This window comes from Pleurodeles waltl, chromosome 7 (assembly GCF_031143425.1).
Source record: "Pleurodeles waltl isolate 20211129_DDA chromosome 7, aPleWal1.hap1.20221129, whole genome shotgun sequence".
NCBI lineage: Eukaryota > Metazoa > Chordata > Amphibia > Caudata > Salamandridae > Pleurodeles > Pleurodeles waltl.
In genome coordinates this window covers 564,592,676-564,736,854 of record NC_090446.1, presented here as the reverse complement: position 1 = coordinate 564,736,854, position 144,179 = coordinate 564,592,676, and the positions used below count along the sequence as shown (strand labels likewise).

Here is a 144,179-nt window from a genome sequence, read left to right as displayed (position 1 = left end):
CAAGCAATGGCAAGGTGTTCACACTGCTGCACTGTGTGAGATAATAGTTAAACATTTAAAAACTCTCGAGGAGAAGTTGTCATTTTATTTCTCTTCAGTCTCCACTGAATGCCTTGACTGGGTTAGGGACCCTTATAGCTCAGCATCAGTTGGTGGAAAGGACATGACTTTACAGGAGCAGGAGGAACTAACTGAACTGAGACAAAATCGTGGTTTCAAGCTAAGATTTGCTGATCTACCTTTGGACAGTTTTTGGTTGGATACTGCCAAGGAGTTCCCCCTTCTGGCAAACAAAGCTATTTTGACATTGCTTCCATTTTCCACTACATATCTGTGTGAGATGAGCTTTTCAAGCATGATTGCTATAAAAACTAAATACAGAGAGAGACTGAGAGCTGTTGACGAAGAGCTACGTGTGTGTCTTTCTTCGATTCCAGCCAGAATATCAGCTTTGTGTTCAGCCAAACAGGCCCAGGTTGCGCACTGAATAAAGTATTTTATAATTTTTCATATTTCTGCTAACTTACTATTTCATAATAAAGTAATTATAAAATACTTTCTTTGTGTTTATTTGATTCCTATTCAAGAGAATTACTTTATATATAGTCAATATAGGCACAGAGTTACATTTTTTAACATTTTCTAATGGTGGTGTGCCTCGTGATTTTTTTCATGAAACAAGTGTGCCTTTGCCCAAAAAAGGTTGAAAAACACTGGTCTAGAGGACTTAGAACAAGGAATTACTGACGAGACCAGAAAAGTAGCTAGCAGCACTTCCTAGAGGACCAAGAATGAGGAATTACCCCTGGGACCAGAGAAGCAGCTGTAGCACAGTCTAGAGGACTTAGGCCCTCATTCTGACCCTGGCGGTCTTTGACCGCCAGGGCGGAGGACCGCGGGAGCACCGCCGACAGGCCGGCGGTGCTCCAATGGGGATTCCGACCGCGGCGGTAAAGCCGCGGTCGGACCGGCACCACTGGCGGGGTCTCGCCAGTGTACCACGGCCCCATTGAATCCTCCGCGGCGGCGCAGCTTGCTGCACCGCCGCGGGGATTCCGACCCCCACTACCGCCATCCAGATCCCGGCGGTCGGACCGCCGAGATCCGGATGGCGGTAGGGGGGGTCGCGGGGCCCCTGGGGGCCCCTGCAGTGCCCATGCCACTGGCATGGGCATTGCAGGGGCCCCCGTAAGAGGGCCCCTACATGTATTTCACTGTCTGCTGCGCAGACAGTGAAATACGCGACGGGTGCAACTGCACCCGTCGCACAGCTTCCACTCCGCCGGCTCGATTCCGAGCCGGCTTCATCGTGGAAGCCTCTTTCCCGCTGGGCTGGCTGGCGGTCTGAAGGCGACCGCCCGCCAGCCCAGCGGGAAAGTCAGAATTACCGCCGCGGTCTTTCGACCGCGGAACGGTAACCTGACGGCGGGACTTTGGCGGGCGGCCTCCGCCGCCCGCCAAGGTCAGAATGAGGGCCTTAGTGTTGCTTCTGTGATCCCACTGGTAATTCCTCATTCTGTCTTGCTAACTTAGAATGAGGAATTACCACTGGAACCAGAGAAGGAGGTAGCAGCATTGCTTAGAGGACTTAGAATGAGGAATTCTGATGGAAAAAGCGAAGCTGCTTGCAGCATTGTCTAGAGTAGCTAGAATAAGGAATTACAGATGGGACCAGAGAAGCAGCTAGCAGCACTTCCTAGAGGACTAAGAATTACCACTGGGAAGAGATGCAGCTGCAGCATTGGCTACAGAATTAAGAGTGAGGAATTACACTGGGACCAGAGAAGCAGCTGCAGCACTGTCTAGAGGACTTAGAATGAAGAATTTCCACTGGGACCAGAGAAGCAGCTAGCAGTATTGCCTAGAGGACTCACAATGAGGAATTACCACTGGGACCAGAGAAGAAACTAGCAGCACTGCCTAGAGGATTCACAATGAGGAATTTTTAACGGGACCAGCGAAGCAGCTTGCAGCATTGTCTAGAGGACTTAGAGGGAGGAATTACACGCAAGACCAGAAAAGCAGCTAGCAGCACTTCCTAGAGGACTAAGAATGAGGAATTACCATTGGAACCAGAGAGGCAGCTAGCAGCACTGCCTAGGGGACTTACAATGAGAAATTACCACTGGGCCAAAGAAGCAGATTGCAGTACTGCCTAGAGGACTTAGAATGAGGAACTACCGACAGGACCAGAGAAGCAGCTTGCAGTATCGTCTCAAGGACTTGAAATGAGGAATTACCGACGGGACCAGAGAAGCAGCTAGCAGCACTTCCTAGGGGCCTTAGAATGAGGAATTGCCACTGGGACCAGAGAAGCAGCTAGCAGCACTGCCTAGTGGCCTTAGAATGAGGAATTGCCACTGCGACCAGAGATGCAGCTAGCAGCACTGCCTAGAGAATTTACAATGAGGAGTTTCTGATGGGACTAGAGAACCATCTAGCAGCATTTCCTAGAGGAGTAAGAAAGATAAATTATCACTGGGGCCAGAGAAACAGCTGCAGCACTGCCTAGAGGACTTAGAATGAGGAATTACTGACAGGATCAGTGAAGCAGCTTGCAGGATAGTCTGGAGAACTTAGAATGATAATTGACTGATGGGACCAGAGAAACAGCTAGCAGCACTTCATAGAGGACTAAGATTGAGGAATTACCACTGGGATCAGAGAAGCAGTTGCAGCACTGTCTAGAGGACTTAGAATGAGGAATTCTGATGGAAACAGAGAAGCAGCTTGCAGCGTTGTCTAGAGCAGCTAGAATAAGGAATTACAGATGGGACCAGAGAAGCAGCTAGCGGCTCTTCCTCGAGGACTAAGAATTACCACTGGAAAGAGATGCAGCTGCAGCATTGGCTACAGAATTAAGAGTGATGAATTACACTGGGACCAGAGAAGCAGCTAGCAGCACTGTATTGAGGATTTAGAATGAGGAATTACCACTAGGACCAGAGAAGCAGCTAGCAGCACTTCCTGGGGGATTTAGAATGATGACTTACCAACTGGTCCAGAGAAGCAGCCAGCAGTCCTGTCTAGAGGACTTAGAGGAATTAATGCCGGGACCAGAGAAGCAGCTTGCAGCATTGTCTAGAGGACTTAGAATGAGGAATTACCGACGGGATCAGAGAAGCAGCTAGCAGCACATCCTAGAGGAAGGACTAACAATGAGGAATTACCACTGGGTCCAGAGAAGCAGTTAACAGCACAGACTAAAGGACTTAGAATGAGTAATCATCACTGAGACCCAAAAAGCAGCTGCAGCATTGCCTGCAGGACTAAGAATGAGGAATTTCCACTGGGACCAGAGAAGCAGCTGCTGCACTGCCTAGAGGACTTAGAATGGGGAATTACCACTGGTACCAGAGAGGAAACTAGCAGCACTGTCTAGAGGACTTAGAAGGAGGAATTACAGACAGGACCAGAGAAGCAGCTAGCAGCACTTCCTACAGGAGTAAGAATGAGGAATTACCATTGGAACCAGAGAAGCAGCTAGCAGCACTGCCTAGAGGACTTACAATGAGACATTACCACTGGGCCAAAGAAGCAGATTGCAATACTGCCTAGAGGACTTAGAATGAGGAACTACCGACAGGACCAGAGAAGCAGCTAGCAGCACTTCCTAGAGGACTAAGGATGAGGAAATGCCACTAGGACCAGAGAAGTAGCTGCAGCATTATCTACAGGACTAAGAATGAGGATTTACCACTGAGACCCGAGAAGCAGCCAGCAGCACTGCCTAGTGGCCTTAGAATGAGGAATTGCCCCTGGGACCAGAGACGCAGCTAGCAGCACTGCCTAGAGGACTTAAAATGAGGAATTTCCAAGGGGACCAGAGAAGCAGCTAGCAGCACTGTCTAGAGGACTTAGAATGAGGAACTACCAAAAGGACCAGAGAAGCAGCTAGCAGCACTTCCTAGAGGACTAAGGATGAGGAACTACCACTAGGGCCAGAGAAGCAGCTGCAGCATTATCTACAGGACTAAGAATGAGGATTTACCACTGAGACCCGAGAAGCAGCTAGCAGCACTGCCTAGTGGCCCTAGAATGAGGAATTGCCACTGGGACCAGAGAAGCAGCTAGCAGCACTGCCTAGAGGACTTACAATGAGGAATTTCCAAGAGGACCAGAGAAGCAGCTAGCAGCACTGTCTAGAGGACTTAGAATGAGGAATTACCAACAGGACCAGAGGAGCAGCTTTCAGCATTTTCTCGAGGACTTAGAATGAAGATTTACCAACGGGATCAGAGAAGCAGCTAACAGCACTTCCTAGAGGACTAAGATTGAGGAATTACCATTGGGACCAGAGAAGCAGTTGCAGCACTCTCTAGAGGACTTAGAATGAGGAATTACCACTGGGGCAAGAGAAGCAGCTGCAGCATGGTCTACTGGACTAAGATTGAGAAATTACACTGGCACTAGGGAAACAGCTTCAGGATTGTCTACAGGTCTAAGAATGAGGAATTACCACTGGGTCCAGAAAAGCAGCTGCAGCGTTGTCTAGAGGACTAAGAATGATGAATTACCACTGGGACCAGAGAAGCAGCTAGCAGCACTCAAGCAGAGGCACAAGAGCAAACAAAATCTGAAAGCTTTGGTGATTTTCTAAACATGGTATTTTCACTGGTGTGGTGTGAACACATTGCTATGGACAGCCAAAAAACACTAAGGCTGCAATGCCCAGATGGGAGGAGGGGCCATCACACGCTATAGCAGGAGGAAGCGTGAACGTAGTGTGATGGCCAACAAAAATGTTCTCTTAGTGAAATGAGGGACATTTAGAAAAATGCACCAATAAAAAGCATTTAAGACAATCACAACATAGAACGAATTGCAATAGTGGCGTGGTTAAAGTCCATAGACTGAATACAGCATGGGCGCTGCCTAGGCTCGACCTAAAAATGAGACGCATATGACAAAAATATAAGCAATGGCCCTTTGAGTTGCCAGCGTGGCAGTTCTTGGAAATATATGTTCACAAACTTGAAAGAGGTGGAGTAAATGATTTTTTGTTCTAACCAGATGAGTCAAGAAATAAAACTGATACGTTAGTGAATGAGGGAAAATCTAAATGAATGATAGCATAAAGGATACTGTTGAGGGATCAAGTCATTGGGTCACCACAAGATTTGGGCTGTGGAGGCATTACTGGCAAAACTGAAAATTCGGATGCAGATTTATTACGTTTTAGCGCAGCAAGAAAGGTCGTTGCTCTGGTTTGAACTAGGTTATTCTAAGGTATGAGGCTGCTTCTCTCTTGAACAGAACTGGCACACAAACAGGCTGCCTAGTACCACGCACACACATTTGTACAATAGTACAAAGGTGCGTGCCTGATTTTCAGCATAGGTTTTGTACTATAAAAGGTACCCTTCATTACAAAATTACAATTCCTAGACCAACTTTAAAACTTTTCCCACATTGTATGTGTGCTGACAGTACCACACAGACAATGCCGGAAAAAGTAGTAGAAATGTAAAGATTTTTCCTTGTTACCGACTGTCTCAAGGAGGCGTTATTTTCGGTGCAAAGTATTGTCTAATAATTTTACTACTTAGGACTTTCACCCTATACCATGGTTGGCAGCATGTGGACGCCCATGTATCACCAATAGACACCCCCTTGGCACAAAGCACTATTAGCATTAATTCTAGGGCAAATTCCAGTGCAAAAAGGTTTTTCCCTGGGCAGTACTTTAGCACATTTTTGCAGTTTTCTGGTGATTTTGATCCAGCAAAATCTTGGTAAATCTGCCCTCTGTGATTTAGTAAAAGCCTAAGTCCAAGATCACAGTTCATGAACATACAAGCAAGTGTGTGAGGGCCTTAAGGTCCAAAAAAAGGAAGGGACAAAGCCAGTGCATAACTTGAGGTGATGGTTGCAGAGCTGCACTTATTTTTGTGGGGCTGGCACTTATTTTTCCTCATCAGTTTTATGACCCGGAGCAGGGGAGAAAAAAACACACAAGGGGATTTGTAACCCCCAAAATGAGGCAATGTTCCAGGCTACTTCCCAGATTCTCTTCAGAGCGCAAACTACTTAACTGCCCATGTAGCAAACTGGGAGATCTTTGAAAACATATTTAGTTATCTGTCCTGAAAGAGTATATTTAGATTTAGAATACTAATGTTTCAAAGTTGTGACATTTTCTCAAATGATCGTGGTAACAGGCCTTTAGGGAGGATGAGATGAAAAAATGTTGAGGGTCTTTAAAAGGGACATTGCCTATGCAATTATACGTGTGGCTTAAAACATACCCTAAAATTTCTGTGGTTTACAGTGTCACCCAACTAGTATTTTGGTGTCTCTAACCTTTCTGTATGGTTTCCAGTTAGTTAACATAACAACTAAAATAACACCTAAAACCAGCCCGACTATTGGCTTTGTCAATGGTTGTCTGTGTATGCTCTGCAGAGAGGCCAAGGATTGGATGACTATGTATTATGAACACCTCTGACAGGCCCTGGGAGACACCTGCAATGCCTTCAGTCTTAACCATTGAGCTCTCAAACATGGCTTGTCAATAACATATTGTGGCGACTCAGTTCAAAGTATACACTAAACAAGAGTAAAATGCCACACGCAAAAAATACAAAAAGGCAACATCCTTGAAATAGTTAACACTTTTGTGTAAGATTTACTAAAATAAATGAAATATCAACAAGAACTAAATCACTGACACGATTACCTTAGCGCTTTTTTTTTTTTTTTTTTTTTAACATTTGTTGTTCAGAAATCGTCAGTTTTTTTTTTTTTTTAACCAGTGAAGAATATGACTATAGAGCTCAACAAATACAGGTTCCATTTGTCCTTGTTTAACTTACTACCAGGTCTGAGACCCGGCCCACTTAAAGCACCGGTGTTCAATCATTGCGCTTTATACCTTTCACGACAAATTGAACAGGCTGACAAGGGAGCATTACTTTAGCCACTGAGTGGCACAGCTGCTTTAGTTTGATCTTTCAGCAAATGCAGAAAAGCTACGTGCACTTTTTTACTTTCTTCAGAACCAGCACCTCACCATTTAAAAAACATAGGCTCATCTTGGTACCGCCAGGACCATACGGGGTGACTGCTCGGTATTAGCAAATCCAAAGCAGGGCAATCTAACCATATGCCTACAGAGATGCCACAGTTCAATGTTAATGAGATTAATTCAAGCATTCCATCACCACCTTGCTGTTGCAGTTGACGCCCTATGTATGTCAGATATTCCCAGGCATGGGTCCCATGCTCACTGTGTCACCCTATTGATGAGCTCAAGTAGGATGAAATCCGTTTGAGATTACTTGCATCTTCTGGAGGGGCCTCGCCTGGCAGTTCGAGAAGCACTGTTCCCAATAGAAGAGGTTGGTGCTGATTTGCACAACGTAGGCCTTTGTCTGGAGCAGCATGGGGGGACCAAAATGTGAGGGAATGGAATGTGGCCCTGAGCGATTGCCAGTGAACGTGATTAGTTCAAGCAATTCATTGTTGCAGTTGATTTTTTTTAAAAGACAAGTACTTTGTTCTAACTACAACGCAGTACGGCACGAAACCTATCAAACCACATCTACGATAAATAAAGAACAATGGGCCAGATTTACAAGAAAGTGGCGCATCGGTCCTGATGCACCACTTTGCTTGCCTCGCTCATGCCCCTTCTAATGACACCATGGCTGCGCCATATTTGCACCATGGAGGTAGTTTCCACAAAAGCGTCATAGTTCCTGATGCTACTGTGGTGCTTTGCTGGAATAGTGTAATAAATGATGGCGCTAGTGCAGCAAAGCACTCGGGAGGCCCACAGGTTACTCTGCGCTCATGACTAACACCTGCCCAGGGTGAGCGTTAAAAATGATGGAAAAAATGTTGCAGTGAAATCTTGTAGATTTCACTGCACCATTTTTTGCGGCCTCCCTGAGTAGGAACGTCCCCTCTGTGCATACATTATCCTTGGCGCAGGCATAATGTGGTGCAAGGGGCTACAAAGTGGCACAATACAAGCACTGCACCAATTTGTAAATATGGCGCAGGGAAATGGCCTACTTAATGCCACATTAGCATATCAAAATGACACTAGTGTGGTGCAAGTGCCTGGTAAATCTGGTGAAATGTTTCTACACCGTGACACACTTGGGTTGCAAGCATATTAGCTGCTCCCTCGAACTGCAATGAGTAATCTCTCAGGTCAGTCTCTTTCCAGGAGTATCATGGAGTGCCTCATCCTGGCCACAGACCAGAGGACTGCAGTTTGGTAGGCAACTATCAGGCCAAAGCACACCTGCATCAAATGAGTAGAGCACATTATTCACCAAAATAAGGTGCAAGGTAGATATTCAGTCTTGATGCGGATTGGGTGGGGCACCAATGGCACCCAGACTGTTGGCCGTGTCCATGCGACTGCAGTTTATCCAGCTGAAGTACTTCTGCTGTGTGTACTACAGCCTATTGAGACTGATTAGAAGGAAAGGTTAGACCCTTAATGGGTACTCTCTTGCTCACTGCCAAACGAGACTTTGCACACCACTGGCATGCGAAACACGCCCCTTTCATCTTGGAATGGACCCATGTAATGGATTGGTGTGCTTAGGTGGAAGAGTATTAGTACCCATCAAGGGATATTCCCCAAAATATCAGATGATATGGGGACCATGGTGGAAATATTCTTACGGTGGAGGCTTTGACTGTTTGACTGGCGGATGTTCCTCTAATATCTTTTCCATTGATGCTTTAGTGACTGTGGACTCCGATGCTGCCATGTTTTGTATTTAATGCAACTTGCTTCCAAAACCCAATAAAAAGTGCTATTAAAAACAAAAAAGGAGATAAGTAGGTGATCGCTGTCTCTTGATTTCTTTACTTTGAGAATCAGTGACTAGCACATTTTAGCAAAATAAAGAGAAAGATAATTAACCCAAGTGGAGAAAAACAAGCTGCTTACCTTCAGTAACTCTCTTTCTGGTGGATACTCTAACTGCAGGTTCAGCACCTTGTGAATATCATTACTGACAGGAATAAAACTACAAAAGATTGTTGGACATCGCTGCCGAGCATTACCAGTTCTCCCCACAGGGCAGAGTGCAGTCCAGTAAGCAACAATCAGGCCATAGCATACCTGCCTACCAAATTAGTAGAGCATATTTCCCCCCTCTAACATAAGGTAAATGTTCAGTCTTGATGAGACCCACTGGTGGGGTCAAGGGTCAGTATGGCCAGACATGTAGTACGTGGAGCCCGGCTCATCATACGATCAGCAGAATCACACTGTGTGGGGCACACAAGTTGTTTAGCCTTACTGGAAAGAATGCCATGCGGGGCACACCTTTGCTTCCTTCTTGGCTGCTCCTGCAGCAGTCAGTGGTGGCACCTCAAGCACCCTTTCTCACAGCATCGAGTGGACGCAACCCCTTTTGAAATCTACTTTGGGTAGACTAATAGGGTCACCTCCAGGGTTCCCTCTCAGCCTGAAATTCACATACTTCAATGAAGATCAGCAGCATGTCAAAGAATTCTTGGATGATGTTCCCTCACCTCTGGGAAGCTGGTTGTTAAAGGCCCCTGCCCTGTACCACAAAGGTTTCTCTACTACCGGGTAGGAAGTAGTCTCCATTAGTCACTGTGAAATCCTGTAACATTGAGTGGAAGTTCTAGCTACTTCTTTTACTAACTCCCCAAATGTAGTTTGTTCATTCTCAATTCGTGAACTCTCCCATTCTTTAGGAATCGCAGTAGCCATCATTAATTTCAAGCATAGGTTTCCTTGTGTCTCTTAGCTTCTTTGCTAATCAATCAAGATGCTGCAGCCCGGATTTTACAATTTATTTGAAACAACACACAACTTAGGAGAGTGGTCTCCACATATGTCTTGCATTCAGGAACCTGTCACTATGTCCACAGAACAACTTTAAGGCTGTAGGTATATTAAGGAAGTGAAGTAACTTAACGTTTCTGTTTGGAGATTATTCCATTTGATAAGCCGTGAATTAAAAACAAAACACTGACTCTAAAGTGACATCCTAACTATTGTTTCTCAGGACATCTGGATCTGTGGTACACCAAGATAACAGGATTCTTCAAGCTCAATACGTTATTGTTCGTGATGTGCATATTGTGTTTGATTTCACAGCAGTCCTAAACAGAAATTCATGTTATATGCATCGAGTTGAATATGTAACTACAGATGTTTCATTTCACACGAGTCAGAGATAATCTGAAGGTAAATTGTTGCCTATGAATGTTTGTCTAGAATTAGATGCAATATAACTCCTGGGCACTAATTCTCTTATTTATTTCAGATCATTACTATGGCCAGTTGGAGTCCTAGCTCCACTGAACTGACAAGTTCACTCTATAGCCCATTCCACTTTCCATGGGTCTACTGCTAACTAACATATTGCAACTATGTTTGGCTTGTAGTGGATATTGCGAAGTTTGCAATCAAGCATCACCCCTGTTGGGTCCAAAGTACACGATTAGTGTTTTCTAACACTGGGAGGCTCCCTGCCAGATCACCCCACAACACTACCGCGAAGAAGGGGGGAGGGCAGTTTTCACATTACATCCATCTATAGTAGGCAGCACATCTGTAGGGACAAAAGGGCAGGTCCTTGGCCGAACCAGTCTGCCCACAGTACACTACAAAATAAGCTGCAGTCTCCAGTCCTAACATCGTCTATATAAACGGATGGCACTGCTTGTGCCAGGAATAAAAACATGACCCGGTAGCTGGCTTCTGCTGTATCTTTAATGAGATCCTGTTTCCATCTTCCAAATCCTCCTAGCCTGGTGCAAGCTTCAGGGACAGCAGAAATATACTACACTAATCTGAGAGGCTCTCCCACCTCCACTGTGTACAGATGTCCATACAGATGAATCAAGGTGGATTACACCGCGCCTATAGAACAGCATGACACACTTCTGCTACACACTGAAGCATTTACATGTACTGCTACACCCACGCACACACATGTAATGCAGGACCTGGCTGCAATGAGCTGTGGAGATGATTTACACTGTGAGGCCAGGAGTGCACTCACAAACAAGTAGAAGGTAAAAAAGTCATGGCCTACAACTATGAATTCACACTGCCCTAAGTGTCAGTTCCATAGAGCCAGGTGCGCAGACAGTAGTCACGTTCACAAAGAAAGGCTCATGCATGAATATCATACATTCCAGCCCCTAAGGTAAGTTGTACTGCAGGTGAGGATTCCCTGGACTAAGCCAAAAGTGTTTCTATTTGATAAGAAGCGGCATTGAGGTAGATGAGCGGATTATGATCAGCCAGTAAAGGTAACTAGGAAGAAGGCAGTGCTTAATAAGAAAAAAAACACCGATGCCCTCTCTGTGATGGCAGGCGACGGCGAGGTCCATGAAAAGGGCATCAAGACTTCCACTCACCCTTACCCCCACTGTCTGGAAACAGCAGCCGAGACCAGGGAGACTTTGATGGCTTAAGCCATGTGGGTACAATTGGGAAGGCACTTAGAAGGATGTGCTCATGTACTTTGGTGTCAATGCCAGCTGAACGCATCAGCCGATGAATGGGTGCGTCCGCCAGTGGGTGGGCAATGGCAGTCTTCCACGTGAGCGTAAAAATCGAGTGATGGCCTCCACCACACCATAAGCTCATGCAGCATTAACAAACTAAGTCCCAGTGCCCAAAAATAAGTGTCCCTGGCACAAAAACCAATGGTACCAGGCCAACAATGAGGCACTAAATCCTAAACGTGACACTACTGACCGGGACATGGCACGATGTGTCAAAAGCGGAATAGACAGATGGTTGTAAGTGGTGTAGTGGTTCAGGGCACAAAGTTTGAAGCCACGAATGAAGGCAGCTCTTCTAGAGTAAAATCCCTGACAGCCAAATTGCAGGTCATAGCCATGGTTGTTCAGAGATGCAACGAACAAGTCCCTTGAAGACAGTTTTACATGAGTGGAGAGAAAAAAGGGAGTATAGAGACAGAGAGGGGGTGGAACTCGTGGGTATGGTCACCAAAGGGTTGAAGAAGGATGTAGAGGCCTAAAAGAAAGTATTGCATGAATATAAGTCACCTATATGTCTAACCTTCACTTAGTGAAGGTTGGGTGCCAAGTTACTTAGTGTGTGGGCATCCTGGAACTAGCCAAGGTGCCCCCACATCGTTCAGGGCAAATTCCCCGGACTTTGTGAGTGCGGGGACACCATTACACACGTGCACTATACATAGGTCACTACCTATCTATAGCGTCACAATGGTAACTCCGAACATGGCCATGTAACATGTCTAAGAGCATGGAATTGTCACCCCAATACCATTCTGGTATTGGGGGGACAATTCCATGATCCCCCAGGTCTCTAGCACTCAACCCGGGTACTGCCAAACTGCCTTTCCGGGGTTTCCACTGCAGCTGCTGCTACTGCCAACCCCTCAGACAGGTTTCTGCCCTCCTGGGGTTCAGGCAGCCCTGGCTCAGGAGGGCAGAACAAAGGATTTCCTCTGAGAGAGGGTGTTACACCCTCTCCCTTTGGAAATAGGTGTGAAGGACTGGGGAGGAGTAGCCTCCCCCAGCCTCTGGAAATGCTTTGATGGGCACAGATGGTGCCCATCTCTGCATAAGCCAGTCTACACCGGTTCAGGGATCCCCCAGCCCTGCTCTGGTGTGAAACTGGACAAAGGAAAGGGGAGTGACCACTCCCCTGACCAGTACCTCCCAGGGGAGGTGCCCAGAGCTCCTCCAGTGTGTCCCAGACCTCTGCCATCTTGGAAACAGAGGTGTTGGGGACACACTGGCCTGCTCTGAGTGGCCAGTGCCAGCAGGTGATGTCAGAGACCCCCTCTGATAGGTTCTTACCTTTCTTGGTAGCTAATCCTCCTTTCTTGGTAGCCAAACCTCCTTTTCTGGCTATTTAGGGTCTCTGCTTTGTGGAATTCTTCAGATAACGAATGCAAGAGCTCACCAGAGTTCCTCTGCATCTCCCTCTTCGACTTCTACCAAGGATCGACCGCTGACTGCTCCAGGACACCTGCAAAACCGCAATAAAGTAGCAAGACGACTACCAGCAACATTGTAGCGCCTCATCCTGCCGGCTTTCTCAATTGTTTCCTGGTGGTGCATGCTCTGGGGGTCGCCTGCCTTCACCCGCACCAGAAGCCAAGAAGAAATCTCCTGTGGGTCGACAGAATCTTCCCCCTGCTAATACAGGCACCAAAAGACTGCATCACCGGTCCTCTAGGTCCCCTCTCATCCTGACGAGCGTGGACCCTGGAACACAGGAACTCTTATCCAAGTGACTCACACAGTCCAGTGATCCTTCAGTCCAAGTTTGGTGGAGGTAAGTCCTTTACTCCCCACGCTAGACTGCAAACCTGTGTACTGCGTGATTTGCAGCTGCTCCGGCTCCTGTGCACTCTTCCAGGATTACCTTCGTGCACAGCCAAGCCTGGGTCCCCAGCACTCCGTCCTGCAGTGCTCAACCCTCAGAGTTGGCCTCCGACGTCATGGGACCCTCCTTTGTAACTCTGCGTGGACTCCGGTTCACAAATGTTCCAAGTGCCTGTTCAGGTACTTCTGCGGGTGCAGCCTGCTTCTGTGGGGGCTCTCTGAGTTGCTGAGCACCCCCTCTGTCTCCTCCTCCAAGTGGCGACATCCTGGTCCTTAGCAGCACCCAAAAACCTCTACTGCGACCCTTGCTGCTAGCAAAGCTTGTTTGCAGTATTTCTGCGTGGGAACACTTCTGCAACCTTTATCGCAACGTAGGACATCTTCCATCCAAAGTAGAAGTTCCTAGTCCTCTTCGTTGTTGCAGCACTCCAAGCTTCTTCCATCCGGAGGCAGCTCCCTTGTACCTTCATCCGGGTTTTTCTTGGCTCCTGCCCCCCCTGGACACTGTCGCGACTATTGGACTTGGTCCCCTTGCTTTGCAGGTCCTCAGGTCCAGGAATCAGTTTTCAGTGCACTGCTGGTGTTTGTTGTTGTTGCAGAATCCCCCTATCACGACTATTGTGTCCTTTTGGGGTAGTAGGTGTACTTTACTCCTACTTTTCAGGGTCTTGGGGTGAGGTATCTTGGACACCCTGACTGTTTTCTTACAGTCCCAGCGACCCGCTACAAGCTCCCATAGGTCTGGGATCCATTCAAGATTCGCATTCCACTTTTGGAGTATATGGTTTGTGTTGCCCCTAGACCTATGTTCACCTATTGCAACCTATTTTAATTCTACACTGTTTGCATTACTTTTCTTACTCTTACTTACCTGTTTTGGGTTGGTGTACATATAACTTGTGTATATTACTTACCTTCTTACTGAGGGTACTCACTGAGATACTTGTGGCATATTGTCATAAAAATAAAGTACCTTTATTTTTATTAACTCTGTGTTTTCTTATGATATTGTGCATATGATATAAGTTGTATAGTAGGAGCTTTGCATGTCTCCTAGTTCAGCCTAAGCTGCTTTGCCATAGCTACCGTCTATCAGCCTAAGCTGCTAGAAACACCTCTATTCTACTAATAAGGGATAACTGGACCTGGCACAAGGTGTAAGTACCTTTGGTACCTAGTACAAGCCAGGCTAGCCTCCTACATTGGTGGTGCAGCGGTGGGATAAGTACTTGCAACTGCTTTACCACTTTGTCATTTTGTACTTTTCATAATAGAATCATATACCAAACAGTTCAGTGTAACCCAAAAAGTTTGCTTTTCTATCCTAAAACGTTTTACAAAGTTCTGAAACGTTTCTTAAAACTTCTAAAAGTTTTCTAAAAGTTAGAAAACTTTTTTTTCTCTGTGCTTTCAAAAGTTCTGAAACTTTTTCTCTCTATTACCTATCCTTAAACCTTTTACTATCATGTCTGTTGTAGATTCCACTCTCAAAACTGTTAATGCAACCTATGAGAGTTTGAACTACAAGAGTGTAAGGGGTCTCTGCCTGGATAGAGGTTTATGTATAGGAAATAACCCTACAGAAGAGTTTCTCTTTAATATGCTTGTTGTGGATGACCAGAACCAGTCTGGCCCATCAAATGAGAGATTAGAAAAGGGAGAAGCTTCTCAGTCTGATTCAGAGGAAGCCCCTGAAGAAGCTGGGGAGGGATCTGGCAAGGGTCTGCCCCCTAGCAGGGCACCTAGTAATGCTGGTAGTGAGAAAGGTTCCCATCACAGTAGGGCATCCTTTATCCCTAGAGGCCAGGTTACCAGGGTCCAGACAGTTAGGGACAGGCCCCCCTCTGAAGTTTTCAATTTGTCATCTGTGCCAAAGCATATCCCAACCCACCCACCCTGAGGATAACTTGTTAGAAAGGGAACTCAAAAAGTTGAGGGTTTAAAAGACCAGACTGAAGCTTAAACAGCAACAGCTGGCCTTAGATAGGGAATCCCTAGTAAACTGCGAAGAAAAGACAGAGGTTGGGGTTAGCACCCCATGGTGGCAACAGCAGTATTCCTGATAGCAATCCTGTTAGAGAGCAAGATTCCAGGAATCTGCACCACAAGATAGTCCTCCCTTACGAGGAGGGGGATGACATTAATAAGTGGTTTGCTGCACTTGAGAGGGCCTGTATGGTACAGTAGGTCCCTCAAAGGCAGTGGGCTGCTATTTTGTGGCTATCCTTCAATGGAAATGGTAGGGATAGGCTCCTTACTGTTAGAGAAAGTGAAGCCAACAACTACACAGTTTTGAAAGATGCACTCTTGGATGGATTTGGCTTAACCACTGAACAATACAGGATTAAGTTCAGAGACACCAGAAAAGAGTCTTCTCAAGACTGGACAGATTTTGTGACTGTTCAGTGAATGCCTTGGAGGAGTGGTTACATGGCAGTAAGGTATCGGACTATGAAAGCTTGTACAATCTTATTCTGAGAGAGCATATTCTGAACAACTGTGTGTCTGACTTGTTGCACCAATACCTAGTGGACTCGGATCTGACCTCTCCCCAAAAATTGGGAAAGAAGGCAGACAAATAGGTCAGAACAAGGGTGAACAGAAAAGTTCATACAGGGGGTGACAAGGATGGCAAGAAGAAAGACAGTAAGTCTTCTGACAAGGATGGGGACAAAAGTAAACATTCTGAGTCTTCGTCAGGCCCACAAAAATCTTCTGGGGGTGGTGGGTCCAAATCCTCTTCCAATAATCGACCTAAAAAGCCTTGGTGTTATTTGTGTAAAGTCAAAGGCCATTGGGCAACTGATTCCAGTTGTCCGAAGAAAAACACCAAACCTCCCACCACCACAGCCCCTGCTGCAAATTCTAGTGCCCCTAGTAATAGCAGTGGTGGTGGGAAATCTACTACTAATAGCCAATCCAAGAGTGTAGCTGGGCTCACTATTGGTAATGTAGTTGGGGTTGGTCTTGTTAGGGAGACCACAGAGGCTTTTTTTAGTCTCTGAAGGTGCCATTGATTTGGCCACCTTGGTTGCTTGTCCCCTTATTATGGATAAGTACAAGCAACTTCCCCTAATAAATGGTGTTGAGGTTCAGGCCTACAGGGACACAGGAGCCAGTGTAACTATGGTGATACAAAAACTGGTCCACCCTGAGCAACACCTACTTGGTCAGCAGTACCAAGTAACAGACGCTCATCACAACACTGTTAGCCACCCCATGGCTGTTGTGAATCTCAACTGGGGCTGTGGGGGGGGGGGGTGTTACTGGTCCAAAGAAAGTTGTGGTTGCCTCAGATTTACCTGTAGACTGTCTACTAGGGAATGATTTAGAGACATCAGCTTAGGCGGAAGTGGAATTGGAGGCTCATGCAGCAATGTTTGGCATTCCTGGGCATATTTTTGCTTTAACCAGGGCTCAGGCCAAAAATCAAAAAGGACAAGGTAACTCGGATCCTGGAACAATGGACCAAGTGCTCCCTAAAGCTAGGGGTAGCAAGGGCAAATCCCTACCCACTATCCCTCCCTCTACAGATGATTCCCCTTCTGAGGAAGAGGAATTTCCTCCTTGTGCAGAACCTACACCAGAGGAGCTGGCAGCAGATACTGCTGAGCTTTTGGGTGGAGGGGGGCCTGCCAGGGAAGAGCTGAGTGTGGCACAGCAAACCTGTCCCACATTAGAGGGTCTCAGACAGCAAGCTGTCAAACAGCAAAATGTATACTGGGAAGATAACCTCTTGTACTCAGAGGCAAGGGACCCAAAACCTGGAGCAGCCAGGAGATTGGTCATTCCCCTGCAGTACGGAGAGTTTCTTCTCACTCTAGCACATGAGATTCCTTTGGCTGGGCATTTGGGCCAGATAACAACTTGGGAAAGACTCCTCCCCTTGTTTCACTGGCCTCGTATGTCAGAGGACACCAAAGATTTTTGCAAGTCTTGTGTGACCTGCCAAGCCAGTCACAAGACTGGTAGCACTCCAAAGGCCCCTCTAATTTCACTACCAGTGGTTGGGGGGCCCTTTGAAAGGGTAGTTGTTGACATAGTTGGCCCCCTTGACCCTCCTACTGCTTCAGGCAATAGATTTATCTTGGTGGTTGTGGACCATGCCACAAGATATCCTGAAGCCATACCTTTAAGGACCACTACAGCCCTTGCAGCGGCAAAGGCCCACCTGGGAATCTTTTCCAAGGTGGGGTTTCCTAAAGAGGTAGTATCAGACAGAGGTAGCAACTTCATGTCTGCATACTTGAAAGCAAGGTGGAAGGAGTGTGGTGTTACCTACAAGTTCACCACCCCTTACAATCCACAGACAAATGGACTGGTTGAGAGGTTTAATAAAACTCTCAAAGGAATGATAATGGGACTCCCTGAAAAACTCAGGAGGAGATGGGATGTCCTGTTACCTTGCCTCCTTTTTGCTTACAGGGAGGTACCCCAGAAAGGAGAGGGCTTCATCCCCTTTGAACTCCTCTTTGGGCACCCTGTAAGAAGTCCACTCACTCTTGTGAAGGAGGGTTGGGAACAACCTTTAAAAGCTCCTAAACAGGACATAGTGGATTATGTACTTGACCTAAGATCCAGAACGGCTGAGTACATGAAAAAGGCCAGTAAAAACCTTCAGGCCAGCCAGGAGCTGCAAAAGCAATGGCATGACCAGAAGGCTGTTCTGATCCAGTACCAACCAGGACAGAAGGTGTGGGTATTGGAGCCTGTGGCTCCAAGAGCACTACAGGACAAATGGAGTGGACCCCATCTAATTGTTGAGAAAAAAAGGGTGAGGTTACCTATTTGGTAGACCTGGGCACTGCCAGGAGTCCCCTTAGGGTGATTCATGTCAACCGCCTAAAACCCTACTATGACCGGGCTGATCTCACCCTGCTCATGGCAACAGATGAGGGACAGGAAGAAGAGAGTGACCCTCTCCCTGATCTCTTCTCCACCACTGAAGCAGATGCCTTAGTGGAGGGAGTAATTTTAGCAGATTGTCTGACTGCAGAACAGAAAGACAACTGCATCAATCTCCTGAGCCAATTTTCAGACCTCTTTTCACTTGTACCAGGTACAACATCCTGGTGTGAACACACAATTGACACTGGAGACAGCCTGCCTGACAAAAGTAAAATGTATAGGCAGCCTGATCATGTCAGAGACTGCATTAAACAAGAGGTGCAGAAAATGTTGGATTTAGGGGTCACTGAACCTTCTGAAAGCCCATGGGCTAGCCCAGGGGTGCTTGTACCAAAACCTCACACCAAAGATGGAAAGAGGGAGATGAGGTTTTGTGTAGACTACAGAGGGCTCAATCAGGTAACAAAAACTGATGCTCACCCTATACCCAGGGCAGATGAGCTCATTGATACACTGGCATCTGCCAAGTATCTTAGCACTTTTGATCTAACTGCAGGGTATTGGCAGATCAGATTGGCAGAAGGAGGGCACTACCAATTCACAGTCATGCCCTTTGGTTTGAAAATGCACCTGCCACTTTTCAGAGGTTGGTGAACACAGTCCTGCAAGGGTTGGAAGCTTTCAGTGCAGCATATCTAGATGATATTGCTGTCTTTAGCTCAACCTGGGATGAGCACCTGGTCCACCTTTGGAACGTTTTAGAGGCCCTGCAAAAGGCAGGCCTCACCATCAAGGCCTCAAAGTGCCAGATAGGACAGGGAAAAGTGGTTTATCTGGGCCACCTGGTAGCTGGAGAACAGATTGCACCACTACAGGGGAAAATCCAGACAATCGTGGATTGAGTTCCCCCTACAACTCAGACCCACGTGAGGGCCTTTTTAGGCCTCACAGGGTACTACAGGAGATTCATTAAAAATTATGGCTCCATAGCAGCCCCTCTAAATGATCTCACAAGCAAGAAAATGCTTAAGAAGGTGTTATGGACAGCTAGCTGTCAGAAAGCTTTTGAGGAGCTCAGACAAGCCATGTGGTCTGCACCTGTCCTAAAAAGCCCATGTTACTCCAAGAAATTCATTGTTCAAACTGATGCATCTGAATTAGGGGTAGGGGCAGTCTTATCACAACTGAATTCTGACGGCCAGGATCAACCAGTTGCTTTTATCAGCAGAAGGTTGATCCCTAGAGAAAAGCGTTGGTCTGCCATAGAGAGGGAGGCCTTTGCTGTGGTCTGGGCACTGAAAACGTTGAGGCCATAACTGTTTGGCACTCACTTTATTGTTCAGACAGACCACAAACCTCTACTTTGGCTAAAACAAATGAAAGGTGAAAACCCTAAATTGTTGAGGTGGTCCATATCTCTACAGGGAATGGACTATACAGTGGAACATAGACCTGGACGTACCCACTCCAATGCAGATGGTCTCTCCAGATATTTCCACTTAGACAATGAAGACTCATCAGGTCATGGCTAGTCTTATTGTCCTTCGTTTGGGGGGGATGGGGTGTAGGAAAGTACCATCTTGCCTGGCATGTTACCCCCCCCATTTCCACTGTATGTATGTATGTATGTATGTATGTTTTAGCCCTTGTGTCACTGGGATCCTGCCAGGCAGGACCCCAGGGCTCATAGTATGTGCCCTGAATGTGTTTCCTGTGTGGTGCCTAACTGTATCACTGAGGCTCTGCTAACCAGAACCTCAGTGTTTATGCTCTCTCTGCTTTCTAAATTTGTCACTGCAGGCTAGTGGCTACATTTACCAATTCTCATTGCCACACTGGTACACCCATATAATTCCCTTGTATATGGTACTGAGGTACCCAGGGTATTGGGGTGCCAGGAGATCCCTATGGGCTGCAGCATTTCTTTTGCCACCCATAGGGAGCCCTGACAATTCTTACACAGGCCTGCCCCTGCATCCTGAGTGAAATAACGTCCACGTTATTTCACAGCCATTTTCACTGCACATAAGTAACTCATAAGTCACCTATATGTCTATCAAAAAACAACAAAAGAAGGGGCCAAAATGGGATATTCGGAGGAAAGACTCCTGGTCCCGTGTGTGAAGCTCCCAGTACAGTACAAATCAAAAATTGCACACACGATTCCAAAAAGAGGGTTTCTTTTAGACCAATAGGTTCTGCATACCAAGGAAGATAAAAAAATGTTTTAAAGCACGAGCCCTCACTCACCTAACGGTGACATGCTTCATCATAGGGCTGTGCTCCTCGTCAGGTGGCGCTGCAATGCCTGACGGGCCCCACGTGGGGGCTCTTTGCCGGAGATCTTTTGGAGGAAAATGCACAACCGGTCAAAAAAATGCGAGGATTGGTATAGTAATGGTTAAAAATGCCTAGAGGTAAGATATGATCATATATTTAATTCAATGCTAGTCCCTCTGACAAGATTAAAAACAATAAATAGGGATATAGTAAAATAATGTCTACACTCCCCATAAAAAGAAGAATTTCCAATTACAGCTACTAACTCTCACATTGGGGAGTAGTAACAACGAAACAAGTAAACACAGGGTCCCCTGTGTTACTCTACATCACAGGTCAACATGTTTCTCGCTAATTTATAGTCAATAAATGATCTTATGCGATTCGTCAGGACCTTAAAGACATACCTAATCCTTTAAACACTTGGACAACCCATATTAGGGAGAACAAAGCCTATAAGAGTAAAAGAAACACGTGTCAAGAGAAATCATCGTTGTCAGACATAACATGTGCTCGTTGTCTTGAGACAATACCCCATACACTCGTGAGGAATCCCAAAGGTGCCATGTGCTTAACATCCAACAGTGAAATGATACAGAATTACTACGCATGTATATCACAATGCTTACCCTCAAAAATTAAATGTAGGGCCTCATCGGGGAGAGCATCTACTTGAAGCAATCCACTGTGGTCTAGGTATACATATGAAAATAAATATAAACAGACCTTAAATCACGTATTAGTATAATTCGTAGTCAAGGTGTTTATCAAAGAAATATGTATAAATCATGACAAGCAGAGTAAATCAAACTCTTTATCCTATCCTTGAAGCAGATCTTTGTCATATCATAGCCACATGAAGCTATGTAACTAAAATCAGGAGAGTACTAAAAAAATTAATAGTGAAATAAGAAGTTCACAGGTATTGCACTATGCCTATACATGTGCGTAACAGGCAAACATAATCAATATCCCATCTAGTCTTTTGTGGACATTTCCTGTAATGGCGGAATATTTATCAATTATGGTCGGTAGAAAATAAACTCGACAGAGGTACTTGAAGTATACTAGGTAAGGAATTGTATAGATAGTTAATTCCCTAAACCATTGTGTGTTGTTCAAGTAAAGAATGCTATACCAAAGGGTTAATTTTCACCCTTGGTTAGGGGACAAGAACTATCACAAACATGGAAACGAGTGGGCGCGTCAATTAGCGCGTCTGGTACTCGTTTACAGAAAGGTCGTAAAGCCCGTCTTGCCCCAGCTCCGGCCTGCGATAGAATGCAGCCGAAGCTGGGATAGAAGAATCGGAGCAGGGAAATGTACAACATCTTGTCTCGGCTCCGGTCCGCAATAAAAAGCGGCCGGAGCTGAGATATGCCGCGCTGAATAGCGCGGTTTTGATCGTATTTATCGCTTGCCTCAAGACTAAGGCAATTAAAAAACTGCCGGAGTTGAGCTATGCCGCGCTGAATAGCGCGGTTCTGGACGTGATATCACTTGCCTCAGGACTAAGGGACCATGAGGCACACAAAACGCCCCCCAAGAAGCACTTACTTATTGGTGAATCCGACCTTGCCGGACGACCTACTTTCATCGATGTTCCCTGGAACTAGGGAGAGTGTATTCAGTAAAGGCCATAAAAAGGGGAGGAAGTAACTAACAGAGAAGAAGGACTCAAGTGGAAAATGTAGAAAGGCGGACAGTATTGTGTCGGCCATTTCTAAACAGGGAGTCAGAACGACAGGTGTTGTAAGGTAGGGCTGTGATAAATGACTCAAAAGGGCTTCCAAAATACAAATAAGGACCTAGTTCAGGTATCTTAAATAAAAGGCTGGAAAATGCGACCTGTTTTATATATAGGACCCCAAAATATTAAGAAATGGGAAGATGTATAAGAACAATCCATGTATATAGTAATCAGTGGATGAAGCTGGTCCACTGAATGTCATCATTGAGTCCAATGAAATGGGTCTGAAGCCTGAACACCCACCGCTGTTCCTTCTCAAAGAGTCTTGTTGTGCAATCTCTGTTGTCTTTAATGGTCTCTAAAACAATCCATTTAATGTCATCAGGAGTGTGTCGTTTATCAATATAATGATTGGTCAGTTTCGTAGAAGACCTCTTACATCTAGTAGTTCTGTGGTGTTCATTAATACGGATTTTCACCATTCTGGTTGTCATACCTATATACCTAAGGTCACAAGGACATGTGATCATATAAATACAATCTTTTGTGCGGCAATTGGTGTGAGATCTCAATTGCCAGGTCTTCGATTCACCTAGATCCACCACTTGTATGCTGCTGGTCATAGGGCAGACATTACAACCACCACAAGGGTGGTGTCCCTTAACTTTCAACCATTGGCTAGGGCCCGTGTTGTCCAGGTGGCGATACGCCATAGGTCTTGTGTGAACTACCAAATCTTTGATGTTATGAGTTCTTTTAAATGCAAATAGAGGATATTCTAAAGTCTCGCCTGCACTTGTGAGGATTGGCCAGAATTTGCGGACAACATTCTTAATCCGGTTGCTCAGAGGAGTGAATGTAGTCACGCAGGTAAGTCTAGATTGTTGTGTGCGGGTATTGTCGATCAGCAGCGATTCCCTGGGGATGTTACTGGCTCTTTTCTTCGCTTGTCTAATATTCATAGACGGATAATTGCGCTCAGAAAGTTTATGACACAACATATTGGCTTGGATATGAAAGTCACTAGTATCAGAGCAGTTACGTCGTATCCTGAGAAACTGACCAACGGGTAAATTATCTCACAAAGCCTTAGGGTGATGGCTGTTGTAAAGTAAAAGGCTATTTCTATCTGTGGGTTTATGGAACACAGAAGAATGTAGATGCCCACCCTTAAGTGTGATTCGTAAAAAAAGGAAGGATATCTCACTGTCAGAGATGGTAGAGGTAAAACGCAAATGGGTGTCTAAAGTATTAACCCATTGTGCAAAGGCTTTAGCTTGGTCTGTATTGCCCTTCCAAATCACTAGTATGTCATCTATATAACGACGCCACAATCTAATGTTGGAAAAGAATGGTTGGTCAGGGGTAAGGACTTAAGAGATGGCTAGATCATTTGGACATTTGTGGAGAAGTTTGCAAAGTAATTTGCAGATGTGTGCTGCGTGGGTACAGGAGAGACTGGAGGGGAATGGTGAGCTTGAAGGCATGGCTTTAGAGATAGTTCCTCAGTACTTGACCTGGCAAAGCTATAGGTTAGGGTGGAGATGGAATGTTTGTCAGCCTTGAGCAGTTCAGGAGTGTGCGGTCTGCCATTTGTGTGGCAGACATGTTTCCAAATAACAAGAGTAATCCAGTGTAAAGGTACAGGGTTGAGTAAGCAACGATTCAGAAAGAGAATGGTGCTTTGAAGGTATAATCTAGGTAGCTATTAAGGGAGATAAGTATTGCCTTTACAGAAAAGAGAAGGTCAGATCCCCCTGCTAGCCAGGCATAGAACAGCACTAAACTACTGAGACTTACCCTTAGGCACAAATTATTAGACTATACAACGTTTGCATGTGTTACAATGCACTACTGTACATATGAACTCGAAGTTAAAGTCGGAAAGCTTTTGTATTTATTTGGTTGGGAACCCTTAATTACCATGGTTGCCATTAACACCTTAGAGGGGACGGAATTTGATGAAAACCATAATACACGTGTAACTTTGGACAATGCAAGATTATATAGTAATATCCTACAAGATTGTGCGTTAGAAGCTATGGAATACTTTCTCAACAAAAGACAAAAGCCACATGAGGTCCCCACAGAGTACGTATTGGACTTTGCCAAGATATGTCTGAAATACAATTTCTTTTGTTCCAATAAACAATTTTATTTACAAACCAAAGGGACAGCCCCTGGGCTGTCACTTTATGTTGGAAATGGCCATTATGTTTATGCTCTAATGGAGAGAAATAGATCCTGAATAAACACCCATTCGGCCATCCCATCACAGTTTGGAAACAATACATTGCCAATGTGTTAATAAATTGGAAGGGCCCTGAAGAGGAGATTACAGATTTTGTCAACTGGCTCAACACAACAAGTCCAGACATACAGTTCTGCATGACCTCGAGTAAAAAAGAGATCCACTTCCTGGATAGTACAGTACACCATGAAGGTAATGGAGTGAATGCTTCTCTACATACCAAGGATATTGATCGGAATACTTTTTTTACACTACTCAAGCTTCCACTAGAGGAACCTGAGGGATAATTTACCTGAGAACCACTTTCTCCATTTAAGGAGAAACTGCACAAAGAAGGAAGACTATTTCAGGGACGCGGAGAACCTCCTCAGGTAACTCCAACAGTGGGATTACCCGAAAAAACTATTAAAAAGAGGGCAATGAAACAAGCCTGGTTCACACCAAGACAAAATCTGCTACAGCCAGGCAATAAACAGCAAATCAATCAACTGGACTATGTTACAACCTTCTCAGGAGCAACAAATTTATCAGAAAGAAGTGGAAAATTCTAACAGGACTACTACAATTCAATGGTTACCCTAAAACGCAATTGTTATCTCTGGGACAATCTGGTTATATCTACTACCACCATGAAAACCCAGATTCCAAATATGGGCCTCTTTCTCATCCTCCCCTCAATAAAGGGACACCACATGTGAAAACACAATTAAGGGGGATGAGTTTAACTTCAACATCAAACATTCAAATTCTCAAATTGTAATACAAAAAACGTTATGCACGGCGTACTATGCCCATGTGAGAAAGCCTACAGAGGCAAGACCAACCAAGAAATAAGGCAGCACATTGTACAGCATAAATCACTTATCCGTTGAAAAACTATGCATGCCCCTATGATACAACATTAGATTGAAAAGAATCATGCACCGTCAGACCGGAGATGGACAGTGCTTAGACATGGTAACACTGCCAAAGCCGACACTGTCTTATTGCGTCTTGAAGCCCCAATGATACTAATGCTGAATACAACCATAAACGGCCTGAACAAGCTGTCACAGATTGGCAACTTTTTTGTACAGTAGGCTTGATGTCATTTAACACCATTTTGCAAAAAAGTTGGGTGTGATCATCTGTATAAGTATGGCTATTACCTTAACACCATTTAAAATGGGCACTGATGACTATTAAGTTCAAGATGCTCTGAAGCGTTTGTTGTGTGCTAATACATATGCTTGCAGTATTAGATTAATGCAATGAAATAAGTACACAAAGTACAGAGAACTTCCATCTATTCCACCTGGCAGCGCATTACAAGAACACAAACTAGGGATCAGTACACCCTGCTACTTCACCTTTAATTGTTTGGACCAGGGGAAGTGAGGAACTACCACTCCCATAGACCCCAGCAACATGCCTGACAGAAGCGAGTTTGCAACTTGCCGGCATTTACAAAAAAGCACTGGCAAAGCCAATAGGTCTCGCCTATGCAAGAGCTATTGTCTTTGCCAATGTGCTTTAGCCATGTTGTTCACCAGCGTGGCCGCTGTTCACCATGGCTAAAGTTAGTGGCATAGAGGAGAGTGGCATGGAGTGTCGTAAAGTGGAATGGTGAAGAGTGGAGCAGAGTTTTGTAGAGTGGAGTGGCAGAGCGCGTCCTGTATTGGAGTGGCCTAGTGTGGAGTTTGTAGAGTGGCATAGAGTAGAGTGAACTAGTGTAGAGTGCATTGGCGCTGTGCTGCAGAGTATAGATGAATAGAGCGCAGTGGCATTGAATTCAGCGGCGTACAATGCAGCATCGTACAGTGCAGTGGCGTAGATTAGAGTGGTGCATAGAGTGCAGTAGCGCAGGGTAGAGTGGCGCAAAGTAGAATACAGTGGCATAGAGTGGAATGGAGTGCAGTGGAGTGGCAGAGTTGAGTGATGCAGGCAGCAATGGCGCAGAATAGAGTTGAGCTCCGTGGTGTTGAGTGCAGAATAGAGTCTAGTGGCAGAGTGTAGTGGCATAGAATGGGGTAGAGTAGAGTAGCAGAGAGTGGTGCAGAGTAGAGTGTAGGACCACGGAGTGCAGTGGCATAAAGTGGAGTAGGGCAGAGCGGAGTGGCATAGAGTTCAGTGTTGCAGAGTAGTGTCAGAACGCAGGGCTGCACAGTCGCAAAGAGAGCAGTGGCAAAAACAGTGATGCAGAGTAGAGTGCAGGTGCATAGGGTGCAGTGAGAGTGCAGAGGTTAAGAGTAGCGTGGCATAGAGTGCAGTGGCATAGATCAGAGTGGCGTAGAGTGCACTGGCATAGATTACAGTGGGGCAGAGTAGAGTGGCATACAGTCGATTGTGTCAGAGTAGAATGAAGTGGCGTAGAGTGGAGCAGTGCAGAGTAGAGTGCAGTTGTGTAGACTGACAGAGTAAAGTGGTGTAGAGTGCAGTGGTGCAGCATAGATGAGTGGCATACAGTGGACTGGCATAGAGTGCAGGGGGAAAGAGTTGAGTGTAACAGAGTAAAGTGCATTGGTGTAGAGCAGTGGTTCCCAACCTGTGGTCCAGGGACCACTGGGGGTCCGCGAAGCCTCCTCAGGGGGTCCGCGACTGATTAGAAAATTAAACAACATTAACAGATTAGGTCCCTGTCTTTCAGTAATGACTCAGTGAGGGGTCCCTGGATTCGAATTATGATTCAGTGGGGGACCCAGGATTCCAGTACTGATAAAGTGGGGGGTCCACAGAAGTCCAAAGGTTGGGAACCACTGGTGTAGAGTGTATTGGTATAGAGTGCAGTAGCATAGAGTGCAGTGTTGCAGAGTGGCTTAGAAATTAGTGGTGTAGAGTGGTTTTGTGCAGAGCAGACTGGTGTAGCCTAGACTGAAGTGATGTAGAGTGCAGTGGCGAAGAGTGCAGTGGCGAAGAGTAGAATGGCAAAGAGTGAATTGTCAGAGTAGAGTTGTACATGTCAGAGTAGAAAGGCGTAGCATGAAGTGGCATAGAGTGCAGTAGCACAGAGTGGAGTGGTGCAGAGAAGAGTGCAGTGTTGCAGAGTAGAATGGAATATTCCTGGTGTGGTAGCACACTGCTATTACATACAACACATTTCCAATTGAAATGACCATTACATTTGCACAGACATACAGTTACACAAATAAAATAATACAGTAAACAGATGAAAATGTGTGGGAATTGCATCACTTAGATTAATGATTAGTTGTGACCAGATTAAAGTATTTGTTTCCAACACACTTCAGAAATAACAAAAAATGTGCTTTATTTGTGCATTCATAATTCGGATATATTCCGAAATACTTACACAGTTCATTTAAATGTTATCCTGTGGTGGAAAAAAAAAACTATTTTCTATCCCCAGTATCCAGCAAGATTGTTACAAAAAAAATCACTCTGAAGTCAGCGAAAGAAAAGTAAAGAAGCGCCCTTGGGAGACAGTACCTGACATTTGACCTGAGTCTTTGAATACACAGCAAATGTGACGAGATAAGAGCAAGATTTAAGGGCCTGTTAATAGAAAGCAAGTTTGTGGAAGAATACAGAAAACACAGTTTAGGCAACGGAAGAGATAAAATGAACCTGGAGAACCTAAGCAAATAAAGCTAGCAAATGGAAAGCCAGAAAGTGTGAGTTACAAACCACAAAGCCGATGGTAATCAATGAGGGAAATGTATTCGTAGGTCAACTTTCTGAAAGACCCCAAGATGTCTCTAGCAAAGGCTGTGATCTAAAAAGGAGTGCATACTTGGTGTGCCACTTCGTAACACTGAGCCCAGCTCTGGATCTCATTCCCAGTCACAAGCAACACTCAGCACACATGGACGATACTCATGTGGGTTAATGTGCAATTAAAAAAAACAGCAGAAATATACAATAGGGAACCTGAGGTATGGGTGCACACTCTCTAGAGCCATTCAAGGAATCTTTTTGGCCCAAAATCCCATTCTAGTCTTTCTGGAATCTATCTGGTCTACACACAGAGGTATTTTGTCTTCAGTAAGCCAACATTTCACAGTTATAGGAGTTCTACTGAACCATCCAATGGACCCATTTATGTTCAGATTGATTGTCTATGTATTCATTCACAATACTCTTCAGTTATAATCATGCTTTCGTGTCAGCAATGTCGTATAGACAAATTAATTTGCTATATAACTCCACCGAATCGTTGACTAATACATAAACCATCATCCCTAAAAGTCAGAGACCTGAGAAAAATATTATTAAATACACAATAATTCAAGGAGTCTATCAGGTATACTAAAGAATAGGAGGGACTAATATTGAACAATATGTTTTAGAAATGTGTAGTAATGAAGCCCTGAAAAAACATTTTATTGCAAAATAGGCTTGCTATACAATTCTCCCAGATGCACAGTTTAGTGGCACCATTTAATTTACAGAGACTTTACAGGATGAGATAGACAGGTTAAGTCAATCTTAAATGTTTAGACATCAGACAGCATTTGTAAGTAAATCATAAACGGTTTTTTTTTTTTACCAAGATCCTTTATGAAATGCCATCATAAGAGTCTAGAGGTAACACCCACAGAGGTAAGTGTATTTTCCTACTAAAGAACTAAGATCAGTAATAAGCCTGTGAGATTCACAATGAATTATCCTCCAAATATCTGTTTTATAAGTGAAGAGATCATTGGGCTACTTTTGCAGTTCCCAACGTAAGTTCTACATTACATATGGAGGAAACATATCAATGATATCTCCACTTCTACATGCCAGAAACAGATCAATGATATCTCCACTGATAAATTAAACAGTCCCCTGATGAAAGGATATTATGGACCTGAAATGCATTGGGCTCGTGCAAGGATGAGTTGCTATGCCATAAACTCACGTTCAGCTAGGAAATACTATTTAAATTCCTCCGAATATAAAGAGCACTTCAAAACGAATAACAATGTTTCAATAGGACTGCTCACAGTACTTTTAAGGTTAGTGGGTGTGTACTGGTGTTTCTCCGAGAAAGTACTTGGGTTATCTTTCTCATTTCTACAGGCCCAATTAAGCCAGGAATAGACCAAATAAGTCACAAATGCATATGTTATGTAGAGAATGGGAACTATATGTCAGAAATCACCATCAATACATAAAAACGTCCCACAATATGCCCAGGGATGGGCACCGATATACCGTACCAATATGCCACACTTTGTGTCAAGAATGCCCGCATTGTTTCAAGTGTGGGCACCATTTGCCCAGGGCAGCCATTGTTAAAGGGATACCCTACTTTATTCTAAAAACTGCACAATATGCCACGGGGGTGCACTATTAGCCACTGCTACCCTCAGTTTTACTAATAATATATAAAATATGTGAAGGGAGAGCGTCATTAGATCGGGGAGTGTAGTTTATGTCTCTCACAAAATTATGTCAGGTCAGGGAACTGCTGAGACATGCCAAAACTACCATGACTGACACTCCTGCCTTGGCGAGGGCTGTGTGTACAACCACCTTTTGTGCAATAAATTTGCATCCTCTTACCCGGTTTATTTTACATGCACACTGCACTTGGAAGAGGGGTAATGTTTCAGTCAATCTCCATTCACTTGTAGTGCACGTGTAAGGCAATCATTAGTTACGCAATGGGCCGAGTTTAGGTCCTCTACTTAGTCAATGCAGGGATATGATTGGCAGCTGTAAAGTGGTGGAGCTCCATATGCCAAGCCCTAGTGTGCCAGCCACCACTGGAACTGCCTTATTTATAAGGTGAAGCGCTGCTACGCAACATTCTCTTCCATCTGCAACACACTGTCGGTGGCGAGTAAACCGGAATACACCCAACCATCTACCCACCCATCTATCTGCAGGTTTGATATTTTCTTGATAACCTATTACGTAATCTCTTGTGGTTTGTTTCATTTTACACTCTCTTCCAACGAAGGGACAGAATAGTACTTTATGAGTACCAATGTACTTTATAGTGAATGGCTTGTCAGCAACAATGGACTCAAAATTGGGTTATTTACTACCTTGATCAGTGAAAATGGGTTTTAAAGTGGTGGATGGGCTGCACTGATCTGCCACCTTTCACAGGCAGAGGCACTGCTGACATTTGGAAGTGGGAGGCGAGTCGGCAGCGGCAGGTCTCGGGGCTCACGGCCAACAGGAACAACTGTGTAGCCCTGTATATATACTTAATAAATTATAAACATGTAATCATTTCTTAAATTAACATAATAAGATGCATACGATATTGAGTTCGAACTCCTGTTGTATGTGTGCAAAAAGCTCCACACTCTAGAAAGATGGAAAGTTAATCAATATTGCAGTACTTGAAGACTCATTCAAACTGTAGGATGAGAAAAGTCATCCTTTTCGCCAACAGAAGGCAGTTTTGTCTCTATGTCAGTGTCTCTATCCTGCAAGAAAATGAAGACGCCGGTCTATAAGGGAAGGACTTTAACGATGTGGGCTTCCTCCTACGAAATCTCTTTCCTCGCGATCAATTCTGCGCCATCAGGATTGCTGGGCCGAGCAACAGCACTAACCCCCTTTGGAGGGTATGAAGGGTCCATTCGCGCTGCACACCGGCGGCTCTGATCAAACCTCTTCAGGAAGGCTCAGGCTGTTCAGTCTTGCCATTCAATGCGTGGCGCGTGGTGAAGCAAAATCTCCTCTGGAGGGCTTACACTTCTGAGCAATGCCACCGCAGGCACCACTGCAAGTGCCCCACATGTTCAGCTACAATGCACACTGGCGCTATGAGACGAAATCTCTTCAGGGCACTGTGTACCCCCGTCAAATTAGTTTCACTAACAGTTTGAAAAATGTACATTTTTGAGTGATTTGTTTTTTTAAATTACATCCATGTGATAACAACAGAAGTACTTATCAACATCTCATTTATGTATGCAGGGAAAGACCCCGGAGAGGGTTGAGGCTATAAGCTGCTTTTGGGGGCCCCAGGGACGTGAGAGTAAGTTTGCGAGACAACTATGTTCCCCTTTATCATATTATCAGACAGGCATAAGTATCTCCTGGTCCTGGAGACCCATCACCCTGGACCACCATCCAGGTGTTTTTTTTTTTTTTTTTTTGGGAGAAGGCACCGTTAACTGTTCCCAGAAACCACAGGGGGAGGGGACTCAGAAATTAATGAAGAGAGAGAAGAGCCAGTGAACCTAACCAATCAGGGAGCTGCTCTCATGCCGTTTTCAGCATGACAGTAGCATCATGATTGGTCACAGCAGACTATGGCGTGCTTTTTTTGAGACTATGAGCCTGTATCTGCTGTCCATGCGTACTTCACACAGCTCAAACTGCTGGAATAACATGTCGGGCTCGCCTTCACAAGACAGCCGGCCAATCTGACATGCACACTCTATGCATTAGGCAATTGCCTGCAAGTCATTCCTGCTGCCAATCAGCAGCAGGAATGCTCCGCCCTCAAAGAGCACTTCACTTAAGTTATAAAACGGTAAGGTCATTACCATTTTTATAAAGTGAAGTGCGCTTGCAGCAGGTGGGGCAACGCTCCTTCGCCCTACAGGAGGAACCGCAAGCCAAAAGAGATGGTAGAAGATTATGTAGTCATGGGGTGGGTGAGGGACCATGTTGGATTTTTTTCTGGTGCTGCCTCACACTATTTCATCTCCCAGGGAGGCCCCAGGCAGACAGCGGATAGATATCACGAGAGCTGAAAGTGTCTAGGTTATGGCTAGCTAGGTGACAGGTCTAGGATCTCTAACTGAGAATGAAGAGCAAGGCCCCTCAAGCTGGGAGAGGAGGCTAGCGAGGCGAGGAAGAGTGGAAGAATACTAGCAATCTTTTTAAACACAAATATATTGAGAAAAGCACGAAGAGGTTGTCTGATGGATAGGAGTGGGCAGAATGGTGTTTTTTCCATACAAGGGAGGTGAGGGTGGGTGAGGAAGTGTATTTGGCTTTCCATGATTCCTTTCCTGATGGATAGCCAGCTGATCTGTTGGTCTAGAATACAGAGTGGCGACATGGAGTTTTGTTCTGGTTGCCTATGCTGTCATTTGTCTACCACCTATAATTGTACTACTATTAATTTCCCACAGAATATCAAAAAAATACTCTGAATCTACCAAGAAAAATAAGACGCCAGAGTAATACCACTTCTAGTTGGCTAAACTGTGTGGTAGATGCATAATGGCAATCTCGCAATCATAATGAGATGGAAAGAAGGACCAACGAAAATATAAAAGACAAATTGAGAACTATAAAATATCACACATTTGTTCCTTCGAAAGAAAGCCAGAGTGGACCACAAAAAACAGAATGTGAATAAATTCATTCCACAGTGCCCAGAAAAAGTTGATATTAAAAAAAAAAATTTCATATAATACCCAAAAGTTGCTCGAGGGATTCCTCGCACTTCAGCAGAGGTTGTTTCACGCACTTCAATCAAATGTGGGTAACAGCAAGGCAGTGGCACAAAGACATTGGTCCGCTAGTTGAACTATAAACCAGCCTGAGCTAATGGACTACAAAGGCACAACCAGTTTCCATCAAACAGCTATGTAGGTTATCTTTTATACAGTGACTCATCATGTCAGCAAGACACAAGGAAAGGAAGTGGCAGCGAGAACATTCTCACAACAAACACTTCGAGCTGGGGAGCCTAATGCAAATAAAGCCAGGACATGGGAAGCCACATCATGTAAATTACAAACCACAAAGCCAATTACAAGCGACGGGCAGAATGCATTCCCAGGTCAACTTTCTGAAACTCCACAAGCCTTTCACATATCTGACAGCTGCAGTGTCTGGTAGGCCGCGCCCTAAAATAAGCCCTCTCCGAGGCACCTCAACACTGCCAGTGGGTACAAGGGCGTGAATCCTGGTCTGAACGCCACCTGACGTGGTGCCACACCAAACGACCCGGTCCACATCGAAAGGTACGTCAGTGAGCCCGTAAAACGTGGTTATAGAGCCAGCACATCGTGGTGCTTCTCGCTTTATAAACAGCGAGCACTATACCCCCCCCAAACGCAGCGTGAAAATGAAACCGCCGAACAAGCGAGTGACTCGGTAATTATATTTAGTACGCCATTGAGCTTCTATAAGGTACGTCAGTGAACCCGCACCCGTTGATATGGCACTAGCACATCCCTTGTGCTTATTGACTGAAAAGCTGAGTCCGACATATTTCCTTTTCCCCCCAAAGGCCTCCAGAGACTGTAAGTGTAGGCAGTTATTTTCTGCACTTGAGACTGCTGCACCAGACGACGACTTGGCAGCCAAGAAAAGGTATGCCTTGAGCATCAGTGCTCACGAATAATACTAACGCTGTGTAATGCCTCAGGACAGTTATTTTCCTCCTGTATTTGTGGACCCCAGCACAGGGTCTTCCTAAACACAGCGGCGGAGAAACTGTCCCGCCCAAGAAAAATATATAAAGAGCACAGATATCAACTAAGACATTACGGGGTACACAGTGCCCCCCTTGACGGTTTCATGATTTATGTTGTGTATTGAAGTACTCCGCAAACTGACCCATGACTATTAGTTTAAATCCTCCATATCAGACTGCGGAAGTTATAATCCCATGCTAATCCCACACACTCTGCACTACAGCAAGATTGGTATTTCAAATTCAGATGTTTTTGGGCACCTCCCTACCCAATTAAGGCTCCGATTTATGATGACTGCTTGTACAGAAGTGACATATATTTTTATTTCTTTTTTTGATTGCAAATGGTGTCCATTGTGGAACTTTGCGAGCCCTGATGAAGACCTTTTAGACCCAAGGAAGATGGAAAGGCGTCGGTGTAACTCTCAGAGGTTGAGGCCACACCAGTGCTTAATTTGTAGATAAAAACGTGCCGATGCTCAGAGTTCTCCTCTGAAACACGCGGCTGCTACAGTTAAATGTGCGAACACTGAACACTGAAGCAGCGTAATCCTGAAACCATCTCGGGCCTCTTTAATCCAGTTACAGCCGCTCCCTGCCCCTTCAGGTCACGCTTGCAGCTTTCTGCTTCCTCCCATTGTGACGCTTTTTCGGTTTTCTCTTCCTCCGTCATTCCCAAATGTGTCTTTTGCTCATAGCTAATGGTTGAGGCAGTAGAAGAAGCGCCGGGCGGCAAAAATAAACGCCGGTGCTCAGCACCGGAAACAACAAGCACAAATTAAGCACTGGGCCACACACACAGAAAGGCTAATAGAGGCCAGAAAACGACTGCCTGAATTTGTGAAAACTGGAAGTATTTTCAATCACTTAGAATGGAGGACAATGTATCCCAACCCCAGGGTGTATTTTTGTACTTCGACAAGGATAAGGAGGACAACGTTGATTACTGTGTTCTAATCTATGTTGGACAGTCATTTCTGTTATATGAGCATTTGATTGTAACAACCATGTAAGTACTGTAGATTGATGTGAAAAGTGTCTATTCCTTTTTATCACATTGAGTACCCACGTGAATGCGTTGAATAGACTCTGTCATGTTAAAGTCTTTGGTGATAGCATGCTAATACTAGGTATCTTGTGCATATGCTAAATGCCTCCAAACACTTTCCAGTAATGTCCAACTTATAATTGTCAATTATGTTTTTGTCTACAATTTGTTGATTTCATTAATACAGGTCTTTAATACTTTTGTTCTATGTATAGATGTCGGATGATAATACAATAATTGCTTGAGGAATACAGAATACGCTGTTGCAGGTTTAGGCCTCAAGTAAGTACATGGCCTCTGAAAGGATTTATGAATTTATGGTGCAGTGGGCCGCTTAGTGTATTGTTTAACTTGTGTAGATTACTCCCTCTCAACCCCCAGCAGGAAAATTCTGGTGCAAGACGATTCTTCACTTAATCTACAAAGGAATCACCAAGTTCCCTCCTTGATAATGAAGCAAAATATTTCGCAGGTCTGCTACTAGAGGACTTCAACACAGGCGGAGGCACAGAAAATAATCCCCTTTAAGCAGACGAGCTTTCTCGCCGGCCTGGGTATGCTTTCACATTTAAAACCATTAACAATGATGAACCACGAAGCTTTTTGTAACGTGTACAATGATGTACACATGTTTTGTACACTTCAAACCTGAGTTCGACCGAGTGGTCAGAAACAATTTATGGCAGAAACTTGTCAGTTGGGGAATCCCTGCATATCTGCTTAGGGGAATGTAATTACTCTATACGAAGACTTTGACAAGTGTCCCAAAAAGGTCTATTCCACTGGCAGCCTAAAGCAAGGGTGTGTGTTGGCACCTACCCCATATAACAGCCTTGTTGCAGACTTTTCTACTGAGCTGGATAAAGCCAATGGGCACCCATCAAACGTGGGCAGAAACACTATGCCAAGCATACTGTACGCACACGATCTTCTCATGAACAACAAAACCAAGATCTGTTAAAAAAAAGACTGCTCAATAAACTGAGCAAGTACATGGAAGCTAATAAACTGGAAACAAATTCAAATAACACTAAAGTCCTCACAATCAGTAAGAGGCCAAAAAAAAAAAAAAAAAACGTTCCCTGGAATATAAGCCACCAACATGTGCAGGGGTCAGAATACACAAATCTGGATATAATTATTGTTTCTAGGGGTCATTGAAAGTACATAAAATCGAATTACACCTAAAACCAGCGCACTAGTATGTGCATTTTTATCTTTGTATAAGGCCTCATGGGGGTCAAACAGTGGAGCCGATTCTGAAGGTTATATGAGCAAAGTTACTGCCCGGCATTTTGTATGGGTGTGAATCATTATGTAGTCCGTGAAATACAATTTTTGAAATCATTAAATCTTAACACCTACTGGCAATTTTTTTGCCTAGCATGCAATACGTCACCCACACAATAATTCAGCCTTAATCAAAGAGCCGACTGCAAGACAAGCTGCCTATGTAAAAATATTGATCAGTTGATTTATTTGAACTATTTAGTACTCAGGAAATACCCCATAGAGAATATTTAAAAGCATGCTTGACTAACTTGCAAATTCATGAACTATGAAGAATCCTGTGTCTTTCGAGGAGTTCTAGAAACATCTAAACGGATCGATGGGAAAGCTTTCTTACATTCATGACCAGAATACCTTAGTGAAGCGGCCCCATGCTTGGATCATAATAGGTAGTTACAGTGGTCTTCCGTGGCAGTCATATCTCGCTACCTGCTATTCAAACTGTGCAAAAAAGAAGCAGAGGGCATATTGTACATGTGGTCTATCAACACAGGATTTTGCCTTGAAATGGAAAGAAACAAGAAATGGAATAGCGTGCAGATGGTGCAAACAAGAATCCATTCTGCATGTCATCTGCTTGTGTTCTGCACTCCCAACTGAGCGAAGAATATAGTGCCAGGCTCTTAAATTATTGGGTGTCCATTCAAGTTGACAAGCAATCATCAAAGAATTCAACTGAAACAACTTCGTTCTGAACAGCGGTATCATTTCACGAGAAAGGCTCAGAAAAAAGTGAATGAACCAGAAACAAAACGAATTAAAAGAAATTAAACAGAAAACAATGGAAAATGGATGAATTAAAACTGCTTTATGTATTTAATCATTCCTTATCAGTATAGATATATGTTTAACATTTAATGCCACTTTTCTAATAACAGAGTCCTCTGAATTACTTTTTGTTTATACACACATATAATGGTTTTTATTAACTATGTATGATTGAGAAACCTTTGAAACCTTGTAAATATCTGCAGGTACCAGACTGGATCCAGTAAATTCGGAGCAGGCAAACTCCATGCCGGCATCATTCGGCTCTGAAAGTGACAAACAGCTGCATGCAGATGCCACGCATATGCGCCTACATCAGTTTCTTTAATTAATCCATCCACGCCTTCAGATGTGGAACAGAGTGATCAATTGAAAAATCTCTTTGTAGATACATAAACTGAGACCTTTTTAAAAGGAGGAACCATTTCATAGAATGGGGAGATGTGAGTGAGGTGAAGAATCTGAGGTTAGAAAGATGTGGGACATTGGGTTGTTGGTTAAGTGGGGTGTTAACCTTGCTCAGCAAAAGCCACAATCCCTGCTAGGATGAACCATATAAATCACTGAATTGACCTTGGCTTAACCCTCTGGAAGCTTGGCACAAAAGCTGTCAGGGTCAACTTAGAAGCAATGCAAAAAGTATTTTGCAGCACACAAACAGTAAAAAAGTGAAAACACAACAGAAGAAAAATCCCACACCAATTTAGAAAAATTGAGTAGATTTTAATAAATTATTTGATGCCAAAACAACAAAAATCCAATTAGTGAAACAGGAGATATGACTTTTTAAGGGGGCCAGCGAAGCCCCTCAGGGGGTCGGCGACTGCTTAGAAAATTAAATAATATTAACAGATTAGGTCCCCAGCTTTCAGTAATGACTCAGTTGGGGGTTCCCTGGATTCCAATAAAGATGGTCTCTGGGCTCCAGTAATGATAAAGTGGGGATCCACAGAACTCAAAAGGTTGGGAACCACTGGCCTTAAAGATCAAAGTGCCAACCTCAGACTTCTAGTTTTGCAAGGCTGGGTCAAAGTCGAAGAATATGACTCCCGCGATGGAGCGCGAGTCCGATACAAAAAGTGGATTGAGCTTGTTCGGCGCCTACCTTCAGACTTAGAACAAATTTGGAGAAAAATGTTCTGAGAAGGTAAAGTTCAGCAGGGTAAGGGTGCAGATGGTGTAGTCAGAGGGAGTGTCATCGCCGGGGAGCCGCTAGACAAAGTTGCAGTGACTATTCCTTCATTCAGACTTAAGGCCTCATCAGGGCACTGATGGTCCTAGGACTGCTAGCCTTGTGGTGGTGGTCGGACCGCCACAGCTGTGGCAGTCGGACTGCTGCATTACAAGTTTGGGGGGTGGACCTGCATAAAGACCGCCGCCCCTGCCAGGATCAAAGCTCCCGATGGGTTGACGTGGTCTTGGTTGTGGTCAGCCAGAGCGGCGCTGAACTCAGCGCTGCCTGGCTGATTATAACCTTGTTTTCTGCCAGCCTTTTCATGGTGGTTTCCCCACCATGAAAAGGCTGGTGAAGAACAAGTGCCAGGGGCCACAAATGGCCCCTGTACTGCCCGTAGCATGGGAATTGCATCCCCCCCAGCCCAGCACCATCGGAATGCGTACCGTCTGCTTTGCATGTCATGGCGGTGGCATCCTCTCTGCGAGTTTGGCGATCATGCATTGGGACCCCCAAAGTAGTAATGAGGCCATTAGTCTCTTTTTTAGAAGTTGAAAATCTCCAGCAGGATGAGGCTGGAGGCTGTAGCCAATGAGAGTTGCATGAGGCCAGAAAACCCTTTGGTGGACGACCACTGAACAGGATTTGCTGCTGGGGAAGGTGCCGCAAAGTCAGGATGACCAGCGATGCCCATTGGACAGATAGACAAGCAGGTTGGTCCCAGTCTCATCTTGGCTCTCAGAGCTGTTTTTAGGTCCTGGTCTCCTCTCAGTTCTCAAAGCAGTCTTAAGTCATAGTTCCTAAGTCCCAAGTTTTGGATTTTGGCTATCTGGGGACCTTTAACCCGACGGCCAAGGGTCCAGAACTGGAGCGGCACCTTTTGGGGGAGAGGGAGCTGAGGTTTAGGACTCACTCAGGGTGGGTCCAAGTGTGGGTTTAAGATGGTTGGAGCCTTTCTGTCTCTGAGGCTCGGATCAAAAGGCCAGCCAACTAGCCCCTGGAGTCACCCTGGTAGTTCTAGGGTCAGCAGTATAACAGTGCTCAAACAGCAGGGCAGGATTCAAGGCAGGCTCCAGACAGCAACGCAGTCCTTCCAGATGCAACATAGTCTTGTGGAGTACACACAGCAGGCCACAGCAGCAGTCAGTCCTCTAAGAGTACCTCTGCATGTCCAAAAAGAGAACTGAAGATTGGGTCCCGAGGGTCCTACTGTTATACCTGGTGCCTTCTTTGAATTAGGAGAAGTTTGTAAAGAATTCCCTTTGAAGTGCTTGAAGTTTCCTGCTTTTCCTGCCCTGGCTCCTGGCTGTCTGCATGAACAATACAGGAGTGACAAGCCCTTTTTATGAAGGCAGAGCAAAGCCTATTCAGATGCAAATGGGGCTGTGCCCTGCTACACCTTCCATCCTGTTAATGATGGTTTATCCAGTCACACCTAATCTCTCTACTATGTGGCTGTCTGGAAGGAATAAACAAAGTCCAACAGCCAACTAAACTCAGAGATGTGACCTAGGAACAGACTGCAGCCACCAATGACCATGGCATGAAAATTGCACTTTTCTAAAATTGGCATTTTCACACTTGTAAGTTAAAATCTGACTTTACCACCACAGAGGCTTGTTAACTACAATTTCTCAGACAAAACGTTTACCTGTTCCCAATCAAACATTAGCACTTATTGAATATAATAAGGCAAGCCAATGTTATCCTATGGGAGAGGTAGGCCTCACAGTAATAAAAAAGAAAACAAATTTAGGAGTTTTTCACTATCAGGACATGTAAAACGGAGAAGTACAAGCCCAACCTTTTAATTACAATGCACCTTGCACTATGGGCTAACTTAGGGGTGACATATGCACTAAAAGGGGGGTTTGAGGCTTGACAGGGGGGTTATATTGCCAAGTCAAATTGGTAGTTTAAAACTGCATTCAGGTTGCAATGGCATACCTGGGAGATGTTTTAAGGGGCTACATGGGTGGGTGGCATAATATGTCTAGAGGCCCACTAGTATCCTTATAAAAAGAAATAAAGAGGGGGTTTTCCCATATAACCCTGCATTACCTGGACAATCAACCAGAAACAACACCAGAGAACAATGGTGGATGTAGGGACAAATCCGTATACCGCTTAAAGATTCAGCAGTGAAACTGTCATTTGTCACTGGATCATTAATCTAATTCGAACAAAATAAATGTGTCAATTTTGAACACCTGCAAATGTACACATTTATACTCTGCATTGTCATTAAGGAATTTTTAGATTTTTTTGAAGATCTCTGATTCAGACAAAACCATACGCTAATACAAACAAGCATTTGCAATGCAATAGGTCTTGCATTTGCTTGAGTTACAGCTATTGGTGTTGTAAATGCATAACTGGACTTTTTTACCACATAAATTGGTCAACCATGCCGCATTATGTGGTCCTCTCTGCCACATAATTCTAGTGGCCCTGCATATAACTAAAGCACTTCCATTTACCTTCTTCCTCTATCTGCAGCAAAAAATGAAAATGTTGCCATTATTTATTATATTATTTTGTGTTTTTTAATAATACCCCTCAGATTAATTTTTCAGACCAATTATTAATGTAGAAACATAGTATATTAACATACTTACTGCTGAAAATGAACAGACATAGTGCACAATAAAAACGAAAATATGACCAATCAGAAACCCTAATACTTCAGCCCATCTACCACGTAAATCGCATACACTGACTCCCTATTTCATTACTAGTAACACTAGCTGCAACCAGAGATGCCCCTGTTTCATAGAAGAGAGCCCAAAATATTAGTTATTTATGTGTTAGTCCTATTTTGATGCTCCGTAATTAAAATAGCAGGATTAAAATAAGCACAAGCTGGGATGATAACTCCACAGGTACTCATAATTGGCTACAAAACTACATCTTGTAAAAGCAAGACAAGCATCTCTATTCCCTATGAATAACGCCATTGTGAATGGTGACAAATCAACTGTGACTCATTTGAACACGAAGATTTACAAAAAATAGTGGCAACTATACAATATCTGAAGGAATCACATTTTACACACTGATCTCCGAAGGAAAATAACGAGTTGCAATTTTTTGCATACAAAGTGAAATGTACGTTTTCAAGTAACAGATTAAAGCAAAGGTTGTTCTCGCTTGTTCCTACGTTCAGGATGCCCTGTGGAAAACAAATGTAAATAAATATTGATTACAAAGTTAAAGTAAAAAAAAAAAGAAATGAGTAGCGTGTTCGTATTTTGGGTTTATGTTGCCACCGTTCCAATAGCAGACAGGTAAGCACTGAATAAAAACAAGCATTACAAATGTTAATTGTGAAGAACACTGCTCTTTACACTCTGTACCACGACAAAGAAGTAAACAGTGAAAGCGCAGGAGCGGCTGTGAGCAGTGATATATGGGGCCGGCAGCAGCAGTTAATTAAGCAGATTTGATCTGATGTCTTATTACAGCACAGGAGCAGAGCGACTTGTGTTTAGGAAGAGCACTGCTCTTTACGCTCTGTGCCAGTGTGCCATGAAAGTCGAACAAACAAGTACATGTCGAAAGCTGCAGTGTGCATTTTATCTGCCCCTCTAAGAGGACTCTTGCTAGCATGTTCCCTGTGCACCGCAGTTAATCTTCCAGGCTCCCGGTCGAGTAAAAGTGAGCAGCTGTGAGCAGTGGGATATGGGGCCGGCAGCAGCAGAGTTAATTAAGCTGCTTTATTCAGAGGTCGTCTTGCTCGTGTTACAGCACCAAAAAAATAATACAAACAAGAATTTGAACTGCAATGGGTCTCATGTTTGCTCGAGTTTCAGCTATTAGTGTATTCTTGCCACACAAACTGAAAATAAAAAGTAACACAGTTCACATAAGCGGCTGGTTCAAAGCGCTGCCATGAGCCTGTAGAGACAGACAAAAGGAACAAGCGGCAGCTGGTGAGGAGGAGGAACTGAACACACACCCACAGTGTAAGACAAACAGGCAAATACTAAACAAAGAAAAAAAAAAATGTTCCTTGCAGAAGAGATAAAACAGGACATATCGTAATTCTACAGTACTTTGTGCTGCTACCAAAGAGAACAAGCATTTACAATGCAACGGGTCTCGTGTTTGCTCATGTTAGAGCTGATCGCGTTGTAAACTCCTAACCCGACTTTTCACCTATCGGGCAAAAGTGCATTTGTGTACACAACCCGAAAAAGTGAAATTAAGTATGTAAAGCACTCGACTTCTGCCAAGCGAGATCGCGCTCGTAAATTAGAGAAAAAGAAGTCCACGAGCCCGATGGAAAACAGAGAGCCTCGCATGTTTTCTGTACTTGGTCGCTGCGCTCGAGGAGGGCTAGCCACCAGAAAAGGCATGACGTATGCTTGTCTTCGACTAATGAAAGCAAGCAGATTTTATTAGGCAAGCCCACGAACCAATAAAAAACACTGACGTGAAGTTGACAGGGCTCCGAGCCCTTTTTTAAATACAAAAGCGTCTCGCTGCGATACGCATGCGCGAGCGCATGCAACGCAGGCTTGACCCTAAAAAGGCAGGACAAAGAGGCAGAACTAACCACTAGCAAGCAAGGATTTTTAAAGGACACAGGAACCAACAAATAAAAATCGCTTGAATTTGCTTGAACCCATATTATAAATATACTTAAAGTATACAACACGTCAAACGCTATGCTCAACCTAAATATGACATTTATATACAAAAAATGTTCATACAACCACATAGTGCAATTTATATATACACATATTTCTTGAGTAAGATTTATCCTCCTGTTTATTCCTCTTTAGTTTGGAGATTATGTAATTCCTCCTTAATTACTTTGCAAGGAGGCAGTCCGAACAAAGAAGTCCTGATGTTGTACTACCTACAGGCTACCACTGGCTATAAGGAGTAGAGTGCATCAGCACATTTTCTTTTCTTCTTATGACTAATCTAGTAGTCTTGTAATCTATCTTTTGGGGCTCCTCTTATCAGAAAAAGTCAACACGTTTTTGCCTTTACACCTTTCAGGCCTCCTCAGGACAAGGAATAAAAAGGAACTGAAAACCTGAAGTAAAATAAATCAAACAATCAAAAACATGGTATGTACCAACACTACGTATACTCATGAGATCAGAGACCTGGTATGCCATAAAATAGTGCTCAAAGACTTGAAGAATTGAGACCTGAATGAACCGAAAAAAGACACCAGCTGTGTGAGGCCAACAGTCTGGAAGTGTGTCCACCAAAAGGTGAGGAACCTCATCAAGGAAGCCACTTATCTATATTTACACACCAGTCCATGTGGGAAAGCCCTTAAAGTGCACACTTTCTGATGTCATGAAGGCCTCTCTTGAATTAATAGAAAGAGCCATGAGTGTAGTGTCATGCAACTTACCATAATGGTAAATAATTGTTAATGTCACACACAGGGTGCCAATCAACTACACACTTCAAAGAAAACAATTCTACTAAGTAAAAGAATGAGGCATCACAGACTAGCCAAACTGACGAACAACCACATTATGTCCATGACAAACATAGTTATCTAATATTACCAATCCTAATACGGAATTACTACTATGGGCAAGTAACCTGCGAGACAAAATGCAAATAGATAGTTCATTAAAATGCATCACTTAAAACGTGTCCCACCAGTAAAGAAACTCATGGGCTTGATTCATGACTCACCTTAAACTGTAGAAATCACATCACATCTGTCTTCTCCTTGTTAATAGATTGCTGGTTAAAGGGGGAGCAGGAAGTGTCTCAAATGCGGCAGCGAAACTATGTTAAGAAGGGAGGAACTCTGTGAAGCATGCTGGGACACAAGTGACCCCTAGGCGAAAGTGGTGGCCATCTTAGAAGTGGAGCATGCCATTAAACTCACCAAATGGGACTCTCTAAAGTTGCTAAATACCGGATTATAATTGAGATATACAAGCCTGCCGACAAATACACAAATAGCACCAGGCAGATTGTAATAGTGTATCTTCCAATACTGCCACCGAGATAACAAAAAGACGAGATATGTGGTACAGCATGCTAGAACAAGTAAGTGACCAAGAGGTGGCCACAGCAGCAATCTGCAAGTGAGTCTTAAACCTACACTCGCCATGTGATTGTGTAAAAGGAAGAATTATTTCCACAATACTGAACCACTATAAAGTAGTCTGGCACTTATCTGGCTAATACTATGCACATGATGGCAAAACTGCGCTACTGGGCCTCGACAAACACCATCACGGGTAGGTGCACAATCTAGTACAGCGGGGCACTAGCCTGCCTAAAAAAGAATAATAAATCTACCATTTTTAACTGGACTGAGGCCTTCTTTGAAGCAACAGAACAAAAATTGTTAAAATTACCAGGAAAACTATTAAGAGACATGACAAAACAATAATATAGGGCTGGCACAAAATATGTGTATGCCATAACTATATATAAGTAAAAAGGCGCATGGCACTTCATGTAATATAAATGACTAATTTCAATGGAATATATAGTAAAAGTTCACAGCAATCACAACACAGTATCATTTACTCAGACAAAACAATCACCTACAAGTATATACTAATAAAGTGTGTACAATTTTGAACAAATAAAATATAAATGTACATAACTATCCCAGACACAAAAAGTATCTCATCCGTTGATTTCTTATGTACATCAAACTAATAAAGATAAAATGTAGGGTTAACATCAATACCAGCCTATAGAAGAAACATCAATGCAGGTCTACGACCACAGATTACACAGAAAAAATATATTGAAATTGTATCAGGTCTATACCATCTTATGATTGGATAGATGTTTAAATATCTGAGGACCATTAAGGAGCAACTATTCAGCCCATATTTCATATTGGTCATTAAGACCCTTGGATGCTGTCTTCAATTATTCTATCATCCTATCCTCTGTTTACAGCAATAGATCCTGAATTGAACCTCCCCTTGGGTTACTTTGAGCTACAAAAAGTACTGATCAACTGGTGTCATCTTCTGAATATGTCTTGTTGATGTACTGTTCTACCATGGGTGCCTCATGGACCCAACATTTAATCTTTGATCTATGCTGTAATATGCATGTTTTTACGAGTTGTGTGGTTTGAACAGATCATGTTCTTGGTATTGCAATTTGAAAACCTAGTCTGTTTCTGTGTAATTCCATTGACCATCACACCTGCTTGGAATCAGTGGTAAATTTGCAGGCCACATAATTTTGACACCTGAAGTGGCAGACAACCGTAAGTAAGCCTAGCATTTCAGACAGTGTTTCTGTCTTAGTAAACGGTCTAGTTGCACAAGCTCTTGATGCAAGCTCTTACCTCTTTTAAATGCAAACACTGGCTTTGGAATATTGAAGTCTGACAAGATATTCCAACTTTTTAGCATAATCCATTTCATCTTATTTGCTTTAGGATTGTAAGTCAGAACTCAAGTCAATCAGTTATTTTTGTCTACTGGCTATTTTTTCAACCAAAACATTGGCATTCTGAAACAATTTTGTACAATTTCTTCGAATCCAGAGAAACTGGCCAAATGGAAGGTTTTCTTCAGTGCTCTGGGTTGCCTGCTGGAAAAGTGGAGTAGAGTGTTACGGTCAGTTGGGTTTGCATATAGGTGCACTGTCAGATGATACTTTTTCACTGCTATCCATAAATCTAAGAAATCTACCCTCAAATAATCTTGTGTCACAAGAAATTTCAGATCTGGGATCCACTTGATTCAACCAGGCTTGGAATTCCATCAATGCAGGTACAGTGTTTGAAACCAGTGTCCTATAGCCTGTTTCAATGGATTGCCACTCCCAATAATCCTTCTGTCTATGTATACAAAAAATAAATAATAAAATCCATAAACAAGTTCGCTATTCCTGGGGCAAAACTACAGCCCATTGCAACTCCTTTAATTTGCACAAACAATTTGTTTTTGACGGAGAAAAACGTATTTTTCAAACAGACAGTGGCCAGGTTAGAGAGAATCTCTGCTGGAACTCCATGGGGTTGTATCCTAGAGTTCATCATCTCAGATAGTACATATATAACTTCATCTTGAGGGATATTTGTGGAAAGGGCCTTAATATCAAAGGTAATGAGTAAATGTTTGGAAGCGGTCAAATGAAGAGCCTTTTATTGATCAAGTCCATAGAATCTTTGACATACCCATCAGTCATAGTAACAAATGGTTTAAGAAACACGTCAGTATATTGTGCTAATGGTTTCAGAAGGGGAATAAAAGCAACAATGATGGGTCTCCATGTAGTGATAATCAAGTCTTTATAGATTTTAGGGAGAATACACATTACATATATGTGGGGGGTCTTTTTTGTTCAAGAAATCATTCTTTCTGGCAGATCTATCCCTCCTTCAAAGCTTGTGATATAATTTCTTTAATCCTGAGAATTAGTTTGGGGGTTGGATCATCACCGATTTTACGATAGTACATGTTGCTAGTCAACTTTTGTTTTTAAATGGGATCTTATAATGTCAGAGGCACACGTGAAAGCCCTTTATTTAATACCCACATTTCTTTATCAGATAGAAGGTAATGAGATTATAAATCAGCATATTATCCTTATTGCACACATCTAACCTATTCATCATCTGTAAATTCGCCTCCTTATTCAAAACTCTCCTGTGTCCTCTGTGTATGCTCTCTCACCCTGTCGCCACCCTTTCCTCTCCTGCCGCCTCTGACAAAAAAAAAAAAAAGATTGGGCACTGGGATGGGGAAAAGTAGAACTATTTGGTGAGGGACCTTTCTGATTAGAATCGTATAAGGATTCAGAAAAACTTATAGAACATTTATGAGAACAGCCCTGGAACTGGAAATTATTTGGGGAGTTATTCCTGAAGAAATCTTTTAAATATGGGTATGTATTTTCTACATTGTAATTTTTAACATCCCTTGTGACCTTTGCAGATTTGTGTTGTACCGTAAAAGTTTTAAATGCAGAAATCAAATATTACCTTGTTTAAAGGAGAGAGCACACACAAATTTACACTGGTTAGCAGTGGTAAAGTACACAGAGTCCTAGAGCCAACAAAATCCAATTTCAGCAAAAATAAGGGGGTAAAGACAAAAAGTATGGGGGGGGAGACCAACCTATGGCTGACAGGTCTAAACAAGCACTTGCAATGCAACAGGCCTCGCATTTCTCCGAGTTAGAGCTATTAACAGTAGTAAACTCCCAACCGGACTTTTCTTGTCTCATTAAATGGAAAAAACAGTTCACTCGTATGACGTATGCATGATTTCCACTAATGAAAGCAATCAGATTTTAAAAGGCAAGCCCACGAACAAATGAAAGACACTGACGTGACATGGACGGTCCTCCAAGCCCTTTTCTAACTACCACAGCGTCTCGCAAGGGATACGCATGCGCAAGCGCAAGCTAGCGCAGGTTCGACCCTAAAAAAAAGAGTGTCCACTAGAAAGAGCAAAACTGATGATAAGTAACATTTTCTTCTGATGGATACCTCTAAGAGCAGATTCTTCACCTTGTGAATAGATACCAAGGCAGTGCCCCCCAATGTGTTGGGTCTGTGGAATGGTTCAAACTAAAAAGTCCTGAAGGACTGTGGGTGCAACATTTTCATCTAGGCAGACCTTCTATTTGAAATGTGAAAGTATGCACTGTTGCCCACATAGGTGCCTGACACATCTCCAGGACAGGCACTATCCGTGCCAGTGCAGTGGTAGTAGCCTTTGTTCCAGTGGAGTGAACCTTTCTACATTCTGAAGGCTGCTTCTTAGACAATGCATAAAAGATCTTTAAAAAGAGGATTGATAAATTGGAGATGATCTGATTCTGTACTGCCTTGCTGTTCTTGTCCCCGGAGAGCCCTATAAAAGGCTGCGCGTCCACCCGATGTTGCTTGTTGACTGATGTAGAAGCTGAACACACTTTTGGTGTCTAACCAATGGAGTCAGTCTTCGTTAGGTAGGAATGCAGCACGAGCCTTGAACACCAGAATGTTGAGAAAAAAAAGACAGTATAGGGAGGCTAGATCGAAAGGGTCTGAAGTTCACTCACCTGGCATGGGATGTTATGAAAACCAGGAAGACCATTTTCAGGGTAAGAAGGTGCAATGCACAACTATGCATAGGTTCAAAGGGTGTACACATCACAAAGAAGAGGACTAAATTTAAATTCCAACAGGGCATTACAAATGGTTCAGGCAAATATATGCAGAAACCCTTTTAGACAGTAAACGTAAAAAGACCTTGAGGGCCCACAGGTAACTAACCCACAGTAAGTCCTTGCAGGCTCAATCAGAAAAAAACAACAACACATCCCACAATTTTGCTTGCAACTGATCCAGCTGACACCTACCACACCAGGCCACAAACTTGTCCCATCGCCCTGCATATAACGTTTTTGTGGAAGGGTGCCTGGCTGTCACAATATCAAAATAACCTCGGGAGGAAGATCAAAACAGCTCAAATGCCACTGATCAATCTCAACACATTCATAGGCAGATTGACCAGCCTCCGGTGCAAGATCATGCCCTGCTGCTGTGACAAGAGGTCCTATGGTAGTGCAAGCCTCATTGGAGGATAGATGTTCAGGCCCAGAGGTTCTGGGTAATACTGCCTTCTGGATCAATCTGGTGCCTTCAGGATGACTTCAGCACAGTCGTTTATGGTATTCTTCTACACTCTGAGGAAAGAGAGGCACAGGCAGAAAGGTATACAGAAGTCCTGTGCTCCACTGGAGGTGGAATGCTTTTCCGAGAGACAGCCTTCCTGGAAACTCCAGCACACAAAAGTGCTTACATCGCACATTCTTGCCAGTGGCAAACAGATCTAGCCAGAGTTCTCCCCACTGCTTGAAGAAGCCCTGCTACATCTCTGGATGCATTTGCCTTTTGGGATCCACTAGGCATCGCCGACAGTGCTAGTCTGCCCTGGTGTTCAAAGATGTTGCCAGGTGGGGTCCCCACTAGGGAAGTCCCTTGATGGTCAAGCCAGACCAGAGGCAGTCTCTTGACACAGGATCCTAGACCATTCCTCATCCTGCTTGTTGCAATACCAAATAACAGTGGTATTGCCTGCGAGAGCCTGTACCAACCTAACCTTGATGGTAGGCACGTGTTCTGCTTTCCTACATATCTCCTATCGGAGCTTACAGAACCTCTCTGGAATGCACTTCTGAGTTCAAAGAAGACCTTTGTTGTTGTTAAATCTTCCCCACCCACAAGGTCTTGAGAGGGCGAAATTAGTAGATTTCAAGCACACGTAGTCGCAGCAATGAAAGCAAAATATATCATAGTACTTCTCAGTTGCAATGTACACAGCAAATATATACGATTATAGTATCAAAGCAAAGCATAAAAGTCAAATTCATCACCGTATGGGTAAGGTGGCAGGGCCTATATATTCAGCTTCATCTTTCTGGGGTCTGCAAGTTGATGACCCTAGTCAACTGCGAGAAAGAGATTATCTACCCAAACGGGAGACTGGCAACTGACGTCTAGCTCCAGCCTGAAGTCAAGCAGATTCGAATCCCACTCACTGTAGCCCAGAGTCATCCTTAAAAGCAAACTCAGTGTGAGATTTGAACGGCCTTGGAAAATGGCCAGTTCTCTTGAGCCATTCCGGTCTCAGACTGGATTGCGAGGTAAACACAAAATCTACATGCTCTTATCAGCTAAGGTCTGGTGTGAAGAAAACAGCTTGGTTCATCTTGTGGAAAAACATAGCTTGGAAAAATACAGCTTGGATTCTCAACTGCAATGTCTAACTCCACGTTAAAGCCAATAGGCAGCTAACCTAAATATCAAATGTAATGTCTAATGTCATGTCAAAGCCAATAGGCAGCTAAGCTGCTAATGTCATGTCAAAGCCAATAGGCAGCTAACCTAAATATCAAATGTAATGTCTAATATCATGTCAAAGCCAATAGGCAGCTGAGCTGAATACAGAATGTAATGTCTAATGCCATGTCAAAGCCAATAGGCAGCTGAATTAATATGCGCAGTGGTGAAACACAAAGTCATTGATCAAACACAATTAATAGCATCACAGCAGGAAGGGCTTAAACACCCACCAATAGCCAGCAACGCCTACAAGCTGAGGTGGAGGTGGGTCTCTGCCAGAGACCAGATTCCTCTGATCTCCAACTCTACTAGATGGCCTCACCAAACCAAGTAATAATGCATTTGCCACTACCTTCAGCTTTGGGAGGGGTAGATAGAGGGATATGCCTGTGGTCCAAATGCGGTTGATACCACTGTATATCTTTGCAAATCTCCACTTGCACCTAGATTGAATCTGTAGGTTCCATTGGTGCTGTGCCAACTGAGACTTAGGGTCCCACTGCAAGGCTCACATGTGCCATATGGCATATGGCATGATCAGCAAGTAGAATGCAGGAGGCTATGGGGCCCAGAGTCCACAGAGCCATCCGCACTGGGACCCAGGAAAGAGGCTCAAACACTGAATCATAGCCTGAATGCACTGGACTAGCTTGTACAGAGGAAAAGCTCAGAAGAACTAGTAAATTAACTTTGGTAACACCTTAACTGATGAAGACTATAGCTAATCACAGATTCCTTACCTTAGAATATTCCCCAGACATCAGACTGGATTTAGAAAATCTTGAGCAGTACTTCTGTGCGCATTTAGCTGGTGCCAAAGGCTCCGCGTCAATGTCATCCGCGCCACATGCGATATGTGCAGAGCCTATATAGGTGCAACTACAGAGTGCTAACATCAGTTCCTTTAATGACGCATTCTGCTCCCTCAGACACAGAGCCACAACAGAATTGTTATGTCCATTGTACTGAACCTAAGGATCACCTTCCAGAGGAAGGTGCCCCCGTTCACAGAGGAAGGGAGGGTCGTTAACGAATCTGCGGTTAGACAGATTTTCTACCAGAATAGGAGTTACCAAAAGTAAGTGACTTATTCTGCTGGAAGAAATTTCTAACTGCAGGTTGCTTACCTTAGAATAGATACCACAGCAATAACCTCCCCTGAGGAAGGACTGCAAGCTGGCTGAAATAAAACAGACTTGCAAGACCGAACAAGTAAAATGCCCATCTCAGTGGACTATACTGTCCACACAATAGTGCTTCATGAACGTACGGAGAGATGCCTACGCAGCCTCCTAGCAGAAGTCCACAGCAGGCACCCATGTGGTAATGCAGTATTTGTAGCCTTGCTCTGCTGAAGTGAGCCCTCAAGCCTTCCAGAGGTGCTTTTTCACTACTATGTAGCAGATTTTTATGCAAAGTACAACCCATCGAGAGATGGGGCTCTTATGCACCTCCTAGCGCTTCTTTGCTCTGGTGAATCCAATGAAAAGTTGATTGTCCAGTCGGTGTACCTTGGTACGATCATTATAAAAACTAGGGGCTCTCTTTAGATCCAAATGATGGAACATCTCCACCTGCTTTCAGAGATGGGGGCAGGCAATGAACATCGGAAGGGTGATCATCTGACCTATGTGAAAGGGGGTAAAAAGGAGGCACACATTTGAGGAACCAGTTTGCCCTGGTACAAGGTAGTACAAGGTGGGATGGGTGAGCCTAGAGGACCTAAAGTTCGCTCACCCTTCAGGCCTATCTAAAGGCCACCAAGAAGACCTTCACAAGAGACAAAAGCCTGAGAGGACAGTAATGCATGAGTTCAAAGGGAGAACACATTCAGATAGTCAAAAACAAATTCAACTTTCACAAGGCCTAATGAAAGAGGAAGGCAGGAACGTGCTGCAAACCTTCCAAGCAACTAATCACAACAGGTTACAAATAGAGACCAATGATCCAGAAACCACAAAAAAATCTCAGACAGCTGACAAATACTCCTTAATAGTGCCTAGCGCTAGACCTTGTCGGGTCAACAACAAGAGTAACACTTCAGTTTTCCAATGATTGGTTCAACATGCTTGTCTGAACACTAAGTCAAAAACATGTTCCACTAGCAAGCATATACAGTTTTTATCAAGGGATGCCTAGCTGACAGGATAGCATCACAAACCTGAGGAGGAAGACTGAAAACACTCTGCATCACTGCTCAATCTCCAAGCATAAAGATGGAGCGTGCGCAGGTTAGGGGGCAGTACCCTGCTGCTGCGACAGAACGTTTCCCAAGGGGCAGCCTGATCGGAGGACTGATGTTTTTGCCCAAGAGTTCAGGATACCACCCTCTGTGCCCAGTCCTGCGCCACTAGCATGACTTGGGATTGATCAGTCCTGAATTCTTTGAGGACTCAGGCAGGAGTGGGATCGGAGGAAAGGCGTACAGGAGTCCGGGTTCCACTCTAAGCTGAACACTTCCCCAAGCAAAAGCTACTTTGGAAACTCCAAGGTGCACAAGAGTTGACACTGTGCAGTCTCTTGAGTGGTGAACAGATCGAGCCAAAGTTCACCCCATTCGTTCAAGAGTCCTTTCACCACCTCCGGGTGTAGATGCCATTCATAGTCCTCAAGGTGTAGACAGTTGGGTTAATCTTCTCTGGCCTTCAGAGATCCTGTCAGGTAATGTAGGACCAGAAAGATGCTCGGAAGTTTCAGCCACGGCTAGAGACGCAGGGCCTTTAGGCAAAGGGTCCTCAACCCCACCCCGTCCTGCTTGTTGCAGTACCACATGGTGGTGGTATTGTCCATTAACACCTGTACCAGCCTCCCTTCGATGGATGGCAGGAAGGCTTTCAACACCAAACAGACGGCCCACAACGCCAACAGGATGATGTGGAGCTGGGTTTCCAAAGGAGACCAGAGACCTCTGACCTCCACATCTCCCAGACGGCCACCCCATTGATGCATCAGTTACTACGGTCAGCTCTGGAGTGGGAGGATGCAGGGAACGGGGTTGGCTGCTGGCCACACAGCTATTCAGTGGCTACTACTGCAGATCTCGTGCAGTCTCCTCCAAAATCTGGACGCAATCAGAGATTCTCCTGGTGTTGTCCCCAGTAAGACTTCAGTTCCCACTAGGACTTCAGATCTACTGAGCCAGCAAGTGCCAGCTACCGTGCTTCACTAGCAGGATACAGGAGGCCATCAAACCCAGCAGTGTCAGAGTCAGTCTCACCGGAATCCAAGAATGAGGCTGAATCATCAGGATAATAGACTGAATGTACTGGACTTTCCACACTGGAGGGTAGCTGCAAAACCACACCATGTCCTAAATGGTTCAGGTAAGGTTAGCATATGAAAAGGAGTCAGGTGTGATTTTGGCATGTTGATTGTGAACCCGAACAAATAAAGGTTTGCCATAATCTGGAGGTGGGGGGCACCTGCTTGGGCTGAGCCTGCCTTAAACAGTCAGTCATCAATGTAGGGGAAGACTGGGATCCCAATCTCCGAAAATGAGCAACGACCACCACCATCACTTTTGTGATCACAAGAGGAACACTGGTGAGGTCAAGGGGAAGCACAGCAAACTGGAAATGCTGCAAGCCCACCGTGAACCGCAGCTAACGTCTGTGGATCTGCAGGGCGGGATATGAAAATAAGCGGCCTGCAGATCCAAAACTACCATCCATTCTTTGGGATCCACTGCAGACAGGACCTGGGCAAGGGTGAGAATCTTGTACCCGTCTTTTCTCAGGAATGCACTGAGAGGGCAAAAGTCTGGAATAGAGCGGAGACCTTTGACACAAGAAAGTAGCAACCACAACCTACTTTTGGTGTCAAACCCCTCTTGATGTTCCTCCAACAGCCACTGCACAGACTATGAAAGGGTAGGGGGTTAAAGATTAGAAAGGGTCAGCGTAAGCATCCTGAATTTGTCTTTGCACTGGATGGCACTGAGAGGTTAAAGGTCTAGATTACGACAGAGGCCTCTGCCCTTCTTTGGTACAAGGAAGTAATGTGACTAGCAACTAGTCCCTACTTCTGATGTCGGAACCCTCTCTACGTTTTTTTTGGGTCAACAGAGCCTGAACCTCCAGGCATAAAATGGATAAAGAGCCCTTTACAGGCATTCCACAGTAGGAGGCAGGTGCAGTGTGTTCAAAAGATAACAGAGGCTGTAACCCCGATGGACAAGCTGCAGTATCCATTTCTCGATGTAATATCTTACCACCCCTGCAGGAAGTGGCTGGTGCTGCTTTCCACTGGATGGCTGTGTGCCGCTAACAGCACACTAAAGAGTTTTTGCAGCTGCAGTCAGGGTTTGGTGGTGAGAGGTTTGGGGGTAAGAGAAGTTTGAAAGGGACATTGTCCTCGATGGATGGGTTGTTGTCTGCCTGACCCATGGTCCCAACCTCTAAAGGGCTGGGGAGACTGTTGTGCAGGAGTTGAGGCTACAACTGTTGATACGCCAAACCCCTGGCATATAACCTATCAGGGCAAAATTGTTGAAGAGATTGCCAGACTGAAGCATAGAGACCCTGAGAATGTGTCATGGTTCAGCTCTTTTTAAAATGTTCTTGGGCTCAATCTGCCTTTTCGGCAAACATTCGGGAGCTGTCAAAAGGGCATGACCATTAAGGACGACTGGACATCCCATGAAAAGCCTGTGGATCTCATCCATGCATGTGTTGAAGCACTGAGTGCCCATCTAGACAGTCTGAGGTGTCCAGGCCCGGGCAGGTGACAAACCCACCATCCTGAATGGCCTGAGCTAATGAAGCTTGTAAGATTTCTGGGACCGCAGGTAAGATCTCACCCACCATCTCCCAAAGTACATCGGAATAACGCCCTAGCAGCAAACTTGCATTTCCGGATCAGCAGGAAAAACTTACCAAGGAGAACATTTGCTTGGGATTTGACTTCCTGTCGGGGCAGGTAACAATCTGAAAGGTGTTGGGGTTTGCTCTGCTAGAGGACACCTGTACCACCAAACTCAGGTGTTGGATGCTGAGTTACAAAGTCTGGGTCACCTGGTGAGGTCTACGGCAATGGACAACTTGACACTTGAATGGAGGGGAAGAGCGTGGCTTAGACCCCATGCCAACTGTGTGTCAGTGAGGGACTCATTAAAGGGCTACAGAGGTTCATGGGGTGGCTGGGGTGGCTGGGCAGGCTGTAAAACCTGTTTGAGGACTTTTGGCTTAACCTCCATAGAGGGGAGATCAGGTTCAGGGCTTGCGCATCTCTCCTTATTACAGCAGCAAAGGATGTACGCAAATTCTTCCACATCCTCTCCATTATTATCTCCACGTCTGGCTCTGAGCAGAGTCCAAGACAAAAATCTGGGGAACTGTATAAGTGTATGTGCATGGCTATGAGGTAAAAGAATCATGCCTAAGTCTTACAGGTTCAGTATAAGTTGCGGAATGTCAACATCTGGATGTCGCCTCAGTTGAGCTGATGCTGGCTCAGAGTCAGAAAGTACAATTGGTTCCAGGTCTTCTGGTGCTGGAACCCGAATTGACGTGTGAGGGGCCAGAGAGCATGGTGGCACTGAGTACGACAAAGGTGCAAAACCTGAACCATATTCAAGAGGCTTAGGCTGCAGAAAGGGTGAGCACACTGACAGCAAACCGGCTGGAGCGATGTGAAAATCCTTAGGGCCCAAAGTACCAAAAGCATCATATTAAAAGGACTTATCACTTAACTGCTTCTCCTAAACCCTCAAATTCTCCTCAGACAACCTACCAGTGTTCCCTACTTTCCCCTTAACTAGGGTATACAGCCACCAATACTACACAAAAACCATCCAAGAACCTAGGCTTCCTCTTGGATAACAAACTCAGCAAGAATATGAAGCACTGTTATGTCAAAAAGTGCATTTTTCAAAAGCCCTTATATAAACACACAATACTCACTGGCACATTTAAGCACAAAATGTAACTCTATGCGTAAGAGATTAGAATCTCTCTCGATGTTAACACCTATGGACCAGCCTATTACCCGTGTCCATTATTCATGTACTCCCAATTGAGCTAATCAGCCATGTCCATTCCATCAGGATGAAACCTATACAAAGCCTAACACATTTATCTCACCTGGTAGTAATGCAAATTGGTTGGACAGTTTGGCTAGTGCTGTAGAAAGCTCTTCGCTTTCCCAAGATGCCATTGGTCAACCCCAAGTTAACCGGCTGCATGGGGACTGAGACTTGCGGAGCTTAGATAGGAAATCCCAGAATGGCTCAGAAGAGCTCTGTTAAAAAGAACATATAAAACCTTGGGGAAGCAATTACAAACCCCCTCCTCCCCACAATAGCCAGCACTTCTATTATTTTTTAAAACAAGCACAAAGGCAAACATTTGCAATTAATCCTAAATAAAGATTCTTATGGGAGTGATGAAGCATGCTGGAGCTCTGTGCGATGTTACCAAAAACAATAACACTAATTAGAGTTTCCGCATTGGTTTTTAAAGGGTCAAGAACCTCTTTATTTTAAGACATTGGTAAAACTCAAACATTTGTTGAAACCGCATAAAGCACTCACCCAGGCTTCACATTTAAAAAAACTGAAATGTAAAAAAAAGAAAACCAACTCACGGCTTACAAGAATCGAGCACAAACACACCTGTGTGGCAAGTCAGTGTGACATGAAATTTTATGCACACTAGCAAAGATGGCTTCCTCAAACGTACCAAGAGATCTGACTCATCATGGGGTGGGGGCCTGTCTGTTCAAGTGGATGAGCCAGAGACAGATTCTGGGCATTCAAGATACCACCCACTTCATATAGCTATGGAAAGGTAATCAGGTGGACTGTGCTAGGAAGGTGGGCCCAATGAAAATGTACTTGGAGACTCTGGCATCACTGCTAATGTGGTAAAACTTCTGGAACAGCAGCTATTGGAGCTGGAGGTAACTCCTTTTGTAGCAAGTGCCCCAGGAACCAGGTTAACAATTTTTACTCTGATACAGAGTCAATGGTCCCATGGATAACTGCACATTTCATTATTAAGGATAATTATTATGGGGCTGATAGCGATGCTCAGAGGGAGGAGATGATGGCAGAGTAGGCATTCCAGATTACCCCCTCCGCGTGTAAAGCCTGTAGTGCCTGGCATCAGTCCTCGGTGTAACCAGTAAGGATAGGTTACTCACAGTAATAACTAGTTCATTCTTAGTCATCCTGCTTCATATGTCATATTTTTGCAAAACAGACACTTATTCTGTATCAAGTATTCACTTACATGAGCAAGCTCTTTACCCCCACCAATCCCAATGACATGCTTTGAGCCCAATTCTTTTCGCTGGATTTATCTGGAAAGTTCGCCATATGCACATCCTTCCATACTGTCATAGGTGGCTAAAGTGGACAGGCATTTCCAGGAGCCTCCACCTCGGGCCCTACCCACTCCCTCAGAGCTCCATTGCATCATCAGTGTCTTGCAGGACCCCCCTCCGAGGTGAACTCCCTCTGCTGTCTGTGTTGAAACGGTGGGCATATACGGACCGGCTGGTAACCTGCGGTACCGTGCGTCCATTGCATCCATCCCGGTCTCGGGAGCCGTCCCGCTGCCGGGTCAGAGAACGAATGGCTTCGTGGATTAGGTTGCCAGGTGGCTTCCACAGAACAAGCTCCATGCATGGGTGATTCCTGGGGAAAATGGAACATTGGTATTTAAGTTTATTAATATGAGTACTCTGTTATAATACTGTGGCTCTATGAGGAACTTTGAATAAAAGGCTTTTCATTAAAAAAAATAACTAAACGTGCTAGGCCTGGTTTAGCTTAAACCCCTTAGGGTCTTACAGTTCTGCATGATGTCTGAATTAAAAACACTTAAAACACTAGTAGTGAAGGTACTTATGAACATAACCAAACTTTAGTCAAGCATGACATTACATACTGTAACAGGACTACTGACACATTCCATGTGTTACAGATATAAACCTTGGAAACCAGTGTGCACTTTATCATATTGCTCATTCCATCCATATACTTCTAAAAAGGTCTGAGTCAGTGTAATTTTAGTGATGAGCAGCACTGAAATGTGTAAAGCCATATCATTTGACCATGTGAGTCTAAGCACACTGGGCAACCTGCATGTTGGAGATGCACAGAGCTACGAGGGCAATAGATCACTCAGCAAAAATAATTCTAAATCCACAGGGAAAGCTTAGTATTTTTTAAAAACATGCACAACTTTGGTAAACATGAACTTTGGAAATTGTCATGCAGATTCTTCTTACAGGACTAATCTTTCAATGTTTGCTATGTTTCATTCTGATCTGTGTAGAGGGCTAAAGTAATAGGAGTGGGATCCCAAAAATATTTTCCATTTAAAGTTCCCTACTGCAAAACAATGTATGTTTAAGTTCACAATAAAAACTACTTGTAAAAATACACCAAAATTCGGGAAGGGGTGGGGCTAGGTGTAACTTGAAATCCATTTGTTGTTTGCCATAACTGTATGATAGTTTTTGAAATATTAAGCAAGCATTTTCAATGCAATAATTCTCCCATTTTCTTGAGTTAGAGATATTGCCACTATAAATTCAGAACTGGACTTTTAAATTGCTCAAACCTGTCTCACAATTTTGTCTTTTCCTGCCATGCTTTGGTGGTCACTGGCGGCTACTGACATCAGAAATCAAAAGCCCTTGAGAAGAGAAGAGAAGATGACTGCACTACCTCTGGTAGTGTAAACATCTGAACAGAAATTGAAAAATAAGGCTTTAAAAGTATTTTTCTTTTATTTTTAACAGAATAAAAAGTCTTGCAAGCATTTCTGCCCGCATTTCAACAAAGCTCTAGTGAAGTACACAATAGCAGAATAGCCTGAGAAGATTTATGGCCCCAATATAGGAGATAAGCAATGCTCTATGTGGGGATGTCTCCGAGGGCTGGCAAGGAGGGGGCCCGGAGAGAGACTCCAGATGAGGCTCTGCAAATTTCATATTGTTGCTTCTATGTGTAGCTACATTCTACCAGGAGGGCATATTGTATTTTTTGTGAGCAGTGAGCTAAATGTTTAGGCAGTGAGTTGTCTTTTGTAAAATAAGCTTATTTTAGGAGCCAGGGGTAAACTAGGACAGCACTGGAATAAAGCCAAAACAAATGTCAGCGACATGGGAGGAGGTAGGAGGAAAGTAATGCGGCAATAAAACGCAGGCAGCTATCAGCCTAAAACACCCACAGTGAAAATTGAGCAACCAAGAAATGTCAAAAATAGTTCATCACAGCAACAGATAAAGAAACCAAAAGAAGTGAGAAAAAGGCAGAAATGACCCCTAGCGAGCAAGAATTTTTAAAGGACACTGCAACCAACAAATGAAATCACTTTCAGCCATGAAAAGTATACTAAAAGTATACACAAGGTCGAATACTTACGCTGGATTAACTGAACAGATGAGCTACTACTCAAACTTATTTAAAAACTAAACTAAAATCACAAATAAAATCCCACTGGCAGAGGAACAGCAATACCATCCTTCAGTGCAAGCTTAGGGGTGGGAGCTAAATTTTATGCACACAGCACCTGCTTAACCACCATACACTAAGTTCCCAAGCCTGGCTCAGAGGACAAGGCGCAAAAGCTGAATGGTAGTGTCCTGTATCACCTATATGTTTTGCCAAAGAAGAGACATGGGTGAAGATGGAGGGAGAAAAAAAAAAATCAATTAAGATCCCTAGCAAGTGGGCCCTCCAATGAATTCCTGCTACCTTGCCGAAAGGAAACATCTGTGGGGCCGAACAGCAACAGACCTGTGAGGATGCAAACATGCAAACATACACAAACAGACACGTTTTAAAGAATGCTTCCTGATGTTAACTAATGGTTGCGGGGCATACATGGTATCCCCGGTTATGACAGGGCCAAAGGCCAGGCGCTTTGCAGAACCTGGTGGGCACAATCGAAATTTGAATGCTTTTTTGTTTAAACAAATGTTGTCTAAGTAAAACATACACAGCAAGCAGCAAAGAAAGAGATGCATATCAGTGGCACAGGACCAAGCATCACAGGAAAAGGTAGATATTAAATGAAAGAGAACAATACAAAGGCAATTCCCTGTGAAAGGATTGTGAAGGATAGATAGACTGCCCTAACTCCGTCCAGCTAAACTACAGTCTAAAACTTCAGAAACAAAAGCACAGATTTTGGGGGCCAATTCAAGTGAAATACACTGTCTACTCACCTGCCAGAAAAGGTTGGGTCTTTGGCGAATCTCCATGAACTACATCTGTATGATGCCAAACAACAGTATTTGAGGAAAATAAAAAAGTGAGGGGTGAACTGTCTGAATTAATCTCAGCTACTGGTCCTTACTTCAAGCCGCAATTTAATGTATTATTCTCTTTTCCCACCATGCCACCTAAGGCAGGTAGCAATCATATGCAAATCAGTTTTGATCCTGCCTCAATGGGAACAGTCTAGCCTAAACTGACATGCTAGGTCCTCTCTGAATGGGAAAACCAACAACTACAGGCTAGTTTTGGCCTATTTAGGCCTTGTCAGTAGGGCGCAGCTTCAGTCCAATGTCAGAGCACAGGACTCAAAGCTGGGCTTAACCTTCACATTTACGGCATCGCAGTAAGAAAAACAAAAAAAAAATGTGTGGATTGCTTGAATTAAGCTCAGCCACTGATAATTAGTCTGGGTCGCAGTTCGGGGATGGACATGTGCAATAATTGTAGCCAAATGGGTTTCTAATCAATGAAAATCTAAGGTCAGAACTTGAGTAACAGAACCTTCTCAGGACATTCATCCTCTCGCAGACAGCAGACGCAGGACATATTTCCCCTGAAAGCTGATCTTGTGAAAAAGTACTGCCATATTCAAGCAACGTTCTAGAAAATTCAGATGCATGTATTACAGGTTTTGAATACACAGATCTCAGTAGCCAGTCAGTCAAGCTGAGGCAAAGGATCTTGCCCTATAGATGAGATCTGACCAGCACTAAGAATTCCTATGTGGCAGTTTGAAAACTGAACAAGTTCTTGAAAACACCACTAACTGTGGCCAGTCTGCATCAACATGAACAATGTATTTTATTGACCAGTTTCTTTCACAACTTGGGATGAAAAGGCCTCAAGAAATGTCGGTCAAAAAAGCATCTTCCTTGAGGTGGGGTCTAGGTACATAGATAGGACATCACTGCATTCTGTGCTTCCTTCTGCAACAAACAAGTTTAGATGAAATGGGTACTTACCTGTAACTCCAGTTCTCCAACACTGTTATCTTTCAGAGATTCAAAGGCTTGATTAATCCCCCATTGGTAGCCCAGAAGCCCTCTGTAATCAATGTTAACATAACAGTGTCTATACACTCAAATAAAGCTGAAAACAGCCACAGACTTTATGCAGCTCAATCACTTCATTGTGTGACCTGAATTCTGGCCAATAAAGTGAACAGAACTCAAAGCTCAAACTCCCAACAGTGACTAGGCTGCTCAGAATTTCTCAGCAGGCCAAATGTCACACAGCAGAATAAAGACCCAATTACTTGGGAGGTTGGTGGAAGCATGTGAATCTATGAACAATGTCAATGTTGGAGATTTGGAGCTACAGGTACGCATCCATTTTTTTGCCAACACTGGATGTTTCATAGCATCACAAGTTTGAATAACCATTACCATACCATTTCATAAATGTACTCTCACGAAGTAGTAACATGCTCACCTTAATTAAACCTGTTGTGTATTGCTGGTTATCCTACTGCCCCTTCTAACAACTTCTAGGCATTGAGGCAGTAAAGCCTCACAAAGGTATGTGTCGAGGACCAGGTTGCTTCTTTACAGATCCGGCAACAGGCATTCCAATAAAGAGAGCAGCCAAGGCAGCCCTAAGCCTCAGGTGGAATGTACTTAAACTCTGCTTGTAAGGCTTGCTTTCCAGTGGCAGAAGGCAATGCATGATGCAATCCATTTGGGTATTGCCCCGTTTCAATAACGCTAACCTTTAACACTGCAGTAAGACAGTTGATCAGACTTCCTGTCCAGTCCAGATAGAATTTCAGACAGTGTTTCCTGTCCAGTGAATGAAGAGCATTTAATTCCCATGTTGGAGATTATTTTGCTATTGGACGGAAAGATCAAAGCGTATCTTTCATACACTCATTCACCACTCTGTTACAAAAAAAAAAAAAAAAAGTGGTGTGGCCATTTTGTTTTTAACCAATTACTACAGATACAGGTCAGATACAGGTCTTCAAATGAGTAATCTATCAAACCAGAATGAGCCAGGTGCAAAAGATACTGTAAAATCTTGTGTGAACGTATAGTTAGTGGAGTCAGATTGGGTTTTTCTGCTCATGGCTAATACTTCTTCCGTTTTGGAGAAGTATGTCCTGATTGTGAAAGTTGATCTTGTCAATGCCAAGATGACTGGAGATTGAGAAGGCATGTTCAAAACTAAGTCTGTAGCAGTCAAGAAGGCAAAGTGACAGTGGATTGTGGTGGAAAACCTGCCTCTGATTCCTTGTACACAGATACACTTCTGAGTTCTGGGCATCAAAGGCGGTAAGGATGTGAATTCTATGGTACTGTCCATACCAGACAACGTCCAGGACTCAGTGGTCTGTTGTAATTTTGCAGGAGAATGGGAAAAATGCCTGAACCCACCTTCCTACCAAACCCACAGAATCTGCCACTTCAATGTCTGTTTTTATGGCCTCCAAAGCCTCAGGTGTGCTTTCCAAACAGTTGCAGGCCACCAAAGATTGCATGTCTGCAAGGAAGTGTTCCTTAACCTTATAAAGCACTACTTCTCCTGTGACCATGTGCCTGATGCTGCTGTTGGAAACCTCTAGGGAAACGTCAATCAGGGCTACCACTTCTCTTTCATGAAGAATAGCCATGGCTTGTTCTTTACAGTCTGCCAGCAGTTTTTCAATATAGGCTGATATGCATTGCCAGACTCACATGTCATTTAACACCAGAATGGCACTGGTGCTGGGAGATTATCACTACCATTTAAGTAAATGCCCTAATTCTCTTGCCCTTTGTATACAAGCATCAACCTACTTTATCTGGCGACATAAGACATAGTGATGAGGGATTTTGCGATTAATCCTGAAATGACAGAGTTTGTTTTAAGCTGGTTGAGCACACAGGCCAGAACTATTCAGAAGGTTTATATTTTTGGTTCAGTTTAGCTACACAGGTCATACTTTTGAAGGCTTTTTCATACATAGTAAGCCTTCTTGCCACAAGTGGTCAAGCGGTGGACTGGCTCTAATTGAGCATCTGGATTTGTGACAAAAAGCAAGGACGTTTAGGATTCTCCAAACAGTTTTTGAGAAGCTCAGTCAATAAGATAATTAAATTGATGTATATCATCTGGGGGTGAGTCTCTGGGCTGGGGATCAGGACTTGGTTGATCACTTTGGCCTCTGGTGAAGAGTCCACTGGCAAAACAATGTTCCTATTTTCATCTTCATCATTATAAATGTTAACGTTCTAACCTTGATCAAAAACATCAGCGTTTGAAAACTGTTGTTCGTTCAACACTTGTGGTGCAACACATGGACACTTGTATAGTGGTTTGAATGAAGGAGATGGCTCAAGTGGCAGCTGAGGATATTGCGCACTTGCAGTTGTAGCCAAAGCTATCGGAAATAATTCCTACTCGCCTGGTGTTCTTGCTGCTATTTCTGGCAGTTGTAGGGAAGGCGCACTTTAAGGAACTGATAAAGCATAATACCCAAGCAGGGGTAAGCAATGACAAAACCTTTCTGTGATGTATTAAACAGATTGAAGGAAATCCACTGGTACCTCTGACTTGGTTTCGTGTGAATTTCAAAGTTGTGTGGATTTGTCACTTGGTAATCCAGATCTGCATCATGTTCAGTTTCAGACCCTAGGATAGTCTTTTCATGGGCAATTTCCAGTCCACTGATTTTGCTGCTTTCTGATAGAAGTTCTTCTAGGATTTGCAGCAGAACTACTGGAGTAACAGTAGTTGGCAAAAAGGACTACACCAAGTGTGCCCTGGAAGCCAAAGGACTATGAGAAATAACTGGAAAAATCATTGTCAACAGTGGGGAGGTTGAAAGTGGAATAGTCAATGAGGATGTTATCAATGGTACCATCAACAGTGAGATAATCAACTGAGATGTTGTCTGTGGTATCACTGACGAAAAAACTAAGGAAGGGGTTGTTATCATCAAGGGCGTCAACAATGCTGTCAGACAAAGCAGATGCCATCATTACTGTTGATGTAGTTGTTACCTACAGAGTCATCTTGATTGCCATCAATGAAGAGCGACTTGTCAATGATGAGGGAGATTTTCTTAGGACAAAAAACACTTTACCTCCACCCCCATAGTGGAGCCTTTAGAAAGTTTCTAAGTCGACTAGGACTTACTTGATGTCAACAATGGCACTTTTGCACAGAAAGAAAGTTTAAGCTGAAGATAAAAGATGCTGCTGCTCTTAGATTTTGACATGTTTATTATGATCTTGCCATATATGCCAGAAGACTGCTACTTAGAAAAAGCCACAGACAGCAGAGGGGTAGGAGTGGCCAGAGTTCTTTGTGGTTGAGGTGCCAACATGAGCTTTTTAGAGTTATTTACAAGAGCACTTTTCTCTAACCTTCCACCACGTGGAAATCTTGTACGGTCCTTGTCTCTATGTCATTGAGAATCTTGTGGGTAGACTTCTGGAACATCTCAGTTCCTTGCCACAAGGCCGCCTCAATGTAGGCATAGTAGACTTACATACATTTTTCAATGGGGTAGTTGTAGTAAAACCTTCTAGACATATTTTTAACATGATTTAAATACATCAGTCATTTGGATGATTCCAAGGGCCCAGCCAGCCACAAACAGAAAAAGGGGCAGAAAATTCGACTTATTTTTCTGTTAGTGGAGAGAAGACAATTTCCAAGGAGAAACCAAAGAAAAAAAACTGTTCAGAGAAGAGCAGAGTTCTGAGGGTTTCCTTGCGGTCAGCTTTTTAAATGGGCACTTCTATGTTAATGCTGGCTATGAGGGTTCCCAGCCTCACAACAGGGAGAAGTTCTACAGCTTGAAGAATTGTCTGGATTCACATGCTGTGCATTACTCTGCCAGGAAGTAGCAGGGTCCGGGTAGTCTTTTCTTCTTTCCATTTTTTTAAGAAGCATCGTCATCGACCATTGAGTGCTATGTCCCTCCTTGAATGATGTTAAATAGATGCTCCAGAAGCCCTTCTGTATCGCCATCTTTAGATTGCTTTTTAGTGATCCTCTGTTGTGGCTTGTTTCTTTGCTCAAACTCCTTCTCCCTTCTCCTGTTGTAAATATTTATCATCTTTTGGGGGCTGAAGGGGGTTGCATACGACTCCAGAAAATTATTCAAGCTGCCAAACCATTTTGCTTTCCAGCGTGAATCTTTTCTGGATTCACATGCTTTGCATTGTGGCGGTGTTATACTCTTGGGAGGTTGAGTTACAATTAGTTTGAATTTGCAAACAGGTGGTTTGGCACTTTCTTATGGCGTGTGCTTGTGATTTTGCATCCAACAACTTATGCTGACATATGGCATCTTTGGATTGTCAGAACAATCTATCTTGCTATAATCCCCTTACTTACTTAAGGACATTTTGAGGCCTGAGCAAAATAATAAAAATGTATTTCCTCCCTGAATGTAATACATGACAGCTCTTCTAATGTCTAACGCAAGATGAAAGTCACCAAAAAGGCAAAATTTACGGTAAAAAAGTTAACCCTGCAGTGAACTGTACTTCGGCTCAAAAGATGGTTGCATGAGTGGAGGTAAGCACTATATTAAGGTTCCACTGTGGTGTGGGTTCTACCCCCAGGATGCCAATCTTTCTGCACCTTACATACATTTCTTAATGACTCGTGTTTGGAACACATTTCTGCTTATTACACAGCTTGAGTTGTGACATCCTCAGCTATATTTATCCACTACAACTGCTAAAAGCACTTTTAGTGAAGTGACCTTCGTCAAGTAAATAAGTGAGGTATTTAAGTATGGTTGTGTCCTGCACCCAGTAGACTTCGGGCACTCCCCTAATGCACCAATGTCTGAATTTGTTCCATTTTGCGGTATGGCACTGCCTTGTGGATGGTATTCTAGTTTTCCTTAACACATACATTGTTCTTTCAGATAAAAGTAGGTGTCCGCATTCTCCAAGCTGAGTATGTGTGGGAAGATAGCTTGCCCCCTTGCATCATTAGTAGGGCCTTATGCACTTGCAGAGGTAGTACCCTGTCCTATGCCATCTCTACTAGGTTGAGAGAATCAAGCCTGGCTTGCCCACTACGGGAAGATTAGGATTAGTGCCATAGTAGTTTTTTTCATTTTAAATTAATTTTTAATAACATTTTGAGCAAACAATACAAATCAGTCAGCTAGGGAATCTAGCTGCAACTCTCTGACATTTTGTGGGTTGTGAAGACATCTATTGATGCTGTCTCCCACTGACTGAATATCATGTCTACCACCTGTTGTTTCAGCTCCCGCTTGTGTGAAGTGCTTACTTGCCTGATTAACCTGCCAATCTCTGTGTTTTGTACTTCTGGTAATGTCACTGGACTGATTGGTCTCTGTAAGGCCCATGTACAAATCTCCTCTGCTAGGGGGGACAGGACATATTGACACTGTACCCACTTGTTTGTTGAAGTAAAACATGGTTGTCGTGTTGTTCGTTTGGACTCGTACTGTTCTTCACTTTATCTATGTTTGAAAGGATTTCAGTGCTACAAAAACCATCTTGAATACCAACACATTTATGTTTTTTACTGCATATTTTGGGCTCCACGTAACCCTGATCCCATGTGGGGCCCTCAGCCAGTGTGTGAGGCATCCATTGTGATGGTTACAGGAGGAGGTAGATGTTTACATACTCTATCACTTTTTTAACAATTTTCAATAGAGTTTGCTATTAAGTACAATGATACGCATCTGAACATACAGTATCTGTGACAAAATCTGTTTCTACATTGCAAACATCATAATGGTAGGAGTGTCTGGTTCATTACATGCAGGTAAAACATTTGTAAACTATGAAATGTTACAGAGCAGAGACCCCTTTATTTATATTCATATGACTACATCTGTGAGCTGATCCACCATAGTGCTGTTCTCAACCCTTAAATGTGCCCCACAGCAGATACTGTCATTGTTAGAGCTCCCAACCGCCCCTAGCATATGGCGTGCACCACGAGCAGTTGATGGGCAAGAGAGATCATGTAGGGGAGCAAGGCCACAAGGAGGCTCATACCAACAGTACTGTACAAAACTGCTTTACAAGCCCTCTGATTATGCATCCAGCACAACTCTGAATGCCTGTAGATCGCGCAACATGTCATCCCACGAGGCTGCAATGGGAAAATTGCGCAAGCCTCTCACCTCCTCCCACCTCAGCGCCACCTCCGCCTTCCCCATTTTAGTGTTGCGTTGCACCTGTGGTGTAGGCTCAGAAGTGTGGTAGCTTTCCAATGCATTACTATGGAGCGGCGAGCTATCAATAAGGCTAAATTCAGAAAACCAATAGTTGCCCTTTGTGTTTTCTTCCACCGAAACAAGCTGAGTAACATCCCTTCCATAGTTAAAAGATCAGTGTGGTCCATCACTTCTGATAGTGCCTCCGTAACTTCCCTCCACAGCACCACAACTATCGGGCAATCCCAGAGTGAATGTGCCATGTCGGCGCTGGGGAAAAGGGAGAAGGGCCCAAACATTCTATGGAGGCTCATCAAAGTTAGGAGAATATTGTACTGGATATATTTAAATTTAGCATTATGAGACAGTTTCCGCACGTACTGTAATGCAGTGTCCCATTCTTTGGGTGTCAGGTTTCAGCCTATGTCTTGCTTCGAACACCTACGCAATGGCAGTAAGGGTTCCAAGGTGGTGAGCATCAGTGGCCTTGTGAACTATGTGATGAGTCTAGGGCCACCCCCCATGATATGAATCGCATGCAGTAGCAGATGCTGCTACGGCACTATATTGGTAATGCACCACAATCTGCCCAGTTCTGCTGTTAACTTGCCATTAGCCAAGAAGTGCCCTACTGGCAACTCACATTCTTCCTGCAGTTGGTCAAAGGGGATACGTACTCCATCATGGAACAAGTCTCCCAGGATCTCCACGCCTTCCGCAGCTTAGGTCACCAAGCCTTCTCTTTCTATTAATGCGCAGAAGGATTCTATAGTATTCAAGCGTATTGCAGGGGAATATGGGATGATGTCCGGTATCAGAGACAGCCCCCTGCGATAACTGTAATATGTGATGCACAACAAGCTATCTGCCTCCTGTGGGAGGCCCGCCCAAGGGAGTAGCAGGCCGCCAATCAGTGCTTGCGCCCTGGACACCAATGGCAACCCCAACTCATCAATCTGTCTCCCCGTACTCTTCCTATCTTAATGTTTGTTTTACCATGCATCTCTCAGTGGACTGTATCTATTACACCCACTAGGTCCTCCCGACTCCTCCTTATCTGTGACAATTGCCTCCTGTAGTTCTCTCACATGCAGTTTTGTGTTGGGAATTAGTGGCATGCTGGAAGTCATCATGCCCCAACAATTTCCCCACTGCCATCATGGTCAAACCTTACCCCTTCTGATAAAGGTAAACTTGGTTCTGTCAATGCCAGGATTCTCTTCTGCATTGGGCAAGCTCTGGCTTCTCTGAAGTTTAGCCTTGCTTCCAAGAATATATTTTTTTCGGTGGAGTTGGTGAAGATTTTTCAAAGCATACAGAGAAGCCAAAATGGTGTGTAGTTCGTATGGCATTGTTAATATTGTCCTGATATTTTTTAACAACTTTGCTTTTACCAACCAGTCGTCCAACTACAGGTATTTTTGAATCCCCTTTCTCTTTAGGTGAGCCGCCACAGCAGGAAGACATTTTGAAAAAACTGCAAATTTCTGGAATTTGTTTGGTCCACTTTTCATCGGTTCATGCATTTATGATCCTTTAGATCTACAGTTGCCATGTAGTCTCCTTTTTGCAGTCGTGGAACGACCTCATGCAAAATTGTCATCTATGGGTTTCAAAGTTTTATGTGGCTTTGGTATTAGGAAGTATACAGAATATAATTCCTGACATCTCTCTTGCTGGAACTTTTTGTATCACTAGTTTGCACAATATATTCTCTTTCTTCTGTTTTGAGGCAACTTTGTTCCTCGTTGTTGATTACCCTTGATTTTGGTCTGATGTTTAGTTGCTTTAGTAATCTTATACAGTATCCGTGCTGGATAAGGTTTAGAATACACTTGCTTGAGGTGATGATGTTCCATTGTTACAGGAAATATCTGCCTCCCAAATCCCCCCAACACTGTGTTAGGTTGGTGGGTCCAGCACTGAGTCAATTGTTGTAGGGCCTGCTCTCCTTGAGGCTGATTCTCTACCTCCTGATCTCCAATGAATAGGTTGCCTTGGTATATGGATGCATTGGTGTACCGTGGGAGGAAGGCTGTGGCATCAAAGAGGAGTGCAAAACCACTGGGTGATCAAAGTCCCCTCTGGGGGTCTTTTCCTTGGAGTTGGTGCTCTCCTAAAAGGCCTCTTGAATTGAGGGGCTCCTGTGGATTTTGTGGTCTCATTTTCTTTTTTATGGTTTGGAGAGTCTTGTCTACTAAGCTACCATACTGTGTGTCTCCAATGAATGGCATATTCATGACTGTTGGTGGGGCTTCCTGCTTGAATTAAGACACAAAGGGGGGGTGGGGCGAGAGATTTTAACCCCTTCAGTGCAGGCGTCGGCCAGTGGCCGACGCCCGCACTACCTCCCTGGTGCGGGTCACGACCAGTGGCCGACACCAGGGAGGGTGGTCACGACCAGTGGCCGACACCAGGGAGGGTGTTAATAAATCCTCGGGTGCGTCACACCCGAGGATTATTTTTTATTTTTTCCTAGCCCCGGGAGACACAGAAGCTTCCGTGTCTCCCCCCTGCCCCCCACCCGCCGTTATAAAGTTGTTTTCCCCATCGAAGCAGGAAGCAGCCTTGCGGCCGCTTCCTGCTTCGATGGGGAAAACGGCCTTTCTCACATTCGGGAAGGCCTCGTAAGAAAGGTGAGAGCCTTTCTTGGAAAACGGGCTTGGGGGGGGGGGGGGGGGGGGGGAGGGAAAGGGGCTGGGAGGTTTACTGTTCGAAAAGCCAGGTTTTGAGGCCCTTCCTGAAAAGAAGTAGGTTTTGGGTCTTGCGAAGGTGGGTTGGGAGGGCGTTCCAGGTTTTGGGTGCAAGGTAGGAGAAGGATCTGCCCCCGGTGGTGGTGTGTTTGATGCGGGGGACAGAGGCGAGAGAGAGGTCAGCTGAGCGGAGGTTTCGCGTGGGGGTGTGGAAGGTGACTCTCGTTGAGGTAGGCAGGGCCTGTGTTGTGGAGTGATTTGTGTGCGAGGTTGAGGATCTTGAAGGTGATCCTTTTGTCAATGGGGAGCCAGTGGAGGGATTTGAGGTGTGGAGAGATGTGTTCGTGTCGGGGGAGGTCGAGGATGAGTCGTGCTGCTGAGTTCTGGATGCGTGTAGTTTGCGCTTGAGTTTTAAAGTGGTGCCGGCGTAGAGGGCATTTCCGTAATCAAGTCTGCTGCTGATGAGTGCGTGAGTGACAGTTTTTCTGGTCTCTGTGGGGATCCATTTGAATGCTTTTTTCAGTATACAGAGTGTGTTGAAGCATGAGGAGGTGAGAGCGTTGATTTGTTGGGTCATCGAGAGGGAGGAGTCTAGGATGATGCCGAGGTTGCGTGCGTGGTTGGCGAGGGTGGGTGCATGGCCTAGCGTGGTGGGCCACCATGAGGGGTCCCAGGTGTTTTTGTGTGGGCCAAAGAGGATTATTTCGGTTTTGCTCGAGTTGAGTTTCAGGTGGTTGGCTGTCATATATATATCACTTTTGTCAATATGTGTGTGGTTTCCCTGGGAGGAAAAGGGTCAGACTTGTCTAGTGGCAGTTTTAGTGCCATAAAGAAGCGTAGAAGGTTTATATGCCTACTGCAAAGAGCAAATCTGTATTTTATGTAAATAGCTGAGTACATTAGTAAAGTCAGCCATTACCTGCGCAATAATACCAATGAAATGTATGTGCGGGGTGGAGGGCAGCTATGGAGAGATGAAGGGCACTTTTGCTGGGTGGTAATGAGGGAATCCGAGGAGGAGGGAGTGGGAGTACCAATAATGATTGTTGGACTGGGCGCAGGAGGTGCTAAAGACAGTGACGAATGGTATGTGACAAGGTGTTTTTTGAGTGTCTTGAAAGAACGTGCTGATTGAGGGAAGAAGCGCAGGTAAGGTGGCCTCTACTGTTGCACGTATCTCACACACACCATCGATTTTGTGACTGCCTACGTAGGCTAGTGTTTTAGAGCAACAGTTTACCCAATAGCAGAGATGGCATCTTGATGGATGACTGCTGCCTGCACTCGGGTTATACAGGACCGCTCTGACATAGGATCAGAGACTGAGACATCAGATACTGAGACAGCATCTGAGGGATAGGACAATGGCGCAGACTCTGGGAGTGATTTTTCAGTCGGAGGAGTCGCATTCGATAACTCCTCTTCCAGTACATTATGAGGGAGGTGATGAGGACAGTCCTGCTGTCCCTTCGCAAGCTGTTTGTGCAACTGGGTAATAGTGGGTTAGCCCAACCCAGAGAGCAGGTGAATGCGGCGGCAAGCAGAGAGAGAGAGTGCTCTCTTGGGAGCTCCCCAATTTAGTTCAGCCCCAAATTCCACCACCCAAATCGTATTGTGGATACATAAAAATTATCTATGGCAAAACAAACTGGTTTTGTAAGGCAGGCACCTGTGTTTTTGGTCCTGGGTTCGGCGGCCATATAGATAAACACACTAAACCCAAACATTTCTGGAAACTAGACATTCGGGGGAGTCCACAGAGGTGTGACTTGTGTGGATTCCCCAAAGTTTTCTTACCCAGAATACCCTGCAAAGCTGAAATGTTGAATAAAAACTCTATTTTTCTCGCATTTCTGTCACACAAACTACAGGAATATGCTGGGATCCACAACATTCCTACCACCCAGTGACTCCTCACCTGTCCTGATAAAAACACTACCCCACTTGAGTGCCTACACCTAGTGCCTGCGTCAGGAATGGATCACCCCAGGGTCACGAGCTGCCTCATGTAAGGACCAACATTGACCGTTGTGTGATCTATTCCTGTTGCGGGCACCATGCCTACCCACACAAGTGAGGTATCATTTTTATCGGGAGACTTGGGGGAACGCTGGGTGGAAGGAAATTTGTGGCTCCTCTCAGATTCCAGAACTTTCTGTCAGCGAAATTTGAGGAAAACGTGTTATTTTAGCCACATTTTGAGGTTTGCAAAGGATTCTGGGTACCAGAACCTGGTCAGAGCCCCACAAGTCACCCCATCCTGGATTCCCCTAGGTCTCTAGTTTTAAAAAATGCACAGGATTGGTAGGTTTCCCTAGGTGCCGACTGAGCTAGAGGCCAAAATGTACAGGCAGGCACTTTGCAAAAAACAGCTGTGTTTTCTGTAAAAAAAAAATGGGATGTGTCCACGTTGTGTTTTGGGGTATTTCCTGTCGCGGACGCTAGGCCTACCCACTTAAGTGAGGTATCATTTTTATCGGGCGACTTGAGGGAACGCTGGGTGGAAGGAAATTTGTGGCTCCTCTCAGATTCCAGAACTTTCTGTCACCGAAATGAGAGGAAAACTTGTTTTTTTAGCCACATTTTGAGGTTCGCAAAGGATTCTGGGTAACAGAACCTGGTCAGAGCCCCACAAGTCACCCCATCTTGGATTCCCCTAGGTCTCTAGTTTTCAACAATGCATAGGGTTGGTAGGTTTCCCTAGGTGCCGGCTGAGCTAGAGGCCAAAATCCACAGCTAGGCACTTTGCAAAAAACGACTGTTTTCTGTCAAAAAAATGGGATGTGTCCACGTTGTGTTTTGGGGCACTTCCTGTCGCGGGCGCTAGGTCTACCCACACAAGTGAGGTATAATTTTTATCGGGAGACTTGGGGGAACGCTGGGTGGAAGGAAATTTGTGGCTCCTCTCAGATTCCAGAACTTTCTGTCACCGAAATGTGAGGAAAACGTGTTTATTTAGCCACTTTTTGAGGTTTGCAAAGGATTCTGGGTAACAGAACCTGGCCAGAGCCCCACAAGTCACCCCATCTTGGATTCCCCTAGGTCTCTAGTTTTCAGAAATTCACAGGTTTGGTAGGTTTCCCTAGGTGCCGACTGAGCTAGAGGCCAAAATGTACAGGCAGGCACTTTGCAAAAAACAGCTGTGTTTTCTGTAAAAAAAATGGGATGTGTCCACGCTGTGTTTTGGGGCATTTCCTGTTGCGGGCACTAGGCCTACCCACACAAGTGAGGTATCATTTTTATCGGGAGACTTGGGGGGGGAACGCTGGGTGGAAGGAAATTTGTGGCTCCTCTCAGATTCAAGAACTTTCTGTCACCGAAATTAGAGGAAAACGTGTTTTTTTAGCCACATTTTGAGGTTTGCAAAGGATTCTGGGTAACAGAACCTGGTCAGAGCCCCACAAGTCACCCCATCTTGGATTCCCCTAGGTCTCTAGTTTTCAAAAATGCATAGGGTTGGTAGGTTTCCCTAGGTGCCGGCTGAGCTAGAGGCCAAAATCCACAGCTAGGCACTTTGCAAAAAACAACTGTTTTCTGTCAAAAAAATGGGATGTGTCCACGTTGTGTTTTGGGGCACTTCCTGTCGCGGGCGCTAGGTCTACCCACACAAGTGAGGTATCATTTTTATCGGGAGACTTGGGGGAACGCTGGGTGGAAGGAAATTTGTGGCTCCTCTCAGATTCCAGAACTTTCTGTCACCGAAATGTGAGGAAAAAGTGTTTATTTAGCCACTTTTTGAAGTTTGCAAAGGATTCTGGGTAACAGAACCTGGTCAGAGCCCCACAAGTCACCCCATCTTGGATTCCCCTAGGTCTCTAGTTTTCAGAAATGCACAGGTTTGGTAGGTTTCCCTAGGTGCCGGCTGAGCTAGAGGCCAAAATCTACAGGCAGGTACTTTGCAAAAAAACAGCTGTGTTTTCTGTCAAAAAATGGGATGTGTCCACGCTGTGTTTTGGGGCATTTCCTGTCGCGGGCGCTAGGCCTACCCACACAAGTGAGGTATCATTTTTATCGGGAGACTTGAGGAAACATAGAATAGCAAAACAAGTGTTATTGCCCCTTATCTTTCTCTACATTTTTTCCTTCCAAATATAAGAGAGTGTGTAAAAAAGACGTCTATTTGAGAAATGCCCTGCAATTCACATGCTAGTATGGGCACCCCGGGATTCAGAGATGTGCAAATAACCACTGCTCCTCAAAACCTTATCTTGAGCCCATTTTGGAAATGCAAAGGTTTTCTTGATACCTATTTTTCACTCTTCATATTTCAGCAAATGAATTGCTGTATACCCAGTATAGAATGAAAACCAACTGCAGGGTGCAGTTCATTTATTGGCTCTGGGTACCTAGGGTTCTTGATGAACCGACAAGCCCTTTATATCCCCGCAACCAGAAGAGTCCAGCAGACAAAACGGTATATTGCTTTCAGAAATCTGACATCGTAGGAAAAAGTTACAGAGTAAAACATAAAGAAAAATGGCTGTTGTTTTCAGCTCAATTTCAATATTTTTTTATTTCAGCTGTTATTTTCTGTAGGAAAACCTTGTAGGATCTACACAAATGACCTCTTGCTGAATTCAGAATTTTGTCTAGTTTTCAGAAATGTTTAGCTTTCCGGGATCCAGCATTGGTTTCACACCCATTCCTGTCCCTAACTGGAAGGAGGCTGAAAGCACCAAAAATAGTAAAAATGGGGTATGTCCCAGTAAAATGCCAAATTTGTGTTGAAAAATGTGGTTTTCTGATTCAAGTCTGCCCGTTCCTGAAAGGTGGGAAGATAGTGATTTCAGCACCAGAAACCCTTTGTTGATGGCATTTTCAGGGGAAAAACCACAAGCCTTCTTCAGCAGCCCTTTTTTCCCATTTTTTGGGAAAAAACTAAATTTTCACTGTATTTTGGCTATTTTCTTGGTCTCCTCCAGGGGAAACCACAAACTCTGGGTACCATTAGAATCCCTAGGATGTTAGAAAAAAAGAACGCAAATTTGGCGTGGATAGCTTATGTGGACAAAAAGTTATGAAGGCCTAAGCGCGAACTACCCCAAATAGCCAAAAAAGGGATCAGCACTGGGGGGGGAAGGCCCAGCAGCTAAGAGGTTAAGACCAGCAGGTACAGTCTCCCGGAACATAAAGTAAAGCACACACTGGTATATCTGAGTCTACAAGAAGGCCTTTTGAAGATCAAATAGATTCAGCTGGAAATTAATGTTTTCGACCAGTTTGAAAGAAATGTTCTCTTTTTAGGACGAATGTGCAGAAACATGTTGTGCATGACCACATTATAGTTAGGGATATATAGATTTTTCCCTACATCACTCGTTCTGCATTTTTTAATCCTACAGACAACAATAAAGTTTGTCTGATTAGGTGACAGTTTTAATTTCACTTTATAGATTTTCACACACTGCCTAACACCCATACATCTCACTAATAAAAAAGCATCCCAAGAGCTTCTCCTAATTTTAGGAGTGGTAGCCCGCTTCCTGCTAGAAACCATACACACACAGCCAAGCATGTCTTCTCAAGAAATACTGCCCATGAGAATCTTTCCAGAGCTTTGCGATAGCAACAACTTGGATGCCAGGTAACCTTCACACCCTAGGTTGACTATTTTTTATATTCTTTAACTGATGTTTTTATAGTGCGGAAATACTTAACAGTATTGTTGTGCATTGTTATAAATCTAATTCAAACCAGTCTCAACAATAGGCATAACAGTTAAAATAATACATTTAAAAAAAATGCTCGAGACACCAGACTAATATAGTCCAAATGGAGTAAATATGTTTGAACTACATCATTATAAGAGTATTAACATTTTTAGGTAAAACAATATCAGCATAGGTAACTGAATAAGGGGCTCTGCAGTGGCGGAGCTGAGGGAACAAAGACAAATGAGCATCAAACAGCCAGAGCTCTGCAGGGGCTGGTGGGCACAAGCTGCAGGAAAGGGAGTGTTGAGGGCAAGGGCAACTCAGAAAGGCATATGCTTCTTCAGGAGTGGAGGGGAGGATGAGAGGCTCGGAAGTGGAGAAGCCAAGGGAAGGAAGCCAAATGAGCACCTAACAGTTAGAGCTGTGCAGGAGCTAATGGGCATAAACTGCAGAAAAGGGAGTTTTGAGAACGGGGGCAACACACAAAGGTGTATGTTCTCTTCAGGAGGGGAGGGGTTGGAGCATGAGGGATGCAGAAGCTGTCAACCCGATTAGGAGGGAGGGAGCTGCAGGCTTACTAGTACTCAGTGGAGCCTTGACACTGATGTTGCAGGCCTGAAAAGAATAAACCTGTGTACCCATCTCCTATTGATTTAACCATTCAATTAAGTGTGCTTTCATTACAGAGTTTAAGCAAGAAAGGTTTTCAGTTCAACTTGCTGACCAAATCTGCTGTACTCCAGAAGCTTCTTCTTAAGACTACACTTCCAGTTCATTTTCTGTCTTGGATGCCTCCAAGGCTGTGGCAGGGAAGGGTACCTACTTCCAATTTTAAATTGTACATGTACTGTTCCCTTTCCTTGTTTGGAAACAGTGCATGAGAGAACTCATTAAATCGATTCGATCAGTATCTTGTGAAACTACAGAAAAAACATGGAGACCTGGCATTAAGCGATGTGGCAAGGATTCCCTATTATTTAATGGAGGTAACTCTGCTCCCCTTCCAACATGTTGTGGGAATCTACCTGTGCCTGGACAATGGGCTCCTTCCCAGCAGTTCTAGTGTTACAGCGGTCGGACGGAGGATACAGAAAAGGGAGGTGAACGCAAAAATGAGCAGCGGCACCGGCCTCACACAGGTGTCTAAAGCAGGAAAGGATAAAGACCCCAGCTCCTGTTCTGGTGCTCAAGCATTCATTCTTTCACCAGGTAGTGGTTGAGCACTGAGGCAGTCGGCCTGGAGTTTAGTGCAGCTTGCGCTCCCAGCCTGCCCACTGCTCCCTCATCTGCCAAACCAGACACAGCTGCTGTCAGTGAGCACATACCCTCCTGGCCACTGTCCCTCCCTTTGGAGTTTAAGGAGTGGGGCCTGACTTCATCAGTGGTCCTTGTGGCTCTGAACACCAACGACCGACTGACCTTCAGGAACAGCCATTTGCAGGTGCATTGAACAGGTCTCTAGCCTTTCACTGCCCTCCACCTGGCATCTAACTCAACACGAGACTCATTGCCCGAGGAGCCTTTCGGTGAGTCGAGCTTAGGGAGGTGTCCCTAGCAAGATGGTAAGGCCGGCAGTTTCCACTTCTTACAGGGGCAGGTGGGATTGCTGCAGTGTGGTTGGTGGGTTATGGTGGAAGCATTTAGAAGATTATTCACAATTATAATACCCACCCATATAAGGGAACGCTTAACAAATGCTCAAAAGCAAAGTCTCACACCTCAACAAGAATGTGTCTGTGCACTGCCCTTAGAAAAACTAACTACTGTGTCATCAATTCTCAGCACCTTAGTCCAAGAAGTTAAAACACTCAAAAATGAACAAGTTGCTACTTCTCCAATTCTAGCTTCCTAAAGCTCCACTGACCACAACATTTACATAAGTAAAGCCCATTTTAGAACCTACACTAGAACCTTTACGCATTAAAGGCAACAGCTTCACCACAGTTCACTTTGTTGAAATCCATGCAGTTCTGCCATCCCGGCCAAAGCTGTTCTTTCAGAGACAAACGTGACCGAGCTCACAAATAATACTCTTGAAATAACCACTCACAATCTTGTCCAAGTGTAAAAGGTAAAGAAAACTATGCTAAAAGAAGGAGAAGGCAAAAATCAGACTTAGCTAAATTCTTTCCAATTTTAAATCATCATCATCATTTGCAAATAAGTCAGAAGAAGCAATTTTCTCCAGAAATTTCAAGGACCTACAAGAACGAATAGAAACACTTTCAGTAACGACCATAAGCCAAACTGCTGGCTCACTCATTGGGACGGGGAAGGATATATCGATGGATCCTACCACCTCTTAACAAGCACATCAATCATCCACACAATGCACCAAATACAAAGTTAGTAGTGATAGCAGTTGGTGCTCAGGCAACTGCAAGCATAAAGAGCGGCTGTCACTCAGAAGGGTTGTAAGGGTCCACTCACTGTCATGGTTGATAAGAACAGTAGACCTCTGTGGTCAATATACAGCTTAAAAATAAGGAAAATCAAAAGGGCCCTTGTGCTATCCACGGGAGGCTCTAGCTTTAATAAATCAGATTAAAACGAGAGACCAGTGAGAACAAACAAATTACAATTTTGCACCCAAAGTATGACTCAAGAAGCATTAAAGATATAGTCAAATAGTTAACGGTTCATCAAGATTTAATGCACCTGAAATCTACCAATATTGCAGCAATACAGTTTTGCCCGACTTCAACTCTGGACAAAAAATTTAAAGGAGGCCTCGGCTGACACAGACATGGGAAGAAGCAACAAGTTTAACAACTGAGAAACAGAAGATCTTTGAGGACTGGGGTATTTTAGTGACACAGACAACTGAGGCTTGCAACTCAACAAATCTCCTGGGTAGTAACAAAAACATTTGTTTGAGTCAAGTATCACCAATCACAGAATCTAATTTCAAATTTTCAATTCTAAAACACACCGTCGTCTCAGTCCTCCATTTCAATGTTCTAACATGGCTCGAATCACAACTTCCTGTCAGAAGATGCAAGAATGAAGCTGTGAACTGAACTCGTCTGATAAATGAAAAGTAGAAGATTGGGAATGGATTGCAACTGCCCTCTCCTAAAATTTCCAGTCACTGACTAACAAGCCCAACAGGGGACCTCAACGAACGTGGAATAAGATAAGCAAAAGACAAGTATCCATGTTATCTTGGAATGATGCTGGCATGGAAAAGATCCACTCTGACCATGAAACTACTTGAAATTACTTGATATTGTTTGCATCCAAGAATCGTGGAAATTGAATACCCGATAGAGGGATACTATGGATTCGCTGCACCAGCAGCACAAAAAAATAAAATAATAATTCATAATTAAACACAGGGCACGCAAAGGGTGTTTATCTGCATATGCAACACTTTAAAAAATAAAGGGCACACAAAGGGTGGTTTATCTTTATATGTAATAATTTCAAATTACTACAAAATAACAGATCTGAAATTCAAAAGTCACAATCTTCGGAATATAAGGATTGATAAGTAGGTCTTTGGTTCTCAGGCTTTTTAATTATTTACTAGTAGGCTTGTTAACTCTGATAAACGTATACATTATTGACGCACCTTAAGGGAAGTCAACAAGCATCGAAAATTGAATATTACCTCACAGATCAATACGTCCATTTCAGCAATATTCCACTGGTGGTCGTTGATAACTTTATTTTAAATCTGTTATCAAATCTGCTCAGAGACAGTTAAGATTGCAAAGTTGACGCTTGTTTGCCAATTTCCACTCAGCGGTAATCCAATAAGAGTTTGGAAAAATTGCCTCCCCCACAACTTATTCTGGCATATTTCATGGTAGGTAGATACCACCCATGGCAGACTCAAACCTTTCTAGGAGTTCTTAAAAAAATGTGAACTGGGTTATAGCAAGGATACACAGAAAATAGATAAAATATCTTATGGTATAACCAGGGATTATCCTTTATTATTGGGTACCATAGACATGATTAAAATACTGTCAATACTGTGTATTAGATGAGGTATAATGGCTCATCCTGTTCCTGGGTGCAGCTATTTTTCCAACTTGAAGTCTTGCTCTCCTCGGCTATCCTGTCCATACAATGCTGGAGTTGACACTTCTTAGTAGACTTTTTTGCCTTTTCTGAATAATAATGTGTGCACTGGGACATTGTTGTGCATCAGTGTCGCCGTTCTTGGTCTTCACAGGTCAAGACTGCCTTTCGTTCAGATCGCATATGACATTTGGTATTTCCTAATCAGTAACTGTTGGGAGTCCCTCAGGGTTAGCATCTCAGAGTCATTCCTCTGTGATGGATTGCAATCTGTTTTATACAGTAAGCATTTTAAATATGGATTCACAACTCTTGTCACTAAGTTTTAATGTTAGTTCTTTGGTCTAAATGCCATAATGTCTATGATTACTACTAAACATTGTATAATTCAACTGTTTGTAATATGCATTTGGTTTTAATTAACTGAAATAAACTACTTACTTACTATGTGCTCCGTCCCAGTAGATATAGGTCTGTTTTCACTAACTGCTGCATCAATGTATTTCCAACCAAGCTTCCTGGCAGCAAAGAGGCCAGGCTGAGACCCCATGAGAGGGGAAACGTGGAAAATGAAAATATAGTGAACAATTACCATTTTCCATGAACCCCTGTAATCATTCATGCTGTTTCCCCCATTTCCTTCTCTCCATCACCACAGGAGTTGATTGACTTCCTAAGTATATTCAGCACTGGCATTTGGGGGTTGTCAATACTGATTTGACATATAGTGATGGTGTAACCTCCTTGCCTAAATAATAATTGTGATGCAGTGTAAAGCCGTGTAACCAAATGTTGTGTTTCTCTGTTGACAGAGAGAGACAAAGACTGCGCGCCCTACAGGATTTGATCCTGGTGCCCTCTTTTGGCTATTACTTATAATTAATCCCATAGTTTTCCATTTGTACCGATTCTTACACAAACACATGTAGAAAACTGTTTCCCTGTCTGTATTTAATAAAAAAATGGAAAATTACAGAAATGTGATTTTTTGAAAGTCTCAACGTGCTTTCAATTGTGACTGGGAGACCATGTACATTGAGAGGGATAGGGTGTTGAAAAGATGGTTTTCTACCAAGGTTTTGTTACAGTTTCAGATGTGCACAAGTGTTAATACTTCATATTACTGATTTCAGGTGAGTATTATCTCATTGTATGCGACTATTTTGTACACTAATGATATGCAGTTAAGTAAATGTTGAAATATACTAGGTGCATCTTCATTTTTTTCACCAAGAAAAAAAATATGGATAAATACCAATAAATTGCGAAACGAATATATATGGATAAATACAGAAGAGAATGTCAAAACAATACATACTTTAAAACCAGGAGCTTACTTATAATGCAGTTATTATATGCTTAATAAATACATACTACAATGACAATGTCTTCCTCTATATGTTCCAGAGTTCAACCTTAGCAGGATGGTGTCCTTCTGTGATGGGGCAGGCAGGTAAAGAAATTACAGAATGGCATTTTACCAAGAAAAGTGTTCAGTGGTTTCTGTCCATCACGTTTTGGTTGTCTTGACCTCACCCCAAGTGATTTCAAAGGATAAGGGAAATAGGTTCAGGAAAGGCAGACTCGAGGACGCTGTCTTTATAAGCAACCATCACCATGTGTCTGGTACCCCTGAACTCCTTGCTAAAGTATTCATTTAGCTCTTAGCTTCTACATGACTCCTGTTTGGCCCAGACTAGAAATCTATGGCACCATGAACTGGGAAGGAGGCAAACAATGCAAATGGGAAAGCATGAACACAAGGGCAAATAAAAGGCTAAGTAAACAATGAATGGTTAGGGGAGGTAAGCACATTGTTTGCTTGTCAGAATAATGTGTGGAAAAATATTGAATAATGTTTCACGCCCCCAGTATCGTGTTCAAAAACATCATCCCACTGGGTGTAGATTTTCTGTTACTCCCCCAAATGAGGGATATTTTTGTAAATGATACTTGGGACACAACATTCCTGCCAGACAATATTTTGGTTAGGATATTTTGGAACGTTACCAACACCATCCATTAGGTTCAGCAAGTGCTTCAAAATAACCTGATCTCAGTTCTTTAAAGACAAAGTAAGTGCCATCTCTTGTCTCATTTCCACAATAGGACTGCTTAGATGAGAAAGAAGAACGACTAGCAGCAAGGAAAAATTAAGAATGCTTGCAAAATGCTAGATAGCACTTTATAAAACACACTACTTCTCCACATGGAAAACGCATTTGCAAATGGGATTCTCAGCAAGCCTCTGTGAAAAGATGACTTTACTCTCAGAAAGTCAATATCTTACAACATGAAGTTGGACATTAAAGGACTCACATGGAACGGAGAACGCTCTCTGGCAGAATGCTCCCAGCACCAGCATCACGTAGACTCTCCTGCAGCTCAGGTGAAACGGTAAGCACAGGCGTGTCTCCCATAGTGTATTCACCTTCTACTAAAACAGTGTCCTCCTTGGCTTTCTCATCGACTGTAGAAACTGGCTGGTCGGGTTGCAAGCTGCAGGAAACAAGAACATAAAGCAAATTACAACAGGTCCTGAACACACAAGTCGACTTCACATGGAGCATATATTACAGTAAAATGTGAAAGCATGGATTTGGTGGATTAAACTCTTATATGCTAGCCATTCGGCTAGGCTAAAAACTGACAGGGCGATTTCGGCTAGGAACTCAATCTATCATGGGACTAGACATGGTCGGACACTGCCCCCTATGTTTATCATCTTAGCAACAGAAACCTTTGCTTATTACCTGCGGTTAAGTAAAAGAGACAGGAGAATCCTGCTTGCAGATGTGGTACACATCATTTGGCTTTACGCAAATGACATATTTTTAAGGGAGTCTGGGGTGGGGCTGCCGTCCACGATCAAGTGCATTCTGGAGTTTGGTAGGCTATTAGGGCTCTGCACAAATTAGTGTTGATGCGGTTGGGGTTCAGGATTTCTGGCTCCTGGGGTATCATCTGGGAACAAGATATGTTTCGCTACCTAGATCGGAGATTACCACAGGACCGACAATCTCTTTGCAGGACATCTGGGGCAGGTGTTGCAGTCACTGAAAAGAAGTATGGAGTTTTGGTTAACTCTGAAGTTATCAGGGTTGAACTAATCAAGATTGTGGCCTTACTGAGATTTCGTCATTATTTTGGCAATTTACCTATGTGGTTGCTGGCAGATTGGTTTAGGGCCCTGGAGGCTCACCCCCACCCCCCCTTAAGGATCTCATATGGGCTGCAAATAGCAGGGCGGTGCAGCTTCCATTCAGGGCGAATAGCTGAATTTGTACTGAATTTGAACTTTACTGCAATGATTCAGTTGACTGCCAGATGGCTTAATAGTAGGCTTGCTCTGGAATTGGGCCAGTTTGGGGTGACAAAAGCCAGTGGTGAAATAGTGGTATGCGTCCAGCATCCTTGGTGGGGGATGGGAGTATACAATGCACAGGAGGCAGTTGCCTTGAGATGTGTGCGTAAAACAGCACCTTGTCCTTTGTATGCATTTAGTATCCCAGTGGAAAGGTTTTAAGTTACAGAGAATGATTGTACAGTTTCAGCATTGTCCCGCTGCATTGAAGCTGGAATATTAACGGTGGGGGATCTATACCATGAGCAACAGCCTGTCCCACTATATAGACTGAAAGAGGAATTTTGCCTCCAAGTTCCTGCTTACGGGGCTAACTTAAGACTCTTAGCATCGATGGGGTACACATGTTGTTAAACCAGACTACTGTTCTCACTGCTTGTACCATGAATATCTTGTTTACCAGGAGGACTGGCGGATGTTCTGTTCAATTTAGAATACTGAACATAATCTACTATACATGATGAATAAATTCAATTAATGTATTGGTTAATGTTCTCATGAACTGTGAGAAAAATGTAATAGTGTTGGGCTCGGAGTGTTACAAGTTGTTTTTCTTCGAAGAAGTCTTTTCGAGTCACTAGATCGAGGGACTCCTCCCCTTTCGGCTCCATTGCGCATGGGCATTGACTCCATCTTAGATTGTTTTCTTTCCGCCATCGGGTTCGGACGTGTTCCTCTTCGCTCCACGTTTCGGTTCGGAAAGTTAGTTAAATCTTGGAAAATTCGACGGTATTGTTTGCGTTCGGTATCGGGTTAGTTAACGCAGATCGACACAGAATTTTGAAGAGCTCCGGTGGCCCTTCGGGGTTTCGATTCCCCGGCGGGACCTGGTCGCCCGACCACGTGCTTCTTCAAGGCTAATGGAACGGACCCCATTCCGCTTCTGCCCCGAATGCCACAACAAGTATCCTTACACAGATCAGCATTTGGTCTGTAATTTGTGTTTGTCCCCCGAACACAAAGAGGATACTTGCGAGGCCTGTCGGGCATTTTGGTCGAGGAAAACGCTAAAGGGACCAGAGAGCAAGAAGACTTCAAATGGCGTTGGCGCCGTCACGACACCAAAACTTGGAGGAAGAAGAAACCTTCTCCATCGCTGAATCGGACTCGGCCAAAACCGAACAGACGCCGAAAACCGTGAGTAAAACACCCCTGGCCAAAACTCACGGAAAATACATTAAAGCCCAGGGGACGCCGCGGCCAACAGGCCATGGCTTAACCCAAAAATTAGGTGACCGTCCATCGGCACCGAAAAAGGGCACACATGTGTCGAAGTCATCCGACTCCAGTCGAGATACCGGCACAGAACAGACTCGGCACCGATACACCGGGTCAGAGCAATCTCGACTTCGAGATACCGGCACCGAAATGAGTCGGCACAGAGATATCGGAACACCGAAAGCCAAAAAAGTGTCTTCAGAGCCGAAAAAGATGGTTGAAAAGGTTTCGATACCGAAACATCCGGCTTCGGAGACGAAACCAAGTTCCTACACTGAGGAACAAGGCCTGTCCTTACAGTCTCCAACGCACATAGGGATGAGCCAAGATGATCCTGACTGTTATCCAGCAAGACCATCACCACCTGAAGACAGTACTGCTTACACACAGGTGGTGTCCAGTGCAGCCGCATTTCACAATGTCACCCTGCACACAGAACCAATTGAAGATGACTTTTTGTTTAATACTCTGTTGTCTACACATAGTCAGCACCAGAGTCTTCCTATGTTACCAGGAATGTTGAAACACGCAAAGCAAGTATTTCACGAGCCTGTGAAAGGCAGGGCCATCACTCCTAGGGTGGAGAAAAAGTACAAACCCCCCCCCCAACAGACCCTGTGTTCATCACGCAGCGATTGACACGGGACTCAGTGGTAGTAGGTGCAGCTCGCGAAAGGGCGAACTCACACACCTCGGGAGATGCACCACCACCCGACAAGGAAAGTCGCAAGTTCGACACAACAGGGAAAAGGGTTGAGGCACAAGCAGCCAACCAATTGCGCATTGCCAATTCACAGGCCTTGCTATGGAGATATGATAGAGCTCATTGGGACGAAATGCAACACTTCATAGAACATCTACCCAAAGAGTTCCAAAAGCGTGCACAACAAGTGGCGGAAGAGGGCCAAAGTATCTCTAATAACCAGATACGGTCGGCAATGGATGCAGCAGACACAGCTGCAAGAACTGTAAATACAGCGGTCACCATACGGAGACACACATGGCTACGCACCTCAGGATTCAAGCCAGAAATTCAACAGGCGGTGCTTAATATGCCTTTTAACGGACAGCAGTTATTTGGGCCGGAAGTGGACACTGCCATTGAGAAACTTAAAAAGGACACAGATACGGCCAAGGCCATGGGAGCGCTCTACTCCCCACAGAGGCACATTTCGGAAAACACAATTTAGAGGGGGGTTTCGGGGACAAAGCACAGAACCCTCAACCTCACAAACAAGACCCACATACCAGAGCCAGTATCAGAGGGGAAGTTTTCGGGGACAATACAAAGGGGGACAGTTCCCTAAAACTAGAGGAAAGTTCCAAAGTCCCAAGACCCCTCAAAATAAACAGTGACTTCAGTGTCACAAATCCCCAACACATAACACCAGTGGGGGGGGAGCTTAACAGATTTTTACCAAAACTGGGAGGAAATAACAGACACGTGGGTCCTAGCCATTATCCAAAATGGTTATTGCATAGAATTCCTACAATTTCCACCAAATGTGCCACCAAAAACACACAACATGTCCAAACAACACATGGATCTATTACAGCTGGAGGTTCAAGCGTTGTTGCAAAAAGATGCAATAGAACTAGTACCCAATCATCAGAAAGGAACGGGTGTTTACTCCCTGCACTTTCTCATACCCAAAAAAGACAAAACTCTAAGACCATTCTTAGATCTCAGAACACTAAATCTTTACATCAAATCAGATCACTTTCACATGGTGAAACTTCAAGACGTAATCCCCTTGCTCAAACAACAAGACTACTTGACGACATTAGACCTCAAGGATGCGTATTTCCATATACCCATACATCCTTCCCACAGAAAATACTTAAGGTTTGTAATCCAAGGGTACATTACCAATTCAAAGTGTTGCCATTCGGAATAACAACAGGGCCAAGAGTCTTTACAAAATGCCTTGCCGTAGTGGCAGCCCATATTAGAAGACAGCAAATACATGTGTTCCCGTATCTGGACGATTGGTTAATCAAAACCAATATGCAAGAACGGTGTTCTCAACACACAAAATACGTTATAGAAACCCTTCACAAGCTAGGGTTCTCACTCAACTACCAAAAATCACACCTACAGTCGTGTCAAATACAACAGTACTTGGGAGCAACAATCAACACAAAAGAAGGGATTGCCACTCCAAGTCCACAAAGGGTACAGGCATTCCAAAACATAATACAGGCCATGCACCCAAACCAAAGGTTCCAGGTAAAAATTAGTGATGAAACTACTAGCATGATCTCCTCATGCATAGCCATTGTCCCAAACGCAAGATTACACATGCGGCCCTTACAACAGTGCCTAGCATCACAATGGTCACAAGCACAGGGTCAACTTCAAGATCTAGTGTTGATAGACCGCCAAACATACACCTTGCTTTAATGGTGGAATACTATAAATTTAAACCAAGGGCGGCGTTTCCAAGACCCAGTGCCTCAATACGTGATCACAACAGATGTTTCCATGGTAGGGTGGAGAGCACACCCCACCCAACACAGCATCCAGGGACAATGGGACACTCAACAGAAACAACTTCATATAAATCACTTAGAACTACTAGCAGTATTTCTAGCGTTTAAAGCATTTCAACCACTAATAACCCACAAACCCATTCTTGTCAAAACAGACAACATGACAACAATGTATTATCTGAACAAACAGGGAGGGACACACTCGACACAATTGTGTCTCTTAGCTCAAAAGATATGGCATTGGGCGATTCACAACCACATTCGCCTAATAGCGCAATTCATACCAGGAATTCAAAACCAGTTAGCCAACAATCTCTCTCGGGATCACCAACAGATCCACGAATGGGAAATTCATCCCCAGATACTACAAACTTACTTCCAAAGATGGGGAACACCGCAAATAGACCTATTCGCAACAAAAGAAAACGCAAAATGCCGAAACTTCGCATCCAGGTACCCACAGGCTCACTCTCAAGGCAATGCCTTATGGATGAGTTGTTCAGGGATATTTGCATACGCTTTTCCCCCTCTCCCACTCCTTCCGTATCTAGTAAACAAATTGAGTCAAAACAAACTCAAACTAATACTGATAGCACCAACTTGGGCACGACAACCTTGGTACACAACACTACTAGACCTGTCAGTAGTGCCTCATATCAAACTGCCAAACAGACCAGATCTGTTAACTCAACACAAACAACAGATCAGATACCCGAATCCAGCAGCACTCAATCTAGCAATTTGGCTCCTGAAATTTTTGAATTCGGACATCTAGACCTTACACTAGAATGCATGGAGGTCATAAAACAGGCTAGGAAACCAACCACAAGACATTGCTATGCAAATAAGTGGAAAAGATTTGTTTATTACTGCCATAATAATCAAATTCAACCATTACACGCATCTGCAAAAAACATTGTAAGCTACCTACTACACAAACAAAAGTCCAAGTGAAGTTTTTCATCCATTAAAATACATCTGACTGCAATTTCGGCTTATCTGCAAATTACGCATTCAACTTCATTATTCAGAATCCCAGTCATAAAAGCATTTATGGAGGGTCTGGAAAGGATTATCCCACCAAGAACACCACCAGTTCCTTCGTGGAACCTCAACATCGTATTAACACGACTTATGGGTCCCACCATTTGAACCCATGCACTCATGTGAGATTCAGTACTTAACATGGAAAGTAGCCTTTCTAATAGCTATCACATCTCTCAGAAGAGTAAGTGAAATACAATCATTTACCATACAAGAACCCTTTATACAGATACACAAACATAAAGTAGTTCTATGCACAAATCCTAAATTCTTACCTAAAGTCATATCACTGTTCCACTTAAATCAAACAGTAGAACTCCCAGTGTTCTTTCCACAACCAGATTCTGTAGCTGAGAGAGCATTTCATACATTAGACATCAAAAGGGCACTAATGTACTACATTGATAGAACCAAACAAATTCGCAAAACAAAACAATTGTTTGTTGCTTTCCAAAAGCCTCATACAGGGAATCCAATATCCAAACAAGGCATTGCCAGATGGATAGTTAAATGTATTCAAACCTGTTATATAAAAGCAAAAAGAGAACTGCCTATTACACCAAAGGCACACTCCACTAGAAAGAAAGGTGCCACCATGGGCTTTCTAGGAAACATACCAATGACTGAAATCTGTAAGGCAGCCACATGGTCTACGCCTCATACATTTACCAAGCATTACTGCGTGGATGTGTTAACAACACAGCAAGCCACAGTAGGACAAGCAGTATTAAGGACATTATTTCAAACAACTTCAACTCCTACAGGCTAAACCACCACGTTTGGGGCGATAACTGCTTACTAGTCTATGCACAGCATGTGTATCTGCAGCTACACATGCCATAGAACGGAAAATGTCACTTACCCAGTGTACATCTGTTCGTGGCATGAGACGCTGCAGATTCACATGCGCCCCTCCCACCTCCCCGGGAGCCTGTAGCCGTTCTAAGTTGACCAAAAAAAAAAAAAAACAGTTAAACGTGTACATTTGTACATTTGTAAATATATCACTTTTAGTCACATTATGTACATACATACTTTCTCGATTGCATGGGCACTATTACAATATACACAACTCCTACCTCACCCTCTGCGGGGAAAACAATCTAAGATGGAGTCGACGCCCATGCGCAATGGAGCCGAAAGGGGAGGAGTCCCTCGATCTCGTGACTCGAAAAGACTTCTTCGAAGAATAACAACTTGTAACACTCCGAGCCCAACACTAGATGGCGGGATGTGCACAGCATGTGAATCTGCAGCGTCTCATGCCACGAACAGATGTACACTGGGATAGTGACATTTTCCATATATATATATATATATATATATATAACACACCAGTGACATTTTTTGAGACAAGGGCATCGGGAACAAGGAAATGATTCTACAAAATCTTCTCGAATCTGTGAAATATTTCACACTGTTTTTGAGAGGAGTGTATCTATATTTTATAACGTGGAGGAAAGAGACAACACCCACGTATGTTACTGAAAATGTATAAATAAAATGTATTTTCTAGCCAATTCCAGCACATGGTGGTCACTTGCAGCAAACGTTCCCGTCTGTATATTAAAATTTCCTCTTAATGAAAACTGAGTTTGGTGGATTTAGCACCACAGTACACACTGTACTGCGTTACGAGGCACATTTGTAAGAAACAAGTATCAAATGGTGCCACTACCTGGGGAAGCTTGTACTATGCCTACTATCACCAACTCCATCACAAAACTCATATCTTGAAGTATGTGGTCCATGGGAACTAATAGACATATTAGGGCTCTTCTCACCGTCCTTCCAGCTCCTGGAAGCGTGTGTAATCTGATAACCACTGGTGCCACTTGCCATCTGGGTGCCCTCGAGAGGGGAAGCCGGTGGTGCCATAAGCATGGTCATTCTCCAGGCTTAGGCAGTTGAAGTGATCAGCCATCATGTCCTCAGTCAGGAAATGTTTGCTGGTAGGCTCTCTGAGGGGTGAGGGACAGAAGATAAATGATGATCAGGTATCAAGCTTTTTCAAAACAGACAACAAGCTATGCATGATAATTCAGATTTCAACAGAACCCAAGGTAGCGGGGTGGTGGTGGGGTGAGTGTGTGTGTGTGTGTGTGGGGGGGGGGGGGGGGGGGTGTTGGTTGTGGTGTGATGTGTGTGTCTGGCTAATGGTGCATGCGTAGGGTCGAATAGGTTTTATTTAATTTGTATACGTGCATCTAAGGCAGTATAGCAGGATATAGCTTAAACGTCGAACACAGATGTGTGTTGTTAAAAAAAAATATATTTTTTAAAGTGTATAAGGGCATTGCTCAGTGGAGACAACTCAGGAAGCTTTAAGCTGCACACGTGTATGCTCGCCTACTTGGAGTCAAGTGAGCGGTCCTTGTGGAAGTGTGTGGGTGTGTGTGTGCGCGCACAGGTCTGAAGCTGTGCATAAAAAGGCTTTTCAACTGGACCATGCCAGCAGATGTCTTTCTTACTGCACACTTTCACATCACTCTTTCCAGAAAGGATGGCACTCACTCCTCCCCCTTCTCAAGCCTCCTCTTGCAAGTAACTGCTGCGGGCCTCGTCCTGTCTGGCGGGGAATTTGAGCTGCAAGAGAAAATGGCTGGTCAGTGAGATCTGAGACAATTCTTTCCCCATAGCTCGACAGAGACTGTGACGTGGCACAAAAGTGACTGCTGGAAAAAGAAGATTGGCAGCAGAGGGCGTTCTCATCTTTCAGTGCAAATATCTAATACCACCACAAAACAATTATCAGGAGCACCTCTCAGAATCAAGGTCATTCTCTCTAAATTAAAACAACCTAAAAATACATTTTGCTTCTAGGTCGCCAAGACCCTCCTCTTTCTGACAGTATTTCTTTAATATGCACATTGATTTCTGTTAATTTAATTTCTTTGCCATCTATTCCATATAAATCAGACTCCTGTGGGGAGTCATGTAATGATATTTAAATTCAGCTCCTTTGTGCTAATGTCACCTTAGATATTACTGAGAGCCAATATTCCGCTATCTTTCATGGGTCGCAAGCAAGCCTGCTTAGCAGCTCTGCCCCAGGAAAGTACAGCCTAAAAAGTATCCAGCAGTCTTGGGTGAATTTCCGCATATGGAAGCTGCCTTTAGGGAAGCAAGTTATGAAACTGGAGATGATTTCCCTCTGGACATTTTAATACCCGTCTTTGCTCATAAAGTGGACATTCATGCTTGAAGAGAGCGCATGGACATCTCATTAAAGGTTTTCAGTTCATACTTACACTGATAACACCTACCTCTAATTCCTCTATAAATATTTCAGTGTGATACTTAATTCCAGGATTTAGGGATAACCTTACTACCCAGTTACTGCACAATTTTCCTCCGGCAATACTCCCTCACAAAGCTTGTTAAAAGACCCAAGTTTAACAATTATTTCCTTTAGGTCTTTTGGTCATGAAATCTGTGTCTGTGTGTGCGCTTCTCTATGTTAAGAGTTGAACTGTAGCAAAATAATTATAATCACACTATGAATAAAAAAATCTCCTTCCGACGCCTGCCGCTTAGAAATCCAATTAGAGGTGGAGAGAAACTATTTAAAAATAATAACCCTGTAGCTGCATTTTTTAATGTTTGACTCTCTGGTCCCGACTAATACATCACTGTCTCATTTTCCTGAGTGTATGACTTTCTTTATCAGATAAGATTTACAGAATAGCTCTTCTTCGTACATGACCCTTTAGTGAGGACAGCTTAGTGCAGGGAACAATATGATGGGGAACGAGAGTGCAGTTTGAGGCCCACCCCCTTCAAAATTAACATAATCAAGGTCAAGTTTCTCGAGGCAGAAAAACAAAAGGTATGTAACATTCTTATGGGGTTTCAGTAAGGTACACGCATCGGTGCAAAATAAATACTGCACTGCAAAAAAAGAGTGCGCATCATCACAAGCCCCACACTGATCTGATATGGCGTGACATTGACTGGTTTTACTTCTGTCACACTGCAAACCAAGCTCTTCTGCCTTTCCTACAAATCTTTCTATCAGCTCTCCAAAATTGCGTCCTGTTGTATTGTGTGCCCATATCTTCGGTGGTCATGTCACAGACCCTGATATTTTCTTCTGCCTTTCCCTATCTTCAGATAACTCTGCAATCCAAATTTCTCATTTTTCTTTCAGTCTTGCTGCACTCCAATATATTTAACTTGGTCTAACTGTATGCTCAGATTGAAGTGTTAGAAATTATATTTTTCTGCTAGAATGCTGGGCTCCAAGCAATGATATTCCAAGAAGCATATTTCACATTAACGAGTCGCAATGCTATAGCAGCAACAAGCGCCATTAACTACAAGTTACATCCAAAATGCAGCAGACTTCCAGCATCAGCAGGCCATACACTTTAAAACATTAGACATCCTCGGTGGAGCCGTGCGTCTGAAGTAAAAAGAGAACAGTACATGTGAATATGGCCTGCTTGAAAGTTCCGGTTATTGACGTGCAGAATGACAACTTTAAAGAGCTCTGGCCTTCTATGCTACTGGCCATAAAGACATCTACGTTCATAGCTCTTGACACAGAGCTGAGCGGCACTGGGTCTAGGAAGAGTTTAATGAACCAATGCATCGAGGAGCGTTACAAATCTATCTGCCTTGCTGCCCGGACCCGCTCTATCCTGTCGCTGGGTTTGGCTTGCTTTAAAGCACTGCCAGACAAGGGTGACAATGTGTATCTCTCTCAGATCTACAACTTATCCTTGTTGTGCATGGAAGACTACACCATCGAGCCTCAATCTGTGCAGTTCCTGGTGCAGCATGGCTTTGACTTCAACAAGCAGTACTCCCAAGGGATAACTTACCACAAGGGTAATGATAATGGCAATGAGTGGCAGGGTCAGAGTGTGTGCACCCTTTTTCTGGAAATTCTGAAAACGAAGCCCCTGATCTTTCACAATGGGCTGACTGACTTGGCATCCCTGTACCAGTGCTTCTATGCCCACCTTCCTGAAAACCTTGGCAGCTTCACTGCAGACCTTTCAGAGATGTTTCCTGCCGGAATCTACGATACAAAATATGCCTCAGAGTTCGAGACTCGATTTGTGGCCTCCTACCTGGAGTATGCTTACAAAAAATGCAAACGAGAGAACTTTAAGCGGATCAGCACCAACAACGAGCACTTGAAAACAGAGTTTTGCACGTATCCTGATAGTATGTCCTCCACCATAGACTATTGTTATTGTTCCTAGCCAGAGGCCATGGAAGATTCCACTGGAGCCCAATCTGCATCGGTCTGTGAAACCTTCTCGGCTTATGGATGGTGCCCAAATGGGATGGCATGTCCCCAGTCAAACAATATTTACCTCATTATCGATGAGGATGAAAAATTGAAAGGTAGTAAGCGAAGGAAACGGAGGCACCTCCAAAGGAGGAACAAGGCAGAAATGTCTGCAGTGCCTGAAGGTTTGGAAGAGGAACAGGAAACCAGAGAGCATGAGAGTTTGGAGGTGGGGGAGACCAACGAGCCCCTAAACTTAGATGGAGCAATTCCTCTGAAGAATCCCTGCAGGGGACTTGACCTAGAAGACGATAATCTAGAAAACCTTGACAGGACAGGTTCGGTGGCCAATACAACAGGAGAAGCTGCACAGACTCCTCCTGTGAACACTCTGGTGCAAATGATGGAGCCAGTTAAGGAAGCAACAGAACACAGTCCTGTGTGTGAGAGTCAGCTGGAAACCAAGATGGAGGAAGAGTTAAAGGCCCCTGACCAGCAAGAGCCCTTCTCGAATCCTCCAACACTGAAGGAGTCAGACTTGGATCTCAGCATGCAGAGAAACAAAATTTAAGTCCAGGAGAACCCACACCTCATGAATGAAAGCATGTGCACAGACACAAGCGAAGACATCATCAATGTAAAGTGCACACAGTGCAGCAAATGTAAATGTTATTTGGGACTCACTGAAACTCCTGAAAAGCCTGAGGGGGGCACCCATAGGGCAGGGTTTGATGCCTTTATGACTGGCTACATTATGGCTTACGTCTGGATGGTTAAGAAAGGTTCAAATGGTGACTCCAAAGATGCACCCTGGCTCCCAGACTGTCATAATAAGGTGTACCTAAGTGGCAAATCTGTCCCACTTCAAATTGTGAAAAGCATGTTCTCCAAATCCTCCAAGGCACACAATCTTAAGGTGAAGCTTGTGTCTGGTGATGGATAAGCCAGAGCTGATGTTGACCACTGGAACTTTACAGACATTCTGAAAAGGTTTTATTTTCCATATTAAATAGTTTGTTGGGGCCTAAATCACTAAAATGTACTTGTTTAGTCTGAAATGTTTTCTTGGTAATACAAAAATCAACAGTATTGTCTAAATATATTTTACTTTTTAAAGATTTAAAGATTAGAAAACAGTAGACATCCTCTTCAAATCCCCAGCCTTGCATTGCCCCACTTCACAACTCTAGCTATGAACTGCACATGTTCATCTTCACAGGGCACTCTCAGACAGACACTTTTTGTATCCGGGCCACATAGAGCACATGAGGCCATATTCAACGACTCCCACATACTTGGTAAATCCTCAGTCACCCTCTGCATAGCATGATATGAACACATATCCTATGGCAACACAGCCATAAACTCACAACCTCAAACATTCTCTGTGGACCATTCCCATCATCCTACACAACATTGCTCAACAATACAATCTTACTTTTTTTTCTGGGCAATTTTGGTTTTCTTCAGCTTCTTATATTGTAGACAGAATTGTTTTACCTTTAAAAGACATGACTTTAGGAGTTTGTTTCCATATTATTATTTTTATACAGATTTTAAACATATTCACACTAGTTATGCTTTTCCATCAACACACTCCATCTTATATACAAAAGATTTATCTTGGAAATTCAAATCCAGTGAGGAAGGATGCTAAAAATACTCACCATGGTGGCACACCAGTGAAGCTCACCATCCCGGGCCGCCGGCCAGCCCAGGGCATAGTGCTGGGTACCTCCTGTCTCCAAGGTGTGGATGCTGAGCCCCAGCAATGAGAATGAGGCCAAGGCTGAGTCGGGCTGCTGGCACACATGGTGGCATCTACCCAGCCTAGGCCTGCAAGGTTGTCTGGCTGCATGCCTGGAGGCCACTGTTCAGGCATCTGCCCCGTCGATGTAGCCTGCTGGCTTGAGGGTACGCCGGGAGCTGTAGGCAGCTTCATGTGGTAAATATGTGCTGAAATCCCTGGATTCTGGCTACCAGGAACTTCCATGCAATCAAGAGAGGAACTAAATGGCTCTCAGATCGCTTGGATTGCTAGCCCCATTCTTGCATGCTCAGGTCGTGGTTCAATCTGCAAAACAAAAACAGCAAATTTAAAGGATGTTACCCAACAGTGCATAAGAAACATCGCATAGGTCAAATAAAACTCATTCACTACATAGCTTGGCTCAAAGGAGAGGGAGGAGGTAGACTCACTCACACGTGTCAGTATCAATGGGGTGGGTAGGGGCAATTCGGAGGGATATCTGTACATATACGTGCCTAAATGTGTTCCATGTGCTGCAAGAAATACATTTCCCACACTGTACATGTTGTCTGGTCGCATACCATTTCACGAAAGCATCAATCATTCACCTGCAGGCAGCTTTTTGTGTTGCTGATCAAGCCACAGTAAGCTTATGACTCCTTGTCTTTGAACTGTAAACTGTGTATTCTGCTACCTCCCGCCGTTAACGGCAACACCTCAAGAGTTGTTAAGGCAGTTCGCAGTTTGGGCTTCCCATGTTCCCCTCATACGTAAAAAACAGACATTTCGTGCTCCATGGGATGCACTCCATGTCACAAAGTTACTGTGAGTCCCGCTTACCAGAAATGTTCAGCCTCCACCGCCCCTGACAAATCCAGCTGAATAGGAATCAGTTGTGCATACTCTTTGTGCCTTCATATAGCATCCACTCAGCCCGTTAACACCATTGATAAAAACCGAATAGTGACAATGACCGGCTTCCCACAAAGATGACAAGAGTTAAAAGACGTTACAAGAGCCACCCATTCCCTCTTATTTAACCAAAGACCCCAGTCTTCCGAGTAGAAATGGTGGAATAACACAGTTTCCAAGGTTTTCTTTAAAAATGCATAAACAGGGGTACTGATCTGATTAGCGCTCACCAGTGGGAGTAAAGAGCAGGTACCAGTGGGAGTAAAGAGCAGGTAGCACTGGCAGTCGCTTTCATCGCGAAAATATGGGCACAAGCTCAAAAGGTGTAAGCCATTCTTTCTTGACTGGTTGCAGAGCAGGATGAGGCCCAGGTCTGTGGGTGCACGCCGAAATCAGACATCAGGGCCACGTGTCCTTCCGAAAAGAGCTCGATCAAGGAGCCCCGAGTTTTAAAGCCTTCCATTTTATGGAAGACCCTTTACCTCACTGCTCACATTTTCCAAGCATGTTTTATCTACAAATTTGGTCTCTGCGGCATCCACTATTTCTTCTTGTACTGCTTTATGCTGCTTCAAATACAACTCTACTGTTGAGTCAGTTCCTTCACGTCACCCTTCTAGACAACAAGTGCCAGATCTGGTCCCTCAGCATTCTGGGTCTTCACTTCTATAGTAGAGACTAATGGCATCACTTAGGGTTTGGTGGACGGGATAATCAATCAGAAATATTGCAGATATTCCACTTGCCTGCTCTATTTAGAGTGAGGGAACAGACATATTTCAGTCAGTGACCCCTACCTTTGTTTTGCGGATGGAAGCTTTTGACTGATGAATCTTAGGATTGTGGGCCATAAGTCAAGGAATCTTAGATCATACACCCTATTAAGGGCGGACATTCCTGCGCACTCTTCTTTTTGACAGACTGCTAAGGAAATCATGGTGGGCCCAAACCAAAAAGCAAATTTGTAACCTCCCCATGCTGGGAATAAACTCATACCCTACTAGTGCCATTTATTATTTTTTAATTATATGCTTTGGAGTTTTTGAAGAACAAAAAACTGTGCTGAGCAGCCACTGAGGAACTTCGCAGTGCTTTCAATTAAACCACAATGACTTCTCTGTTGAAGGGACAGAAATCTAAACTGCTAAAGGCAAACTTCTCCACCAGGGATACAAAGTACATCCCTCTGCTGACTTGCAGGGACGGAGGACAGTCCCCAATGATCGTACAAATTAGGCCCCCAAGTAATGAGCATGCTGCATTCCACTGATCATGCTGTACAGGAGGGAATGTCTCTTCCTTGTTGATGGTCTAATGCACTTCTAGTTGCAACCCTAGTCAATGAAGAGTGGAACCTGGCGCTGAAAGTCACCATAATTTAGGAAAAAGATCTTCCTCCACTGGGCTCTGACTGGTTACAGAGCTGTAGGCTTTCTTGGTTGCTGTTGATTCACTCTGATCTCTCCCCCTGACATGCAGAGGGCCCCCAACCAACTTTCAAGGATTGCAGCATGATCTTACAAATCCCTAGTCAATGCAAGTAAGAAGTGGCCCATTGTTTCGCTGGCATTTGGTTTCTCGCTTATTCTATCTCTTTCTGTTTGCTTGTCACTCCGAATTTAAGAAGACTATTTATTGCATGTGAAAAAAGAGAAAAACCAAAAAGAAGATTTAAAACAAGTAGAGGTGAAAATGACGCTAATCCCACTATTTTCTTCAACAAGGGGTATACCACTTTTGCTCCTGCCCATTTTAGCACTTCAGTCCTCCACTTGCATAATGACGGAGCCATCGGAGCCCTGATGAACTTCGATACTGCCATTTTTGCAAGTAATAGTGAGAGATCTATTAATTTAGGGCACGCACGCCCACCTTGTGAACAATACAATAGACCGTCTATACAGCATTCTTCATTGTAGAAGCTCTCCTTGTCAGTTATTTGTTCAATCATAAGTATTTCACCCCAGTAATGTGCAATTACTAGGCGTCCACAAATCATATGCCAAAAGTTTGCCTCCATTTGAGCACGAGGGCAGTCTAAGTGCTCAAGGTGGGAAATATATTTCATAAACACACTGGGATCATATATGCGGTGTGTAGATAGTTAACTGTAGATATTTAAATATGGCATTTCTTTACACCTTATTGGGTTATCAATGTATGGAACCATTCTGATTCATTAAGCACCCTGCCAAAATCTGCCTCCCACTTGTCATGTAGATCTGTTAAGGGTGTTCACGTCATGTTTTGTAAGGCTCTATAAAGTTGCTAGATTTATCTTCTACTGTCCCCCATTACATAGAGTAGATGCAGCAGTTTGCCCGTCCAGGGTGCAGTGTCTTTAATCCCCCACTTCCTGTTCAATACCCCGTTTAGTGGCCTGAGTAAAGGACATTGTTCCTTAAGGAGGGCAGAATTCTGCCACTAGACTCAAATATAATCAGTGAGTCGCCTTCAAATAAATCACCCACCCTAGTAATCCACACCTACTCCCAACTGGTAAGTTCTCCGGGTGGTTTAATATCCACTGTCTTTGGGTCATCCCCCAAATAGAATTTCTGGATTATAGGAGGAATCACATGCTAGGTTTTCATAATGAAAATTCGAAAACAAACAAATGCCGCCTTCAACAACCTAGAAAGTGCGTATTTTGTGTGCCTCAGATTGTGATGCTGGTAATCTAACACACATTCTGGAGTCTGATTTAGCAGAATTCTAGTTCAGAAATGTTTTTATCCCATGGTCAATAAGCACTTTTTTGCAAGACAATGTAGTCAACATGGTGGTGCAATACAGCAACTGCTGCTCCTGGGTTACCATCTCACATTACTGTATCTGAATGGTACACCCTGATTCCCAAGAAAAGGAAAGTATGAAGCTCCCGTCTTACAGCTGCGCACTTCTTGTCCGCAGAGTTTAGACATATACAACCCCTAGAAGGGAAAAGGATTGTCTTTAACCAATTCATCTTCAACCCCACTACCTTCTCAAAGTCAGATAATGTTTATGTCAATGGAGGGAAAACAGTACTGATGTCTCTGATAAAGACAAATAATAAAAAACAAAAAACAATATAGCCTGCACACAGTAAGGCTGAGTGAATGTATGATTTTAAGGAAATGCCTCTTTATGCATGTTCACCCCCAAAGTTTTGGACTTTGTACCCAGGGCTTGTAAATTCAAGGATCCCTCATGGACTGAGGCACTTATTGTGCCCCATGAGTGTGACAAAGTACACAACTTTCCGAGCTTGACACTGCAGATTGGTACAGCAGTTTTAAACTGCTAAGTTGACTTTGCCATGAAAAGCAATCCAAACCTTCCTTTCTATTATTTATAAGTCACTCCTAAGGTGGGCTAGTCAAGCCCTAATTTAGGGTGCTGTCTATAAAAAAGTAGTACATGTTTTATATGTCATAACAGTAAAAAAAAAAAAAAAAAACCTCTTGTTTTTACTGTAGAAAGCCTCATAGCCTCATTGGCAAGTATACGCTGACCTCTCAGCTGTGCTAACTTCTGAATGGGACTAGCAAAGTTTGTACTTCAGTGTACCAAAATAATCATTACTTTAAACCTGACTTGGTGACCAAGTCGAATTTAATGTAACTTTTAAAGTAAAAGGCAACTTTAGAAAATTGTTACTCTGTTGACCAAGTTTTCCAGGGCCATTTGCAGATGTTGGACACAATCCAGACTTCTGCCCTCCTGGGGAAGACAAGTGAACAACCCCCAAGAAAGGACATAATAGAGGTCTGCCATTGGAATAGTAATTACATCTCCCTGGCAGAAAGTCACAAAGGGTGTGAGCCCAAAACACAAGCTTCAAAGGGGAAGCCGCCTTTGAATGCCAAATGGTGGACACACACGAGAGAGACTGCTCTTTTGTTCAGGTAATCAGGTTGGCACCGGAGAAGGGAATACAGTTGCAAAGTAGTATTCCCAAAGCATGTAGCCCTCAGGTAGCAAAACCTCGGGGATGGGTTAGCAAGCTCCACACATGAGAGAAGGGAGATCTTGGGAATAGGCAGAATATTGCACTCTGGGAGAGCCAGATGCCACACCTTGCAGGAAGACGTACTCAAACCGGAGGGGTGCTGGTATCCTATTAGCTACTAGTCACTGCATCCCCCAAGGTGCAAGCTGTGAGAATAAAAGTGGCAATCCTGACACCCAGACATAAGATCACATCTGTATTGGAGAGAGGGCTGAATATGGACTGCCCTGCTGTCCCCTGTACCTGGTAAAGATTGGCTGCACCAAAGACTGGACTGCACCTGCTGCTCCTGGGCTAGCAAAGAATGGACTGTACTGTGGTGCCCTGCGCAAGGAAAAGTTGTCACTGAGCTTCAGCCAGAAGAGGTGAACTACACGGCTCAGTTGGCTGACTTCCTGTTACAGCTCCAGAGCATAAACAATAAAGAAGCCGCCTTGGCAAAGTTGGTAGCCACAATTGCGTGTTCATTGCTGACCAACACCCAGGAAGACTGAACACAAACTCAAAAGTTACACCAAAGTCTGCTGGACCAGGAAGTCTTGTCAAAGTGTAGTTTGGTCGCCCAAAACTGACACTAGCTGCAGTTAAAGGGAACCACTGGTTTTGCTGTGACCAGAGACAAATGGCAACTGTTTTTTTGGCTGGACAACGAGGGACATCGACCTCTGTGGCTAAAGTCACCCCACCGTGTTCGTGAACTTAGGGGTGGCCTCACAAAGACCTCTGGCAACTGTATCAGCATACTGAATCCCTTGTATCAGGACCATTCCATTGTTGCCTTTGGGAGTTTGCCCATAGAACCTGCAACTGGACTGGAGACTACTTTGACTAAAAGGTAACTGCAAGGTTACTTGGACCCCCCTGACTTGCTCCTTGCTAAAGATGGTCGCCCAAAGCAGGCCAAAGTAGTCAAACACAACTTTCTAAAAGGTTTTCAAAGTAACTGATATCCGCTGTTGTTACCAGTGCTTCTTAAAAGATCATATTGAAGGAAGCCCAAGGTGGATTCTGTTCAGTTTAGTGTCTAAAAGTTCTTAAAAATAAGATCTATTTTTATAAATTAGTGCTGAATGTCCTTTGTGTCACATTTCTTTTTTATTCAACTGTTTTGGCACTTCTCAATGCTTTTCACTTGTTCCTCTGGTAAAGCCTGAGTGCTCAAAGCCTCAGCTACGTAGGGCTGTGCTAAGGTTTTGCAAACGGGCCTCACTGGAACTAAGACAGGTTTGTGAGTTTATTACACAACGAGACTGCACAACCACTGTAGGAGGCTAGCATGGTTTGTGTTGGACACCTATAGTGTTGGCACCTTATACCAGGTCCAGGCAACCCTTATTAGTAAGTGTGACAGTGTCCAGGAAGCCGGGGATCTCTAGTGGTAGCTGTGGTGAGCAGCCAAGACTTACCTAGGAGGAGTGTGAAGCACCTGCAATACCAAAAGAGTCCCACAGTAACATATCACACATTAAAGGAACCACACAGTGTTGCAAAAATAAAGGTACTTTATTATAGTGACACTGAACTAGAATACTATAGGCAATCCCCCCTTTTGGAGGAAAGTACACAAAAAATACACACAGGTAAGTACTAAGGAGTCGCATAAAAACATTAGAAATAGCAAGGGCCCTATAGGGGGGGCCAAACCATATACTAAAATAGTGGAATGCAAGAATGGGTTCCCCACCAGAGGACATGGAGCAGTTAGCCAAGGGCTAAGAGAGTATGGAACCCCAAGAGGTGAGTATCTAGAAGAACCCCAGCGACCAGGAGAGCAAGGTAAGATACCTGGTCGTTCCATGGGCTAACAAGGTGACTTAGAACTGGAGTAATGCAAGACCAGGACCAGACCAGTGGAACCCAACAGAGGATTCTGGATGAAGAGGACCTGTAAAAGAAGGGGACAGAGTGCAGTCCACACAGGAGTGTCCAGGCGGGGCAGGAGGCAATGCCCACCCTTCTGTGGGTGAAGATCCGGGGCGACGGTGATGAGTGAAGGCCAGCTGCGGAGTCCAGGAGCTGTAGAGGAGTACCTGAAGTCGTCTAGGGACTGTCCCCAACGGTTGCCGGATTGCAGATGGGTCAGTGGTCAGGAGGACCACCAACAAGCACAGGAAAATGCACGATGGAACTGAAGATTTTCAGGGATGGTTCTGAGGACCCTTGGAGGGCTGACTCTAATAAGACAGGAGAGCCAGCAGAAGCAGTCGGAGCCCCCACAAGCAGCAGGCTCAGTAAGTCGCAGTGAGGCCTAGGCAGCACACTTGAAGAGGAGACCTACATTTCTGGAGACTGTCCTTGCAGAGGTAGAGTGCAGGGGGATGGCGCTACCTGGAGCCTGAAGATCCGTCTGAGCAAGAGTCAACAGGCCGTGGTTGCTGCAACAGTCACGGTGCACAGGGATTCCGTCCTGGAGGAAGAGGCAAAGGCTCACCGTCTCCCAAGATGGACAGAAGGCCGCAAGGACCAAGAGGACCCCTCTGAACCACCATCTGTGTAGGAGAATCTTTGCAGATCCAGAGGACAGCAGATCTCAGCAGCCGGACATCGTTGCTTTAGGTGCCTGCAGATGCAGGGGAGGGACTCCTTCACACCAAGGGAGATTCCTTTTGGCTTATTTGGTGCAGTTGTAGTCTTGCCGACCCCCAGATGATGCACAGCCGTGGAAATGTTGCAAAGTGCTGCCAGGAGCCATGGAAACAATGTTGCAGGGCAAGGTTGTCTCGGTGTTGCAGTCTTGTTCGGTTCCTGTGGAGTCCAGCAATGGTTCCGGTCTCCAGGAGCAGAAGAGGTCATTGCAGAGGAGTCGCGGTGGCGTCTTGCTTGCCGAATCTGGGAACTCACCCGCAAGGGAGTACCTAGATAGCCCAAAAAGGGGTTTGGTCACTTTGCAAGGTGGCCACCTATCAAAGGGGGTCACTGACGTCACCTGCCTAACCTGACCACTCAGATGCTCCCAGATACATCTACCCATCTTGGTTTCAAGATGCAGAATCAAGTGGACCCCTAGGGGTGGTGATGGATAGGGAATTGGCCACTTCCCTTTCCTTAGTGCAGTGTTTCGCCAGAGCAGGAACCAGGGGTCCCTGGACTGGTGCAAACCGTATTATGCAAGGAGGGCACCATATGTGCCCTTCAAAGCAAGTCAGTGGTGTGGGGCGGCAACCCCTCCCCAGCCTTGTAACACCTATTTTCAAGGAAGAGGAGGCTTCACCCCTATCCCGCAGGAAATCCTTTGTTCTGCCTTCCCCTGCTTGAGATGGTCAAGCAGCAGGAAGGCAGAATCCTGTCTGAGAGGCTGCAGCAGTGTGGGCTGCTCACAGACCTTGGAGGAGTGATAGGAGCATTATCAGGGTGCACTGAATCATGCCACCAATACTGGCATCAGTACTGGGGTATGAATCCGACATGTTTAATATGCCTGGGTTCGGAGTTACTATTATGTAGCTGGACCATAGGAAGTGACCTATGGCCAGTACATAGCTAAAATGGGAAGCCCAGGGTATTGGTCCTGTAGTTCGTAGGGGCACCTCTGCTTTTGCAGGGGTGCCCACACACACAAGGACTTGCACCCTGTCCTTTGGCCTGGAAGGGCCTACTATAATGGTGACTTACAGTGACCTGGTGTAGTAACCAGCAGTAAAAAGGTGCATGCACCTTTTCAAGCAGGCTGCAAATGGCAGGCCTGCAGACAGGTTGCTGGGGTTCCCATGGGTGATATAATACACGCAGCAGCCCATGGGGGACCCCTGGTGTACCAATGCCCTGGTTACCTGAGTACCATATACTAAGGACTTACAGGGGTACACCAGTATGCCGATTGTGCTGTGTAAAGGGTGCCAAGGCAACCAAATGTAGATGAGAGGGAACAATCTCTGGGGTCCTGGTTAGCAGGATCCCAGTGAAAACAGTCTATCACACTGATAACAGGCAAAAAGTGGGGGTAACCATGCCAAAAAGAGTGACTTTCCTACAACCACACAATATAATAAACTGCATTTCCTCACAACAATGGTAACAGGATACCCCACAGTTGATCCTCCATCTGCAACCTATTCACAAATGGCTCCACCCCCATCCATAAGACAAATGGGGCTGGGATATGGGGCTATGCTATTTCTTCCTCCTTGCAAATTGAAGAAAATCGTTTTTGGAAAAGTCTCCTGTCAGTATTACATGTCACTCCTAGTTATTCCTGTTATGAGGAGATAAGATTTAGTTAAATATAGTATACAATCAAGCTTGATCTCTTCTTTTATGGATCCTGATATGATTTAACGCCCACTCTGTGTTAAACCAACTGATCATAAAGGATTGCCTTCAGTGCAGTAGAAGGCTGGCCATACTCTGGTTATTATTATATGTAAAGACAAATCGTACATAACTTGGTTGTCAAAAAGTATTTGTTGATCCAGGAACAGTGGTTAAGAATGATAAGCAGCGGGTGAAAATACTTTTTTGAGAGCTTTAGATTCTAAACACTGAATCTAGAAAGCATATAAAGATGTCAGTAAAGAGATATGCAATTCTAAAAACTGAATGAACTGTATTTCACATTAGTTACCAATCATTGGGAAAGAGCCCTCTTGTTTAGATTTAGATCTGATTGATATGGAGCCAACTATATAGTCCTATGTTATCTACAAATCTTGGGGATGAATTAAAATGTAGTGCTGTTGGGTCATATTTTTTTATTAGACCTTGTTCATCTTAACCTATTAAAACTAATGGACAATTACAAAATACAAGCCATCTTTGATCATGTGACAAAAAAGAGCAGTTAGTACATTTTGTGACATTGATTGATACAGGATCATCACATCCAAATTAAACCCCTCCACCTCCACAGAGTAGTTCTTCAAGTATCTGTGTCTGGAGAGTCATTATCAACCGTTGAAGCAAGCACTTGCGAGATGACCGGGTCCATAAATTTAGCCAGAAGGTCCGCCCACACTCCCAAGTCCTCCTCTGTCTTATTATCTTATCTACATTTTCATAATCACACCTCCTCTGCCATAGCCCATTCAGACATATCTGTTGACCACTTATCTACACTGGAGCCAGCCTCGGCCATCCAAGTAGTGGCAACACTCTTTTTGGCCAAAAGTAATAACAAGTGTATAAACTTAAACTCTATTTTCCTATCTTTCCATCATTGAATATCGTCTAACAAGCAACTGGATCTACCGAGGTTGGTGCCCTCACCACAACAGTCATTTGCATCTCCACAGTCAACCATAAGGCATGAGTACGCAGGGCAGTCCCACAGCAAATGCAAATGCAAAAAAAAAGAGGCCAGAGGGGCTGAACATCTATGACAACTGCTGAGTTTACTGGGATTGATTTTGATAAAAGAACAGTGGTGTTACATATGTGCAGTGAAGAAAATGAAAGTGGGTAAATTTAAACCTGGCATTGCAGGAGTTGGACTGAACCAACGCACAAATCCTATTCCACTGTGCATCCTCCAGAGGGGCCCCTAAGTCACTGGCCCAGGCCACCCACGCAGGGCACCAAAACACACACACAGTCTGCTGTCATGGTTTTGTAGAAATGACAGACTAAGTGGCAACCCCACACAGCTCCAGCAATCCTCAGAAAGTGAGGGACGTGGTTGGTGCTGCCAGGAATGTGGGCCATTTATCTCGAGCTATGGCTGCTATACCAGTGTGGGTTAAGAATTGCCCTGGCCCTACTCCGTAACGATCTTGTGCCAACTCGAAGGATAAGAACTCCTCATTACGGTACAAAGCTCTGAGGGTCTCACAGCCTCCCTCTGACCAGGAAGTCATATCTACACATTCCGCTAGAACTCGGTATGCTGGTAGGTCCCAGAAGCTAAACTTCCTGGCAAAAGAAGCACTTCCCAATGCTACAGTCCTTTCCCAGAGTGAGGTTGTGTGTTTGGTAAGGTATACCACAAGGGATGTATCACAGCCAGCCGCCATCGGGAGCTGTGGAAGTGACGAAACACGTGTGTCATCTCTCAGGAGTGATTTCTCCCAGTTACCCCCTATACATGCCAGTGCGCTGCATGCTGGATCTGTGATGCCAATTAGAACCATTCCAGGTAAAACTTCCTGGCAAAAGAAGCACTTCCCAATTCTACAGTCCTTTCCCAGAGTAAGGTTGTGTGTTTGGTAAGGTATACCATAAGGGATGTATCACAGCCAGCCGCCATCAGGAGCTGTGGAAGTGACGAAACACGTGTGTCATCTCTCAGTTGTGATTTCTCCCAGTTACCCCCCTTTACACGCCAGTGTGCTGCATGCTGGATCTGTGAAGCCAAGTAGAACCATTCCAGGTTGGGGACCTCCAGTCCCCCTCCGCTAATGGGAGGTCAGGTCAAGGTCATTTATCGCTACTCTGCTTCTACCTGCCGCCCGTATCAAGGTAATGAGGAAGTGCAATCTCCGGAAGACCGAACGGAGAAGGGGGTCAATAAAGTGTTGCATCAGGTATAGGCAACGTGGTAAAACACCATCTTGGCAACAGCCAGTCGTCCTGTAAGGGATAAGGAGAGAGCAGCCTGGAAGCGAACAGAGGATCGCAGGCCCTCCGTAACCCTCCAAATGTTACACTGCATGTGTTTTTAGGAACAATGTGCCACTGTGGCTCCTAGGTAACAGAACTGATAAGTCTCCCAGCATATGGGTAAATCTGGCAGGGTGCTCGGTGCATGACTGGCTACGGCTTTCAGGGGGAACAATAATGATTGTCTGTGGCTGACCTGAAGACCAGAAAGGTCCCCAAAGGCATATACGGAATGCAATAAAAGGGGGAGGGAACACTGTGAGGCCGAGATATAAGAGGGTGTCATCTGCGTAAAGGGAACCCAGATGGTTAACTGCCACACCTTAATACCTCAATCAGACAAATCCCGTCAGGCCAGAGGCAACAGTGTTATGACAAAACGAAGGAAGGACAACGAACATCGTTGGCGGATGACCCTATCCATGGGCTTGGGTAGAAGCAGCCAACTTTCACTCTTGCCATAGAACCAGTATATAAAGAGCCACACTCATGGGGCGTGGCCAGGCGGCCGATGGAGTGAGGCACGGAACCTCAGAGGTCTGAGGAACCGGCCCTCACCCAACCCATCCAGCAGCTTAAAAGCCCTCCACCGGGACCCCATCTGACATATATGAGCTCGGAGGCCCCCAGGAGGTGAAAACTCTGAGAAAGGTGGACCATAGGGAGGCCCTACACAGCGGGAAGCGGAAGGCCCGGGACACAACGAGGGCCTCCAAGATGACCGCTGCCATGGCTTGGCATCCTTGCAGAGCAGTTAGAAACAGATAGTGGGCATCGGGGGAACCCAGGAGCCTGTGCCTCCGGTGAAGCACAGGAGCCGGCAACATTAGAGGCGCCGCTGGCAGAAAGGTGACGAGCGGGCACAGGCACTGGGAAAGAGGGCCGGCAGCAGTGGAGAAGCAGGCCCACGTGCTCCGAGGGGCAGGCCCGCGGCAGGCATAGAGCGATGCCCCCCCTCCTTTTCACTGACTATTGCTTGCGTGGAGTTGAAAACCTGCCCCCCTTTCCCTCTCCCCCTTTTGTCCACGACTCCCAAGAATAAAAAAACAAACAAAAAAAAAAAACACCAGGACAACTAAAGTTGGGGGGCCCCGCCGCCGGCTACAAGACAGCAAGGGGCCCGAAGATTGGAGGTGGGGAGAATCGGCACATCGGAGAGGGTGGCTCCTCCCTGCCACCCCGCATACCCTAGCCAGAAGGGACAGACCTATTCAAAGGGGGAGAGAAGTAATTAGAAGCAGGACGAAGGAGGAGGTGAGGGCCCAGCCAGCTGTTCGACCCGTGAGACTGTGGAGAGCATGGGCAACCTCTGATGGCCTGCCTGGAGAACGCCTGGGGTGACATCCTAAATTCAACGGGGTGACCCACAGCACTGGTGGGACCCCTGGCTAAAGACGGCCTGAGCGCACTGGATAGAAGGCCTGCGGATAAGGCCAGAAACGCATGTGGAACCCACAAGGACAAAAGGAAAAACGCATGCCAGGCAGGAAGTAGAGGCTACTCAGTCACAGTTGGTCTATTGGTGCGGCTAGCTGAGAGCGCCTGGAGAGGACAGATGAGTACCACATTCCTTGCACACTGGCCATCACTGAACTCCACAGCCATGGGGAAGGCTACTAAAAAATGAGAAATAATGACGGACGATTGGATGAGTGGCTTCCAGGGAGCTCATTTAGAGGTGAGGAGACAAAACTGTGTCTGGAGAACATGCACCCCACTCCCACACTTCAAGATGCGATGCAGGCAATGGCAGCGTTTTGGGAAGCTTTGGAGCAGAAGATACATGTCATGAGCACAGATCTGGGACTTCTACGTGATGATCATAGACGCTTGGCGGAACAAGTGACCGCAACAGAAAGGGAAAAGACTATTGGAAAAGACTCCTGCGGTAACTCTGGCCAGCAATAGACTGAACGAAGCAGAAAATGGCATGAAGGTCAAAGAGGCTAGAGCAGAAGATGCTGAAAAAAGAGCCAGCAGCAACAGCATCCGAATAGTGAGCCTCCCTGAGAAAAATGATCTGACGGGCTACTTGGAGGCATGGATCACTCAGGAATTAGTCCCAGAGGGGCTATTCCCATTGTTTGCTTTTGAAAGAGCGCATCGGGTGCCAACTAGAGTGCCCCACCGGGCGCACCACCACGCACAATAGTGGCAAAACTACGAAATTTTAGGGATTGTGATCTTACCCTGCGGTGCGCCCGCCAAAAAGACAATCTGGTAACTAGAAACCATAAAGTGCACAAATTCCCTGACTTTTCTAAAGACGTACAACAGCAACGGGCGGCCTTCAGCACAGTGAAAAAGAAGTTGCGAGACCTATGAGTGGAATATTCTATGCAGTTTCCAGCCCAGTTCCGAGTGATCACCCCAACAGGAATACAGTTATTCCTTGCTCCACAGGAGGTGTGGTCCTGGGCAGAGTGCAAGCCTGGACCAGGCCAGAGTGGGGAGCAGCATGCTGGGAAGAGGAAATGCCGTGCACGATCCTGGAGGAGGGGAGGATCCGTAGTGAGGGGATCCCCCACAGCAGAGGAGGTGCACCAAGAAAAATTTAAAGCGGTTAAGGAGGTGGCCTCTATCAGCGGGAAGAAACTTGAAAGGCAAGCACTTCCACCGCCAAGCGTCAACACAAGTTCAGACTCGGACAATGACACGAACTATCCCTACTCTTTAGCGAGGGCCTACCTGTGGTGACCCCCCTCCCGCTCAGCTGATGATCTAATATAACTAGATGTATTGATTAGGAGAGTGGTAATGAAATGCCTGCTAGGGGGACGTACAGTCGTCAAGTATTTCCCCAAAGAGCTGAGCGCACGGTTTTTCCAATATCCTAAACTGCCCACTGGATAGCAAGCTACAAGCAGCCAGGTGGGGGCTGGATTCCTTGAGAGCCGACCGCTGCCTGGATGCCTCCCCGAAAAGTTTTCTACTGAGATAGAACTGTTGCTTAATTTGATGTTTGGATGGGGGGAATGTTTCTTTCTCTCCTGGGGAATGGGAGTTAGGTTGTTTATTACTCAGATTTAGTTGAGGAATGCTGGGATTTACCGCTGGTGTGGAAAAGGCTGACAATATATGTTGGGCTGAGGAGGTGAGTTCTGCGTGCCCTACTATGGAAGGTAGAGGAGAATGTCCACTGCCTGACCCAAATTCTATACCCTTCATGGAACGAAAAAAAGGTATAAGATAAGCTCCTGGAATGTCAAGGCCATACATAAGTCGGTTAAACGATATAAGGTGTTTACATACCTACAGAGACGGGGTGGACATTGCATTCCTGAAAGAAACACACACAACTGCCAAAGAGCCCGTGGCCTTGCATTAACGCTGGCGAGGGCAACTGTACTATACTACATTATCGGCTTTTGTGCGGGGAGTTCTAATATGGATCTGGGCAAGCATGCCTTTTTCACTGGTGCGCACAGAAGTGGACCCTGAGGGGAGATATGTTGCAGAGATGGGCAGACTGGATGGACAGGACATCTCACTGATTAATATTTACAGCCCCATTATACACCAGTCCCTCTTCTTTGACCAACTGTCTAAACTTTTACCTCATATATTAATGAGCAGGGTAGTTTTGGGGGGAGATTTTAATTGCGTACTGGATCCTGAGATGGATCAGTCTCTTCCCCCTTGTTGGACTCACCTGCATGCAGAGCGGCAAAGGCACTGACAGAATGGCAGGAACACTGGGGACTCCGGGATAGCTGGCTCACACTTCACCCCCTAGAAAGGGACTACTCCTTTTTTTCCAGCATGCACAAGCTTCATGTCCTCTTAGATGTTTTCCTATGCTCCCCAGAAATCCACATCAAAATTGTGGGGGGTCGAATATCTTGTCCGCACACTATCAGATCATAACCCAGTGCTGCTTAGATTGTATTGGGGGGAAACCACTCTTGCCGATACTAAGCTGGCAACTTTCGGGAAAGAACAAGACATCAAATAGTGCATTATTTTGACGAACATTAGGGCACCGCCTCAGACTCTCAAACAGAGTGGGAAACGTTCAAGGTGGTGACTAGAGGACAGAGCATTTCGGAGAGGGATGGGGTTCGCTCCACCTTGCTAAAGGACATTAGGGATGCAGAAATTAAACTACGATCTTTAGAGTCGGATACACCAGGCCATCCAGAACTGGAACCAGCTGCAGGAGGTGAGGGAGCAAGTAGCGGAGCACACAGAACGGCTATGCTCCTTCGAGTATAAGCCTTGGGCAAGGGGCGCTCCACATGGGGGCACATTACTTTTGGCCATTTCCTACTAGATGCCAGGGAATTAAAAAGAAATAAAAAAATAGTGGGGAGGTGGCTACTAACCAGTATGGGCAACGGAAAGGGGTAACAGACTTTCAACTCTCCCCCTTCACACTAAAATATCTTATCCCAACGGCAAGCAAGATGGCATTTGATTGTTTTGGGTTTTGGTTTTACATTTGGGCCATGAGAGCTTGTCTAACTCTCAAAATCGTCCCACTTGGAATGCTGGCAGCTGCACCTTTTGGACTTTGGGACGCTGCCATGTAGAAAAATCTACAAGACCTAGACACATATGAAAACTAAACATCTGGGTGAGTCTAGAGTGGTGTGCTCCACATGCACCCCGCACCATTTTCTTAACCACAATGCCCTGCAAACCTCCAACTTTGCTTGAAATCACACATTTTTCCCTTATTTTTGTTATGAAACCTTCCAGTATCTGCAGGAATCCACAAAATTCCTACCACCCAGCATTGTCACATCTATACCGATAAAATGTTTGCCCCACTGGTCAGCCTAAAAACGTTTTTTTTTTTTTTCCCAAACTGCCCTTTTGGACCCGCTTTGGTTCCTCCTCAATTTTGATGTTTTTGGCTCTTCCCTGTCACAGGCACTTGGCCCACCTACACAAGTGAGGTATCATTTTTATCGGGAGACTGAGGGGAACCTTGGGTGGTAGTGCGGTGATCCCACACAGAAATGTGGGGAAAATGTGATTTTTTTAGCTACATTTGAGGTCTGCTGAGGATTCTGGGTAAGAAAACACTGGGGGATCCACGTAAGACACACCTCCCAGAACTCCCTTGGTGTCTTGTTTTCAGAAACGTCTGGGTTTGGTAGGTTTCCCTAGATGGCTGCTGAGCCCAGGACCAAAAACACAGGAGCCTTCAGCAAAAACAAGTAGTTTTGAATTTCATAATTCTGATGTGTCCACCTAGTGTTTTGGGGCATTTCCTGTCGCGGGCACTAGGCCGACCCACACAAGTGAGGTACTTTTAATCGAGAGACATGTGGGAATGCTGGGTGGAAGGAGGTTTGTGGCTCCCCTCAGGTTCCAGAACTTTGCAGCACCGAAATGTGAGGAAAAAGTGGGGGGTTTTTGCCTAATTTTGGGGTTTGCTAAGAATTTTGGGTACAGACCCTGATGAGAGCCCCACAGGTCACCCCATCCTGGAATCCCCTATCTGTCTAGTTTTACAAAATGCACAGGTTTGGTAGGTTTCCCTAGGTGCCTGTGTAACAGAACCTGGTCAGAGCCCCACAAGTCACCCAATCTTGGATTCCCCTAGGTCTCTAGTTTTCAAAAATGCACAGGTTTGGTAGGTTTCCCTAGGTGCCGACTGAGCTGGAGGCCAAAATCTACAGGTAGGCACTTTGCAAAAAACAGCTCTGTTTTCTGTCAAAAAATGGGATGTGTCCACGTTGTGTTTTGGGGAATTTCCTGTTGCGGGCGCTAGGCCTACCTACACAAGTGAGGTACCATTTTTATTGGGAGACTTGGGGGAACATAGAATAGCAAAACAAGTGTTATTGCCCCTTGTCTTTCTCTACATTTTTTCCTTCCAAATATAAGAGAGTGTGTAAAAAAGACGTCTATTTGCCCTGTAATTCACGTGCTAGTAAGGGCACCCCGGAATTCAGAGATGTGCAAATAACCACTGCTCCTCAACACCTTATCTTGTGCCCATTTTGGAAATACAAAGGTTTTCTTGATAGCTATTTTTTACTCTTTATATTTCAGCAAATGAATTGCTGTATACCCGGTATGGAATGAAAACCCACGGCAGGGTGCAGCTCATTTATTGGCTCTGGGTACCTAGAGTTCTTGATGAACCTCCAAGTCCTCCATATCCCCGCAACCAGAAGAGTCCAGCAGACGTAACGGTATATTGCTTTAAAAAAATCGGACATTGCAGGAAAAAGTTACAGAGTAAAACGTAGAGAAAAAGTGCAGTTTTTTGCACCTCAATTTCATTTTTTTTTTCAGTTGTTATTTTCTGTAGGAAACCCTTGTAGGATCTACACAAATTACACCTTGCTGAATTCAGAATTTTGTCTACTTTTCAGAAATGTTTTGGTTTCTGGGATCCAGCATTGGTTTCACGCCCATTTCTGTCACTGACTGGAAGGAGGCTGAAAACACAACAAAATCGTAAAAATGGGGTATGTCCCAGTAAAATGCCAAAATTGTGTTGAAAAATTGGGTTTTCTGATTCAAGTCTGCATGTTCCTGAAAGCTGGTGATTTTAGCACCGCAAACCCTTTGTTGATGCCATTTTCAGGGAAAAAAACACAAGCCTTCTTCTGCAGCCCCTTTTTCCCATTTGTTTGAAAAAACTAAATTTTCACTGTATTTTGGCTAATTTCTTGGCCTCCTTCTGGGGAACCGACAAAGTCTCGGTACCTCTAGAATCCCTAGAATGTTGGGAAAAAAGGATGCAAATTTGGCGTGGGTACCTTATGTGAACAAAAAGTTATGAGGGCCTAAGCACGAACTGCCCCAAATAGCCAAAAAAAGGCTCGGCACAGGAGGGGGAAAAGGCCTGGCAGCGAAGGGGTTAATCCCCTAGTATATGGTACTGAAGTACCCAGGGTATTGGGGTTCCAGGAGATCCCTAGGGGCTGCAGCATTTCTTTTGCCACCCATAGGGAGCTCTGACCATTCTTACACAGGCCTGCCACTGCAGCCTGAGTGAAATAATGCCCACATTATTTCACAGCCATTTTTCACTGCACACAAGCAACTTATAAGTCACCTATATGTCTAACCTTCACTTAGTGAAGGTTGGGTGCCAAGTTACTTAGTGTGTGGGCACCCTGGCACTAGCCAAGTTGCCCCCACATCGTTCAGGGCAAATTCCCCGGACTTTGTGATTGCGGGGACACCATTACACGCGTGCACTATACATAGGTCACTACCTATGTATAGCCTCACAATGGTAACTCCGAACATGGCCATGTAACATGTCTAAGATCATGGAACTGTCACCCCAATACCATTCTGGTATTTGGGGGACAATTCCATGATCCCCCGGGTCTCTAGCACAGAACCCGGGTACTGCCAAACTGCCTTTTTGGGGTCTCCGCTGCAGCTGCTGCTGCTGCCAACCCCTCAGACAGGTTTCTGCCCCCCTGAGGTCCAGGCAGCCCTGGCCCAGGAAGGCAGAACAAAGGATTTCCTCTGAGAGAGGGTGTTACACCCTCTCCCTTTGGAAATAGGTGTGAAGGGCTGGGGAGGAGTAGCCTCCCCCAGCCTCTGGAAATTCTTTGATGGGCACAGATGGTGCCCATCTCTGCATAAGCCAGTCTACACCGGTTCAGGGATCCCCCAGCCATGCTCTGGCGCGAAACTGGACAAAGGAAAGGGGAGTGACCACTCCCCTAACCTGCACCTCCCAGAGGAGGTGCCCAGAGCTCCTCCAGTGTGTCCCAGACCTCTGCCATCTTGGAAACAGAGGTGTTGGGGGCACACTGAACTGCTGTGACTGGCCAGTGCCAGAAGGTGACGTCAGGGACTCCTTCTGATAGGCTCTTACCTGTCTTGGTAGCCAATCCTCCTTTGTTGGTAGCCAAACCTCCTTTTCTGGCTATTTAGGGTCTCTGCTTTGGGGAATTCGTGAGATAACGAATGCAAGAGCTCACCAGAGTTCCTCTGCATCTCCCTCTTCACCTTCTACCAAAGGATCGACCGCTGACTGCTCAGGATGCCTGCAAAACCACAACAAAGTAGCCATACGACTACCAGCAACATTGTAGCACCTAATCCTGCTGGCTTTCTCGACTGTTTCCAGGTGGTGCATGCTCTGGGGGTAGCCTGCCTTCACCCTGCACCAGAAACTCCGAAGAAATCTCCTGTGGGTCGACGGAATCTTCCCCCTGCTAACGCTTGCACCAAAAGACTGCAACACTGGTCCTCTGGGTCCCCTTTCATCCTGACGACCGTGGTCCGTGGAACTCAACAACTCTGTCCAAGTGACTCCCACAGTCCAGTGACTCTTCAGTCCAAGTTTGGTGGAGGTAAGTCCTTGCCTCCCCACGCTAGACTGCATTGCTGGGTACCGCGTGATTTGCAGCTGCTCCGGCTCCTGTGCACTCTTCCAGGATTTCCTTCGTGCACAGCCAAGCCTGGGTCCCCGGCACTCCTTCCTGTAGTGCACAACCTTCTGAGTTGTCCTCCGGCGTCGTGGGACTCCCCTTTTGTGACTTTGCGTGGACTCCGGTTCACTTTTCTTCTAAGTGCCTGTTCAGGTACTTTTGCGGGTGCTGCCTGCTTCTGTGAGAGCTCCCTGAGTTGCTGGGCGCCCCCTCTGTCTCCTCCTCCAAGTGGTGACATCCTGGTCCCTCCTGGGCCACAGCAGCACCCAAAAACCTCTACCCCGACCCTTGCAGCTAGCAAGGCTTGTTTGCGGTCTTTCTGTGTGGGAACACCTCTGCAAGTTTCATCGCGACGTGGGACATATGTCTTCCAAAGGAGAAGTTCCTAGTCCTCTTCTTTCTTGCACAACTCCAAGCTTCTTCCAACCGGTGGCAGCTTCCTTGCACCCTCGGCTGGCATTTCCTGGGCTCCTGCCCACTCTCGACACTGTTGCGACTATTGGACTTGGTCCCCTTGTCTTACAGGTACTCAGGTCCGAAAATCCACTGTTGTAGCATTGCTGGTGTTTCTTCTTCCTGCAGAATCCCCATATCACGCCTTCTGTGCTCTCTGGGGGTAGTAGGTGCACTTTACACCTACTTTTCAGGGTCTTGGGTGGGCTATTTTTCTAACCCTCACTGTTTTCTTACAGTCCCAGCGACCCTCTACAAGCTCACATAGGTTTGGGGTCCATTCGTGATTCGCATTCCACTTTTGGAGTTTATGGTTTGTGTTGCCCCTATACCTATGAGCTCCTATTGCAGTCTATTGTAATTCTACACTGTTTGCATTACTTTTCTTGCTATTACTTACCTAATTCTGGTTTGTGTACATATATCTTGTGTATATAACTTATCCTCATACTGAGGGTACTCACTGAGATACTTTTGGCATATTGTCATAAAAATAAAGTACCTTTATTTTTAGTAACTCTGTGTATTGTGTTTTCTTATGATATTGTGCATATGACACCAGTGGTATAGTAGGAGCTTTACATGTCTCCTAGTTCAGCCTAAGTTGCTTTGCCATAGCTACCTTCTATCAGTCTAAGCTGCTAGGAACACCTCTTCTACACTAATAAGGGATAACTGGACCTGGCACAAGGTGTAAGTACCTCTGGTACCCACTACAAGCCAGGCCAGCCTCCTACAGAGACATGCTACGGAGTGTAGGATATCCTTATGGAGTGTCAGTGTGGAGTTTGAGAGGCCTTGAAGCAGGGCGTAATCAACATCCAGATGGAAGTGTAGATGAGATTTAACGGCAGTTCTGAAGTCACTTTCTGGAGGAAACAAATCACTTTCTTTAGAAGAAAGTGTTGGGACAAGGCCATATTTTTTGTTCCCTAAGGGTGAGGTTAGTGTCAGGGGTGTTTCCAGTGGCTTGACATTAAGTGAAATTAGTGGTTTTAAGCAGTCAAGGTTCGTGTCACAAAGCCTGTGTTGTACTGTGGGTACACATATGTTGCTGGAGTTGTCGTGGTCTACTGAGTATTCTGCAGTTATATTGTTACTGTTCTGTACCCATGCCAAAAGGATTCAACCAACCTCAGCCTTGCACTGCAATTTGAACCAAGCATGACATATACACACACACACACACACACACTACAGCCTGCTCATACAGTTCAGATACTCCTTTGGGGCATCACAGTAGTCCCACACGCATGTCCTTGTTACTTAGGCCCTCTTATTTTTTACAAAGCTTCTAATGTCCACCACACTTAACTGGGGATGATAGTTGCATTCAAATGGGCCAGTGACTGGGAGCCTAGTCAGCTAGCTCTTCCTCCTGATTAACAGGCATTCTTTTGTTCCTGTGTCAAGTCTTCACTGCTCTACTACTTACCTCACATAGTTTAACCATCAAAAAGAGTTGCACAGTAGTTTATTTGTGGGGGGCTGGGGGTGTTCCATGTTTCCAGATATGTGAATACTGTACAGTAAACGGGAGTGGAAGAGAGCAGTCCCTGGTTACGTTTTCCAGCAAAATGCCTGAATTGCCAGACATGTCTGTCCTTGTGTGGATGTGATGCTGCACGGTTCTTTTGTCACTGTTGGAGAGAGGCTAATCCAAGTCTGGGCAGCTCTATGGAAAGAGGCCCATTCAGCGCCGGCAAAACAGCAGCCAAAGAAGAGGGGAACCTTTCTGCCCCATCCGCTCTGTAATTATACTAGCTCTACTCTATGTTCTGTAACAGTCACCATCTTTGTTTGGGGCCATAGATTTACTTCCCACATAGACAATTATGATGTTTAATAATGTGTGGCGTGGGCTTTAATTGCGTTTGTGCTGCCTGTTGGGGTCCAGGACAAAAGCACCTGCAGTCACTCTCTTGGGCTTGCAAAATGTGATGCAGTTTCAACAGAATTAAAACCTGTTACAGCGAGCTGGTAGGGAACCCCACAGTAGAACTGCTAACTCTTCTGCAGTTGACTCTGCCCCTCTGACCCAATCTCTCATCCTAGAGCTAATCTGTGCTGTAATGCTATCTATATTTAACCACCAGCTCCATCTTGATCATTGACTCCATTCTGTGCTTTGCTTAAGATGCCGTCAAATCGGTGGCGCAGGTCTTTTTCTACAAAGCTTGTTTTCTACACTGAAAGCGTTTTGGTTTCCTCTCACCAGCACCGGGTTGCACTGTGCAGGGACATAACATGGGGGATGTGGACGTAGATATGATAAGAGACTCTCAGCCTGAGAATGGTTTAAATGTTTTCACTATGGAAAAGTTCTGCTCCTCTGCCTCTGGAATACGCATCGGTGCAGGGCATATTCATTGTTGATGCATTGTACTTTTTATACCTGACATTGTTTAACTGCTGTATTTTTGCATTTACATGTGTTTTACTTCATTTAAGTTAAATGCTCATGTTCATATTTTTGAGTTTGAAGCAAAGCAGAACAATAGAACCATAACATTGTACCCTACACCATCCCTTTACTCTAACCATAATCCAGTCCCTTAAATTAACCTAGCCATAAGACAATCTCTTACTCCAAATTCTAATGCAATCCTTTTTTGTAAGTCAAATTGCCCCCAAAAAGATAGATCATGACCAAAATATTGCCAACATAAGTGAAGATTTGCAAACAACTTCACTTTAACTTTAGGGGTCGATGTAAAGGACATGATATATTGGGAAGTTGCTGTTTCGACCATGGTAGTAAAGATACAAATTTCCTCAAAACTATCCCTAACTTGCAACCTAAACCGTTCACATTATCCATCAAACCATACTTAACCCTAGCCCCAAATATCTAAATATAACAAACTTAACCCGAGACCTGTACCTAACTATGCATCTGCTCATTATTTCCTTCTACGTTTTTGAAGTATGATTTTATATTTTTTGTTGCACTACCCTTTTGATCAACTTTTTTTACTGCCAACCTGCAAGATAAACAAGGAGTGGAGCAAAGTACGTGCCTGCAAAACACTGCATACAAAACAGGATACCTTACCCTGCTGCCTGTCAGAAAAATAAACACACATTGAAAAGCACACAAAATTATGCAAATTATGCAAGTAGTTCTAGAAAACGTCACACAGATTAATTGGTATTAAGAATTCTAGAATACAAAATGCGTATATACTATGCAACACTTCTTTTCACCCTGACCACCTCAATAGCCTTCTAATTATCATTCTCCCTCTGCAGCTCGCCCTCCTCTATTCTTCTCCATGGATCTCCATTTTCTCTACCTTCCTCTTATTTATTGTTTTTATTATATTTCAATTATCTTTTCCCTCTAACATCCTTTCACTCCTCTCCTCCACCAATTTTGACCCATTCGGACTCTGTGGAAGTGTCTTATTTTCTCCTCTTCAATCATCCTCCAATGTTCTTATCCTTCCCCATTTTACTTTCCTCAATACAACACACCCCCATATCCACTTTCTCCACTGAACTGCCCTCTTATCACCTTTTTTTTCTCAGCCACCTATTTTTCTCTATGCCTTTGTCGGTTTTCCTCATTTCTGCTTTCTAATTCCATCTTCCTCATTCCACCTTCACCCTCTTGCATCTATTTCCTTCAATGCACTTTTATCTTACACCCTTTAAGTATTCAAGTGCTGGTCTAGTCTCCCATTTTTCCACAACCGCCTCGCCACAACCCCCTACTCCGCGTTTTATCTATCTGGTTTCCTGCTTCATTCTTTCAAATCCCATGGCATCAGGAGTTATGCAGCAAAGGAAGACCAAAAATGACGGAAAGGCAAGATTATGCAGCAAAGAAAAAGATGTAATAGATTAATAATGTCTGGGTAAAATGGTCACATATTTAAATCAGCAACGGAAGACAGGAATCAGAAACTGAAAGGTGACCAGTTAACATTTGGAAAGGTTCTGCTGCTGTTCAGCACAATGTCGGATTCTTTTAATTAACTTTTCATATATTTGAGCTAGAAAAAAACATTTTGTATGTAATATGGAGAACTGTCCCTCTCTGCAATGGAAGCCCCAGATTGACAATACGGATTCAAATGAGAAGAGGAAAATTGCTAACAATGCACTAGAAAGACTGAGACACACAACCCCCTAAGTCGTTTGAGACAGCACAACGTAGACGGTCTTACACAACACCTCTGCCATAATTGACATAGTTTAGGACTTTACTTCAACACAACGCCCGCCACCCCCTTACTGTGAATCGTCATCCAGAGAAAACCAACTACACATTCAACATTTACACAGTTCTGCTGTCAAAAACACAGCCCCATATGGAAGACCTCTCAGGGGTTAATCCACAGTCTCCAAACCAACACACAGTGATGAAAATCTACTAGATAAAAAAACACTACCATAAACCTATATCTGCACAAAGTGCTAAGGAACAAATAATCAGCAAAAGCTACCACTACACAAATGATTGTTAACTGACTCCCCACCAACCTCTTACACAGCCCTCTTCCATCAATATTGAGCTGTCAAGTGTCACAGAACTACAGCTCCGCTAATCCTGTTGTAAATTCAGGACAAGTGTGTAGGAGGCTGGCCTGGCTTGTAGTGGGTACCAAGAGGTACTTACACCTTGCACCAGGTCCAGGTATCCCTTATTAGTGTAGAGGGGTGTCTAGCAGCTTAGGCTGATAGAAAAGGTAGTTTAGCAGAGCAGCTTAGGCTGAACTAGGAGACGTGTAAAGCTCCTACTATACCACTAGTGTCACATGCACAATATCATAAGAAAACACAATACACAGATATACTAAAAATAAAGGTACTTTATTTTTATGACAATATGCCAAAAGTATCTCAGTGAGTACCCTCAGTATGAGGATAGCAAATATACACAAGATATATGTACACAATACCAAAATATGCAGTAATAGCAATAGAAAACAGTGCAAACAATGTATAGTCACAATAGAATGCAATGGGGGCACATAGAGATAGGGGCAACACAAACCATATACTCTAGAAGTGAAATGCGAACCACGAATGGACCCCAAACCTATGTGACCTTGTAGAGGGTCGCTGGGACTGTAAGAAAACAGTGAGGGTTAGAAAAATAGCCCACCCCAAGACCCTGAAAAGTGGGTGCAAAGTGCACCTAAGTTCCCCCAAGAGCACAGAAGTCGTGATAGGGGAATTCTGCAAGGAAGACCAACACCAGCAATGCAACAACAATGGATTTCCTGACGAGAGTACCTGTGGAACAAGGGGACCAAGTCCAAAAGTCACGATCAAGTCGGGAGTGGGCAGATGGCCAGGAAATGCCAGCTGTGGGTGCAAAGAAGCTGCCACCGGATGGTAGAAGCTGTGGATTCTGCAAGAACGACAAGGGCTAGAAACTTCCCCTTTGGAGGATGGATGTCCCACGTCGTGAAGAGTCGTGCAGAGGTGTTTCCGTGCAGAAAGACCGCAAACAAGCCTTGCTAGCTGCAAGGGTCGCGGTTAGGGTTTTTGGATGCTGCTGTGGCCCAGGAGGGACCAGGATGTCGCCAATTGCGTGAGGGGACAGAGGGGGCGTCCAGCAAGACAAAGAGCCCACTCAGAAGCAAGCAGCACCCGCAGAAGTGCCGGAACAGGCACTACGAAGTGGAGTCAACCGGAGCTCACCCGAAGTCACAAAAGAGGGTCCCACGACGCCGGAGGACAACTCAGGAGGTCGTGCACTGCAGGTTAGAGTGCCGGGGCCCCAGGCTTGGCTGTGCACAAAGGGAATCCTGGAAGAGTGCACAGGAGCCGGAGCAGCTGCAAAACATGCGGTTCCCAGCAATGCAGTCTAGCGTGGGGAGGCAAGGACTTACCTCCACCAAACTTGGACTGAAGAGTCACTGGACTGTGGGAGCCACTTGGACAGAGTTGCTGAGTTCAAGGGATCTCGCTCGTCGTGCTGAGAGGAGACCCAGAGGACCGGTGATGCAGTTCTTTGGTGCCTGCGGTTGCAGGGGGAAGATTCCGTCGACCCACTGGAGATTTCTTCGGAGCTTCTAGTGCAGAGAGGAGGCAGACTACCCCCACAGCATGCACCACCAGGAAAACAGTTGAGAAGGCGGCAGGATCAGCGTTACAAGGTCGCAGTAGTCGTCTTTGCTACTTTGTTGCAGTTTTGCAGGCTTCCAGCGCGGTCAGCAGTCGATTCCTTGGCAGAAGGTGAAGAGAGAGATGCAGAGGAACTCTGATGAGCTCTTGCATTCATTATCTGAAGAATTCCCCAAAGCAGAGACCCTAAATAGCCAGAAAAGGAGGTTTGGCTACTTAGGAGAGAGGATAGGCTAGCAACACCTGAAGGAGCCTATCAGAAGGAGTCTCTGACGTCACCTGCTGGCACTGGCCACTCAGAGCAGTCCAGTGTGCCAGCAGCACCTCTGTTTCCAAGATGGCAGAGGTCTGGAGCACACTGGAGGAGCTCTGGGCACCTCCCAGGGGAGGTGCAGGTCAGGGGAGTGGTCACTCCCCTTTCCTTTGTCCGGTTTTGTGCCAGAGCAGGGCTGGGGGATCCCTGAACCGGTGTAGACTGGCTTATGCAGAGATCTGCACCATCTGTGCCCATCAAAGCATTTCCAGAGGCTGGGGGAGGCTACTCCTCCCCAGCCCTGACACCTTTTTCCAAAGGGAGAGGGTGTAACACCCTCTCTCTGAGGAAGTCCTTTGTTCTGCCTTCCTGGGCCAAGCCTGGCTGGACCCCAGGAGGGCAGAAACCTGTCTGAGGGGTTGGCAGCAGCAGCAGCTGCAGTGAAACCCCGGGAAAGGTAGTTTGGCAGTACCCGGGTCTGAGCTAGAGACTCGGTGGATCATGGAATTGTCTCCCCAATGCCAGAATGGCATTGGGGTTGACCATTCCATGATCATAGACATGTTACATGGCCATGTTCGGAGTTACCATTGTGACGCTATACATATGTCGTGACATATGTATAGTGCACGCGTGTAATGGTGTCCCCACACTCACAAAGTCCGGGGAATTTGCCCTGAACAATGTGGGAGCACCTTGGCTAGTGCCAGGGTGCCCACACACTAAGTAACTTAGCACTCAACCTTTACCAGGTAAAGGTTAGACATATAGGTGACTTATAAGTTACTTAAGTGCAGTAGTAAATGGCTGTGAAATAACGTGTATGTTAATTCACTCAGGCTGCACTGGCAGGCCTGTGTAAGAATTGTCAGATCTCCCTATGGGTGGCACAAGAAATGCTGCAGCCCATATGGGTCTCCTGGAACCCCAATACCCTGGGTACCTCAGTACCATATACTAGGGAATTATAAGGGTGTTCCAGTATGCCAATGTAAATTGGTGAAATTGGCCACTAGCCTGTTAGTAACAATGTGGAAAGAAAATAAGAGAGCATAACCACTGAGGTTCGTGATAGCAGAGCCTCAGTGAGACAGTTAGTCATAACACAGGTAACACATACAGGGCACACTTATGAGCACTGGGGCCCTGGCTGGCAGGGTCCCAGTGACACATACAACATATATACAGTGAAATATGGGGGTAACATGCCAGGCAAGATGGTACTTTCCAACAAAGTGCCACAACGCAAAGGAAAGTTGCCTAAATGACCACGAAATTGTCATAGCTCTTCCACTCTAATTCCTTTACTATTTATTTTTCACCTAAACTTCTCCAAGCTATTGCCCCCTCTTTTTATGACGCATCTGGTCTCCTCTACAGAGCTGCAAAAACCCTGTGTGGAGTTCACAGCCCACGATACTTATGAAATCACTGCTAATTGTGTTCTAGAATGAACAGTTTCGGGTTTAATAGACTAGAAAGCCTACGATACCACCTACTAATATTTGAATTAAAATAATACAGGATTGGAGGCGTATCAGTAATATTGTTACCTTGGTGCCAGGGGCACTGCAGCTGAGGCTATTCTGTATTCTCTTGTAGAGGCATTCCAAATTTGCAAAGCCTTTTTTACATTACTGCTGGCAATCCTGAAACGAAGCGAGCATGGCTGGTAATCCTGCATAGAGGGTGACCACTAATGCAACCTTGCATGATGTGTACAACACAGATAATAATAGATCGTCATTGTTTTCACTGAACATAGCTCTTATTAATGAAAAGATTGGAGATCCCTGTGTACAACCAGCTTTTCTCTACATTTCTCCTTCCATATTCCTCTCCTGATATTCCAGTCATCACTGCCAGGCTAACACCATCTGCAGCTTCACACCCTACTGACAAGCGCCCTATGTCCCCGTCCCTCGCTCCTGTCTGAATCTCTCCTCGTTGTTTTATACCACAGTTATCTCATCGGTTCTTCCTTGCCATTCACTCTCCTCCTTTTAATCCATTTAATCTTGCCCCCACTGTCCTCTCCATCCTCAAAGTCCGGGCTCTCACCTGGCACAACAAGAGAGCCTTCGAGGTAGGTAGCGCTGAACTTCCTCGCTTTCTGATACGGAAAGCAACACAAATCCAGTCCGAAGCTCCAGTGTTACACAGGCCACAGTCAGGCGCGCATGCGCAGCGGGCCCCGCACTACACATTGCGACCCGTTGTGTCCCCCACTACGCACGCGCGGCACATTAAACTCGATAATGCGCGTGCACTCGTCACTGGGGAGCTTTAAATGGGAAAAACTACATTTCCCAAGATGCAATTTCTGAAACAACCGCGCTAAAAAGCCAGTAACAAAAAAAAAAAAAAAAACATTTAGTATAAAAGAAAGACTACGCAATGGTCTTCAAATTGTTTTATGCCGCGCACCCCCCCAGTAGAAAAAAAAAAAATCACCCCCCCCAACGGAATTTTTCACAATTAGTCTAATAAATTGGCAGAGTATAAATATATCTAGACGTATTTAAAAATTACAGTTAAGTTATGATACCCTTTTAAAAATGCAATCAAATACATTATACTAAACATACTGTTGTGGACAGGCGGGACTTACGTTTAAAAGTGTTCAGTGTGATTATTAGGGGTAGGGCGGGGCTTTTAAAGAGTATTTGGAGTCTCTTCTCTTTTGACACACACTCCCAGCTTGGATATAAATGACAAAACATATTCGCAATGGCCCATTAAACAGCGATTTACTGCTGTTCATTTTTTCAGGTTAAGCAAAGCCCTGTTATCAGCATGATGCTTATTTTGACCAGAGCCTGGCGCCCAAACTGGGATCATTTGGAGCCCCCCCTAGCGGAGCCCCCACCCCAGTTTGAAGACCCCTGGACTACCGGAATAAATTGAATGTCATCATTGGAGCATTTTGTAAAGTGAGGACAGTAAATATCACAGTTAAAAGACATTAACAAGTCCCTAGCAAGTCTGCGTCTAAAAACACATGACATATAGTGGGAGTGTCAGGGGAGCGTTGTTGGTATTAAATAGAGTTAAACGCAAAATAAAGGAGAGGTTAAACTAGATAGCTTTAAACAGACACTAGGGTCGTCAGACTGAGATCACAAAAAGGCCCGGGTACTCCTAAAAAAGATGTCCCACATTCCTAGATCGTGCCATTTCATGAAACACTATTTGGTTTGTCTCAGACTAATTTTCAGGTCGAGCCATCAACTTGCTCCAATACATGTACTGTCGCTTGCAAAGCTGTTGTGTTCAGTAATGATCTTGTATCCCTCCCATAGCTTACCATTCGTTTACATCATTGTCCCTTTTCTTTGCTGCCTTCTTATTGGGCAGCACTTGCCAAGTGTCACTTTCTTTTCTTACAGTGGTGCATGGACCAAGTACAGAATAATTAGCTTTGATTAGTGCTCTTCCACTGGCCATCTGCTGCTTGGCTGGAATTCAGGTACTAATTCTGAACTATGGTGTGGTTAATGTTGGTGCTGCATAGTTTATCACTTATCCCCACCCCCTTCCTGTTTCTGCTTCCCTCTCTCCCGTCCCTGTTTATTCTATCCCACCCGTCCTGTCTTTTTTTTTTTAAATCCCCACTCCCTCCCTGTTTCTTCTCATCCCATTCCTCGTTCTTCTCCTCCTCTCAGCATCCCCCATGTCTGCAATCTTGATCTAAAAAGGTCTATATGCGCCCAGCGCTGGCTGCTATATTTTGCTTTTTAAAATCATCCGATTATCCACCCCCATTCGATGGCCAAAGCCAATAGCTCGCCCATGGACGTGACCTATTAACTTTGCCAATGCTTGTTTAGAGGAATTTTTTTGTAACAAACATTTTGAAGTCTATAGAAGCAGTAACATTGGTGAAAACTAGAAGCACTATATTTTGTCCAGGCAGGCGAGGTGAAATAAAACAGTCCGAGGGCCACATAATCTGATGTGGCTAGGGATGTCACCTGACCATTTTTAAATTGCCCAAAGTTGGTATTTTATCCATTGATCAGGATGTATTTTAAACAAAAGTAATTTAAAATGTTGCCTTATTGATCCTTGACAGATAGTTAAACTGAACAAAAGCAGAAAAGCCATGTTAAAAAATAATATGGGTGTTTGTATTTAAAGAGTCCTCCTTAATTGTCGTGCAGGCCCCTTTCAGAATCTTAAAACAAGCAAATTACCTTTTTAGTTTATTTTGGCAGTTTTATACAGGGTGAACTTGCCCCACGGAAACTGCAGCGATTTACTTGAGCACCAGCTACACCACACAAAACCAAATTTATTTTTTCTAGAGGCCTTGAAAGATTAACTGATTTGCCCAGAATTACAAGCCTTTGTGCCACCACCGGGACTTGAACTTGGTTCACTGATCTCAAAGTTAATAGCTTTATCCCCAACACGACATCTTCTCTATTGTTTTCCCTGGGTAAGGTGGCCTCAAAGCGAAGCCCCCTTGTCAAGATCCCTCTCTGTCACTGGGGACACTGGGGCCAAGGCGGCAACACCTGGCCCCGGCGAGGCCCAGGTCGATTCTCTTACTCAGCCCCTCCCCAGCCCACCACAGCCTCAGGGCGATCACCTGGCAGGGGAGGGGTCAAGAAAAAGCATACCGTTGCTGCTGCTCCAGGAGGAGCTGGGGTGTAGATGGTCCATGGACACAAAATCACGTGCACTCCCCTCCAGCGAAGCCACAGCATACTCCCACCCTCCACTGACCCCCGTTGCCTGAATGTGATGGCCTGTCAGGGGAAGTGTCAGGGGAAAGATACTGCTTCTGGGCCGCGCTGTCCCCACGGGGGTGGGGCAAGGTGAGAATAGCCCAACAGCCAGAGCAACACCTGGTCCCCAGCGAGGCTGATTCTCAGACTCACCCCCTCCTTCACCACAGCTTTGGTGCAATGGCCTGTCCGGGGAGGAATGAAGCAGAGGACCTAAAAAAATGCCTCACATGTTAGCCTCAGGTACCGGCGCATCCCCAAATGCCAGACTGCCTGTCTTCCCATTCTGACCCCGACAGACACGTGGCAGACGCTAATAAAATATGGGAAATCAAGACTGCAGAAACGTGGTTAGTCAAGGGTGGGCTTTTTTTTATTGACGCTTGAAATAACAGTACAAATATACATTTTGTAGGATAAGGTTCAGAATACCCCATTTGAAATTTCTGGAGAACGTGGCTTACTGTTGTATCAGGTCAATACTTTGTTGTTCAAGTATTTTTAGGTTATATACACCTGACCATGCCACACAACATTGAGGGGACAGCATCCTAGGGTTGCTTCCCTGCTAACTAGGATGGTGGCTGTGCACATATGCCGCTGTAGGGGATGAAGGCTACTCTGTTTAACAGCGTTGCTCTGTCTGACTTAGAGAGTAGGGTGACAAACCTACTTTAAGTGAATGGGCTGCAAAGAAACTATTCGCATTGGACCTGATGTCGTCCCTCTTGAGTTTTACTGCTCTTACATTGATGTTTTAGCCTTGAAACCTGAAGCTTTATATAGCGCAGTGCTTGAAGAGGGACAGTTGCGTTCCTCTCTGCATGAGGCATTACTGTTATCCATTCCCAAACCTGGAAGACAAACCATGGAGTTGTTCTCCTACCGACTGTTAGCAATATTAAACACGGATTATAAGACCCTGAGCAAGGTAGCAGACTGATTGCTGCCTCTGCTGCCCCTCCTGATTCATCCCAAAACAGGCCATAGTACGTCCTTAAACTTACATCAGCTCTTTCGAATAATGGAATTTGCCATTACACATCATCCCAAAGCAGCCTGCTTGGAGCAGGACCTGGAGAAGGCCTTTGACTCCCTGAGCTGGAGTTATCTGTTGGAGGTGCTCCGCTGCACGGGATTTGGGAGTCTCATAGTGACTGTTATTCAACTCCTGTATATATATCCTTAGCCACATGCCACCATATATCACATCCTGTTCTCATACGTAGCAGCACCAAACAGGTGCCCCTTCTCTCCCCCCTCATCTTTGCCTAGGCAATTGATTCCCTTGCTTTCCGGCTGCGATGCGGGGCCAGAGAGGGGAATCCCTCTTGGAGACAGAGTACACGCTGTACCCTTGTGTGCGGACAACCTGCTTCAGTACCTTAGGAATGTGGGAGTTGGAAATCAGGATACGGCAGTCTCCCTTCACGAGTTCCACGAAGTGTCTGGCCTACGGGTTAACTGGCAGAGTATGTTTCCTAAAAAACCTAGAATGTTGAGACGCGGCAAATAATTGAGGGGACCACTCTTAGCTGGCGGTGCCACACATTTAAAAACCTAGCAATCTATATATGCTAATCCGATAGCGATCTGATTGACTGGAACATAACAAGAGCCTTCTCAGTGCTTTAGGGCCAGATGGCATTCTGGCATATTCTGCCGCTCTCCATAGTGGGCAGGATTGTTCGCTTGAAGATGAATATGCATTCCGCTTGCTTTACTGTTTTACCAACTTACTCTCCACCTATCTACTACATTCTTCCACTCCATGGATGCACTACTAGGCAAATTGATATGAAGGAAGGGAAGACGCAGAGTAGCCCCAGCAAAGCTTTGGCACACACCTGGCAGGGCCTAGCGGCACCTAACTTTGAACACTGTTATTTTGCCTTCCAGCTCCGGTGGCTATGCCAGTGGTTCGCCTACCTTAACCTAGGCAACCCCACAATAGCACTGCCATCTAACGCGTTACCTGAAATACTTCTATACGTCTGCCGGGCTGGGTTGCAACAATTGCTGTCAGACTTGGCTAACCCAGGTTGCATTCGTATGTTTTCGTAGAGCTCTTGGTGTCACAAAGCAGACCCTTCAAGACACACCAGCCATTCAGCTTCTTAGTATATTACAAGCGGATAAGACTATTACCCTTGCCAAATTTAAACACTGGCACTCCCTGGGGGTCGAGACGCTGGATGACCTCTTTGCTGAGGGCTCCCTCCTTACCCTCGAGGACCTCACGGAGCAATTTAGCATACCTCCAGGGCACTTCTTAACTTACCATACACTTTGCGCATAGGTACTACAAGGTGCATAACCCCCTGCCACAGATGCAGGAGAGGACCAGAAGTGGTGGGACCAGCAGCACCAAACAGCTCGACCATCAATCCCACAGCACGGGATATTCACATAATTATTGGCATCCAGGGGCCTAAGACTACAAAGCCCATAACCCCCATTCCATAGGTGGAAAAGAAGAGTAGTGGAAGTTGGGCCTGCAGCACTACATGAGCCGATCCTAGCTCCCACAATGTGGGATATTCACATGATTGTCGGTGTCCCCCCTGAGAACAACAAAGCTTATAACCGCCTGCCACAGGTGGAGGAGAGGAGCAGAGGTAGTAGGGCAAGCAGCGTCGGACACGCCTGGGATGTGGCCGGGCAAAGACAGCCCATCAGAGACCGAAGTAGACCAGGCCACCCGGAATATCTACTTTGCTCTAATTCATAAACCAAGAAGGAACATTAAGCAGAATGGGCACGAGGAAACTAACCATCAGTCCAAATGGGAAGAATACATTTTTAAGTGTCTCAATAACTCATTTTTTAACAAAGGCAATGGGTTTAATTTATACAGAGATCGAGAACATAGAGGGAAGGCCAGAACTTATGCAGCCACTGTTAATGAGGTGCTGGATGAATTACCTAAAGGGACTGTATCTGCAAAGGAACATGGTAACTGGGGGACATTTAAATGCAGGGGAAACAGGCCAGAGTAATCCTTGTGCAGGCTGGCCACAGTGCCATGTAGTGTCATCGTCACACCCAAGGCCCTGGTTGGCAGTGGCCTTGCCAGGCTGGTCCTGCTGTCAAGGCCTAGGCTTGCTTGCCTGCCACTATGAACCCTGCTAACTACTGCTGCCATCTGTTCCTCACTGAGGTCAGCAATTTTTCCTCACTGAACAAAATGTCTGCTCCTTCTGCTCCTGTACGGGAGTGCTATGGATGTGCATTTCAACACCATTAAAATGCAAGTTGTTCTATGAAGTTGCTGGTGATTAATTGTACTCAAGCTTTACTCATGATTTCACCACTATTGATCGCAACACAACTCATGATTGTCTTCGTTTTTTTGTTTAGTGACTAATCACCTCTTTGTTTCATGTATACCCATTCAAGCAATATCAAATCATCTAAGCATACGCCATCAACATGTATCGTGTGTTTAAAAAAAAGAGAGAGCTCTTGATTGCTCCAAAAGTCAATTAGTAGTGTGTCAATCATTCTGTCCTTTATTATAGACAAAGTCTTTTCACTATATATGTATAATAATGTCCTAGAGGGAGGTGAAGGCACAGGACGTGTTGTGCTGAAGTAGTCATCCTTTTAATTTTAATAGTGCCTTATTGGTTGAATCAATTCAATTCAACTTCTTTGTGCTGAAATTTCTTACCTCTTTGTGCTGAAGTGTTTCGACCTCACCAAATGTGGTACAAATCTATGGTTGTGTTCCTCAGTACTGATTGGTTGATTGGAACAAGGATAGGATGAAGAGAGAATCTAAAAAAATGCACAAAAGTTAATCTAGTTTGGGTGGCACAAAAGCATTTAAACCATCAGTCCACTAATTGAGGTTAGTGAGACACCAATTTCTCGAAAGATAGTTTTCCCTTCAGCCAATTTTAAGAATATAGAGAAACAGCTCAAGGAAGGATGTCTACTCCAAATGTAAACCAAACCTCTTAATTGAGAAACTGCAACACTGGAAGAATACTCTATGCTTAATAAAGCTTTGTTAAAAATGGTCTTGGTACACACTACACAGGACACATTGCTGACTCAGCAAGATAACATTATCAAGAAAACAAAATCATTTAATAACTGACTTAGATCCACTTCTACAAAATCGTGAGACTCCAGCTGCATCGGGCCTATTGTCATGTGTGTAGAGGTCATGCTATGTTACTTCCTGTGATGTCAGCAATTATGTTAATAAGTACTCACTCATAAGAATTTCTAAAACTTGAGAGCTTTGTTTGTTTACATCTCTCAACTCACCCTACTTTGTCAGAAAGAACAGTGAAGTTTCCCAGGTCAGTGTTTGAGTAGTCAGACAATTCAGGATTTTTTGTGTGAATTCTAAAACCTATAATTCTTTATCCATTATAAAATCAGGACTACAAATGTCTGAATGCAAAAAAAAAAACTTGGACTGGAAAAACGATTTCAACATGGACTTGCGAAATTTGAGAACTCTGCTTTGGAGGGGATATTCCCCACTAGGCTCATCTTCAGACTCCAGCCAAGCGAAGTACCCCCCATAAACTTTAATGGGATGCAAGCCAACATTTAGAAACAAGATAGAAAGGGTTTTGGAAAATGAGTAAAAAAGTTTCTCCATTGGTGTGAATTAAAGACCAAGAACGTCTAAGCAGGAGAAAGCATTGGTATGGATCATCCACCTTTTAAAAACTTTCATCACACTCCAAAAAGGATTTCATTTCCACTGAGTGAGTTAGTGAGCGAGGGTATTTGATAGAGCATGTTTCTCCAGAGATATCTTGACACTAGAGATCAATGGAAGTGGCAGACAGAAAAGCCTAACAGAACAAACAGACTTTAACAACCATTCAGAAGGTGCTGTGGCTAACAGACAGAAAGGACAAGAACTGGTAGATGACAAGTTACAAGATGTAGGTGATGAGCGGGGCACAAGAACTGGTAGATGACAAGTTTCAAGATGTAGGTGATGAGCGGGGCACTTATGGAGAAGTTTGGTGTGAATAAGGCTAATTCCAAGCCCAGAAAAGGCACATTTGACCAAGCATAATGCCTTGAACTGAACTTATTGGACAATCTGAAGCCAGTGGGTGCCCTGGTAAGCCTCAACACATGGTCAAACGTATATAAACTCTCAACGAGGCTTGTTGACATATTTTGGATGGCTTATGGTTTCTGGAGCATCTCAGCTGGCAACACCGATAACAGTTATTGAAACAATATAATATTGAGAGGATGCTGGCTCCTCCCACTCTGGGCTGCATGGGTCACAGTAAAAAAGGAAAAATCATTTTCAAGAGACTCATTTACAAGCAGAGTGAGATAAATGAATTCACATATTCCTGCAAGAGCATTTAGTTATAACAGGAAAATTCAAGGCTTTTGGCCTTGCACATGGGGGCGGCATCCCTTCTGTGCAGGCCACAAAGATGAATGCCACAAACTGTCCTAGTCAAAAATTAGAATCTCTGTATTGATAGCATTTAGCTGTAGAAAAGTCCTACTCAATCATGCCTGGATGTCAGAAAGACATATCTGGAGAATGAGCTGACGCTCAGACAGAGCCTTATATAAGCACAGGACCATCTAGATATTACTCATACAGGAGAAAGATTGCATTGCGAAAGATCACTGAAAATGTGTGTAGGAAAGACGCAGCCAATACCATTTTTGGGTGGCAATTTAATACTCACATCCTCTTTCCTTTTGTTCCCGATAATATAAAACATCAGTAGACCTTCAAAAATAAGATTCAATTCAATTTGCCTGTAGGCTTGGGGGCAGATGATATGCGAAGTCAGTGGCTTTGTGGTAAAGCACGTTAGAGCCTTCTTAGAGCCCCCATTTTATAATGAACATTTTTCACAAAGCTTTTCTTCACTGTCAATAACTTTTTCCTTGTCTTTTTGTTTATGTGATAATGTACTGAGAAATCATTGCATATGTTGCTTGTGCCTAGTAAGAATTGATGCATCTAGTCCGTACACTCTGTCCTAAGCTGAGCACATAGAATGCGATGTCTAAACATTCTGATCGTCCATGGACACAGCTCTGTGTTTGTAGACATATCACAGCATCAAGCTTGCACCTCTGCCACAGTGTGACATGAATGGTGCTTGTGCCATAAAAACTGCCTCTGCGCCATATTCAGTAGAGGAGCACTTCTGCTGGGCTTATTCTGGAATGCAGCATGTAGTGCCGAGATACTGTTTCGCTGACTCTAATCCTGAATCTGACTTCTACCCTTCACAGGACTAATAGCATGCATTACACTAGACTGGTTTCCCGGTATATCTTGCCCAGGTATTGGGGGGGGGGTCGGGTTTTCCCAATAGATCTGGCAGCGAGTGCTCCCACTATGCTCTCATTTGTATAGGTAGTTACAGATAGGAGTGTACCAACACGATCACAAAACCATTGTTTGAGTTTTTTAAATCTTTTTCACCATCTTTGTAATGCTGGCTACCAGGCTTTGTCTTGTTTACCTAATAATCGCAGCTCATGTTTTTTTATGCAAGAATAAGACTGTTGCAATAAATGTTCTAAAAGGCAGTCTAGCATCTTTCTTGTGTCTAATTTTGGGCACTGTAAATGACAACAAAAGGGTAGATGTGTTTCAACAATTTCCTTGGGAATCTGAGTAGTCATATTTGAGGTTGTGAAACCCATCTGGTAGCTTGGTGTGTTCAGTGGTTCAGAGGGGGCACTGTGAGCTAGCTAGGAAACGTGGCAACATTTACTAACGGTATATGTGGACTGAGTTCGTATATTCTGATGTTTATGTTGACTAGATACACAGTCCCACTTGAATCTTAGGAACCGTGTAACAGCCTGTGACCACGTCCTCGTCTAGATCAATGGGAGTGAGTGCAGGGCTAGTCGAAAAGCTACATCCTGTGCCAGAGTCTGCCAAAGTCAGTGGAAATACAGCTTTGTTTCTAATTGTAGCCTTTACAGAAAGATCTGGATATTGAATGTGGGACGGCAGCCTTCCAACAACTAGTAATACATTTGAGGATTTGTATTATCAAAAGGTGTAACTGCAGAACTTTTCTTCTCTATATTCCCTTTACCTGTGACAGTTGCGCTCCACCTTTATGACTCCATTTAAAGTAGCAGTGTCATAGTTGATGTCAATATTACGGTAGTGTGTAATGTCACCAATGATGTCATGGGTAATTTCATTTACATGCCAATAATAACTCGTGGTGTGAAAAGCAGTATTTTGGAAGATTACGGTTGCATAACTTAACACACCTCCTGTGATGACATCATGCTTTCAAAAAACACAACCTAATTTCCTATGCTGTAATTATTGTCAACGGTCATGCAATGCCACCTCCTGTGATGTGATGGTGGATTAAAGGACATAGCCCAATCAAATGTTCAGGCAAAAACTAGGCTAAACTATTGTTGCTCATGTGTAATCTGTGAAAAGATCATGTTTTGCCCTTAAAACATAAAAAAAAAAGATATTACTTCTTCTACCCCTGGTATAATGGTGAATCGACCACCCAGGACTATTCGAGGAGCCATCCAGAAGATATAGATTTGAACTTATCATGTGAATGACTCTTGACACAGAGCAGCAACTAACGTTGTCTGCAGAGGTTATTTGTGACTGTGGCCAATGTTAATGAGAGACTTCATGCTCAACGTAAGGCACAATTGCCCGGTTGGCCATGACACTAGAACCCTTGCTTTGGGTGCACACTTCTCCTGGTTACACATACATAAAGGTGGATCCAGCTCCAAAGTGAATGTAGGTCTGATATCTACTACTTAACAAGAACGCAGATGATTCTTAATTGCCCCATTTTTTCATACTCAAAATAAGTTAAAGGCAGAGGCTAAGAGGCAACCTAAAACCAAGGGCTTGAATGCCAGAACTATTCACTGAGGTCCCAGGACCACACGTGGTATGATCAGACATGCAGATGACTCTTATTCAGCCGTTGATTATTTCAGAAGAGTAGGCCTACCCCCAAATTAACACAGAGAGAGAGAGAGACAGAGAAGGAGAGCGAGAGATCCTCAGAATAATGTTTCAGTGTGTTAGGTTATCTGATTCAAAGGTCACGGTAAAAGAATATTAGTGAGATTTTTGGGGGGATTTATACACAAGACACTCTATGTGTATAAATGGTGTGTTTGCGGGTGTATGAGGATGTGGGCAAACTTGTTTGCGCTCCTGTGTGAGAGATTAGTGCTTGCCTGAGGGTGTATGAAAGTGTAAGCCTAAGCTTGAGTGACAGCAGTGTATTTATCAGAAAGAAAAAGTGTGTGTGCATGGGGGTCCTCAGACATTTTTTCAGGGGGGGGCATAATTTCAGTACGGTTCTAGTGCAGGAAGTGTAACTCTACAGCAGCCGTAGTGTTGCGCTGCACAGTGAGCCTGCACACCAGTCTCTACCTGAATTCGGGGAGGGGGGAAAGCGCCCCGTCTTAACCCCCACAGACGCCCATGTGTACGCGCTTTGTCTGTCCATATATGAAGCTCAACGTCTAGGCACGTCTATGAGTTCATTTGTCCAACGGCATGCTTGAATTCATGTAAACACAACGTTCTGTTACGGCTTCGAGTAAAGGCTACCTCTGCTCATGTTCTACAGTAGGCCTAGAAAGATGTAATAGTCTTCAAGGTCAAAGATGGCATAGGACCTGTTGTATTTTTCTGCCATTTAACGGGGCTTATGTATGTGCACAGAGCACCTTTACAAAGACCCGGTAGTCATTGTTCCTAAATGATTGGGAAGATTCATATTATTGTTAGACAGTTGAACACTTGCCTGGACACTTGAAAACTGTTCCCATAAGTTTACATTGACCACAAAACTAGAACTATGCCAATGGAAACTGTGTTGACAGCTGGGAGAGAACAGGAAACAAGAGTCTTTTTAATGTGGAAAATTGAAATAGCTTGCTTTGCACAAAAAGGTGACTTAAGTCATTCTAACATGCCCCGTTATTTACAGAATAAGTAGACATGATCATAGTTGGATAAGAATAAATGTTTTTTTATATATTTTTCTAAAGTAGATGTTTCTTTAATTTTTAACAAAGTTGCATTCCAGCCAACCTGAGATTTTCTACGTTTAATGATTTTTGTTTTCCTAAAATGTTCAGCCTTCAGAAAGTTCCAAATGCTATTATTCCACCTTTTGCTCAGTTCAATTAAATACACTCCCCACTTTGGCGAGAGATATTTACATTGCAACATAGTTATAAATGTATTTATTTGTATCAATTATATAGGTCAATGTTAGTGTAAGGCCCTTTACATTTGAAACCATGTCGAAAAACAGTGTCATACCGAGAAGAGAGAGGGTTAGAACAGCAATAAAGAAAACATTTCATACCCATTTACATATTTCATGTGAAGTCCAGGTTATTTACAACTTAGTTTAAGAAATGTCTGGAGAGGTGAGCGGTGAGCCATATCGGAAAGGTGGATTCACAGTCAGAATCTGAGCTCGGAGGCAGGAATTTCCAGCCCGCAGAGGCTGGCCAGAAGATTGTTTGAATGCTCTGGAGGTTCTAAATTTAGGAGTTTCAAGAAGAAGGGCTTCGTGATTTCTGGGAACATTATAATTGCCAGGGATGGCAAGAAGTTCTGCTGGATAGTCATGTATGTCTTTGTGGACAAGGCAGCAAGTTTTAAATTGGATTCTTGACATGATGGGGAGAAAATGTCGCTAAGGGGAAACGGGGTGATGAGGCCACATATTCTAAGAGAGAGAACTAGCGTAGGTGATAAGTATGGTATGGCTTCGGAAGGGGATATGAATATTTGGTGAGCCACAGCTAGTTTGGTGTTTCTGAAATCTTCCCTCGTGTCACCTAATGTAAGAATTTGGGGTATTAGTTGAGGGGGGTGAGTACCCCACCCCCCTTAAGTAATAATCACAACCATTTCAAGGTGAGCCCCTAAAGTCACTAAATTAACCTGAGCTCAACGCCATGGTCGCTATGGCACAGAGCGGACAGACTTAACTTAGAGGCAGGTAAAGTATTTAAGCATTATCAAAACAGTAATAACATCAATACACAATACAAGAAAAATCCCAAACCCAATTAGAAAGACAGAGTAAATTGTTATAAATAAAGTGATACCAAAACAATAAAAATCCAGTAAGGGAAACCAGGGTTATGAATTGTTAAAATTTAAATGTGAAAATAGTGCCAAAATGCGTTAAGTGCCTAAGGCAGTCATCTGGTTGCCCTTGACTGGTTCCTAGGTGCAAGTTTAGGCCAACTGCAATGGAGCATGGGTCGGATACAGAAACCAGGTTCAACCTGGTCAAAAGTTTTACCTTTGAACTTAGGGACCGATTTAAATCTTGTCAGACATCCTGTTGTTCCACGAGGGCGATGGAGTACATTACTTTGTTGCCCTGGTGGAGGGACCGCAAGCCAGATTTATAAATGACCACCAAGCTTGCAGTCATTTATAAAGCATTGCCAGGAACCGCAGTCACCACTGTCTTTCTCAGTGCATTTCGCTGTATGGTGCAGGGCTCCATCAAAATGACAAAGACTGAAAAGTATCTTGAAAAGTAGTTCAAACTTAAGACATCATCACTCCCATCAAGGCCAGCAGACACAAGAGAGCCACCAAGCAGGCAAAATAGTACACCAGGGAACTGGGAACAACACAACATCACTGCAAGCAACTGGAAAGAACATGGCTCACAAGCAAGGACAACTCAGACAGGACCACCTTCAAGACCTCCCTCAACCTCTATCACAGGCTACTGAGAGAGACAAAGAGGAAAGCCCTAGCGGACTGATCAAGTTCAGTTCCAACCACAGCACAGAGCTCTTCAACACTGTCAGAGGGTTCACCAACCCGCAGCCACAGAAAGCAGCTTCACCCACTCCCAAGAACTATGTGAGAGACTCGCCGGCATTTTCCAAGACAAGATCACCGCCATCTATAAGAACTTTGAACCCCAGCCCAAGCCCTCAGACTTCCTTCATCTTCACGCTCTCACCAAAATCAACATGGACCAAAGACTTACCTCATGAGAACAGGTCAACCCCAAGGACACCACCAGCATCATGACCTCCATTCACTCAGGAGCACCCACAGATCTCTGCCTGCACCACATTTTCTACTTCTGAAGCCACAAGGATCAGCAGCGAGTTCACCACTCTATTCAACTCATCACATGCCATGGCCACCTTTTCCGAAGACTGGAAACATGCAGAAGTCAAATTATTCCTCAAGAAACCATCTGTCAACCTGAGCAAACTCAAAAACTACTGCCCCATCTCCCTTCCCCCACCAAAGTCCTGTAAAAAACATCCACCTACAATTCACAAAATACCTGGAGCAGAACCTTCTCCTAGACAACTCCCAATATGGATTCTGTGGCAAACACAGTACTGAGGTTGTCTTGATCGCAGCCACCAATGACATCAGAACCCTCCTCAACTGGAGAATAGCGGCTCTGATCCTTCTCAACCTTTCAGCAGCCTTTGACACCCTACCTCATCACACCGTGATCAGAAGACTGCATCACATCGGTATCCAAGGAATCGCTATCATGTGGATCACCTCCTTCCTCACCGGAAGAACACAGAAGGTCCGCCTACATCCATTCACCTCTGAACAAAAAGCCATCATCTTTGGTGTCCCTCAAAGATCCTACCTCAGCCCCAACCTGTTCAACACCTACATGACCTCCCTTGGCCAACATATTCAGATCTCACAGACGAAACATAATATCCTAAGCACACAACACCCAGCTCATCCTCTCACTCTCAGAAGGTCCCGCCAACACAAGAACCAACTTCCATGGGCGCATGAAGAGCGTCCGATCTTCTGCAACAACATCACCACTTAGAATGATTCCTGTTGGACCTCAAACTAGGATCATCACCCAAACTGACCAACCACGCCTGAAACCTCGGCATAATCCTGGACAGCAACCTGACCATGAAGTCCCAGATCAATGCAGTTGCCTCTGCCTGCTTTCACACACAGCACATGTTAGGAAAAGTCTTCAAATGGCTCCCCCTGAACAACACACGTACTGTCACTCAGGCCCTTATCGCTAGTCAATTAGACTACGGAGACTACGGCAACACACACTCTACTCTGGGATCACCACACCAAAAGTCACTGGCTCACTGTCAGAAATAGGGTCTCTGGTTGGCAGTCAGTTTGCACTCTGTCCAAGCAGAGACCCTCACACTAGTCAAGGCAAGGGAGTTACACTCCTAAGACAACCCCTGCTCGCCCCCTTGATAGCTTGGCACAAGCAGTCAGGCTTATCTCAAAGGCAATGTGTAAATAATTTGTACCAACACGCACAGTAATACAGTGAAAATACTACAAAACGGACACCACACCAGTTTAGAAAAATAGGCAACATTTATTTAAATCAAACAAGACCAGAACAACAAAAATCCAACATACACAAGTCATGACATGAATTTTCAAAAGAATAGATTCTTACTTCATAGAAAACAATGGAAATGTTGTTGTTACACAAAGTACCTGGTTTGCTTCAAACATAAAGCCGCACAGGCAAGCGTGCATCAGAAAAGTCAGCAATGTGTCAATTCCTTACTCGCAAGTGAGGCTGTGCATCGTTTCTTCTCCGGGCAGGTAGGCAATGCGTTGTTTTGTCTCCCGCAAGAGAGCGATGCAACGATTTCCGGATATGGTACCTCGGATCCGCGCAGGTTCACGAGGATTTTTTTGAAGCCGAGCGATGATGCGTGAGAAATCGGGCCGCATAGTGATGGAAAACCGCGCTGCATCAGGTTTGCCTCGTTTTCAGCAGCCACAAGTGGTTGTTGCATCATTTCTCCAGCCGCGATGCAGGTGATGCATCGATTTCCCAGCCGCAATGCAGGAGGTTGTTTTACAGTTGCGCTGCAGGTGGTGCGTCAAAACTTTCCCCATAGTGCTTCCTGTGCGTGGATTTCAGTCCTTGTTCCACAAGCTTTACCTTTCAAGGGCCCATGGACTGGATAGGGCACCACTTGACAGGCAGGAGTCTCAGCAGAGAGACCAGGTGTTGGCAGAGGAAGTCTTTCATGGCCCTGAGGCTTCAAAACAGGAGGCAAGCTCAGTCCAAGCCCTTGGAGATTCTTCACAAGCAGGAATATACCACAAACTCCAGTCTTTGTCCTGTTTCAGGCAGAAACAGCAACTGCAGGCCAACCCAGCAAAGCACAGTCACAGGCAAAGGGGCAGTACTCCTCCTCCAGCTCTTCAATTCTTCTCCTTGGCAGAGGTTCCTCTTGGTTCCAGAGGTAATCTAAAAATCTGGGGTTTTGGGTCCACTACTTATGCCCCTTTCTGCCTTTGTAGTAGGCAAACTTCAAAGGAAAGCCTCTGTTGTTCACAGGATCCTGCCTTGCCCAGGCCTGGCCCCAGACACACACCAGGGAGTTGAATACTGCATTATGTAAGGGCAGGCAGCCCAATCAGGTGTAAGTGACCACTACTCCCTCCACTCTAGCCCAGATGGCCCATCAGGATATGGAGGCTACATACCAGCTGCCTTTGTGTCACTGTCTAGAGGGGATTCACAAACAGCCCAACTGGGAGTCTGACCCACAAAGGGAATAAACAAGCAGGCAGAGACACAGAATGGTTTAAACAAGAAAATGCCTACTTTCTAAAAGTGACATTTTCAAACTAACAATCTAAAAACCAACTTCACTAAAAGGTGTACTTTTAAATTGTGAGTACAGAGACCCCAAACTCCACAATTCTATCTGCTCTCAAAGGGAAACTGCTTCTTAAGAATATTCAAAGGCAGCCCCCATGTAAACCTATGAGAGAGATAAGCCTTGCAACAGTGAAAAACGAAGTTGGTAGTATTTCACTGTCAGGTCATGTAAAACACATCAGTACATGTCCCACATTTACTTTAACATACACTGCACCCTGCCCAGAGGCCTACCTAGGGCCTACTTTAGGGGTGCCTTATATGTACAAAAGGGAAGGTTTGTGCTTGGCAAGTGAGTACACTTGCCAAGTCAAATTTGCAGTTTACAACTGTACACACAGACACTGCACTGGCAGGTCTGAACCATGTTTATAGAGTGACTCATGTGGGTGGCACAATCAGTGCTGCAGGCCCACTAGTAGCATTTGATTAACAGGCCTCAGGCACCTTGGGTGTACTCTACTAGTTGCTTACTAGTAAATCAAATATGCTAATAATGGAAAAGACAATTACACATACAATTTCATATAGGGAGCACGTTAGCACTGGTCAGCAGTGAGAAAGTGCCTAGAGTAACAAAAACAGCACAAACATAGACCAGCACACAGCAACCACTTGGGAAGTAGAGGCAAAACGTTAGGGGAGACCACACCAAGGATGCCAGGACTAACAAGCCAATAACTCACAAAACTGATGGCATATTTGCAACATGGGGTTTGCCAGACATTGTGAAGTCTGACAATGGTCCACCCTTCAACAGCAAAGAATTTAGGGAATTTCTAGAGCATCTGAATGTAAAGCATCAAAAGATCACACCCTTGTGGCCACAGACTAATGGACCTGTTGAGCGTTTTATGAGTAAGCTAAGGAAAGCAGTGCAGTGTGTAACTCTTGTGAGGCTCAGTTTTCAAACAGAACTGAACTCTACTTCACAAGCTTATTGTCTGACACCTCACTCGACCACAGGTGAAAGTCCTGCGACTTCGATGTTTGGGAGAGCAATGGCAACCAAGATACCCCAATGGACCACAGAGAGAGATACTAATGAAAACGTTATTCGTTCGAGGGACTTGGTTCAAAAACAGAAAATTAAAATGTATGCATGTAAGAGGCGATGCGAAAGACCTCTCATTTCAAAAAGGAGATTTGGTGATCACTCCACAGCTAAGGAAAAGAAAACATGATGCTCCTTACAATGCAAAACCTTTTCAAGTAGTCTCTACCAAATGACACAGGGTGAGTGCCCACTGACCAGGGAAATCCCTTACCAGAGACTCTTCTCACTTCAGACCTGTGTTTCATCGGCCTTCAACTTGAGATGGTGAAAGAAAGACTGACTCAATAGCTGTCGCTGATACCTCACCATCTTTAGAAACTTCCGACATTTAAGACAACTTTTTTCAACTTCCAGTAACCAGATCGGGCCGACATATCAAAGCAACAAGAAGATTAATTGAAGAGTTTAATTGTACATGTTTCTATATATGTAGATATTTGTGTCTGTCTCATGATTTTCTAAAAATCTACAATTTTTCATTTAAGAAAGGGGAGATGTAGTGTCATGCATGATTTACAACGGAACCATTCTTGCACCCTGAGAACTCTGTATCAATGTATGACGTAATCACTAGAATAGAATGTATGAGAGCTCGCTTTAGAATGTTGCAGTTCAGAAGTACATGGAGAGGAATTAAGAGATGTGATTTACAGCTCTGTGTGGTCTAGTCATCCAGCGGGTACCAGGCTGGGGAAAACACTACAGCTTTTAACACATTGCCAAAAATCAGCTGTTGTGCAGTGGTCTGGAAAATGAGATGGCACATCTTCAGGGTGGGAAGGTGAAAGTAGGCACCAACACCCAAGAAATAGAATAGTCCTCTAGTAACTAAAGTCCTTGGGAACGGTTTAAAGTAAGTTTTTAGTCATATGTGAAGACACCTGTGAGATTTTATAATGTAATAGTGATTTATGTACATAGAGCTTCATACTTGATGAAGCTGAAATGAAGGTTTTACATTTATTAGCGCATAAACGTAGTGTTGAAATAATCAAGTGTGATTTTAACCGAACTAATAAAGATTGTACGGGGACAAAATGTGCCCTCAGAGTAGTTTGCCAACATTATAAGCGTGCTTTATATAACGTGATGTATTAGAATTGCACTAATCCGACATAATCATAAACGTGTGCTACGATTTGCTTGTTTGAAATGTTTTAGCTTAGCATAACTTTAGTGGAGGCTTTGGCCTAGTTGCCTGGTCTCACGGTTTAGATGCTCGTATTTTTCCAATGTGCTAATAAACGTGTATTTTTGCTTGAAGCTGTACTTTTCCACTGAGATCGTTCACATGCTTATCTTAAGGTTTCGTGCCAGCTTGGCATTTTTCTCTTTGCTCCAAGGTCAATCTGCAGGTGCGGACAATGGAAGCTCTGAAAGTGAGTTAATTGGTATAAAATGTTGCAACTTACGTACCCGTCTCCAAGGATAATGTATGCTTAAGTAAAAGCTTGAGAACTGTTGTTTTTGATTGGACAATTTGAAGCTAACCTATGAACCCTCCAATGGAAGACCCTACTGGATTTGAACTGTTGTCTATTTAAACCAGGTGCACGAGAAGAAAGTAGCCATTACAGCCATTGCAGCCATTACCAGCCCGATACCTGCCATTTTGCAGGACATTGCAGCTATTATGGCCCACCTTGCTGCGACGCCATTTTGAAAGAGACTTTGATGCTTTCTCTAATCGAGAGAAAGAGACTTTATATGATTCTGGCCCTAGAGACTTTAACTTTGATCCCTTTGCATGAAGTAGTAGTTTTATTTTGCCGCCGTGAGGCAATTGCCCCGTCCACCCCTGCCCCTTTGCCCCGTCCCATGCTGATCGAGAAACGGTACCTGTGAGACGAAGACTTCCTTGAATGCTGATTGTAATTGGTAAATATGAAAGGAAATTGTACAATTGCATTGTGTTTCTTTTAGGTAACCAACTGCTGATTTTGACAAGAGCCCTAGTTAGGAGTTTTTCCAAATTAATGTTGCTAAATTGTTTTTGCATGAAGTCCCACATGCCGATGCTAATTTGAGGTTAGATGAGGATTCCTTTTGTTGCACGATGCAATTTGAGACCTTGTTATGCTGACTAATGTATGCAATTAGCTCATTACAGATTATCCTATTAGTGATTTGCATTGCTATTATCGAATGCCTTGTTATTCAAATGCTGCATAGATTGCATCTGTTTCGTCGTCATGGACAGCTATTAATGTTCATTTACGTTTACCATTTGGTGTTGAGACACATCTATATTGTGCTAGCTTTGTTAATATAGGGAAATAAATTCACTAACTTTGAATAAACTGGTGTGGTTATTCCTGACTGAAAGGTCAGGGTTCGCCGAAATGTATTCTGGATTAATTGTTAAGTGTTATGTTGATCAGGGCATTGCTTATGTTTGTTATTGATTATTGATTTGATTAAATTGACCGATATAGAGTAAGGAGAGTCCCACTTAGCCAAAAGATTCATCGGCCTAAAGAGCATCCAAATACAGGTAAATTATTAGTACGGAACGCTATACCATACTGTGCTTTCGAAGCATGATAATAAAAAACCTTACAATTACCCAATTTAGTGGTACTCAGTTTATAGCTGTTTAATGATACTCAATTTGCTGCTGTCCTCAAAAGGACAGACGGCTGAATTGACAATGCCATGATTCAAATTCATGATATGATGATTACAGCAAATGTCATTAGTGAGCGTTAACTCATTGAGTCACCTTACCAGCCTAGTGTGCCTTTAATCAATTCTGAAGTATGGGTCGATCTCTCAGTTTAGTTGAAACACTGGCCACAATAGGTAAGTTTGGTCACTTAAGTGTATGAAAGACCGACCAATCACACAGTCAGTGCTAAGCTTTGGACATTCCAACCTGTAATACCCGTGCAGCTATGGGCTGTTTCTACATGCTGAAAAAAAACACTGTATTCAAGTTGAGCAAGGCAGCCCCAGTGCCTATGGAATATTAAAGAGACCCTACTTTTTTGTGACCTGAGTTTTTTTCAAATCCGATTATGACATGGCTCTAGACGCCTAGAAGAAATACTGAGACTGAGAGGACGTCCTCGCAAAGTAAGTAAGTGGAGGCTCCAAGACCTCAGAACTGGCCATTAGAAAGCCTATTAGAGATGCTTCCTAGTGCTTAGACGCACAATTTTGATTAACTACCCCCAATGGCTACTGTGGAAGCTGATCATGACAGTACTCTTTGGTACTAGACATTTTGTGACCAGAGTTAAATACCTCTGTTTCGGGATTAAATGTACACGCAGAGAGAAATGCAGCAAAGACATTCGACAGAAGAAACATAAACCTTTCCGACCCCATCAGAATTACAGAGACGAAGAGGTCACTGCCCAAGCCTCTCCTTTTACTTTTGAATCCTCCAAAGCTTCTGCACTTTCCCAGAATCCTTTAACTCTGAGCTTGTGCTA

General features: G+C 44.5%; 1 protein-coding gene and 1 pseudogene across 1 annotated transcript; one reads left to right on the top strand and one right to left on the bottom strand.

The window, feature by feature from the left end:
* Window positions 1-56,260: 56,260 nt before the first annotated feature.
* On the bottom strand, window positions 56,261-123,442 carry HCFC1R1 (host cell factor C1 regulator 1). Its single transcript, XM_069244326.1, has 6 exons — window positions 123,323-123,442; window positions 94,595-95,001; window positions 90,200-90,271; window positions 89,470-89,646; window positions 81,886-82,065; window positions 56,261-57,451 (listed from the first exon to the last, which is right to left on the bottom strand). Exons 2-6 carry the CDS (start codon window positions 94,918-94,920, stop codon window positions 57,214-57,216), a joined length of 993 nt encoding a protein of 330 aa, XP_069100427.1. The 5' UTR covers window positions 94,921-95,001; window positions 123,323-123,442; the 3' UTR covers window positions 56,261-57,213.
* LOC138245687 (target of EGR1 protein 1 pseudogene) lies at window positions 92,083-93,969 on the top strand (annotated as a pseudogene).
* Window positions 123,443-144,179: the final 20,737 nt, after the last annotated feature.

Excerpts from the sequence above, each read along its gene's own strand:
- HCFC1R1 (XM_069244326.1), bottom strand. The coding sequence starts at position 94,920 with ATGGAAGTTCCTGGTAGCCAGAATCCAGGGATTTCAGCACATATTTAC. Across the intron at positions 90,272-94,594 it reads TTCACTGGTGTGCCACCATG|CTCAAATTCCCCGCCAGACA; the intron begins GTGAGTATTTTT and ends TTTCTCTTGCAG. Across the intron at positions 57,452-81,885 it reads GAGAGCGTTCTCCGTTCCAT|GAATCACCCATGCATGGAGC; the intron begins GTGAGTCCTTTA and ends CATTTTCCCCAG.